Below are 110,753 nucleotides of genomic sequence, written 5' to 3'. Positions count from 1 at the left end.
GAAATCCTTTCCTCACTGACTACATTCAAAAGGTTTCTCTCCAGTGTGGGTTCTTTGATGTTTAACAAGGTTTCACTTATGGCAAAAGGCTTTCCACACTGAACACTTCCAAAAGGTTTCTTTCCAATATGAGTTCTCTAGTGTCTAGCAAGAGAGGCACTGTGTGTAAATGCCTTTCCACACAGATTACATTCAAACAGTTTCTCTCCCCCGTTGATTTTCTGATGTCTGCTAAGATCTCCCTTGCATGTGAAAGCCTTTCCACATCAATTACATTTATAAGGCTTTTCTCCTGTGTGGATTCTCTGATGTTCTGTAAGCCTATATTTATATATGAAAGCTTTTCCACAATAATTACATTTAAAAGGTTTCTCTCCAGTGTGGATTTTCTGATGTTTGCTAAGACCTCCATTACGTGTAAAAGCCTTTCCACATTGATTACATTTATAAGGCTTTTCTCCTGTGTGGATTCCCTGGTGCAAAGCAAGACTGGCTCTCCTTATGAAAGCCTTTCCACATAGATTACATTTAAAAGGTTTCTCTCCAGTGTGGGTTCTCTGATGTGTAACAAGGAGGGACCTATTTGTAAAAGCCTTTTCACATTGATTACATTTAAAAGGTTTCTCTCCAGTGTGAATTCTCTGATGTAAAGCAAGAATGGAATTCTGTCTGAAAGCCTTTCCACAGTGATTACATTTAAAAGGTTTCTCTCCAGTATGGATTCTCTGATGTAAAGCAAGAATGGAACTCTGTCTGAAAGCCTTTCCACAGCGATTACATTCAAAAGGTGTCTCTCCAGTGTGGATTCTCTGATGTTTGGTAAGATCTCCCTTGCATATGAAACACTTTCCACATTGATTACATTTAAAGGGCTTCTCTCCTGTGTGGATTCTCTGGTGTAAAGCAAATTTATATTTGTTTGTGAAAGCCTTTCCACACTGATTACATTTATAAGATTTTTCTCCTGTGTGGATTCTCTGATGTAAAGTAAGAATGACTCTCTTTATGAAAGCCTTTCCACATTGATTACATTTATAAGGCTTTTCTCCTGTGTGGTTTCTCTGATGTTCAACAAGGTTGTAATTGTATCTGAAAGCCTTTCCACATTGATTACATTAAAAGGTTTCTCTCCAGTGTGGATTTTCTGATGTTTGCTAAGATCTCCCTTGCATGTGAAAGCTTTTCCACATTGAATACATTTATAAGGCTTTTCCCCTGTGTGGATTCTCTGGTGTTCGGCAAGCTTGCAATTAAGTATGAAAGCCTTTCCACATTGATTACATTTATAAGGTTTCTCTCCCGTATGAATTCTCTGATGTGTTTTAAGATTTGTATTCCGTGTAAAAGTCTTTCCACACTGATTACATTCAAAAGGTTTCTCTCCAGTGTGGATTTTCTGATGTGTAACAAGGAGGGACCTGTTTGTAAATGCTTTTCCACATTGATTACATTTATAAGGCTTTTCTCCTGTGTGGTTTCTCTGGTGTTCTGCAAGCCTGTATTTATGTATGAAAGCCTTTCCACATTGATTACATTTAAAAGGTTTCTCTCCAGTGTGGATTCTCTGATGGGCAACAAGTTTGTCATTACGTGTGAAAGTCTTTCCACATTGATTACATGTAAAAGGCTTCTCTGCAGAGTGGATTTTCTGATGTTTGCTAAGATCTCCCTTGCATGTGAAAGCCTTTGCACATTGATTACATTTATAAGGTTTTTCTCCTGTGTGGAGTCTCTGATGTAAAGCAAGACCAGCTCTAGCGATGAAAGCCTTTCCACACTGATTACATTTATAAGGCTTTTCTCCTGTGTGGATTCTTTGATGTTCTGCAAGCTTATAATTACATCTGAAAGTCTTTCCACATTGATTACATTTATAAGGTTTCTCTCCAGTGTGGATTCTCTGATGTTTACTAAGAATGAAATTAGATGTAAAAGTCTTTCCACAGTGATTACATTCAAAAGGTTTCTCACCAGTGTGGATTCCCTCAGGTACAGCTAGATAGAATTGCTGTGTGAAGATCTTCCCACCTTCATTATATTTATAAAACTCTGCAGGATGGATCTTCTGACATCTATCAAGGTCTTTGTTCCAACTATGGGCCTTCCCACACTCACCCAATGAAGGTTTTTCCATTCCAGTGTCAATTCTAGATTGGTAAGGAAGAGATGAATGATGGGATGAGATTGTTTCACATTCATTATACTCATCTGGTTGCTTTCCTATCTGAATTGCATGCTGAGTAATGAGCTTAGAGGTCTGACACAAGGCCTTTCCACCTTGGCTACCCACACAAAACATTTCCCCATGATCATTTTTCTGATGTCTAGTGAGGTCTGAACTCTTTCTGAAGGCCATTTCCCATTGATGATCTGGATTCATTAGGATGTCAGCAGGTTTCTTCTGAGAATGAAAAAGCTCTACCTGCTCAGGAAAACATTTCTCCAGAAGACAGTTATTCCCTGAATTTATTTTGTTATAGTGATTTAGGAAAGAAGATTGTTTGAATCCCTTTCTAATTTCATCCACTTCACAGTCAGACTTTGAGTTATCTACTTTGATATTAGAGTCATTATTTTCCCATAAAGTCAAGGCACAGGGACCATCCTTCATGAATCTTTGCAGTTCACATTCTTCTAGAAGAAGGTCCAGCTTTCTAGTCATCTCATTCCATTCAACTTTGGGCTGCAAATCTGAAGAAAACAAACCACCAACCATAGAAGTACAAAAATATTTACACAGATAATCAAAAGCAATAGCAATGATAACTTAAGATGAGGGTAGCTCATATCCACCTCCTTACTAACCTCAAAAGAGTAAAACTTCATGGATATAATCTTGGAGCAAAAAGTGGCATTTAATAGACTTTGGCTCTGTAAGGACTAGAGACCTACAGGATGTGAAAATGACCTAGGAAATGGACACAGCAGAGTACTGGTCCTTTAACGGAAGGGGCAGCCACAGGGCAAGATAACAGCTAGAATAAATATCAGCAGATTAAAGTGATTCTCCATGGGAGAATGGTTTGTTTCTAACTTGGAGGCAATAGGGTTTGCAACATTTCAGTTGAAAAGGACTGAGCAGCTTTCAGAGATTTGTTGTACAGTCATATAATACCCCAGATACAAATTTGGGCTAGAACACTTGGAAATATCCAAGTCTGATGCAAATGGTCGGGAAATTCAGATAGTATGGTTTCTGTGAATTGCATGTACAATGCCAGAAAGCTATTATGGACCAAAGACATTGATCACTGATACCAACAGGGTCCTGGAGAGATGGGCTGAACACTTCTGTAGCACTCTCAGGAGACCATGGGTAGTACCACCTCACACCTATCATACTGCCTCAGATGACAGGAAATGATAATGAAGAATGTTGGAAGGAATGAGAGGAAAGTAGGAAGCTAGTCCACTGTTGGTGGAATTGTGATCAGATCTAATAATTTTGGAGAGCAATTTGGGATTAGGCCCAAAGGGATATAAAACTCTGCATACCCTGTGATTTAGCAGTAACCCCACTGGGTTTGAAAAGCAAAGAAATCAAAAACAAAGGAAAAGGACCCATAAGTATAAAAATAAGTGTAGAACCTCTTTTTGTGTGGGAAAGAATAGGAAAATGAGTAGATGCTCATCAATTAAGGAATGGCCAAAGAAAACAACTCCTATCAAAACAGATTTGGCAAAATGGAAAAATAAAACATTCTCTGAAAAACAGAATTAGTGAAACGGAACAGAACAACTTCCTAAAAAGTGGAGTTGGTAAAATGGAAAAAAAAAATCCAATGAACACAAGAAGTCATTTAAAAGTTCAATCGGCCAAAAGGAGCTAAAAAAGCTAACTGAAGAAAGAAATTCACTAAAAAGTAGATTTGAACAAATGAAAGTGAATGACTCAATGAGACATCAAGAATCAAACAGAAATCATGGTTTTCCTGGCAATGAACCCTGATCATCTATGACTCCAGCTGTTGAACTAGAAGTAAATGATTCAATTCAAAAAGGCTACAAGGAAAGAACAAAGTGGATAGAGATTTGGAGCACCCAGAGGACCTACTACCTAAGGCTAAGATGCACCAGAGTATGCATCCATTCTCTCCTACTTATGCTACATTTGGCTTGACAATTAAAACCAAGAAAAGCAGGAAATTGTCCTTACCCAGGGACAGCAGATTGTGGACATTCTCCAGCATGACCTCCATGTACAGCTCCTTCTGAGAAGGGTCCAGGATCTCCCACTCCTCCTCAGTGAAGTCCACCATAACATCCTTGAAGTTCACCAACTCCTAAACCATCAAAAGGCACAAGATTTTGGGCTGAAAGTCCAGAATTTCTCTATTCCAACCTCCATTAACCCAGAGGAAGAAACTGAACCAGAGTTGGGATTTGTCTACAAAAATTCACATAACTTTTTTGACTGTCACAGCCAACACTTTGCAACCAGGCATTCAAAGCCCAATGGGATACTGAGAAATGCCTTTTCTGTTTGAAGTAAGACTCACCTTGGAATGCTGAAAGATTTCTTACTGTACAATGCTTGTCTTGATAAAAGGAGGGAAAATGTTGGTGAAGTATCAGCGAAGTAAGAGAATGTGTGCAAGAGAAAGAGAAAAGAGGAGGGTAAATTCCTCCCCATTAAAAGTGTCATAAGTGACATGTTAAGGAAATTCTATGAAGAGTTTGGAAGAAGTTGACAAGGACTTTACATTCTTGGGTCAGCAGAACCTGAACATTCATCGCTGAGGAAAGAAGAAAGAAAAAAAGATTTGGTAAATTTCCTAAAAGTATGAAATATTCCTAACTGGATGAAAGCTAGAAAAGTTTCCTAGACAGCGTAGTATGAGACTGCTTCCAGCCATGTCAAGCATTCTCTATTCTTACACTGATGGGCTGACATGACACTGGGTAGGATGGGTCATGGACAAAAACATCTGCTCTCTTTGTTTTACAATTGCCTTGACTTGTTAATGGAATGGACTCATGCACTTCAGAACTGAATTATTGAAAAAGAAGAGTAACGCCACGGGGATAGGAGAGTTTCCTTTCTTAAAATGTAGTATTTTATGAGCTGGGGTTGGAGAATGAGCAAATGCATAAGAAAGACATTTACAGTTCATTTCTGCAAAAAAAAAAAATGATTTCAACATCATGCAAGAACACTACAATGTTGGGAATCAGAAATCAAGAGAATGAGTAAAAGCCAGATGGATCGCTATCATACAAGAGTGTGCCCATATATGCAAACACTTTGACATGCTAGAAGGAATCCCCTTTTTACTCACCTGCTGCATGTAGGAACTGTGCTTGGGAAATGCACTTGACAGGTGCTTTTCCATTTAATTTTCTTTTAATTTCCAGCAAAATGATAAGATTGGCTTTTTCAGAAGTTTTTTGGTAGGAGAAATTCTCTTCTTTGCATATAAAAATCTCTCATTTTTTTCTCTTATTTTGATTTTCTTGAAAACATCTGACTCATCTACTTCTCATGTATATTTTACTTTTAGGTTCCTTTCTGTCTAGTATTAAATTTGTGAGCAATTGAATAAAGCCTCAGTTGTGTTGAGAATGAACTCAGCTGAGTAACTTCCATGCCAGGTGGAATTGGAGAATTTTCCTAAACCACTTTATCACATTCTACAGACACTGAGTCAAGGCTCTGAAGTTTGTGCCAAGCCAGCTCCCTGCTAAAGGCCAAAGAACTTCCTACAACACAAGGAATTGAGAGCTGCCTTTCCTGACAGAGAGCGTTATTATTACTATTAAATTTAGAGCAAAATCAACCTAATTGCATGCATAAATTAGTAAACATTATTTAATAAATATTACAAAAATGTAATTATTCATTTCTCAAAATCTAGATTCCAAGAATGTTATGGGCCAGAACTCTGAACTTGAAACAAGGATTCTTACAAGATGTTAAGTCAGTGGAATTGATGAGACAATGGCTATCTAATTTAGCATGGTGATTAACGGTTCTCCAACTTCAGTATGATTAATTTAATCTTACAGCAAATAATAGTTTCCTAGTGATATAATGATTGGTTTATACTCAGTGTAGAGCACATAAGCTGGGACTCAAGAGACAGAGAGAGACTCAGAAGAGAGCCAGAAACATATTCATTCCATCTTCGGTCAGGTGGTTCTCTTAAGGGAGGGAGAAGTTGGGAGAGAAAGCCAGAGAAGACAAGCAGATTAGAGGCAGGAGCTCAAGCTCTCGGAGACAAGGACAGATTCATTCCATCTTTCTTCAGGCTTCTGGTGCCTGGCCTCCTGTACTTCCCCTTCTGAGAACAAGGCCTGTCTGAAAGGCTCTCCAGAAAGCTGGCGTGGCTTCAGGGGAGGAAACTAGACTGTGAAGAAGATGATAAAGGATTTGGACTTTAACACCTGGCTAGTCTTGTGGTGATTACTGAACTGAAACGAAGGTTGCCTCAAGACCTCCAGGAAACCAAACAGAGAACATTACACAAGAGAAGTTGCTACATCATCACTGGATTAGGTTCAAGGCACTATTTTTAAATGACCATCTAGCAGAAAAGGATCATTAGAATCATAATCCTATAAATTCCATAAAACTTACTGGCAATCAAATCAAATTCATTCAGGTGAAAGCAGTCCTGGATATTGTAAAAAAGAAAATCATTTCACCACTTAGCAAGATGACATTGTAGACTGATTGCACTCAGATAACAGAACAGAGTCATTCTGATCCAAAACATGTTGCCTTTTTTTAGAGGCAATTTAGAGGCAAAAAATGCCCAATTTTTAGAGGATTTTCCATTAAGAGATGATGTAAACATAGAAAGTGAAACATACATTGTTGGTGGAGTTGTGAAAGAATCCGGCCATTCTGGAGAGCAATTTGGAACTATGCCCAACAAGTTATCAAACTGTGCATACCCTTTGATCCAGCAGTGCTACTCCTAGGCTTATATCCCAAAGGAATACTAAAGAGGGGAAAGGGACCTGTATGTGCCAAAATGTTTGTGGCAGCCCTTTTTTGTAGTGGCTAGAAACTGGAAGGTGAATGGATGTCCCTCAATTGGAGAATGGTTGGGTAAATTATGGTATATGAAGGTTATGGAATATTATTGCTCTGTAAGAAATGACCAGCAGGATGAATTCAGAAAGGTTTGGAGAGACTTACATGAAGTGATTCTGAGTGAAATGAGCAGAACCAGAAGATCGCTGTACACTTCAACAACAATACTGTATGAAGATGTATTCTGATGGAAGTGGATATCTTCAACATAAAGAAGATCCAACTCACTTCCAGCTGATCAATGATGGACAGAAACAACTACACCCAGAGAAGGAACACTGGGAAGTGAATGTAAACTGTTAGCACTACTGTCTATCTACCCAGGTTACTTATACCTTCGGAATCCAATACTTAATGTGCAACAAGAAAATTGGATTTACACACATATATTGTATCTAGGTTATACTGTAACACATTTAATATGTATGAGATTGCCTGTCATCTAGGGGAGGGAATGGAGGGAGGGAGGGGAAAATTTGGAAAAATGAAAACAAGGGATAATGTTATAAAAAAATTATTCATGCATATATACTGTCAAAAAATTTATAATTATAAAATTAATAATAATAAAAAAGAGCCTACTGTCAAACTTTAATCTCTGCCATGAGAATGAGTGGAGAAGAGGAGCCAGGGGGCTCAGGACTGAGGCAAAACTGGTCTCTTGGACCCTCTCAGGAAGATCTCTGCACACAGAAGTCACAAGAGCCTCTTCTGTTTCCTCACGTCCCACTTTTCTGGGCACACTTTGCCTGGGACTTCTCTTCCTGGCAGAAGCTTTGAGGGGAAGAAGCGCCCCCTTTTTCCTTCAGAGAATTTTCTCCTAAAAATGCAGGGCTGTGCTTGCCCTCCCCAGGTAAGTCTGAGCCAGCAGATCAGAGAGGTCAGGGGGCTGACCTGAGCTCTCCCTGACTCCCCCTCATTGAACCAGAAATGGTCTTGGGGGGCCCCTCCATGCCATGACTCCTGCTTCCCTCAGCTCTCGGCCCCCCACAGGCCCTGCCCTCCTGACTGGGAGACTTCTCAATGGCACCAAAGCTCACCACCCTCCCTGGTGCTGTTTTTGGTCCTTTTGATGTCTCCCCCTCCTAATCTCTTTCCTCCTTGAATTCTGGGAAACACAATCACACCATTTGCACTCATATCCCAACCTATGGCACTGAGCCTTTCATCTAGGAAATGGGCTTTTTTTTTCCCCCACTGAGGCAATTGGGGTTATGTGATTTGTCCAGGGTCACAAAGCTAGGAGCAGATTTGACCTCACGTCCCCCTGACCTCAGGATTGATGCTTTACTCACTGCGCCACCTAGCTACACCTCGAAATGGGCTTTTTGAATGTGATTTTTTTTTTTTTTTTTTTGAGAGATAATAGTTCATTGAGTTTTAATGACATGGAACTATATGAATTGCCTTTATCTCATTATAAAAATTATCAATAAAAACTGGTTCAACCTTGAATACCTTGTTGATTTCCATTGATCATCCCATCAAAATATTGCTATCTTGATATGTTATTTTATTTTTTCCCTTAGTGGCATTTTATTTTTTTCCAGTTACTTGTAAAATAATTTTCAACATTCACTTTTATAATATTTTGAGTTCCAAATTATCCCTTCCCTCTCTATCCTTCAGTCTCCCTAAGACAACAAACAACCTGATGTAGGTACATGTACAATCATATTAAACAAATTTCTTTCTTTTTTTTTTTTATTTAGAATTTTTTTCCACAGTATATATGCATGAGTAATTTTTAAAAATAATATTATCCCTTGTATTCATTTTTCCATATTATCCCCCCCTCCCTCCCCACTCTCCCCCCGTTGACAGGCAATCCCATACATTTTACATGTGTTACAATATAACCTAGATACAATATATGTGTGTAAATACCATTTTCTTGTGGCACATTAAGTATTAGATTCCGAAGGTATAGGTAACCTGGGTACATAGACAGTAGTGCTAACAATTTTCATTCCCCTCCCAGTGTTTCTTCTCTGGGTGTAGCTACCTCTGTCCATCATTGATCAACTGGAAGTGAGTTGGATCTTCTTTATGTTGAAGATTTCCACTTCCATCAGAATACATCCTCATACAGTATTGTTGTTGAAGTGTATAGTGATCTCCTGGTTCTATTCATTTCACTCAGCATCAGTTCATGTAAGTCTCTCCAAAACTCTCTGAATTCATCCTGCTGGTCATTTCTTACAGAGCAATAATATTCCATAACCTTCATATACCATAATTTACCCAACTTGAATGTGAATTTTTAAGCAAGCTTAAATAAGTCCATTTCATTCTTCTAAATATCAATACACACAAAGTCCCCTTCACCATGTTCCTTCTGCCAGTCCCTTTAAGAATACTCGTGGACTCACTTCCCAGGGGATTATTCTCCTTCATAAAGCTCTTGGCAAACGTTGAGTCACCCCGGGACTACTCAAGGAACTATGACTGTCCTTGGACTGGTGTGTGGAGCTCTGGGAAAAACCTCTGTAACAGACCCAATTCTAAATGCTCAAACCCACATCCTTTGTTCTTTTCTGAGTAATGTCCCTTTTCCTTTCTCTGTGCCCTAACTAGATCTCGCCCAGAACTTGTGAGTCTGGACACAAGACAAAACCTAATGGAGGCAAAGGAGGTGGTGTGGCTCAGGAGGAGAGCCTATGTCTGTCACCTGTGGCAGCGTGAGACGCACATGTCCCTCACCCTCCCATGGAAAATGTCACCCTCCTGGATAAATAACTGACGGCTTATTTGGAACTATGCTCAAAGAGTTATCAAACTGTGCATACCCACTGACCCAGCAGGGCTACTACTGGGCTTATATCCCAAAGAGATATTAAAGGAGGGAAAGGGACCTGTATGTGCAAGAATGTTTGTGGCAGCCTCTTTGTGGTGGCTAGAAAGTGGCAAATCAACAGATGTCCATCAATTGGAGAATGGTTGGGTAAATTATGGTCTATGAAGGTTATGGAATATTATTGTTCTGTAAGAAATGACCAACAGGATGGTTTCAGAAAGGCCTGGAGAGACTTACAGGAACTGATGCTGAGTGAAGTGAGCAGGACATACTTATGAGGATGTATTCTGATGGACCTGGCCATTTTCAACAATGAGATGAACCAAACCAGTTCCAATATAGCAGTAATGAACTGAACCAGCTACACCCAGCGAAAGAACTCTGGGAGATGATTATGAACCAATACAGAGAATTCCCAATCCCCCTATTTTTGTCCCCTGCATTTTTTATTTCCTCCACAGGCTAATTGTACACTGTTTCAAAGCCCGATTCTTTTTGTACAGTAAAACAACTGTACGGACATGTATACATATATTGTATTTAACTTAAACTTTAACATATTTAACATGTATTGGTCAACCTGCCACCTTTGCAGGGGGGGGGGGAGGTGAAAGGAGGGGAAAAGTTGGAACAAAAGGTTTGGCAATTGTCAATGCTGTAAAATTACCCATGCATATATCTGGTAAATAAAAAGCTATAATTAAAAAAAAAGAAATGATGGCTTGCTTACTCTCTGCCCTGCTCCTGAGCTCCCTTTCTCAGGGTGTCCCTAGAAAAAAACCCTAACATTTCTCATGATGGGGTCAAAGGAGATCCTATTTCCATGGCTCCCAGTTCATGGCAGATGCCTCAGAAGCAGCGCCCAAAGCCCGGCCAGGCTTCTCCTCCTGGACCAGGGATCCTGGGCCCTGGCTGAGCCTCGCCCAGGCCCCTCCATCCCCTAACTCTGGCATCCAGGGCCTTCTCTCCTCCGGGAAAGTCCTCCCTCCTCCCCTGGGCCTCCCCGCCTCCTTCCCATTTCAATTAAAGTCTCACCTTCTGAAAAAAGTTCCCACACTGGTGGAGCCTTCTCTCTGAGACTGCCTCTAGTCTACACTGTACAGAGCTGGTGTGGACACCCCCTGAGATGTTTGTTCCAAAATGGACTGCTAGTCAGGGAGGGCAAGGACCCTTAGCTTGTAACCTCCCTTTGTCCCCTCCCCCTGGGGGTTGGCACAGTGCTTGGCACCCGGGAGCCACATTCTCAGTGCTCATTGATGGGACCTGACAAAGGAGAGGGACTCAGGAAGCCCTGGGGGCAGCCGTGTGGCTGAGGGGGCAGGAAATGGGCAGTGCCAGGGGGACATGCTAGGGAGCCCTCCCTCTGACAGGAGGAAGCTCCCTGGGCTCTCTCAGACACCCCCCACACCTCCCCTCCCCCTCACCTGATGCTGCTCAGCTCCGGGGAGGGACTGCACTCACCTGGCACGAGGGGCTCCGGCTGCCAAGGGCCATCTGCCTGGTTCCGGCCTTGGGTGCTCTGCCCGCCGGGCTGGGGAGGGAGAGGGAGCTCAGACAGGGAGGACGGGGCCTGAGGCTCCTCTGCCCGGGAGGATGCGGAGCTGCCCACAGTGAGAGACAGACGGAGCTCTGGGGGCGGGGACAGCGGGGAGCGGCTGCTCCCCAGGAGGAGGCCAAGAGATCTCAGCTCAGAGGAGGAAGCAGAGAGATGTCACCTGTGAGGATGGGGGGACCCTCCCAAGGCCCCCAGCACTGGACACTAAGACTTCCTGCACTGCAGGGAGGAGCAGCCCTGGGAGCACGAGCCCCTGGGGTCAAGGTCACAAGGCCTTCACCCGAATCCCTGGAAGGCCCTGACCCTGCCTGCCTCAGTTTCTCCATCTGTAACATGGAATCCCCATCTGCCAAAGGCCCCAGAAATGATGACGGAGGTCCCAAGACCACAGGAGGGAAAGAGGTCTAGGAGCAGAGCTGGATGGGAGTCCCCCTCCCCCTCCTGCCAGGGAGCCTCCCCCACCCCCAGCCTTCCAGGCAAACAGAAGGGCTGGGCAAAGTTCGCACTAAGAGCTGCAAGTAGGGAGCGCTTCCTGTATACCAGGCCCGGTACTGAAAGCTTCTCAGAAGGGATATGGGGGGAGGGGAGGGGCTGCTCTCAGAGCCTTTCTGCACTGGAGGAAACTGAAACAAAGGACGCAGAACTACAGAACCCTCCCCCTCCCCCAAGTGTGAAAAGGGCCACGGGCCGGTGAGGGGACCACGCACACCTGGGGGCTCAGTGGGGGGTCCCCAAAAAACTCCGCAGTGCGCCCCCCCCACGCGACAGGGATGCAGAAGCCCGCCCCTCCCCCATCTCACCCAAGCAGGGGAAATGACTGAGGGCTAAGGCCCAGGGGCAGCCCCAGCCACGTGCACTGGGGAACACGCCCACCCGCGCACAAGCACGCAGCTCCCTTACACGCCCCTCTCCCAGCTCCTGCACGCGCGCCCCTCTCCTGCACGCCCACCCCCGCACTCGGAGCCAGCACACGCACCCCTCTCCCGCACGCGCGCCTCTCTCCTGCACGCGCCCCTCTCCAGCTCCTTGCACGCGCGCCGCTCTCCCGCATGCGCACCAACTTTGCAGACTCCTCCCCAAGACCGGCCCCCAACTGGTGAGGAAGAGGAGGAGCCTTACCAAGGAAGGCGGAAGTCCCACGCCGCGCCGGCGCACAGCGGCCCTCCTGCCCTCCCTCAACCCCCTCTGCCCCTCCGAAATAAGAACAGAAATAAACCTGGGACCTGGGAAGCAGCGCCTGCACCCCAGAAAACTCCCAGCATGCCCTGCGGTTCGGCCGTGACGTCACTAGGAGGCATTCCGCGCGGGGCTCCGGAGGCTCCGGCCGGCTTTGGCCCGTCACTTGCCCGCTCCCGAGACTCCCGAGACGACTTCTTAGGAAGAATGGTTAGGGACTGAAGCCCGGCTGTGAGCCCCGGTTACCGACTGCACCCCTCAGTTACAGCCCGTCCCCTCCCGCCCCCCCCCTGTGAGCCTCGGTTACCGACGGGGCCCGGACTGTGAGCCAGAGCTTCCTGCACAGCCACGGAGAGAAATTTGGAACCGTTTTGGAAAATGTACCTTAGATTTGTTGTGACATTTTTGGAAAAAGTCAAGCCTATTCATGTCAGTGGGGAATGACGTGTCCGGGACACAGGCGTGATTTTCTGTGACTTTTCGGCCGAGCACTGTTGGAGTCACCGGAAACCGCTTGGTTGAAGCAGCCAGAAAAGGGGCCCGAGGATTCTGGCCTTCTTCCTCCCCCAAGCATTGCCCTTTGATTAAAGTCCCATCCCAAGTTGGGGGATCCAGAAGCCCCCCCTTTGCTGTATGCAGACAGAAAGCCTTGTTATCTCTGCAAACCCCTAAGGATAGAGTTCTCTGCTGGGGTTCTCTGTCCCCATTAAGCCTGCTTCTAGTCCGGAGGAACAGCCAAGTGTCTGCCCTAAGAGAGGACTTTGTCCTGAACTTCAGGCTCTTTAGATGACTATCCTTCAGGTCCCCCCGACTGTGCTAAGGCACTTCCACTAGATTATGATCTCTAATCTGTCTCCACCTCCAGGAAAGGGGGAGAAGTTTCTCTTCCCTCAGGTGTGGTCACCTTCAGATGACCAGCACTTGACAGGTATTGACCAGCTGTAGGGATCTGACTCAGAATTCAGGCAATGATCCCTGCAGTCCCTCCTGGCCCACCCCTCCAAAGTAGCTCTAAGTCCATTCCCAGCAAGTAGTTTCAGAGGAGATCATGGCCCCATATCCCAAAGGGCTTTGGGCCCAATATGGGTGGAGAGAAAAGAACTGTTGGGGTGAATGCATCCCTACCACATGTTACTCGGGTCTGAGTGACCCCCATCAAGGTGCAAACTGTCTTTGGCTAATTGCTGCTATGGGCCCTGGTAACTAACTTTGTAACCCTGGGATGTCATCACACTTTGGGTTCAGCTCATCTCTGGAATTTACATTAAAATGTACTGGACAGTGTTTATTTGGCTAAAGGAAATTTAGTATTTTATGGTATGGACCACTAAGGGTAGCAAGATTATTTGAGAACCACGATTAATCTTCCATAGGTTATATTTTGTCTTCACTCAAATTGATATTCAGGACAGAGGGATGACTTGAAGGACTTGAGCACTGGGTTTAGAATTGGGTAGTTCAAATCCTGACTCACATTGTCCTCAGCTCTGTAAGTCTGGACAGTGTGGTAATTTTGCATTCCTGATTTTATGTTGAATAGAAATACTTTTTGGTGATTGGTGGGTTTTTTTTGGAGGGTAGAAGATGAAAGCAGTACAAGGGGTACTAGTAATAGGATTGTACTGCCCCTGATCCTCCAACCTAAAATAATGAGGAAAGCATGATTACAGTAATAATACATGCAACAGAACAGAAGGGCTCAGAAAAATATTTTGAAAAATGTTATTTTGAATTCATTACTACTCAAAAGATAAATACAAGCTTTGCAGATTTGGTTCTTGAATAATTTTTTTGGTTTTGTGTGTATTTAAAAGGTTTATTTTATTTCATGTGAATTTCAATTTTTTTTAAATAGATATTTGTGGTTTCCTGTTGTCAATTTCACCAATGTTGAACATGACAAGACATCATAAAATTATTTTTATAAAATTCTCTTATCTTTTAAATCTATGTCTTGAATCAAGAATTCTCCTGGCTACAATTGTAGATTGTACCTAAGTGTTAACTTTTATTTTAAAAGCAAATTTTATCAGAAAAAAAGTCCATGTACTTCTCCTACTTACCTCAAATGACAAATGACAAAAAAGCAAATCTTCCTATTATATTTGTTGATAATCTATGCAAAACTCCTGCATTGTCTTATTCCAAAATATATTTGTCAAATACATTCTTGAACAATTCCCATTTAGAAGACGCCATCAGTCTTTTCTAAAGTCTGTGGCATCTTGCTGATGTCTTATTTTGCACGTGTCATTCACTCAAAAAAGGGTAGAATCTCCTTTCCTATCCTTTCTAAGATTAATTTCATTTTCTGTGCCTTTTCCCTGTTTCTCTTCTTTATTTTTTTTCTCACTAACCAAATATTTTATTTTTTTGCATTCATGGCATTTATAATGGGTTAGATCTTTTTCATTCTCTGTATTTCTTAATGCAGTAAGTATTTTGGCTTTCCTGTTCTTTTTTTAAAATAATATTTATTTTTAAATATTTTCCCCAGTTGCATTCAGACCTTTTTTTTTTTTACATTTATTTTTAAGATTTTTGAGTTCCTAGGTTCTCTTCCTTATTCTCATCCACAGTGAAAAAACTACATGTGAAGTTATGCAAAACATTTCCATAAATGTCAAGTTGTGAAAGAAAACATAGATCTCCCATGCTAATGAAAATAAAAACCCTTGAGAAAAATTAAGTTAAAAATGAGAGAGAGATGCAGACAGAGTAATAGAGAATGCTTTGATCTTTATTCAGACTCCCATCATTTTCTTCTCTGGGCCTGGATAGGATTTTTTATCATAAATCATTCAAAGTGGATGTGGATGATTGTTCCACTAAGAATAACAAAGCATTTACAACTGATCATCTCAGAAAATTGATATTAAGTTGTATACAGCATATTTCACTTTGATCATGGAAAACTTTCCAGTTTTTCTTTTTTTCCTGAGAGCATGCTGGTTATCATTTCCCAGTGAACAATAATATTCTATCAGAGAAACTTAATTTGAAATTTTTTTTTTAACAATTATTATTGCTTTGTATTCCCCCTAATTATTCTCTCTGTTCTTTCACTCTAATCCTCAAAAATGGTTTACTACCCTCTCCCCGAACATGCCCTCTCATTAATCACTCTCCCCACCTTCCCTCAACCCATTTCAATGGTATTTTAATACAGGATAAGATAGATTTCTATACCTCTACTGAGTGTATGTTATTTCTTACTTGATTGACTACCCTTTTCTACAGAGATTTTGCTATTGACTTGAAGATTGTCCTTGACTCCTTTTTCTGTTATTTCTCATTAGAAATATGAATTCTTGCAGGCTGTAGAAATTACACTTCCACTTTATGCAGTGCCTTCTATGAGTTGATTGTTTAATTCGTCTTTATTATTTCCCACCTCATGATCATCTTTCCCATTTGCAGAGATGTCTCTTCCCCAAGTCCATGCCCTTTCAATCTTTTGAATCTCAAGAGTTCCCAGATTTCTTGGATTTCCCTTCCCCTCAGATTGGATGACTGAACTCTCTAAGGAGTAAATTGCAGAAAATAATAGCCATTACAGTTCCCCATCTTTACAAGATGATCCCTTATTAGAAATCTTAAAAAAGCCCCCGTCAGGTCGGGGAGCTGGAAGAGGCAGTCTCTGTTGAGGTTCCCTGTGACCAGTCCTGGCCCCTAACACATATCGATATCAAAAATAACAGAAATCATATGATCTCAATAAATGCAGAAAAATGTTGACAAAGTACATCACCCATTCTTATTAAAGACAGCACAGAGCATAGGAATAAATGGAGTTTTCCTTAAAATGATAAACAGCATCTAGATACGATATATATATACTGTTTGATAAACTCCCAAACTCCAGATTCTGGGATCAGAACTCAGTGTTTCACAAAAATTGCTGAGAAAACTGGAAACCAATAATCAGAAATTTGGCATAGATCTACATCTCACAACCCAGAGCAAAACAAGGTCAAAAATGGGTACATGAGTTAGGAATAAGGGTAATATTATATGGAAATTAAGTGAACAAGGGATAGTTTGCCTATCAGAATTTTGAAGGAAAGAAATTTTTGGACAACTAAAACCAGCACAGCTAATATTACAAGGGAAGCAGAAAGGTAAAAATTTCAGACCAGTGTTTCTCACAGACCTTATTTCTAATTATATAAGAAATTGAGTCAAATTTATAAGAATTCAAGTCATTCCCCAATTGATAAATGGTCAAGGATATGTGCATATAATTTTTGGCTAAATGAAAAAATGTTCTAAATCACTATTGATTAGGGAAGTTCAAATTAAAACAATCCTGGGATATCACTTCACAAATCTAAGACTAGCTAAAATTATAGCAAAAGGTAATAAGTGATGAAAGGTTAGTGGAAAACTGGAACACTAATACATTTTTGGTGGAGTTGTGAACTCACCTAAACATTCTGGAGATCAATTTTGAACTATGCCCAAAGAGGTATAAAACTCTGCATTCCCTTTGAGGCAGCAGTGTCACTCCTGGGTCTGTATCCCAAAAGTATCAAATGTGCAATAATGTTTGTTTCAGTTCTTTGTATGGTGGCAAGGAATTGGAAAATTAGTAGATTCCAAGCAATTGAGGGATGGCCGAACAAGTAGTGGTATATGAAGGTAATGGAATATTATTGTTCTATAAAAAATGGTGAAGAAGCTGATTTTAGAAAGGCCTGGAAAGATTTACACAAACTGATCCTGAGAGAAAGAAGCAGAACATGGAAAACACTGTATACGGTACTAGCAAGAATAAGCGATAATCACCTTATGAAAGACTTGGTTCTTCCTCAGAAATTCTACTAAAAAGCTATTAGAAATAATCCATACCTTTAGCAAAATTGCAGGATACAAAATAAACCCACATAAATGATCAGCATTCTTATATATCACTAACAAAATCCAACAGTTAGTTACAAAGAGAAATTCCATTCAAAACTGTCAATAGCCTAAAATATTTGAGAATGTATCTGTCAAAGGAAAGTCAGGACCTATATGAACAAAACTACAAAACACTTTCCACAAAAATAAAGTCAGATCTAACCAATTGGAAAAATATTAAGTGCTCTGGGATAGTCTGAGCAAATATAAGGTGCCCTAGTTGTACCAGATCTAAAACTGTATTATAAAGCAGCAGTCACCAAAAGAACTTGGTATTGGCTAAGAAATAGACTAGTTGATCAGTAGAATAGGTTAGATTAACAGGACAAAATAGTAAATAACTTTAATAATCTAGTGTTTGACAAACCCAACAACCCCAGCTTTTGGGAAAAGAATTCACTGTTTGACAAAAACTGCTGGGAAAATTGGAAATCAGTATGGCAGAAACTAAGCATTGACTCACACTTAACACAGTACACCAAGATAAGGTCAAAATGGGTTCATGATTTAGGCATAAAGAATGAGATTATAAATAAATTAAAAGAACATAGGATAGTTAAACTCTCAGACTTGTGGAAGAGGAAGGAATTTGTGACCAAAGAAGTACTAGAGATCATTATTGATCACAAAATAGAAAACTTTGATTATATCAAATTAAAGAGCTTTTGTACAAACAAAATTAATGAAGACAAGATTAGAAGGGAGGCAATAAACTGGGAAAACATTTTTACAGTCAAAAGTTCTGATAATGGCCTCATTTCCAAAAAATATAGAGAATTTACTCTAATTTATAAGAAATCAAGCCATTCTTCAATTGATAAATGGCCAAAGGATATGAACAGACAATTTTCAGATGAAGAAATTGAAAATGAAAGCTATATGAAAAGATGGTCCAAATCATTATTAATCAGAGAAATTTAAATTAAGACAACTCTGAGATAGCACTACTTACACATCTGTCAGATTGGCTAAGATGACAGGAAAAGATTATACTGAATAATGGAGGGGATGTAGGAAAACTGGGACACTGATGCATTGTTGGTGGAATTGTGAAAGAATCCAACCATTCTGGAGAGCAATTTGGAACTATGCTCAAAAAGTTATCAAACTGTGCATACCCTTTGATCCAGTAGTGCTACTACTGGGCTTATATCCCAAAAAGATCTTAAAGAAGGGAAAGGAACTGTATGTGCCAAAATGTTTGTGGCAATCCTTTTGTAGTGACTAGAAACTGGAAATTGAATGGATGCCCATCAATTGGAGAATGGCTGAATAAGTTGTGGTATATTGTGTGGGACTAAAAAGACCTTTACCCAAAATGACTACACAGAGATCAGTCAAAGTAGAAAGCAGAAAGATTGTTTATTATGAAATTGTCATGAGAATGAGCAGTCCAACCACGAGATAAGCTCACAGTAGGAGGGCTAAAGAAGTAGTAAAGATGCATAGCTTTTATACAAGAGATTAAATTACAAATAAGAGAGCATGGGGGGGGGGGGAGCATCTAATTGGTTGTTCCTATCCAGAGAGATTGGTATAGAATGTTTCTGTTTCACTGAAATCACCTGATTTCTAGAAAACGGAAAATCAGGCCTTCTGGCCTGACAGTGTTTAAACTAATAGTCTAAATATTGATAAATGTCAAATACTGATAAATGTCATCAGCTCAAGTTAAGTAAATATGTTTATAGCTGGCCAAGGCTCAAGTAAATATCGGCCAGCACATATTGTACAGATCATGGAAACACAGAAATAATGAAAATAAAATGCACAAAAAGAATTCACACATTCTCTATCTAGGGAGATAAGGTCCTTCCTAAGATCCTGTTAAGGTCCAGACAACTTCTAGAGTTTTCATTACTTGTGCTGCTCATGGCATTATCATTTTGTTATATGAGAGTTATATGGGAGATTCTTTGAGAGCTAAGTATTTCTATCCTATTATGCCATGTTACCAGAACCATCTCCCACTCTTTTTAGCACGTTTTCAGGGAGTTTATCTAACAAGTGTGGCAGTAAGGTCAACTACCTGACTGAGGGAAAATGATGTAACTCAAAAAGGCTGCAGCTAAGACCAAAATGTATGGAGTACTCAGATGACTGAGCACTCAATCCAATTTCTGGGATGCAATAGTTTGGATCACTTCTGTGCTGCCACAAACATTTTTGTACCTGTGAATCCCTTTCCCTCCTTTAAGATCTCTTTGGGGTATAATGCTAGTAGAAACATTACTGGATCAAAAGGTATGCACAGTTTAATAACTTTTTGAGCATAGTTCCACACTACTTTCAGAATGATTGGATCCATTCACAGTTCCACTAGCAATGTATCATTGTCCCAGTTTCCCCACATCACCTCCAACATTCCTCATTATCTTTTCCTGTCATCTTAGCCAATCTGAGTGGTGTGTAGGGATATCTCAAAATTGTCTTAATTTGCATTTCCCTGATCAATAGTGATTTGGAGCACCTTATCATATGGCTACAAAAAGTTTCAATTCCTTCATCTGAAAATTGCCTGTTCATATCCTTTGACCATTTATCAATTGGAGAATGGTTTGAATTATTATAAATTTGAGTCAATTCCCCACATATTTTAGAAATGAGGCCTTTATCAGATCCTTTGGATGTAAAAATGTTTTCCCAGTTTATTGATTCCCTGCATATCTTCTCTGCAGTACTTTTGTTTGTACAGAAACTTTTTTAACTTAATATAATCAAAATTATCTATTTTATGATCAATAATGATTTCTAGTTCTTCTTTGGTCACAAATTCCTTCCTCCTCCACAAATTGGAGAGGTAAACTATCTTATGTTCTTCTAATTTGTTTGTAGCATCATTCTTTATGTCTAGATCATGAATCCATTTCGCTTTTATCTTGGTATACAGTGTTAGGTATGGGTCTATGCCTACTTTCTGCCATACTAGTTTCCAATTTATTCCAGCAGTTTTTTTCAAATAGTGAATTCTTATCCCAAAGGGTGGGGCCTTTCAGTTTGTCAAATACTGAACTGTTATAATCATTGGCTATTTTGTTCTATGAACCTAATTTATTCCACTGATCAACTAGTCTATTTCTTAGCCAGTATGAAATGGTTTTGATGACCACTGCTTTATATTATAGTTTTAGATCTGGTAAAGCTAAGCCACCTTCGTTTGCTTTTCTCTTCACTAATTTCTTAAAAATTCTTGATCTTTGGTTCTTTCAGATGAATTCTGTTCTCATTTTTTCTAGTTCAGTAAAATAGTTTCTTGAGAGTTTGATTGGTAGAGCACTAAATAAATAATTAGTTATTGTAGTATTGTTATCTTTATTACATTTTCTTGTCCTATCCACAAGCACTTGATATTTTTCCAATTAATTACATCTGACTTTATTTCTAGTTTTGCGTATATATTGCCTGACTATTCCTTGGCAGATAAATTCCCAAATATTTTATATTATCAAGTTATTTTAAATGAATTTCTCATTGTATCTCTTGCTGTTGGATATTGTTAGTGATGTATAAGAATGCTGATGATTTATGTAGATTTATTTTGTATCCTATAAACTTTGCTAAAGTTGTGGGTTATTTGTTGTTGTTGTTGTTGTTAGATATTGTTATTTATTGCAAACATCCATGGTGGAAACTAAACACTGAGGAATACATAATGCCTAGCTCTACTTCTTTTTTTAAAATTATTATTATTATAGCTTTTTATTTATAAAATATATGCATGGGTAATTTTTCAGTATTGACAATTGCAAAACCTTTTCTTCCAATTTTTCCCCTCCTTCCCCTCACCCCCTCCTCCAGATGGCAGGTTGACAAATACATGTAAAATATGTTAAAGTATAAGTTAAATACAATATATGTGTACATGTCTATACAGTTATTTAGCTGTACAAAAAGAATTGGACTTTGAAATAGTGTATAATTGATTTACATGAACTGACGCTGAGTGAAATGAACAGAATCAGGAGATCATTATACACTTCAACAACAATACTATATGAGGATGTATTCTGATGGAAGTGGATATCTTCAACAAAGAGAAGATCAAATTCAGTTCCAATTGATCAATGATGGACAGAATCAGCTACACCCAGAGAAGAAACACTGGGAAATGAGTGTAAACTGTTTGCATTTTTGTTTTTTGCCACAGATTATTTTTACCTTCTGAATCCAATTCTTCCTGTGCAACAAGAAATTCAGTTCTGCACACATATATTGTATCTAGGATAAACTATAACATATTTAACATGTATGGGATTGCCTGGCATCCAGGGGAGGGGGTGGAGGGGAGGATGGGAAAATTCAGAACAGAAGTGAGTGCAAGGGATAATGTTGTAAAAAATTACCCATGTATATGTACTATCAAAAAAAAAAAAAGTTATAGTTATAAAATTAATTTAAATAAAGTATGAAATTAAAAAAAAGATATAGTGTACAATTAACCTGTGAAGGAAATAAAAAATGCAGGCGGACAAAAATAGAGGGATTGGGAATTCTATGTAGTGGTTCATAGTCATCTCCCAGAGTTCTTTTGCTGGATGTACTGGTTCAATTCATTACTGCTCTATTGGAACTGATTTGAGTCATCACATTTTTAAAGAGGACCATGTCCATCAGAATTGATCATCATATAGTATTGTTGTTGAAGTATATCATGATCTCCTGAGTTGTGGATTATTTCTAACAGCTTTTAATTGATTCTCTGAAGTTCTCTAAGTATACCATCATGTAATATGCTGTTGTCTCCAGAAACTGCCGAACTCTCTCTGGCCTAAAGCAGAGACTCTTCTTTCCTCCAGAGAGCCGCCTCAAGTCTGGTCCAGACAAGACTCTCTATCTTTCGAGTGTCGCCCTCTTTTATCCTCCCAGAGAATGGGCGTGGGATAATGCAAGGGCGTCTGGGAAAAATTACTTCAGCCAATGAACTTGCTCCTCCTAAGCATGCAAGCTCCTCCCCAGGAGTAAAACTCCCAGTAAAGGCTGGAACTAGAGAATTGTTAAGTACCGACTTAGCACTTAGTAAGAACCTAATATCTCATTAGCAATTAGTAAGAACCTAACACCATCATATCATATGCAAAGAGTGATCATTGGTTTCCTCATGACCTACTCTAATTCCTTTAATCTCTATTTCTTCTCTTATTGGATTTCTTTTTTTTTTTTTTTCCCTGAGGCTGGGGTTAAGTGCTTGTCCAGGGTCACACAGCTAGGAAGTGTTAAGTGTCTGAGACCACATTTGAACTTGGGTCCTCCTGAATTCAGGGCTGGTGCTCTATCCACTGCGCCACCTAGCTTCCCTTCTTATTGGATTTCTAATACAATATTAAATAGCAATGGTTATAGTAGGTAATCTTGTTTTATCCCTGATCTCATTGGGAATGGGTCTAGTTTATCCCTATTACATATGATGCTTGCTGATGATTTTAAATAGATGCTACTGACTATTTTAATGAACAGTTCATTTATTCCTTTACTCTCTAGTGTTGAATGGGTGTTGAATTTTATCAAATGCTTTTTCTGAGCTGAGAATTTAGAGCTTTTTAGAGGTTTTCAAGGACACTCAGGGAGTCTGAGGCGGAATGGCTTTCTAACCCTGGGAACAGTCAGCTGCCCCAGTGCTGGGGGAAGGGCTACTCTGTGTAACCATCCTGGAGAAGCATCTGGGGCCAGGCTCTGAAGAGCTATCACTGTGTTTGAAGTGGTTATTTGGCTAAAGGAAATTTAATATTTTATGATTTGGACCACTAAGGATAGCAAGATTACTTGAAAATCATGATTAATGCTTCATGGGTTATAATTTCTACTAAATCAGCTTCTTAAAGGAAAAGGGTGAAGGATTACCAATTGGGAGTCACCAAGTGGTTCAAAAACAACAGGGAAATGAATATCTAAACAGACTAAACCACTGCAGAAAGCAGGGGTCTGAAATTCGTTTTCTTGAAGTCTCTTTAATATGCATACTGTTATTTGAACTGGACTTAAATCACAGAATAGGGAACTCTCCTCCAGTCTCCCAAGTATTGTCACTAATCCCATAATATTGCAGAGAACATTAATGTGCTCTAAAGGAGGGCTTTGGATAAGTAACCATGAGCTTACTTACCCATCTTCCTTGGTCCTTGACATACCCAATTTATTCAATTTTCCAAGACCTTTCTTCCTCAGTATTCTGTTATAATTGTACAACTGGTCCTAGAGATCTTTGTCCCAGAATATAGGAAGAGAGTCGGGGTAGAGGATATAGGAGTCTCTTTTTTTTGGATGAGAACACAGTTAGAAGGGGAAGGGCACATTGAAGCCTGAGGTCCCCATTTCAGAGAGGAGGTGAGTTCCTTGCCCAGTTACAGAGCTATGAAGCATCAGAGCCAGGATGGGGCCTCAAGAATTGCCTGATCTACACTATACACTTCAACAACAATACTGTATGAGGATGTATTCTGATGGAAGTGAAAATCTTCAGCATAAAGAAGATCCAACTCACTTCCAGTTGATCAATGATGGACAGAAATAACTATACCCAGAGAAGGAACACTGGGAAGCGAATGTAAATTGTTAGCACTACTGCTGTCTATCTACCCAGGTTACTTATACCTTCGGAAGCTAATAATTAATGTGCAACAAGAAAAAGGTATTTACACACATATATTGTATCTAGGTTATATTGTAACACATGTAAAATGTATGGGATTACCTGCCATCGGGGGGAGGGAGTGGAGGGAGGGAGGGGATAATTTGGAAAAATGAATTAAAAAAAAAAAAAGAATTGCCTGATCTAGTGCCTTGTTCATTCAAAATATCAATTTGATTCAAATGTCCTTATGTTTTAGCCAACTGACTTTACTATGAGACCAGGGACCCAAGGAAAAATAATCATAAAAATAGCCAGGATTTCCATAGTGATTTCATGTTTGCAAAGTGTTTCATAATTATTGTCCAATGTAATCCTTATCTCAACTCTGGGAAGTAGATGTTCTTGTTCTCCCCATTCTACAGATGGGGAAACTCAGGCAGGATCAGGTCACCTGACATGGCTACATACAATGTACATCCAGGAAGGGCCAGAGAAATAATTGGAACTCAACCTTTGTGCTTCCAAACACAACATTTAATCCATGACACTGCTGAGTGGTGAAAAGAGGGATGACAGAAATTCATCTCCGGTTAGCAAAACATTTATACAGGGATATTTTGTGCCAGAAACCAGAAAGTGAACACCAAATAATTGGACAATGGCTGAAAAAAATCATAGCCTATGAACTTCTGGAGAGGGCTAGAAGGAAAGACTCCATTCCAGGTTTTGAGTCTTACAGGAACTTGGCTCACCAAAACTCCCTTATTGAAATAGCAGAGACTGCTCATCAATATAATAAATTAAATATCTAGAAACTGAAGCAAAATGCAAACACTACTCTTTGGATTAAAAGCTAACCTTTGAATTTAGGACAGGAAAGAATGTCCACAAGGAGACTAAAAGAAAAAGCCACATGAGATAATGGCATAATAAACTTTACTGTGATGCATATCTTAACTATTTATATCTCTAATTGTCTAATTTTTTACATTTAAACTTTTACATCTCTGTCTAATCAAAGATCTGGGGCTTGAAGTACTTAATCATTTATAACATAGCAGAATTTTGTTAGGCTGTAGGAATTTTAAAGGAATGTACTTTGTATCAAACCTATGAGCATTTGAGGTTTATATATATATATATATATATATATACACACACACACACACACACACATATATTTATATATATGTGTGTATGTATATGTATATATTTGTGTTTCTGATCAAAAAAACTTCCAAGCGTCCATAATCAGGACTTTTCCTCCTGGCCCCGATATGTCACATCCTTCATCTCACTAAAAGAGCTGAGCTCCAATAGTGGTGCCCGAACTAGGGACAGAACATGGTCAGAGCTTCCATGGAAGGATGCCCACTTAGACAGGCGTGTACAATTCATACAAAATTTACAATTTTACAAAAACTGAGGATAAAGTGAGAAAAAAGGGGATCACCAACAGGTACTTTATCACTAGAAATAATTTTGAATTAGAAATAGTTTATCACCAGGCTGACACAGAGGAGAGATATCAAATATCAGATATTGTATAAGAATACATAATAAGATAAAATTTATAAGATTGGTTATTGTCCAGCTGATATTAATACAGTACATATTAGATTTGGAATAAGGCAAAATCAATCACTTAACAGGGCCAGAGAATAGTATCTGAAAGTATTATTAATTAATGAAAAGGAAAAGGACTGGGAGATCTTCCAATTTTTATATTCTCTATTTTGGTGTATTTCTCCAATCCTCAGATACAGTTCCCTTAAATCCTTAAAATAAATTATTTTATTAGTACATTGGAGGAAGACAGGAAGGCAGAGACTGTGGAGTCTAAGTGCTGGAAGAGGGGGAAGATTTAGCACCTTCTCCCCTCCCCCAGGCTTCCTATTTGAATCTCTCTCTTAGACACAGAACTGAAGAAAAGTCAAATTCTTACACCTAGGGAACTAGTTCAGGAAACACTTTAAAAGAGCTACAAGAAAGAGAAAGGGCTATTCCTTTTGAAATACTTTCTAGCACCTGATCCAAATAATCCAATTTAAATTAAAAGACCTTAGCCACTTTTTTTTATCAGTAAAAGGAGGCAATTTAAAACTCCATAGAAACAACCTGCGTTTTAAAAATGCTAATGCTAATTTAAGGGGGCATTAGCTGTGGGAAAATCAAAATACCTTACTCCACCTTTCAAGGGACTACTTAAAAATCAGAAAAACTTAACATGAAATATATTTCTTCCCACTAGAAACTCACTCTAGTCCACTTTCTTCTGATATGCTTAATCTTGTTTTAGGATGCAGTTTACAAGCATTATTTTGAATTTTTAAGAAAATATGTATTCTATGCTATATCATTTCTCATAATAGTAATTTTTCTTAAATACATAGGGGGGAAAAATAGTACAGTATTAGTAATACCTTACCAAAAAAATGGGAAATGCACAAAAATAAAAATTTTAAAATACATATATAAAAAAGAAATTTGAGGTAGTGAAGGGTTTTGGGAGCACAAGAAAAGAGGTATTTTGGATGCAATCTATTACTAATTTTAGGCCAATTCTAAAAAGGAAACTGGAGGGGATAATTTGATTACTCTAAATGATTATCAGGAATTAGTGAGATATATTAATTGAATAAAATTGTATTTGCAATTGGGAACACATGAATTGAGAAAATTATTTCAAATTTTGTAAAGTTATCCTAATCCAAATTCTAAAAGAAATCTTACCAAGTAAGCTGGGATCAATTACAAGCAGTGGGAAGAGCCCTCAGATGGTGATGATATTGATTCAAGGAGCTTTGTTAATTGGCAAGCTCTATTGAAGAGGTACTAAGATTCAATTGATAATATTTTTTAACTAGTAATTTTATAATTCGTGATTAGGCATCACTGGATATTTCCAAAACAGATTAACAAAAGTTAGCTTCTTTCTATATGTATTCCACCTATCTGGACTATAGAATGTGTAGAAAATCCCCTGGAAAAATGGGTTTGAGAGGCGAAGGCTTGAAAAAAGCCCTAAACTTAAGATGACCCAACAATACCAAAACAACTTTTTTGCTTACTAAAAAGACCTTTGTATCTTTCTGGAAAAACCCTCCTTAGTATAAAAATAGCAATGAAAACTTCATTCAAGATCTGTTTCCCTACCCTTGTCTTTGAACACTATTACTAAATGTTTTTTAATACTTCGCTTGAAAATACACAATAGGAGTTATATGCAATTATTACCACACTGTATACCACTCAAGATCTTAATATTTTTCAGATAGCAAATTTTCTGTTTTTTGAAACAGCCCAAATCCTGATTATTTTGCTAGTTAAAAGATTTCTTAAATTTCTTAATTTTTTTTGTGAGTGTGTAAAAGAATGGTTGATGCTTGTGCAAATGATAATATTGATGGGTTTTTTTTTTCCAAGTTTAAGGCATTATACGAAGTTGAGACAATTCTCTTCCATGTCATTTTTGTTTGTGTTTATGTTTGTTTGTGCGCAGAATGTCCATGTCCTGTGTGCTTGTAAGCTAGATTTTGGAAAGACTCATAGCCAATCAGCAAGAAAAAAATCTCTGTACTATAGTTTAAATAGTGAAAAATTTCCTAAAAAAGGGACTAATCTTTTTTTTTTTCTGTGAATTTAAAACCTCTGGCCAAAGGTTAAAAAAAAAAAAAAAAAAAAAAAGGAATTAGAAAATAAAATTAAAATATTATCTTAGATTCTCAAAAGTTTCATGAACAAAACACATTAGTAAAAGTCTTAAAATTTTGAGAAAATTGATTATGGAATTTATGAATTAGTCAAAAACAACAATTAGGGAAATAAATAGTCATTTTTACTAACTTTTCTTAGAATCTTATTTTGTCTGGAGTTATCTCCAGCTCCACATGGGGAGTAAGACTCTCAAGGAATTACTGATGCGATTGTTGTTATCCTTATTATTATTTCCTAACTTCTCTCATATGTTAAAGTATTGTAGAAAAAAGCCTTAATAAAGATAGACTCAAAAACCTTGCAAAAAGTTCTTGCCTAACCAAGGTTGGAGGAATGCAGATTGGGTGGGGGTCAAATTCCACCATTCTCAGAACCCTGTTTCCAGCAACCCTAGCTTTATCAGTTACTTTCCAACAATTGCTTGAGAAGAATCTGGATGCCCCTGGACACACTCAGTATGGCAGCATGGAGTGTGTAAAAGACTCAACAGCTTTTTTTTGTAAATTCACCATGCTTTGTTTCAACTACAGAAATAGACTAGCTATGTAATCTCTGGCAAATTAAGTTACATCTGACCAATTTTCGGATTTTTAAAGACAACTAACTGTAATTTTAAAAACAACTAATGTTGATTGTTGCTTAACAAAAAACAAATGATATATGAATGTTCAATTGTTTTATATTTTGATAATTCTATGGGTTTTTAGATGTGACCGATATGCAACGCTAATGTTGAGAGACATATTTTTTTGGGTGTGTAACATTAAGCAAATTCAATTGGGCCTCAACAGGCCTAGGAAAATCTCTTTCTCTTTCCTTTTTCCTTCCCTGAACTGAAGAAGGGATGAGGGAGAGAAAGAAAATATAATTTGAGATATGATAAAAGTGGCTTAAAGGAACTTTAACCAAAGCTCATTTTAAGAATATTACAAATTATAACCTATTTGCATTAAATTTAGGAAAACAGAAAAGCAGCTCACAGCTAAATTAAAAACTGAAAAAAATCAGCCTGCATTTGAGTTATCTAAAATCAGACTTCACAGGATCCAGACAAAAAAATTATATCTTAAATTTCCTGGCTCACCAAAGAAAAATAATTTGTGTAAAATTGGAAAATATTCAAAATGGATATTCAGTTTGTCCAGAATATTTGATTGATATTAAGGAAATTTAGTGAATTAAACTCATACAAACTTCAAAAATATTTTAGCTCAACAAATATATATCTATATATATGCACATGTGTGTGTACAGATGTATATCTACATATATGCACAAACATTGCCCTGCCTTTTCTCTAAAATAAAAAAAAAAAAGGAAAATTATTTAAGGCAATGAAAATCATCTCTGAGAGCTTCTCAGTTCAACAGTTTGGAGATAGAAGAGATGTGGCAACTATTAAGATGAGAACTATTTAGCCTTCTTCCATCTCAAATTATTTTGTAAATGGAAATTAAGGAATTAGGTATGTTTCACTTCTGCTAGAAAATTAATTGAAAAATTATAACAAAAATTATTTGGTTATTATCAGGAAAAATTAAAAAGAAATTTTGTTAACTAAGTCATTTGGAGCTATTGTCATTATGTTAAACCTGAATCTGATAATTACTGCATGCAGCATAGCCCATCAAAACTGGATGAAGGGTGGGGGTTGGGCAACAAACAGCTCAGTTCCTTTCCTGGAAGCACTGCACAACCTTTTAATTCTAATTGTCAGTTTTCTTAAACTTTCAAGATAGATAAAGGTATCAGCCCTGAAAAAGAGCTTATTTAAGAGATATAGTAACATATATAATATAATAAGGAAATTATATGCAAAAATTCTGTGAGTTCATTTAATGAACAATCCTTTACACTAGGATGAGTTTACCATATGAAACAAATTAAACAATCTCTTATGTGTTTAAATTTTGGTAAATACTTGGTGAACTTAGGTAAAAGAGAGAATTTATCTAGCCTTAAGTTGCAGCTAGTAGAATTTGATATGGAAAATGAAACCTCTTGGGACAACAACTGAAATATTATTTCTGAGTTGAATTTGATCACCTGATCATTGAGAGAACTGTCATAAGCTACTCAGAGAAATGTGACCCAGAACAAATGGGAGTCTAATAGGATAAGAGTTGGGAACTTTTCCTCAAAGTGAGATCATTCTGACTCAGTTTCCCAATTCTGTTTCTTTGTTTCATACCTTATTATTCCTGAGACTGATAAAGTAATACTATTAGAATTGGATATTAATCTAAACTAAGGAACTTTTCTCATGTGTGTGCTCTCAGGTTGAAGCCTGAAAAATCAGTTGTGATGATATTATAATACCTCCATATTTTCCTTTTATGACAAATCCTCATGATAAGGGTAAATGGTCAACACAAATTCAAGTATATAACATCTTCTTGTTCTCAACATGAAAATATACCGTCAATATATTCTAAATAATTTGATGAATGAGTTATTTGGCCTAGTCATCCATTTGTTATAGATACAGATAAATGTTTGGTGAAATAAATTCTTTATAGGTTTCCAAAATAATGTAAGAACAATCGAGCAGGATTGTCCATGAGAATGAATTGTTGTTTTATTGTTCATTTGAAACTAAAACTGAAACACCTTGAAGATAGGTATATACTGTATGTCCTGTAATACAAATATATTTCATTAGCTGAACATGGCTGCTCAATATGCATTGGTCTTTGTACATCTTGTAGAAGTCCTTGTGGACTTATCTTTTTCTCTCAGATCATCCTAACCTGTATTTGTTAGAATTGTTTTGTATTCTCGATTTTAGTCAGTTACAGCTACATTGGCCAGCTTCAAGGAATTAAATCAACTTTTGGACACTTCAGCTGAGACCCCAACCCAACCAGCTGCCCCCAGGGCTTGCTCTTGAATACTGTGATGCTCAGCAGGACTATTTTTCTGAAAGTCTTTCCTCATTGAATACATTTGTAAGTTTTCTCTCCAGTGTGGATTGTCTTATATACAGCCAGATGGGAACTCTTTGTGAAATCATTTCACATTTATTATCATCATAATACTCCTTAGTGAGCATTCTCTGATGTTTAGGAATCTTGGATTTATAGCTGAATGCCTTTCCACATTAATTTCTTGTAAAAGCTTTCTCTCCAGGGTCGATTCTCTGATGTGCACCTGGAAAGGACCTCTTTGTGAAATCCTTTCATCACTGACTGCATTCAAAGTGTTTCTGTCTAGTGCGGGCTCTTTGATGTTCAACAAGATTTCACTAATGTGCAAAAGTCTTTCCACACTGAATACTTTCAAAAGATTTCTTTCCAATGTGACTTTTCTGGAATCTTGCAAGACAGGCACTGTGTGTATCAGCCTTTGCACACTGATTAAATTTAAAAGATTTCTTTCCCCCGTTGATTTTCTGATGTCTGCTAAGATCTTCCTTGCATGAAAGCTTTTCCACATTGATTACACTTATAAGGCTTTTCTTTTGTGTGGATTCTTTGATGTTCTACAAGATTGTAATTATATCTGAATGCCTTTCCACATTGATTACATTTATAAGGCTTTTCTCCTGTGTGGATTCTCTCATGTACAACAAGATTTGCACTCTTTATAAAAGCCTTTCCACATTGATTACATTTATGAGGCTTTTCTCCTGTGTGGATTCTCTGATGTTCTGTAAGCCTGTAATTATATATGAAAGCCTTTCCACATTGATTACATTTAAAAGGTTTCTCTCCAGTGTGGATTTTCTGATGTCTGCTAAGATCTCCTTTGCATGTGAAAGCCTTTCCACATTGATTACATTGATAAGGTTTTTCTATAGTGTGGATTTCCTGGTGCAAAGCAAGACTGTCTGTCTTTATGAAAGCCTCTCCACATTGATTACATTTATAAGGCTTTTCTCCTATGTGGATTCTCTGATGTTTTGCAAGCATGTAATTTCTTCTGAAAGCCTTTCCACATTGATTACACTCAAAAAGTTTCTCTCCCACGTGAATTTTTTGATGTTTGCTAAGATCTCCCTTGCATGTGAAAGGCTTTCCACATTGATTACACTTATAAGGCTTTTCTCCTGTGTGGATTCTCTGATGTTCTGCAAGATTGTAATTATATCTGAATGCCTTTCCACATTGATTACATTTATAAGGCTTTTCTCCTGTGTGGATTCGCTGATGTACAGCAAGATTTGTACTTTTTATGAAAGCCTTTCCACATTGATTACATTTATAAGGCTTTTCTCCTGTGTGGATTCGCTGATGTTCTGTAAGCCTGTAATTATATATGAAAGTCTTTCCACATTGATTACATTTAAAAGATTTCTCTCCAGTGTGGATTTTCTGATGTCTGCTAAGATCTCCCTTGCATGTGAAAAGCTTTCCACATTGATTACACTGATAAGGTTTTTCTCCAGTGTGGATTTCCTGATGTAAAGCAAGACTGTCTCTCTTTATGAAAGCCTCTCCACATTGATTACAATTATAAGGTTTTTCTCCAGGGTGGATTCGCTGATGTAAAGCAAGACTGGCTCTTGTTATAAAAGCCTTTCCACACTTACTGCATTTAAAAAGTTTCTCTCCAGTATGGATTCTTTGGTGTAAAGCAAGATTGGCACTGTGTGTAAAAGCCTTTCCACATTGATTACATTTATAAGGTTTTTCTCCTGTATGGAGTCTCTGATGTATAGCAAGACCAGCTCTAGCTATGAAAGCCTTTCCACATTGATTACATTTAAAAGATTTCTCTCCAGTGTGGATTTTCTGATGTTTGCTAAGTTCTCCCTTGCATGTGAAAGCCTTTCCACATTGATTACATTTATAAGGTTTCTCTCTAGTGTGGATTCTCTGATGTTTACGAAGAGTGAAACTAGGTGCAAAAGTCTTTCCACAGAGATTATATTCAAAAGGTTTTTCACTAGTGTGGAACTTCTCAGGTAAAGCTAGAAAGAATCGCTGTGTGAAGATCTTCCCACCTTTATTATATTTATAAAACTCTCCAGGATCAATCTTCTGACATCTATCAAGGTCTGAGTTCCAACTATGGGCCTTCCCACAGTCACCAAATGAAGATTTTTTCATTCCAGGGTCAATTCTAGCTTGGTAAAGAAAAGTTGAATGATGGGATGACATTGCTTGACATTCATTATACTCATCAGGTTGCTTTCTTCTTGGAACTGCTTGCTGAGTAATGAGATTCGAGGTCTGACTAAAGGCCTCTCCATCTTCACTACCCACACAAAACATTTTCCCATTATCACTTTTCTGATGTCTGGTGAGGTCTGAATTCTTGCTGAAGGCCATTTTCCATTGATTATTTGGATTCATTAGTATTTCAGCAGACTTCTCCTGAGAATGAAAAAGCTCTACCTGTTCAGGAAAACATTTCTGATCCTCACTATCCAGAAGCCAGTTCTTCCCTGAATTCATTTGCTTGTAGTAATTTAGGAAAGAAAATTGCTTAAATCTCTTTCTATTTTTACCCAATTCACAATCAGACTTCGAGTTATCTACTTCAATGTTAGAGGAATGGATTTCCTTCAAAGTCAAGGCACAGGGACCATCTTTCATGAATCTTTGCAGGTCACACTCTTCCACAAAAAGTCCCAGCTTTCTACTCATCTCATTCCATTCAAAGTTGGACTCCACATCTGAAGAAAATGAACAACGAAACACAAAGGCACAAAAAGGGATACACAGATAATTAAAAGCAAAAGCAATGATGACTGAAGGCTTTTAGGTAGCTCATGCTTTTCTCATTACTAACTTCATTAAAATAAAACATCAAGATATATTCATGCAACAAAAACTGGATTTTAATAGACTTTTTCTGTATAAGGAGAAGAGAGATATAGCATGTGAAAGTAACCTAGGAGATGGACACTGCAGAGTACTGGTTCTTCAACAGAAGGGGCAGACACAGGACAAGATAACAGCCAGAATAAATATCAACAGATTAAAGTGATTCTCCATGGGAGAACAGTTTCCTTTCTAACTTGGAAGCAACAGGGTTTGCAACATTTCATCTGAAAAGGACTGAGCAGCTCTCAGAGATTTTTTATACAGTATTTCAGTCACAAATATGGGACAGAACACTTGGAAATATCCAAAGCGGTCTGAAGCAAACATTGTATGAAACAAAAACTCAGAACTCTACAGGGCCTGCAAATAAGATGTTTCAGTCATTGAAGAAGCCAGCATTTAACTCCACCAAAAGCTAAGGGGAAACAAAACCTAGGAGAGATTCAGAATTCTGGGCTCAGGTAGAGGGCACATAAAATTCAGGTTGGTGCTGACTGATTTAACAATGCCTGAAAGCTATTTATGGGCCAAAGACCTAACAGGGTTAAGCTGAACTACTCAGTGCTGATGGAGCCCCATTGATCAGTGATACCAATAGGATCCTGGAGAGATGGACTGAACATTTCTGTAGCACTCTCAGGAGATCATGGGTACCTCACACCTCCCATATCATCTCAGATGATAGGAAAAGATAATGAAGAATGTTGAAAGGGATGAGGGGAAAGTGGGATGCTAATATGCTGTTGCTGGAGTTGTGACGAGATCCTTCCATTCTGGAAAGCAATTTGCCATTAGCACTGGAGAAACTCCCTAAAAAATAGAATGGTTATGAATAAGATGAGGTGAGATCTTTCAAGACAGTTGTGAAAATCGATTAAGGCTTCATCTACTTCAGTGTTTGAGTAGGCCTGAAGGACTCTGAAGATCGAGTCAAGGGTATAATTATGTTCCCCTCCCATATCATTTTTTCCCTATTTCAGCCAAATATTGGCGACTATGTACTTATTGGTCAAGTTCAATTTCATGGGTATATCTCGATTTAGAATGTAAGACTCTCAGCCAATGAGGATGAGAGTCAGTGGTGGGAGGGGTGTTATGCATTAGGGATTAAAGGTGCTGTCCTGCCCACAGGAGGACCTTCCTTTCTCGAAGAGTTGGACCCCCGATTCTCGTGAGAACGTACAATAAACTTTGCTTTACTCTAGAGATTTCTCCGCTTTTTATTAAATGGTGACCCCTCACCATTTCCATACCATACAGTTGATATGGGGAAAAAAAAAAATCCAATGAAAAAAAACAAGTCATTAAACAGATCAATTTGCCAAATTCAAAAAGGAGCTTAAAAACCTAAGTGAAGAAAGAAATTCACTAAAAGTAAAACTGAACAAATAAAAGTAAGTGACTCAATGAAACATCAAGAATCAATCAAAGGAAAATCATATTTTTCCTGACAATGAATACTGACCATATAAGTCATCTATGGCTCCAGCTGTTGAAATTGAAGTAAATGGTTCAAATTTAAAAAGGCACAAGGCAAGAACAAAGTGGATGGAGAGTTGGAGCACCCAGAGGACCAAGCACCTAAGGCTGAGATGCACCACACTATGCATCCTTCTCTCCTGCTAGTGCTATTTTTGGCCTGATATCTAAAACCAAGAAAAGACAGGAAATGGTTCTTACCCAGGGACAGCAGATTCTGGACATTCTCCAGAGTGACCACCTTGTACAGCTCCTTCTGAGAAGGGTCCAAGAACCCCCACTCCTCCTCAGTGAAGTCCACCACCACATCCTTGAAGGTCACCAACTCCTAAACCATGAAAAGGCACAAGATTTTGAGCTGAGACTCCCGAATCTATCTAGTCCCACCTTCATCAACCCAGAGGAGGAAACTGAACCAGAGTTGGGATTTGGCCAAAAAAAAAAAAAAAAAAAAGTCATATGACCTTTGTGACAATCACAGCCAACACTTTACAAACAGGAATAAAGGGCCCAATGGGATACTGAGAAAAGCTTTTCTGTTTGAAATAAGAATCACAACAGAATACTAAAAGCTTGCAAAAGTTTTTTTTTTTTTTTTTTTTTTTTTTTTTTACTGTACAATGCCTCTTCTGATGAACGGAGGGAAATGTCTGTGACATATCACTGAGGTAAGAGAATATGTATAGGAGAGAGAAGGGGAGAGGAAATTCCTCCCCATAAGAAATGTCTTAAGTGATATGTTAAAGAAATTCTATGAAGAGTTTGGGGGCAGTTAACAAGGATTTTATATTCTGAGTCAACAAAACCTGAAAATGGATCACTGAGAAAAGAAGAAACAAACAAAATAAAAACTGGTAAAATTTCCTGAAAGTCTAAAATACTCTTATCTCAATGAAAGCAAGAGAAATACCCTAGAGATATATTGTTCCCAATATGTCCAAGATGGAGTAGGATGAGACTGCTTGCAGCCAAATGCAGCAGCATTCTCTACTCTCACACTGAAATGCTGAGATGACACTGGGCAGGATGGGTCATGGTCAAAAGCATCTGCTCTCTTTATTTGATGATTGCCTTCACCTGGAATGGATTCAGTCATTTCAATACAGAATTATTGCACAAGAAAAGCAACTCTGTGGGGAAAGAATTTCCTTCTTGACTTCAAATGTCCTACTTTATCAGTTGGAGTTGGAGATGGAACAAATGCATAAGATTGACATTTATAGATTTTTTTCTGAAAAAGAAGGCTTCAACATCATGTAAGAACTCCAGACTCCTGGGGATCAGGAATCAAGAGGAGTGAAAAGGCAGGTGATGCCTATCATGTAAGAGAGTACAAACCGTTGGACATGCTGGAAGGCACTATTTTCAAACCTAATAAATATAGGAAATGTGCTTGAGAAATGCACTTGGCAGGTGATGCTTTTTCATTCTAAACGGAAACTGGAATTTTTACGGTTCAGCAAAAAGATAGGATTTGCTTTTTCAGAGGTTCTCTTTACTGGGAGCAATATTCTTCCTTGCAAATAAAAATCAGGTTTTTTGCTCATTTTGATTTTCTTGAAAACATCTGACTCATCGACTTCTCATGGATATTTCACTTTTAGCTTAATTTCTGTCTAGTATTATATTTGTGAGTAATTGAATAAAACCTCATTTGAGTTGAGACTTAACTGAGTAACTTCCATGTCAAATTGAACTGGAGAATTTTCCTAAACCACTTCATTACATTCTATAGACACTGAGTGACGGCTCTGAAGATTTTTAAGGCCTGGCCTAGAAACATGGCAGTTACCTGCTAAAGGCCAAAGACTTTCCTATAAAGAAAAGAATTTATACTGGCCTTACTTCATTTCCTAACAGAAAGCTATTAGTATTACTATTAGTTTGAAAGCTAAATTGACCTAATTGCATGAATAAATTAGTAAATATTTTAGCATAAATATTATAGTAGTGTAATTCTTCATTTTTCAATATCTTCCTTGGAAGAGGGTTTGCTTTCCTAAGGACACCATTGGAACAGGGTTAAGGGATTATGTTTAAATGACCATTTAGCAGAAAAGAATCATTACAACCATAATCCTATACATTCCATAAACTTGTCAGCAATCAAATCAAATTCATTCAGGTGAAAGCAGCCCTGGATATTGTAACAAAGAAAATCATTTAACCACTTAGCAATATGGCACTGTAGACTGACTGCACTCAGATCCAAAACATGTTGCTGTAATGACGAATTTTTAGAGGATTTTTCATGAAGGATGACCTACCTAGAGAAAGTCAAACATCCCAGTATCCTAAGAGTAGAACACATGCGACTTTCAATGAAACCTTATAATTTAATTAGGACTAATTCAGTTTCATAAAACTTTTAAACTGAACATTTAAACATAAAGATTTACACTGAGGGAGGGCATGTCTTCCAGAGTCTCAATTTTCTCAAAAGTCACTTCTATTAGTAGACAACAGTCTACTGTCAAAGTTTGATTTTGGCCATGAGAATGAATAGAGAAAGAGGAGGAGCCTGTGGCCTCAAGACTCAGGCAAAACAGGCCTCTTGGATCCTCTCAGAAAGGTCTTTGCTCACACAAGTCACAAGAGTTTTTTTTGGTTTCCACAGGATCCATCTATCTGAGCAAACATTTCCAGGGATTTTTCTTCCCAGCAGAAGCCAAGAGGAGAACAAGCACCCCTTTTCCTTGACATAACTGTCTCCTAGAAATGAATCCTGTGCTTGCACTCCCCAGGTAGGTCTGAGCCTAAAGGTCAGAGAGGTCAGGGGACTGACCTGTGTTCTCCCTGACTCCCCCTCACAGAACCAGAAGAGGCCTTGGGGGTCCCCTTCATGCCATGACTCCTGCTTCCCTCAGTTCTCAGCCCACCCAGAGGCCCTGCTGACTGGGGAGACTTCTCAGTGGCACCAACCCTCACCATGCCTCCCAGTGCTGCTGTCTGGCCACCTTTAGGTCACCCCCTCCCAATCTGCTTCCTCCTTCAACTGGGGGACACACCAAGTGCCCTCACGTCCCCCAACACATCCCACTGAGGCTCTCAGCCAGCAAATGGAGCCTTCCTGAATGTTCAAGCAAAAATGAGTAAGTCCACTAGATCCTACCCGGGCTGTGCTCAATGTTAACACTCTCAGTGGCCCCTTCATTATGTTCCTTCTGCCAATGCCTTCAAGAATCCTCATGCACTCACTTCCAGGGCCTACTCTGCCTAATAAACACCTCCCTAACCCTAAGAGCACAGACCCACATCTCTGTTCTTTTCTGAACAAGGGCCCTTCCCCTCCCCTGTGCCCTGACTGGAGGCCATGGTAACCTGAGCCTGTGAGGAGATGGGTTAGATAACCAATGCTGGGTGTGAGCCTGGCTGCAAGACAAAACCCTAGTCCTGTCCAAGGAGCCTGGGGTGGGGCTCAGGAGGAGAGACTGAGTCCCTGTCATCTGCTGAAGTAGGACACACACATGTCCCTCAGCCGCCCATGGAAAGTGTCAGGCTCCTGAGGGGACAAATAAAGCCCAGGTCAGTGTCTGGTGGATCCCGAGCTCCCTTACCCTGGGCGTGCCCAGCACGGGCCCTGAAGATTCTCTCAAGGGGATCACAGAACATCATGTTTCCATGGCTCCTGGCAGATGCCACAGAAGCAGCGCCCAAAGCCCGGCCAGGCTTCCCCCACCTTCCTCCCCTCCTCCTCCTGGACCAGGGACCCTGGGCCCTGGCTGAGCCTCGCCCAGGCCCCTCCATCCCCTAACTCTGGCATCCAGGGCCTTCTGTCCTCCTGGGAATGTCCTCCCTCCTCCCCTGGGCCTCCCGGCCTCCTTCCCATCTCAGCTTCTGCAGAACAGAGACTTTCCTGGTCCCCAAAGTGGTGGTGCCTCCCCTCTGAGAGCGCCTCCCCTCCCCCTCCCCCTGCAGGTCTGCTAGGGACACAGCTGATGAGACGTTTGTACCAAACCGGGCTGTTAGCTCAGGGAGGGCAGGGACCATGTTTTAACCTTCCTTTGCCTCCCCAGGAGGTTGGCCCAGTGCTTGGCACCTGCGGCCGTCCTCAATGCTCACTGACGGGTGGAGAGACCTGGCAAAGGAGAGGGACTCAGAGCGCCCTGGGGGCAGCCGTGTGGCTGAGGGGGCAGGAAATGGGCAGTGCCAGGGGGACATGCTAGGGAGCCCTCCCTCTGACAGGAGGAAGCCTCCTGGGCTCTCTCAGACACCCCTCCCACTCCCACTCCCCCACCCCCCACCTGATGCTGCTCAGCTCCGGGGAGGGACTGCACTCACCTGGCACGAGGGGCTCCGGCTGCCAAGGGCCATCTGCCTGGTTCCGGCCTTGGGTGCTCTGCCCGCCGGGCTGGGGAGGGAGAGGGAGCTCAGACAGGGAGGACGGGGCCTGAGGCTCCTCTGCCCGGGAGGATGCGGAGCTGCCCACAGTGAGGGACAGACGGAGCTCTGGGGGCGGGGACAGCGGGGAGCGGCTGCTCCCCAGGAGGAGGCAGGAAAATCTGAGAGAAGCAGGCAGATGGAGGCTCAGAGGAGGCAGAGCTCTCCCGTGGGGGGCAGAGAGACCCTCCCAGAAGCCTCCACTGGACACCAAGGTTTCCTGCACTCTGGGAGGAGCAGCAGCCCTATGGGGTCAAGGGCGAGCGGGGCCCAGTGGGGGAGGGGTCAGTTGGGCTCCCCAAGAAACACTCAGCAGCCCCCCGAGTTTTGGCGAACCACCGGCCCCTCCCCCATCTCAGCCCACACAGGAGAAATCACTGAGGGGTAAGCCCCCCTCCCCCCGCAGCCACACCCACCTGCCCTCAGGTCATGCACAAAGCTCAGTTACGCCCTCCCAGGCACAGCTACTGCACCTTTACACAAGTTCTCCACGCGCGCCCCCCTCTCGAACGCGCCCCCACACTCGGAGCCTGCACAGGCACAAGAGCTTTGCAAACTCAGAAACCAGATTGGCCGCAACGGGTGGCGAAGGGGAGGAGCCTCAAGAAGGAAAAGGGAAGTCGCGGGCGGCGCCTGCGCACATATGGCCCCTCCCCCCTTCACCCCCCTCTACCAGCTCCGAAAGAACAGAAATAAACGGGGGCCCAGGAAGCAGCGCGAGCGCCGCCGAATGTTTGTTCCCAAGCCTTTGGGGAGGGGCGGGGATGGATGCGATCGGAAATTCCGGCGGGAAAATTGGGTGTGGAGGTTTTGTGTTCGATCTTTTGCAGAATTAGAAATGGGGGCGCGGTGCCCCTTCTCCCTGAGGGGCCGCTGGACTCGGGACCTGCGCCCCCCCTCTTTAAGAGCCTCCTTCGGCCCCGTGGAGAAGGTGACAAGAAGCGCCCGTGGCTTTCCCTTCTCCCGCCCGCGCCGGTGCTTTTATGGGCAGAGTCCGTTCCTCTCCATGGAGGGTCCGAGGGGAAGAGGCTGCCTCGGCTCCGCTGCGGGGAAGCTGGGGGGGTGGGCGGGAGGTTTCTGGCTCTCTGCAGCTTTTCTGCAAAGGCCGATTCCGAAGCCCATCCGGCCCATCCGAGTCCTCAGCGGGTCCGGCCGCGCTGCGGAACCGGGAGGATCCGGAGCTTTCTTCCTCCGCCCGAAGCTCGTCCTCGCGCCCTCTGCCCGGGGCTGGGCCCCGCCCCGAGAGCGCCCGGCTGAGGCCTTCTTCTAGGCCGGAGCCCCCGACCCGGAACCCGGCGATGGCGGAGCATGTCCCTGAGCCTGGAACTAACGCGATTTCTCCCGCTGGAAGCCGGGGATGGAGGAGGAGCGGGGAGTCCGAAAGGCGGCGCCAGAGAACCCGCAGATGCCCGGGGCGCCTGAGCCTGAACTGGGGACCCGGAGACTCTGGGCCTCCCGCGGGGAGACTCGCTCCTGGGCCTCCGCCTCAGGGAGGGCCCTGCCGAGGGAAGGAGGAGGAGCAGCTTCTCTCCCTCATCTCCTGGGGCGGCTTCCGTCCTGAGCAACAGACTTCCCACTTTATTGGAGTAAAGAATCTCATTCTCTTCTTTTTTTCCCCCAGAGCCTGGGCTTAAGTGACTTGCCCAGGGGTCCTTCTGAATTCAGGGCTGGTGCTCTATACACTGCGCCACCTAGCTGCCCCCTAATGTCATTCATTTCTATTCAAATTCAGCTCAGGCTGAAACCCAGCTTGGAGCCCAAACTCCCAGTATAAAAGGGCCCATCTTAACTCTCTCTTTGCAGAGCTTCTAGACGTGCCAGCTGTGCCAGGCTATGCCAAGGAAGCCTCTGCCCACTGGATAAGATGCCTTCCAGTGCCATCCCCCTCTGCCCTCACTACTTCTCTAGAGACTTTATGCCTCTGTCAGGGTTTCAGGTTTGTAAATTCCTTTACAGACAATCTCTGTGGCCCCAGAAAGGGCTTCCCCAAAACTGCCTCCCCTTGCACCACATCCCAGGGGCCTAGGGGAGCCACACCTCTCCGTTTGGTTCCCTGAACCCAGAACCTGCCTCTAGAACTTATCGTTTAACTCCCTGACCACAAAAAACCCCAATCTCATTCCGATTCCCTAATCTAGACCTTATCATTTGGTTCCCTCCAAAGGGAACCCCAAAACCTAAAGCTCATACTTTTGATTCCCTAACTGGGAACCCCAAAAACTACACATCAAGCCCAGCCCCCATTGCACATGTTCTCCACCCACTTAACAAACCTCATCTCCCTCCAAGTCTAGGAGTTGGGCTGGTTCCTGATTCACCAACTTAATGCTCCCCATTTCCCTCTGCTCCCCTCAACATTCGGGTCCTCATGAGAAGAGGAGGGGTCCTGAGAGCAGAACATGAGGTTCCTAAGACACAAGAATGGCAGATTAGGAAAGAGGTCAAAGGAGGTCACACCAGAGCACATGATCCTTCAGGATGTCTCTAGCTTTTTGTTTTCACATCAGGAAGTGCAGGCCCCACTCTCCAGGACTTTTTCCAGCTGTGGGGAGGGGTGGGCAGGGTGGGCCTCCAGAGGATCCTGGGCTGCAGAGTGGGGCCTTAGGGTTCATACTGATACCCATCATCCAGATGCTGGAGTACAGCAGGAATCACCTTGTTCTTGTCACCTGAGTTGGAAGGAACAGGGAACATTTGGGATGGAAATAACCCCAAAGGCAAGTACACAAATATACACAAATGAGCACATCTGCCTGCACACATGTGTAAACACACACACACACACACAAATACATGGGTTTATGTACTGCTGCATCTGCTTGGATTCCTAATAAAGCTTAGGGCTCAGGTGACAATTCAGTTTTTTTTTTACTGCTTCTCAAATACACTCAGGGAGAGATAGGACATCTGAGAGCCTCATGTAGATATGCAGAAAGAGTGAGAAACCTAAAACCCCATATCCAAAATGCCACAAGGGCTTCCACTGGGCCTCAGACTGTAGATTGACCCTGGAAAATGAGAGGGAGACCCGAGCTCTAACAGGTCATGGGACCATCATGGCAGCCTAGTTTACACCTTTAAAAGTTCAGGGCTCTGATGTGATCAGCCAAAAAGCAATGAGATGGGAGAAAGGGATTACAAGTGGTGAGACTACAGGCTTTTTTAACCCAACAGAAGGGCAGTGTCCAGTACGAGCAGCTCCAATGTAATTGCCAAGTGATGAGGGGAAATTTAGAAAGTGGTAAATAGAAGGGACTAGATAGGTTAACTGCTTGGGAGAAAGGGTTTGTTTCTATCTCTACAGATAGAGAAGGAAAGAGATGGGTGGAGACAAGAACCTAGAGAGAGACAGAAAAAGAGAAAAACCTGGAAACAAAGGAGAAAAGCTAAAAACAAAATCTGCAAGAATCATTGTATTCCCTAACATAAGAAGAGACTGTTGCAGGCCTTCAAAACTTGCAGGAATTCTTAGATTCCTGGCACATGAACTAATGGACAATAGATTGGTTTTGGGCCATTTCTACGACTTATTGACATGTATAATTCCTTGTGTTGATTCATACTATTTGTTACGTCATTTCTAGCCTGTGTTATATTGCTATGTAATTATGTAATTTTGTAATTACGTGTATACCTACCATGTTGATGGATTTATGTAGACCTGTTTTAAGAGTGAGTCCCTTCACAAGCCCACCATCTGATTTGGTTTCCCATTTCCTTTAGTGTTTTCATCTCCCTTCCTGAGATGTCCGGGAGGGCATGAGAACCTCCTTTTATAGTGTTTTCACCTCTTTTTTGAGCAATCAGGGGTGATCACCTCTTTTTTGGGATTCTCACCTCCTGGAGAAATCAGGGAGGTCATAACCACCTATGCTGTAAATCAAAAGAAAGTGGGAGGTGTTATGAGCCAGAACTTGAAACAAGGTGCTAAGTCAGTGGAATTGATACAGACAATAGTTATCTAATTTAGCATGATGCTTAACAGCTCTCTACTTCAGTACCTGTACTTAGTACTTACTATAGTTCCATAAGATTCACATCTTTGATAAGAGACGACATAAATTCAGGACAAGCTCAATCAGAAGGAGAACAAGGGGAGACTAGAGAAGTGATGGCAGTCCTCCTACCTCCCCCACAGAAACCAAGACACATTCAGGAGGACCTCAAAAAGCTGGCAGAAGCAGAGAAGACAAAAGACAGGCTGCCGGAGCTTAATCTGTAGGAACAAAGGAGAGAGATAGGCCTCTAAGAAAGCTAATCAGGCCCCAGTTAAGGAGACAAGACTTGGAAAAACAATAAAGGATTAGGACTTTAATCCCTGGCTGCACTTGATTACTGAACTGAAACTAAGGCTGCCTCCAGAAGCTCCCCAAGAAAGCTGCTCCCAGAGAAGATTACATTTTAGAGAATATTACACTGTGTAGCCATCCTGAAGGGGCAGCTGGGGCCCAGTTCTGAAGAGCTTTTCAACAGGAACACCAGAGCTCTTATGGGAGCCCCAAGGATTTCCTGAGTGGGATTGCAATGGGGTACTCAACTTAAGACTTGTGGGAATTTTTTCCCTTTAGCTGAGATTTTTTATATTACATATTTATTTTTTTTATTATTATAATTTGTATTGACAGAACATATGCATGGGTAATTTTTTACATTATCCCTTATATTCACTTCTCTTTGGACTTTTCCCTTCCCACCCTCACTTCTTCCCCTAGATGGCAGGCAGTCTTATACATGATAAGATGTTACAGTATATCCTAAATACAACATATGTGTTCAGAACCGAACAGTTCTCTTGTTGCATAAGAAATAAATTCACAAAGTAAAAATATCCAGGGGAAAAAAACAAAAAAATGCAAACAGATCACACTCAATTCCCAGTGTTCCTTCTCTGGGTGTAGCTGATTCTGTCCATCATTGATAATTGATATTAGATAACTGAATTAGATCTTCTCCTTGTCAAGGATATCCATTTCCATTGGAATATATCCTTATACAGTATTGTTGTTGAAATATATAATGATCTCCTGGTTCTATTATAAGACCTGTACCTCTTCCACCCCACCCTCCTCCACAACATCTGGAATGATGTTAACAAGGTTTTTGTCAAGCAGGACAGACTTCCTAGAGGTAAGAAACCCTCTGTCACACTGCATAATACAATATCTGGAATGATTAATTTTTTTGTTAATTCAGGCTTTTTATTTACAAAAAATGTGTATGGATAATTTTCACAATTCACCCTTACAAAACCTTGTTTTCTAAATGTTTTCCCTCACTTGCCCCAGGCCTTCAGCAAGTAATCCAATATGTGTCAAATGTCTAATTCTTCTATACATATTTCCACAGTTATTTTCCTGCACCAAAAAAAAAAAAAAAAATCAGATCAAAAAGGAAAAAGATGAGAGAAAAACCAAAATGCTCAGGTGGATGAAGAAGTTTGATTTTCACTGGGTTGGAGGCTGGGAAAGTCATCTCTCTGTGCTTCCCTAAAGCAAGGCCTGGGTATGTGGTGATGACCACCCTGAATGTGCAGACAAGCCTCCCACACTCACATCACACATGGTGGAACTGAAGGGACCTTGGTGGACTCCACAGGAAGAGAGCTTCTGGGCTCCAGCTCTAGCCCTGCCAAGGCCAATGACCTGACCCTCAGGGAGCTCAGGGCTCTTTTCCAATGGCAGCTGCATGTAGTAAAGGCCCCTGCTCAGGATGTCACACACTCTGGCTCTCAGTAACTGCAGGAGGGAAAATGTACTGGGGCCAAATCTTCATGCTGGAGTCTGTCAGATCACATCCAGTCAGAGCCAGGCAGAGTTTGGCTCCTGCAAGGATGCCACCTTCAAACACGGACATTGGGTGGGTTCCATCATTCCCAGAGTTGATCACAACCCCAGGAGCAGGGCTAGAGATGGAGAGGCAGCCAGGCTGGATGGCAGGGAACTTGGCAGGGGGCTGTGCCATCCTTTCTTTCCCATGGTTTCAAGGGGCTTCTGTGAGTGGCACAGGGGGCTCTTTGGTGGTCTTGTGCAATACACATTATAGAAACCAAGGCCCCAGCTGCAAATCCCCCCTCCCCCAGGTGGTAAGTATTCTATGTTTAGTAGGGTATTTCAGAGTCAGAAGGCCTCCCTGGCTCTCAGTCTAATGCCCTCCTGAGCCTTCTTCCAGGCCCTCACCAAGCATGACAGCTTTAGATCTGGGATGCCCACAGTGGAAATAAAGACATGCCAAATGGTTCTGTCTCCCGCATATTCCTGACTGTGAGTACATTAAAGTTGTCTTTGAGCTGCCATTAAGTATTTGCTACTCAGCTTGGCCTTGGGCCCCTGCCTTTGCTGAAAGCCTTTCCTCGTTGAATTTTTTGTAAGGTTTCTCTCCAGTATGGATTGTCTCATATATAGCCAGATGGGAACTCTTTCTGAAAGCATTTCACGTTTATTATCATCTTAATGCTTCTCCTTACTGAGGATTCTCTGATGTTTACCAATCTTGGATTTGTAGCTCAATAACTTTCCACAGTAATTTCCTTTATAAGGTTTCTCTCCAGGGAGGATTCTCTGATGTGCAGCTGGAAAGGACCTTAGCATGAAATCCTTTGCTCACTGACTACATTCAAAAGGTTTCTCTCCAGTGGGTTCCTTGATATTCAGCAAGATATCACTTCTGGGCAAAACCCTTTCCACACTGAACACTTTCAAAAGGTTTCCCTCCCATGTGGACTTTCTGATGTCTGCTAAGATCTCTCTTGCATGTGAAACACTTTTCACATTGATTACATTTAAAAGGCTTTTCTCCTGTGTGATTTCTCTGATGTAAAGATAAAAGCCTTTCCACACTGATCAAATTTATGAGGTTTTATCTCCTGTGTGGATTCTCTGATGTGTTGTAAGATTCCCCTTTCGTGTAAAAGCTTTCCCACATTGATTACACTCATAAGGTTTCTCTCCAATGTGGATTCTCAGATGTCTGTTAAGAACTCCTTTGCATGTGAAAGCCTTTCCACATTGATTACACTTATAAGGCTTTTCACCTGTGTGAGTTCTCTGATGTTCTACAACTGTGTAATTACATCTGAAAGCCTTTCCACATAGATTACACTTATAAGGCTTTTCTCCTGTGTGGATGCTCTGATGTACACCAAGATTTCCACTGGTTATGAAAGCCTTTCCACATTGATTACACTTATAAGGCTTTTCTCCTGTGTGGATGCTTTGATGTGCAGCAAGACTTCTACTCGTTTTGAAAGCCTTTCCACATTGATTACATTTAAAAGGTTTCAATACAGTGTGGATTCTCTGATGTGCAGTAAGACTGGCATTCTGTGTGAAAGCCTTTCCACACTGATTACATTTAAAAGGTTTCATTCCAGTGTGAATTCTCTGATGTTTACGAAAAGCAGAGCTGAATCTGAAAGCCTTTCCACACTGATTACATTTATAAGGCTTTTCTCCTGTGTGGATTCTTTGATGTAAAAGAAAACTGTATCTTGTTATAAAATCCTTTCCACATTGATTACATTTAAAAGGGTTTTCGCCTGTGTGGATTCCCTGGTGAAAAATAAGCCTGTCTCTCTTTCTGAAAGCCTTTCCACACTGATTACATTTATAAGGCTTTTCTCCCGTGTGGATTCTCTGATGTTCTGTAAGCCTGCAATTACGTATGAAAGCCTTTCCACATTGATTACATTGAAAAGGTTTCTCTCCAGTGTGGATTTTCTGATGTCTGTTAAGACCTCCCTTATATGTGAAAGCTTTTCCACATTGATTACACTTATAAGGCTTTTCTCCTGTGTGGATTCTCTGATGTACAGCAAGATATTTATTGGCTATGAAAGCCTTTCCACAATGATTACATTTATAGGGCTTTTCCCCTGTGTGGTTCCTCTGATGTTCAGCAAGACTGGCTCTTTTTATAAAAGCCTTTCCACATTGATTACATTGAAAAGGTTTCTCTCCAGTGTGGATTTTCTGATGGCTGTTAAGATCTCCCTTCCATGTGAAAGCCTTTCCACAATGATTACATTTATAAAACTTTTCTGCTTTATGGATTCTCTGATATTCTGCCAGACTGGCACTCTCTGTAAAAATCTTTCCACATTGATTACCATTAAAAAATTTCTCTCCAATGTGGATTCTCTGATGTTCTACAAGCATGTAATTTCTTATGAAAGCCTTTCCACATTGATTACATTGAAAAAGTTTCTCTCCAGTGTGGGTTTTCTGATGTCTGTTAAGAGCTCCTTTGCATGTGAAAGCCTTTCCACATTGATTGCATTTATACGGCTTTTCTCCAGTGTGGATTCTCTGATGTTCTAGAAGTATGCAATTTCTTATGAAAGCCTTTCCACATTGATTACATTGAAAAGGTTTCTCTCCAGTGTGAATTTTCTGATGTCTGTTAAGAGCTCCTTTGCATGTGAAAGCCTTTCCGCATTGACTACATTGGTAAGGTTTCTCTCCAGTGTGGATTCTCTGATGTACAGTAAGGCTAGAACTCTGTGTGAAAGCCTTTCCACATTGATTACACTTAAAAGGCATTTCTCCTATATGGATTCTCTGATGATCAGCAAAACTGACATTCTGTGTAAAAATCTTTTCACATTGATTACCATTAAAAAGTTTCTCTCCAGTGTGGATTTTCTGATGTCTATTAAGACCTCCCTTGCATGTGAAAGCCTTTCCACATTGATTACATTTAAAATGTTTCTCAGCAGTGTGGAGTCTCTGATGCTTACTAAGGGTGGAACTAGATGCAAAAGTCTTTCCACAGTGATTACATTCCAAAGGTTTCTCACTAGTGTGTAATCCTTCAGGTATAGCTAGAAAGAATTGCTGTGTGAAGATCTTCTCACCTTCATTATATTTATAAAATTCTCCAGGATGAATCTTCTGATAGTTATCAAGGTTTGAGTTCCAACAATGGGCCTTCCCACCCTCACCAAATGAAGGTTTTTCCATTCCAGGGTTAACTCTAGATTGGTATGGACCAGATGAAAGATAGGGTGACATTGCTTGATATTCATCATACTCATCAAGTTGCTTTCTTGTCTGAACTGCCTGCTGAGTAATGAGCTGAGAGGTCTGACTCAAGGCCTTTCCATCTTGAATATCCACACAAAACATTTCCCCATTTTCGTTTTTCTGATGTCTAATAGGGTCTGAACTCTTGCTGAAGGCTATTTCCCATTGATGATCTGGATTCATTAAGATTTCAGCAGGTTTCTCCTGAGAATGAAAAAGCTCTACCTGCTCAGGAAAATATTTCTGATATTCACTATCCAGAAGCCAGTTCTTCCCTGAATTCGTTTTCTTATACTGATTTAGGAAATAAAATTGACTGAATCTCTTTCCACTTTCAGCGAATTCACATTCAGACTTCCAATTATCTACTTGGATGTTAGAGGCATGGATTTCCCTCAAAGCCAAGTCACAGGGACCATCCTTCATGCATCTTTGCAGGTCACATTCTTCCACGAAAAGACCCAGCTTTCTAGTTATCTCATTCCTTTCCAAGTTGGGCTCCACATCTGAAGAAAATGAACAAGCAAACAGAAAGGCACAGAAAGGGATACACAGATAATTAAAAGCAACAGTAACGATGACTTAAGACTTAGGTAGCTCATGCCCTTCTCCTTACTAACCTAAAAAGAGTAAAATTTCATCAATATCTTATTGTAGCAAAAACTGTCATTTAATAGACTTTTTCCTCTATATGGAGAACAGACCTACAGGATGTGAAAGTGATCTAGAAGATGGACACAGCAGAGTACTGGCCCTTAAACAGAAAGGGCAACAATAGGCCAAGAAAACGGCCAGATTCAACATCAAGAGAGTAAAGTAATTCTCCAAGGGAGAAAAATTTGTTTCTAAATTACAGGCAACAGCTCGCAACGTTTCAGATGAAAACGACTGGGCATCTTTCAGAGATTTGTCATACAGTATCCCAGATACTCATCTGGGGACAGAACACTTGGAAATGTCCAAACTGGTCTGATGCAAATGGTGGGGAAATTCAGATGGTAGGAAACAAAAACTCAGAACTCTACACAGTTTTCAAATAAGTTACTTCAATCACTGAAAAAGCCAGATTTTAACTCCCCCCAAAAAGCTAAGTGCAAAAAAACCTTGAGAAATATTCAAAATTCTGGGTTAAGAGGCCACATTAAATTCAGCTTGGTGCTGACTGCTTTAACAATGCCTGAAAGCTATTTATGGGCCAACACCTAATAGGGTGAACCTAAACTACTCAGTGCTGATGGAGCCCCATTGATCAGTGACAACAACAGGATCCTGGAGAGATGGGCTGAACACTTCTGTAGCACTCTCAGGAGACCATGGCTATTACCACCTCACACCTCCCATATTCCCTCAGAGGACAGGAAAAGATAATGGAGAATGTTGGAAGGGATGAGGGGAAAGTGGGATGCTAATATGCTGTTGCTGGAGTTGTGACCAGATCCACCCATTGTGGAGAGCAATTTGGGATTAGGCCCAAAAGGATAGAACACTCTGCATATCCTGTGACTCAGCAGTAATCCACTGGATCTGATTACCAAAGAAATCTTAAATGAGGGAAAAGGACCACAAGTACAAAAATATGTGTAGAACCTCTTTTTGTGTGGAAAAGAATAGGAAAATAAATAGATGTCCATGAATTGAGGAATGGCTAAAGAAACAGAAATGGTCTCAAGAAAACAAGTCCTCTCAAAATAGATTTGATTAGTTGGAAAAAGAAAAAAGAACTCCTTGAAAAACAGCACTGGTGAAATGGAAGAGAGAACAACTCCCTAAAAAATAGATTTGAAATAGGAAAAAAAAAATCTAATGAACACAACAATCATTTAACAGTCAATTTGCCAATTCAAAAGGAGATGAAAAAAAAGCTAAGTAAAGGAAGACATTCACTAAAAAGTCGAACTAAAGAAATGAAAGTAAATGACTCAATGAAACACCAAGAACCAGTCCCAAAAAAAATCATGCTTTTACTCAAAATGAACACGAATCATGTGAGTCATCTATAGCTCCAGCTGTTGAAATTGAAGCAAATGATGCAATTTAAAAAAGGCACAAGGCAGGAACAAAGTGGATGGAGAGTTGGAGCAGCCAGAGGACCAAGCACCTAAGGCTCAGATGCACCAGACTATGCATCCATTCTGTCCTGCTTATGCTATTTTTGGCCTGAGAACTAAAACCAAGAAAAGACAGGAAATGGTTCTTACCCAGGGACAGCAGATTCTGGACGTTCTCCAGTGTGACCTCCTTGTACAGCTCCTTCTGAGAAGGGTCCAAGAGCCCCCACTCCTCCTCAGTGAAGTCCACCATCACATCCTTGAAGGTCACCAACTCCTAAACCATCAAAAGGCACAAGATTTTGAGCTGAGACTCCAGAGTCTATCTGGCCCAACCTTCGTCAAGCCAGAGGAGAAAAATGAACCAGAGTTGGGATTTCTCTTAAAAAAAAAAAAAAAAAAAAAAAAAAAAAAATCACATGACATTTATGAGTGTCACAGCCAACACTTTAGAACCAGGCATAAAGGCCCAATGGGATACTGAGAAAGCCTTTTGTTTTGAAACAAGAATAACCCTGGAATTCTAAAAGCTTGTAAAGGTTTTTTTGTTTGTTTGTTTGTTTTTTTAAATTTTTAAAAATAGTTTTTCTTTATCAGATATATGCATAGCTAATTTTACAACATTGACAATTTCCAATTTTTCCCTTCCATTGGATTTGAGACCCAATGAAATCTGGCAAATGGATGTGACCCATTATAATTCTTTCGGTTGTCTGTTTTTCACCCACATGGTAGTTGATACCTTTTCAGGATTCACTTTTGCAGTGCCAATGTCAAAAGAGACAGCCTGTGTGGTCACTGAATTCCTTATTCAAGCATTTGCAATTATGGGTGTTCCATGAGAAATAAAAACAGATAATGTACCTGCATATTCTTCTAAACATTTTGCACACTTTTGTGTGCAGTATAAGATTTTACACACCACTGGAATACCTTTTAATCCACAAGGTCAGGCAATAGTAGAGAGAAGAAACAGAGAAATTAAGACACTCCTCCAAAAACAAAAGAAAGGGGGAGCCACAGGTAACCCTAGAGAACTCCTAAATTTAGTTCTCTATACCATTAATTTTCTAATTTTTGACAAAGATGCACTGGCTTAGGCAGACAGGTTTTATAACCCACCAGAAAGGCAGTGTTCAGTGCTAGCAGCTCCACTGTCCTTAGATAATCGCCAGGTGATGTGGAGAGACCCAGAAAGTGGTAAATAGAAGGAAATTAGATAGATTAACTGCCTGGGAGAGAGGGTTTGCTTGCACTCTTCAGCAGGAGAAGGAATCAGATGGGTGCCTACGAGTCGTATTCGCCTTGTATATCATGGAGAGATACAGAAAAAGAGAAAGACCTCAAAACAAAGGAGAAAATCTAAGAAACCTCTGACACTGAAAGAGCATGGCTAATAAGAAGACTGTTAAAGAACTTTAAAACCAGCAGGAATCATTGGATTTCCTAACACAAGATGAGACTAATGGACAATAGACTTATGGACATGTACAAACTCTCAATTTATGATTACTTGATCATGTTATTTATCATATATTTCTAGCATGTATTATGTTACTATGTGTTTATGTACTCTATGTAATTATGTGTAATACCTACCATATTGATGAATTTATGTTTCAAGGTCATGACCACCCTATGTTCTAAATCAAAAGAAAGGGGGAGATGTTAGGTTCTAACTAAGTGCTAATGAGATAATGAGAAATTAGGTTCTTACTAAGTGCTAAGTCGGTACTTGACAATTCTCTAGTTCTAGTCTTTACTAGGAGTTTAACCACTTTGAACTCCTGGGGAGGAGCTTGCATGCTTAGGAGGAGCAAGTTCATTGGTTGAAATAATTTTTCCCAGAAGCCCTTGCATTATCCCACGCCCATTCTCTGGAAGGATAAAACAGGGTGGCACTCCAGAGTTTGAGAGTCTTGTCTGGGCCAGACCTGAGGTGGCTCTCTGGAGGAAGAAGTCGTCACTACTCTGGACCAGAGTTGGCAGCAACTGTCTGGAGACAAAGGCTCTCTACAGGAAGAAGAATCTGTCCCACAGATTTGAGTTGACACAGCAGATCTCCTCCCAGAGAGTGATCGGCAGTCTCTAGAGACAACAGAACTTTACACTCCCCCACCCCATGGCCGCTTGACCAATACATAATTATTATGTTAAAGTATAAGTTAAACACAATATATGTATACATGTCCAAACACTTGTTTTTGTAAAGGTTTCTTACTGGACAATACCTCTCCTGATGAACGGAGGGAAATATCTGTGACATATCAGTGAGTTACTAGAATGTGTGTAAGAGAGAGAGGAGGGGAAATTCCTCCCCATAAGAAATGTCTTAAGTGGCATGTTAAAGAAATTCTATGAAGAGTTTGGGGGAAGTTGACAAGGATTTTATATTCTGAGTCAACAAAACCTGAAAATGGATCACTGAGAAAAGAAGAAACAAACAAAATAAAAACTGGTAAAATTTCCTGAAAGTCTAAAATACTCTTATCTCAATGAAAGCAAGAGAAATACCCTAGAGATATATTGTTCCCAATATGTCCAAGATGGAGTAGGATGAGACTGCTTGCAGCCAAGTGCAGCAGTATTTTCTACTCTCACACTGAAATGCTGAGATGACACTGGGCAGGATGGGTCATGGTCAAAAGCATCTGCTCTCTTTATTTGATGATTGCCTTCACTTGTTTGTGGAATTGACTTAGTCATTTCAAAACAGAATTATTGCACAAGAAAAGCAATTCTGTAGTGTTAGGATTGCAAAGTGATAACTCAGGTTGTCTAAACAATTCTCTAGCTCAGAATTCACACCTTTAGTTCCAACCTTCTAAAAAGAATTTACACCTTTAGACTTCTGAAAAGTAGTTTACATATTTAAAGGACTTTACACCTTTAAAAGGAACAAGTTCATTGGCTGAAGTATTTCCCACAAGCCCCTACATTCTCACAAGCCCATTCTGTGCAAGGATCAAAGAAGGCAACATTGAGTGTGAAGTCAGTCTAGACTGGGATATAGAGTTTGGATTGCAGTCTGGAAGGAGAGAGTCTAGACTGTGAGAATAAGACTTCCCGGGAGAACTTCAGGGAAGCTGGAGGAGATTCAGAGCCAGGATTCAGGAAGAAGAGGATTCCAGATTCCACCTTTGCCCTGGCTAGAGGTTGTAAAAGCCTCCCAAGAAACCTGCTCACAGAGGAAAAGATTATACAGAAAGGAAACCTCCTCCCAGAGAAGGATTACAATTGAGAGACAATCAGAAAGTTACAATTTGGCACCCAATGTGGGGCAAGGACTTATTCTGAGCCCTTTGGAGGAGCTAGACAGGACCTTGACACTGTGGGAAAAGGAGAATTTCCTTCTTGACTTCAAATGTCCTCTTTTATCATTTGGGGTTGGAGATGGAGCAAATGCATAAGAATGACATTTATAGATTTTTTTCTGAAAAAGGTTTCAACATGTAAGAACTCAAGAAAACTGGGGATCACGAATCAAGAGGAGTGAAAAGGCTATCATGCAAGAGACTGCCCACATCTGCAAATCCTTGGACATGCTTGAAGGCACTATCTACTTTCAAATCTATTAAATATAGGAATTGCACTTGTGAAATGCACTTACCAAGTGATGCTTTTTCATCCTAAAATGGAACTGGAATTTTTATGTTCCAGCTGAAGACAGAATTATGTTTCTGAAGTTCTCTTTAGGGGGCAGCTAGGTAGTGCAGTGGATAGAGCACCAGCCCTGCATTCAGGAGTACCTGAGTTCAAATCTGGTCTCAGACACTTAACCCTTCTGAGCTGTGTGACCCTGGGCAAGTCATTTAACCCCAGCATTTAAAAAAAAAAAAAAAAAAAAAAAAAAGTTCTCCTTACTGGGAGCAATTGTCTTCCTTGCAAATAAAAATAACTTTTTTCTCATTTTGACTTCTTGAAAACATCTGACTGCTCCTCTTCTCAGGTATTTTTCACTTTTAGCTTAATTTCTGTCTAGTACTATACTTTTGAGCAATTGAAAAAAACCTGATTGGCGTTGAGACTTAAGTGAATAACTTCCATGCCAGGTAGAACTGGAAAATTTTCTTAAGCCACTTCATTACTTCTATAGACACCAAGTGACGGCTCTGAAGATTTTTAAGGCCTGGCCTAGAAACATGGCAGTTACATGCTAAAGGCCAAAGAACCTCCTACAAAGAAAAGAATTTATACTGGCCTTACTTCATTTCCTAACAGAAAGCTGTTACTATTATTACAATTTCAAAGCAAATACACCTAATAGCATGAATAAATTAGTAAACATTTTAAATAAATACTATAATTGTGTAATTCTTCATTTTTCAATATCTTCATTGGAAGAGGGTTTGCTTTCCTAAGGAAACCGTTGGAAGAGGTTTAAGGTATTATTTTTCAATGATCATTTAGCAGAAAACAATCATTAGAATCATAATCCTACACATTCCTTCTACTAGTCAGCAATCGAAGTAAATTCATTCAGGGGAAAGCAGCCCTGGATATTGTAACAAAGAAAACCATGTAACTACTTAGCAATATGACCCTGTAGAATGATTGCTCTCAAATTAAGAACAGTCATGCTAATCTAAAGCATATTGCTTTAATGCCCAATTTTTAGAGTATTTTTCATTATGGAAGGTCAAATCTTTTTCATTATATGATAAAAGGTGAAATATCCCAGCATCCTCCGAGAACACATGGGGCTTTCAATGAAATCTTATAATCTACTTTAAGACAAAATCAGTTCCATAAAACTAGATTTACACTGAGGGATGGCATGTCTTCCAGAATCTCAATTTTGCTAAGGGTCATTTCTATTAGTAGACACCAATCTAAGTTAAAGTTTGAATTTGGCCATGAGAATGAGTAGAGAGAGAGGAGGAGGCTGTGGCCTTAGGACCCAGGCAAAAGGGGTCTCTCTCAGAAAGGTCTTTGCTCACACAAGTCACAAGCGTCTTTTCTGGCTTCCACAGGGTCCATGTTTTTGAGCAAACTTTACCTGGGGCTTTTCTTGCCTGCAGAAGATGTGAGAACAAGCACCCCTTTTCCTTGACATAACTGTCTCCTAGAAATGAATCCTGTGCTTGCACTCCCCAGGTAGGTCTGAGCCTAAAGGTCAGAGAGGTCAGGGGACCGACCTGTGCTCTCCCTGACTCCCCCTCACAGAACCAGAAGAGACCTTGGGGGTCCCCTTCATGCCATGACTCCTGCTTCCCTCAGCTCTCAGCCCACCCAGAGGCCCTGCTGACTGGGGAGACTTCTCAGTGGCACCAACCCTCACCATGCCTCCCAGTGCTGCTGTCTGGCCACCTTTAGGTCACCCCCTCCCAATCTGCTTCCTCCTTCAACTGGGGGACACACCAAGTGCCCTCACGTCCCCCAACACATCCCACTGAGGCTCTCAGCCAGCAAATGGAGCTTTCCTGAATGTTCAAGCAAAAATGAGTAAGTCCACTAGAGTCTACCCGGGCTGTGCTCAATGTTAACACTCTCAGTGGCCCCTTCATTATGTTCCTTCTGCCAATGCCTTCAAGAATCCTCATGCACTCACTTCCAGGGCCTACTCTGCCTAATAAACACCTTCCTAACCCTAAGAGCACAGACCCACATCTCTGTTCTTTTCTGAACAAGGGCCCTTCCCCTTCCCCTGTGCCCTGACTGGAGGCCATGGCAACCTGAGCCTGTGAGGAGATGGGTTAGATAACCAATGCTGGGTGTGAGCCTGGCTACAAGACAAAACCTAGTCCTGTCCAAGGAGCCTGGGGTGGGGCTCGGGAGGAGAGACTGAGTCCCTGTCATCTGCTGAAGTAGGACACACACATGTCCCTCAGCCGCCCATGGAAAGTGTCAGGCTCCTGAGGGGACAAATAAAGCCCAGGTCAGTGTCTGGTGGATCCCGAGCTCCCTTACCCTGGGCGTGCCCAGCACGGGCCCTGAAGATTCTCTCAAGGGGATCACAGAACATCACGTTTCCATGGCTCCTGGCAGATGCCTCAGAAGCAGCGCCCAAAGCCAGGCCAGGCTTCCCCCACCTTCCTCCCCTCCTCCTCCTGGACCAGGGACCCTGGGCCCTGGCTGAGCCTCGCCCAGGCCCCTCCATCCCCTAACTCTGGCATCCAGGGCCTTCTGTCCTCCTGGGAAAGTCCTCCCTCCTCCCCTGGGCCTCCCGGCCTCCTTCCCATCTCAGCTTCTGCAGAACAGAGACTTTCCTGGTCCCCAAAGTGGTGGCGCCTTCCCTCTGAGAGCGCCTCCCATCTCCCATCCCCCTGCAGATCTGCTAGGGACACAGCTGATGAGACGTTTGTACCAAACCGGGCTGTTAGCTCAGGGAGGGCAGGGACCATGTTTTATCCTTCCTTTGCCTCCCCAGGAGGTTGTCCCAGTGCTTGGCACCTGCGGCCGTCCTCAGTGCTCACTGATGGGTCGAGAGACTGGCAAGGGGGCAGCTAGGTGGCGCAGTGGATAAAGCAGCAGCCTTGAATTCAGGAGGACCCAAGATCAAATCTGGTCTCAGACACTTAACACTTGTAGCTGTGTGACCCTGGGCAAGTCACTTAACCCCAGCCTCAAAAAAAAAGGGAAAAAAAAAGAAAAAGAGAGAGAGAGAGAGACCTGGGAAAGGAGAGGGACTCAGAGTGCCCTGGGGGCAGCCGTGTGGCTGAGGGGGCAGGAAATGGCCAGTTCCAAGGGGACAAGCTAGGGAGCCCTCCCTCTGACAGGAGGAGGAAGCTCCCTGGGCTCTCTCAGACACCCCTCCCACCCCCCACCTGATGCTGCTCAGCTCCGGGGAGGGACTGCACTCACCTGGCACGAGGAGCTCCAGCTGCCAAGGGCCATCTGCCTGGTTCCGGCCTTGGTTGCTCTGCCCGCCGGGCTGGGGAGGGAGAGGGAGCTCAGACAGGGAGGACGGGGCCTGAGGCTCCTCTGCCCGGGGAGGATGCGGAGCTGCCCACAGTGAGGGACAGACGGAGCTCTGGGGGCGGGGACAGCGGGGGGCGGCTGCTCCCCAGGAGGAGGCAGGAAAATCTGAGAGAAGCAGGCAGATGGAGGCTCAGAGGAGGCAGAGCTCTCCCGCGGGGGGCAGGGAGACCCTCCCAGAAGCCTCCACTGGACACCAAGGTTTCCTGCACTCTGGGAGGAGGAGCAGCCCTGGGAGCACCAGCCCTGTGGGGTCAAGGTCACAGGCCCTTCCCTGGAATCCCTGCCAGTCTAGTATGACCTTGGCCAAGACTTTCATCCCTGCCTGCCTCATTTTCCCCAAGGGTAACATGGGGCCCCCTCCTCCCAAAGACCCCAGAAGTGATCAGAGATGTCCTAAGAACACCGGGAGGGAAAAAGGTCAAAGGGCAGAGCTGGATGGGAAGCCCCTCCCCCTTTCAGTCCTGCCAGGGAATCTCCTCCACCAGTCCTACCGCCCTGAGGGCAAAGGGGAGCCTGGGCCCGAGTCACACTAAAAGCTGCGGGTAGAGGGCGCTTGATGGACTTAAGGCCTATATTTAGTGCTTAACGCAAGGGGTGGGGGGGAGGGGCTGCTACTACCGGTTTGTTACTCTAGAGGAAACTGAGGGAGCCGGGATCAACTCTCAGGATCCTCGCCCCACCCAGAGCACAAAGGGCCAAGGGCGAGCGGGGCTCGGTGGGGGAGGGGACAGTTGGGCTCTGCAAGAAACACTCAGCAGCCCCGCAAGTTGAAGAGAAGCAGCGGCCCCTCCCCCATCTCAGCCCGCACAGGTGAAATCACTGAGGGGTAAGCTCGTCCTACCCTCCCCCCTGCAGCCACACCCACCTGCACTCCGGTATAATCCCCCACGCGCATGCACCCAGCTCAGTTACACGCCCCACAGACACCTACTGCACTTTGGCACAAGTTCTCCCCGCGCCCCTCTCTCGCACGCGCGCCTCTCTCTCGCATGCGCCCCCACAGCTTTGCAAACTCTGCAACAAGACCGGCCGCAACTGGAACTGAAGGGGAGGAGCCTCAAGAAGGAAAAGGGAAGTCCCGGGCGGCGCCTGCGCACACATGCTCCCTGCCCCCCTCCCTCCCCCACTCTCCCAGCTCAGAAAGAACCGAAATAAACCTGGGGCCCACGAAGCGGGGTATACTCCCCAGGGCGCGTGTTCCCGAGCCTGTGGGGAGGGGGGGGATGGAGAGTGGGGTACCGCACGAGAAAGAGACCCGGATGTGATCGGGAGTTCCTGCGGGAAAAGTGGGTGTGGAGGTTTTGTGTTAGATCCTTTGCAAAATTACAGATGGGGACTCGTTCCCCCTTCTCCCTGAGGGGCCGCTGGACTCGGGACCTGCCCCCCCCCCCCTTTAAGAGCCTCCTTCGGCCCCGTGGAGAAAGTGACAAGAAGCGCCCGTGGCTTTCCCTTCTCCCGCCCGCGCCGGTGCTTTTAAGGGCAGAGTCCGTTCCTCTCCGCGGAGGGTCCGAGGGGAAGAGGCTGCCTCGGGCCCCGCTGCGGGGAAGCTCCGGGGGCCGGGGGGTTTCTGGCTCTCTGCAGCTTTTCCGCAAAGGCCGATTCCGAAGCCCATCCGGCCCATCCGGGTCCTCAGCGGGTCCGGTCGCGCTGCGGAACCGGGAGGATCCGGAGCTTTCTTCTGGCGCCCGAAGCTCGTCCTCGCGCCTCCGCCCGGGACTGGAGGGGCCGGCCCCGCCCCCAGTTCCTCCGCCCGGAACGAGAAAGCCCGCCCCGACAGCGCCCGGCTGAGGCCTTCTCCTAGGCCGGAGCCCCCGACCCGGAACCCGGCGATGGCGGAGCATGTCCCTGAGCCTGGAACTAACGCGATTTCTCCCGCTGGAAGCCGGGGATGGGGAGGAGCGGGGAGTCCGAAAGGCGGCGCCAGAGAACCCGCAGATGCCGGGGCGCCTGAGCCTGAACTGGGGACCCGGAGACTCGGGGCCTCCCCCGGGGAGACACGCTCCTGGGCCTCCGCCTCAGGGAGGGCCCTGCCGAGGGAAGGAGGAGGAGCAGCTTCTCTCCCTCATCTCCTGGGGCGGCTGCGGTCCCAGCTAAGGACTTCCCACCCTACTGGAGTAAAGAATCTCATTCATTTCTATTCAAATTCAGCTCAGGCTGAAACCCAGCTTGGAGCCCAAACTCCCAGTATAAATTGGCCCATCTTAACCCTCTCTTTGCAGAGCTTCTAGTCTGCCAGCTGTGCCAGGCTATGCCAAGGAAGCCTCTGCCCACTGGATAATATGCCTTCCAGTGCCATCCCCCTCTGCCCTCACTACTTCCCTAAAGAGACTTTATGCCTCTGTCAGGATTTCAGGTTTGTAAATTCCTTTACAGACAATCTCTGTGGCCCCAGAAAGGGCTTCCCCCAAACTGCCTCCCCTTGCACCACATCCCAGGGGCCTAGGGGAGCCACACCTCTCCATTTGGTTCTGTGTAGTACGGAAATGGTGAGGGAACACCATTTAATAAAAAAGCTGGAGAGAGCTCTAGAGAAAAGCAAAGTTTATTGTATTCTCCCAGGGCGTCCCACTCTTCCAGTAGAGTATCGAAGAGAGGAAGCGCCTCCTGTGGGCAGGACAGCACCTTTAATCCCTAACGCAAAACGCCCCCTCCCACCACTGACCCTCATCCTCATTGGCTGAGAGTCTTACATTCTAAACGCGAGCTCTACCCACGAAATTGAACTTGACCAATAAGTACATAGTTGCCCATATTTGGATGAAATAGGGAGATGTCATAGGAGGGGAAGGCAATGCCCTTCAGAGTCCTTCAGGCCTACTCGAACTCTGAAGTAGATGAAGCCTTACTCAATTTTCACAACTGTCTTGAAAGATCTCACCTCATCTCATTCAGTTCCCTGAACCTAGAACCTGCCTCTAGAACTTTTCATTTAACTCCCTGACCACAAAAAACCCAATCTCATTCCGATTCCCTAATCTAGACCTTATCATTTGATTCCCTAACCAGGAACCCCCAAAATCAGAAGACCTCATCAAGCCCAGCCCCCGTTGCACACGTTCTCCACCCACTTAACAAACCTCATCTCCCTCCAAGACTAGGGTTGGGCTGGTTCCTGATTCACCAACTTAATGCTCCCCATTTTCCTCCGCTCCCCTCAACATTCGGGTCCTCGTGAGAAGAGGAGGGGTCCTGAGAGCAGAACATGAGGTTCCTGAGACACAAGAATGGCAGATTAGGAAGGAGGCCATGGGAGGTCACATGATCCTTCAGGATGCCTCTGGCTTTTTGTTTTCACATCAGGAAGGACAGGCCCCACTCTCCAGGACTTTTTCCAGCTGTGGGGAGGGGTGGGCAGGGAGGGCCTCCAGAGGATGCTGGGCTGCACAGTGGGGCCTTAGGGCTCAGACTGACACCCATTATCCCAGATCGTGGAGCACAGCAGGAATCACCTTGTTCTTGAAACCTGAGCTGGAGGGGCCAAGGAACATTTGGGATGGAAATAACCCCTAAGGAGAATACAAAAAATACCTGCAGATAAGCACACCTGCCTGCACACATGTGTAAATATACACACTGCCCTTCCTGTGGGTTATAAAACCTGTCTGCGGAAGCCAGTGCATCTTTGTCAAAAATTTAAAAATTAATGGTATAGAGAACTAAATTTAGAAGCTGTATAGGGTTACCTGTGGCTCCCCCTTTCTTTTGTTTTTGGAGGAGTGTCAATATCTCTGTTTCTTCTCTCTACTTTTGCCTGCCCTTGAGGATTAAAGGGTATGCCCATGGTATATAAAATCTTATACTGTGCACAAAAGTGTGTAAAATGTTTAGACTGCAGGTCCATTGTCTGTTTTTATTGCTTGTGGCACACCCATAATTGCAACTGCTTGGATAAGGAATTCAGTGACCACGCAGGCTGTCTCTTTTGCTGCTGGCATTGCAATGTGAATCCTAAAAAGGTGTCTACCACAACCTGGACAAAAGATAGACGATCAAAAGATTTATAATGGGTCACATCCATTTGCCAAATTTCATTAGGTCTCAAACCACGAAGGTTCTTCCCTGGAGGGAGTGTAGGAGCATGGAAAGGAAGGCAAGCTGTACAGGCTTTTACTATGCTCCTAGCTTCTTCTCTTGTTATTCCAAATTGTAAATATAAAGCTCAGGAAGCCTGAGGATATTTAGAATGAGATTCTTGGGCTTCTTGAAATAAAGGAGTATTGGCCAACATGGTTAGAAGGCTATCTGCCTTTGAATTACCATAAAAAAATAGGACCTGGAAGTCCACTATGGGAGTGAACATACAAAATATAAATCTTACCTCGATGCTTTCTCACTCGCTGTTGAAGTTCCTTAAAGAGTTGATATATATTGGAGGCTACAAATTTTATTTGGGCTGTGGCAATTCTTTGTACCACACCTACTGACCGAATCAGATACTATATTTATGTCTCCTGGATAATAAGCAAGAGCTAGTGTTAGGATTACAAGCCAAAGGTCTGAGCAAGAGAACTGTCAAGTCAACCTGAGTTCTCACCTTGTAATTGTCCAGACAACCTGAGTTCTCACCTAGTAATCCTAACAGCTAGAATGATTGCATACAATTCATTCTGCTGAGTGGACTGAAAAGTTCTGAGTACTCTCTTTATAGTTAAGTCACGAGAATATACAGTGCAAATATTATGTTTGGATGCATCTGTAAAGATAGTTGGTCCTTTAAGAGGAACTTTAGAAACCTTTTCTTCAAGAATCAATCGCCAATTATGTAACAGTCTGGTTATCTTTAATGGAGACCAGTGTATAAAATTTGGAGCAATGGCTAATAAAATTTGCCACTCTGGGATGGTTTCACAGCACACATTAACTTGTGCATTAGTATAAAAGTATATATCTAGTTAGGACTTATCCCAGATAATTGTACTGCTTTTTTAATGGCCTTTAATGAAATTCTAGTTACAAGCACTGGGTAAGGAATAAGGCTTTGTTCTGGTTGTGTTGGGAGGTTCACCCACTCTATCACACTGTCGCCTTGATTAAAGACTGCTATGGGTGCCTCTTGTGTAGCAAAAACTGATATTTCCAAGGGTTTTTGAGTGACTCTTTCAACCACATGGGATAAAGCCAGTTAAACTTATGTCAAAGCCTCTTGAGCTTCTTTTGTAAGCTGGCGTGGTGAATTTAAAGCACTGTCTCCCCTTAAAATGTCATATGATGGTTGCAATTGACAGGTAGTCAAGCCTAGCACGGGACGCATCCATTGGATATCTCCTATCAATTTCTTGAAGTCATTTAAGGTGTACAGATTCTCTGTTCTTAAGGAGAGTTTTTGTACTGTAAGCACTTTAGGATATATTTTATATTCTAAATATTGAAAAGAAGCATGTCTTCCCTGAAGATGGAGTTTATGTGGGCTGATCAATAATGTGCTCTGTAGGAGGGGTTGAAATTTCTTCAGGATAATCAGAGCCAACACACCCTAATTCCTCATTCAAATCCCCTTGCCCTTTGGTAAGGCCTTGAGTTTGCTTATTTTCTATCTTTTGTTCCTCCTACTTCCTCTTCTGGTCACTTTTCCCTCTCCAATAACTTGCTTGATAGCTTAAGTCTAATTGAATCATGTTGTATATATAAAATACCTTTGTAGTAATTGAATAAGGCCCATTTTTTGCATAAAATTCTTTCATTTCAAGTCCCACTCACTTCCAGTTATCTACACTTAGTTTTTCTTCCTTTAAGAACCAAGGGGAGGTGCGATTCCATCAGTCTAAGAGACTATCCATTTGTGGGCTGGTTACAAGTAAACTCTTCTTGTCAATTATCTTAATTATATCCTCTATAGGATTACTAATAGGGGAGACTGGAGCAGGAGGATGGTCTGTATCTGGGTCGGCTGAGGGAATGTTTTTAGCTAACACCAGCCCCATCTCAGCTACTAGAGCTTGCTGGTTTAGTCCTTAACAAGGTAAGTTCCTTATTTCTATTAGAATACTCACCTAATCTCCTGGTAACCTGAGGGCTTCAGTGGAAGTAGAGTGCAGGCCCCAAGATTGGACGAAAAAAATGCTGGAACTCTGTCTTCCCAGAAATCAGCTGGAGTCAAGATCACTAAACGTCTTTATTCTTGATCTTTTACAGTCAAGGTCACAGGGGTAGGCCTAGGAACCTCCCACACACCTTCCTCCTTCAAATGCCAGGAGAGACTGAGTGAGCTTCTGCATTTCAATTCCTCTTCTTCCTCCTACTCCTCCCAAAAACGTCACTACCCACTCTTTGTCCCACCAATCAAGTCACCACAGAATAGCTGGGGAGGGTCAACCTTCAAACAAGTTAATGGGGAACTTTCCAATTGACAATTAGTCTCACTTGCTTCATTATCCAAGTGCATTGCTCAGTTCTAGCCCATTACACGCAAATACATAGGTTTATGTATTGCTGCATCTGCTTGGTTTCCTGATAAAACTTACTGCTCAGGTGACAATTCAGTGCTTTTTTACTGCTTCTCAAAGACACTCAGGGAGAAACAGGACATCAGGGAGCCCCATGTAGATATGCAGATAGAGTGAGAAGACAAAGTGAGAGAAGACCTAAAACCCCATGTCCAAAATGCCACAAGAGCTTCCACTGGGCCTCAGACTGTAGATTGACCCAGGGAAATGAGTGGGCTCAAGCTCTAAGACCTCAATCAATGGGTCATGGGACAACAAGCTCTGCAGGAATCATTGCATTCCCTAACACAAGATGAGACTGTTGCACGCCTTCAAAACTTGCAGGAAATATTGGATTCCTGGCACATGAACTAATGGACAATAGATTGGTTTTAGACCATTTCTAGGTCTTACTGACATGTATGATTCCTCATGTTGATTCATGTTATTTGTTACAACACCGGTAGCCTATATTATATTGCTATGTACTTATGTAATTTGTGTAATTATGTATACTACCTCCCATGTTGATGGACTTATGTATACCTGTTTTAAGAGTGAGCCCCTTCACAAACTCGCTAATCTGATTTCCTTTCCCATTTCCTTAGGTGTTTTCATCTCCCTTCCTGACACATCAAGGAGGGAATGATCTCCTCCTTTTATAGTGTTTTTACCTCTTTTTTGAGCAATCGGAGAATGGGTGATCACCTCTTTCTTGGGGTTCTCACTTCCTGGAGAAATCAGGGAGGTTATGACCACCTATCTTCCAAAAACAAAAGAAAGTTGGAACTGAAGCTCAGCCTGACTCCAGAAGCTGCTCCCAGAGAAGATTACATCTTAGAGATGAATATTACACTGTGTAGCCATCCTGAAGGGGCAGCTGGAGCCCAATTCTGAAGAGCTTTTCAACAGGAACACCAGAGCTCTTCTGGGAGCCCCGAGGATTTCCTCAGGGGGGTTGTTTTGGGGACTCAACTTAAGACTTGTGGGAATTGTTTCCCTTTAGCTAACTATTATAATTCTCATTGACAGAACATATGCATGGGTAATTTTTTGCAACATCATCCCGTGCACTCTGTTCTGAATTTTCCCCTCCTTCCTTCCATCCCCTCCCCTAGATGGCAGGCCATCTCACACAAGTTAAATATGTTATAGTATATCCTAGATACAACATATGTGTGCAGAACCATACAGTTCTCTTGTTCATAAGAAGTGGATTCAGAATGTAAAAATAACCTGGGAAGAAAAATGAAATTGCAAACAGTTAACATTCATTTCCCAGTGTTCCTTCTTTGGGTGTAGCTGATGCTGCCCATCATTGATAATTGTAACTGAATTAGATTTTCTGTCAAGGATATCCATTTCCATCGGAATATATCGTCATACACTACTGTTGGTGAAGTATATAACAATCTCCTGATTCTATTATAATGCCTGCACCTCCTCCAACCCACCCTCCTCTCCAACATTTGGACTGATGTTATCTAGGTTTTTGTCAAGCAGGACAGCCTTCCTAGAGGCAAAAAACCTTCTGTCACACTACATAATAGAACATCTGGAATGACTAATTTTTTTTTTTTAATTAAGGCTTTTTATTTACAAAAAATGCGTATAGATAATTTGCAAAATTCACCCTTACAAAACGTTGTGTTCTAAATGTTTTCCCTTGCTTGCCCCAGGCCCTCAGCAAGAAATCCAATGTGTTAAACGTCAAATTCTTCTATACATATTTCCAGTTATTTTGCTGCAACCAAAAAAAAAAAAAAAAAAAAAAAATCAGATCAAAAAAGGAAAAAGATGAGAGAAGCACCAAAATGCTCAGGTGGATGAAGGAGTTTGATTTTTCACTGGGTTGGGGACTGGGGCAGGCATCTCTTTGTAGTTCCATCAGCAAGGCCTGGGTATGTGGTGATGACCACCCTGAATGTGCAGAAAAGCCTCCCACACTCACATCACACATGGTGGAACTGAAGGGACCTGGGGTGGACTCCACAGGAAGAGAGCTTCTGGGCTCCAGCTCTAGCCCTGCCAAGGCTAATGACCTGACGCTCAGGGAGCTCAGGCTCTTTTCCAGTGGCAGCTGCATGTGGCAAAGGCCCCTGCTCATGATGTTACACAGTCTGGCTCTCAGTAACTGCAGGAGGGAAAATGTACTGGGTCCAAATCTTCATGCTGGAGTCTGTCAGATCACATCCAGTCAGAGCCAGGCAGAGTTTGGCTCCTGCAAGGATGCCACCTTCAAACACGGACATTGGGTGGGTCCCATCATTCCTAGAGTTGATCACAACCCCAGGAGCAGGGCCAGAGACAGAAAGGCAGCCAGACTGGATGGCAGGGAACTTGGCAGGGGGATGAAGGTCTCAAACATAATCTGTGCCATACTTTCTTTCCCATGGTTTCAAGGGGCTTCTGTGAGTGGCACAGAGGGCTCTTTGGTGATCTTGAGGAATACACATTATACAAAGCAAGGCCCCAGCTGCAAATCACCCATCCCCCAGGTGGTAAGTATTCTATGTTTAGTAGGGTATTTCAGAGTCAGAAGGCCTCCCTGGCTCTCAGTCTAATCCCCTCCTGAGCCTTCTTCCAGGCCCTCACCAAGCATGACAGCTTTAGGTCTGGGATGCCCACAGTGGAAATAAAGACATGCCAAATTTCATTGTATCCCGCATATTCCTGACTCTTAAGTATATTAGAGTTGTCTTTGAGCTGCCATTAAGTATTTGGTAGTCAGCTTGGCCTTGGGCCCTGCCTTTGCTGAAAGCCTTTCCTCGTTGAATTTTTTGTAAGGTTTCTCTCCAGTATGGATTGTCTCATATATAGCCAGATGGAAACTCTTTCTGAATGCATTTCACGTTTATTATCATCTTCATGCTTCGCCTTACTGAGGATTCTCTGATGTTTACCAATCTTGGATTTGTAACTCAATACATTTCCACAGTAATTTCCTTTATAAGGTTTCTCTCCAGGGAGGATTCTCTGATGTGCAGCTGGAAAGGACCTTAGCATGAAATCCTTTGCTCACTGACTACATTCAAAACATTTCTTTCCAATGGGGATTCTTGGATGTTTAACAAGATTTCACTACTGGGCAAAAGCCATTCCACGCTAAACACTTTCAAAAGGTTTCTCTCCAATGTGGACTTTGTGATGTCTGCTAAGAACTCCGTTGTATGTGAAACACTTTTCACATTATTACCCGTATAAGGCTTTTCTCCTATGTGAAGTCTCTGTTGTAAAGAAATAATGCCTCTCTTTATGGAACCTTTCCACACTGATTAGAGTTATAAGGTTTCTCTCCAATATGGATTTTCTGATGTAAAGCAATATCAGCACTCCATCTGAAAGCCTTTCCACACTGATTACATTTATAAGGCTTTTCTCCTGTGTGGATTCTCTGATGTCTTAAAAGCACAGAATTTCTAGTGAAAGCCTTTCCACACAGATTACATTGAAAAGGTTTCTCTCCAGTGTGAACTTTCTGGTGTCTGCTAAGATGTGCCTTGCTTGTGAAAGCCTTTCCACATTGATTACAATTAAAAGGTTTCTCCCCAGTGTGGATTTTCTCATGTTCTTTAAGTTTGGACTTCAGTCTGAAATCCTTTCCACAATGATTGCATTCATAAGGTTTCTCTCCAATGTGAATCGTCTGATGTCTCTTAAGTACTCCCTTGCATGTGAAAGCCTTTCCACAATGATTACATTGAAAAGGCTTTTCTCCTGTGTGGGTTCTCTGATGTTCTACAAGTATGCATTTTCTTATAAAGGCCTTTGAACACTGATTACACTTATGAGGCTTTTCTCCTGTGTGAATTATACAATGCTCTGCAAGCTCCTTACTTGTTCTGAAAGCTTTTCCACACTGATTACATTTATAAGGCTTTTCTCCTGTGTGGATTCTCTGATGTGCACCAAGATTACCCTTCAATGTGAAAGTCTTTCCACATTGATTACATTGAAAAGGTTTCTCTCCAGTGTGGATCCTGTGATGTTCTGCAAGCAAATAATTGAATCTGAACGCCTTTCCACATTGATTACATTGAAAAGGTTTCTCTCCAGTGTAAATTTTCTGATGTGTGTTAAGATGTCCCTTTGGATTATCTACTTGGATGTTAGGGACATGGATCTCCCTCAAAGCCAAGGCACAGGGACCATCCTTTATGAATCTTTGGAGGATACATTCTTCCACGAAAAGTCCCAGCTTTCCAGTTATCTCATTCCTTTCCAAGTTGGGCTCCACATCTGAAGAAAATGAACAATCAAACAGAAAGGGATACACAGATAATTAAATGCAAAAGCAATGATGACTTAAGACTTAGGTAGCTCATGCCCCTGCTCCTTACAAACGTCAATAGAATAAAACTTCATTGATATATGTAACGTGCTGTTGTATCCAGAAGCTGCTGATCGCTCTCTGGAAGGGATCTGCTGTGTCAACTCAAATCTCTGGGACAGATTCTTTTTCCCTGCAGAGAGCAGACTTCCCTTCCTGCAGAGAGCAGCCTCAAGTCTCATCCAGACAAAACTCTCTCTTTCCTCCAGCGCTGCCCTCTTTTATTCTCCCAGAGAATGGGCGTGGGATAATGCAAGGGTTTCTGGGAAAAATCACTTCAACCACTGAACTTGCTCCTCCTAAGCATGCAAGCTCTTCCCCAGGAAATCACAAGTAAAACTCCCAGCAAAGGCCGGAACTAGAGAATTGTCAAGTACAGACTTACCACTTAGTAAGAACCTAATATCTCATTATCTCATTAGCACTTAGTAAGAACCTAACAAATATAGTCTTGTAGCAAAAAGAATTTAATAGACTTTTTTCTCTATAGGGAGAACAGGCCTTCAGGATGTGAAAGTGACCTAGGACATGGACACAGCAGAGTCCTGGCCCTTGAACAGAAAGGGCAACAATAGGCCAAGATAATAGCCAGATTCAACATCAACAGAGTAAAGTAATTCTAAAAGGGAGAAAAGTTTGTTAATAAATTAGAGGCAACACCTCGCAACATTTCAGCTGATAATGACTGGGCAGCTTTCAGAGATTTGTCATACTGTACCCCAGATACTCATCTGGGACAGAACACTTGAAAATGTCCAAACTGGTCTGATGCAAATGGTGGGGAAATTCAGATGGTAGGAAACAAAAACTCAGAACTCTACACAGTCTGCAAATAAGTTGCTTCAATCACTGAAAAAGCCAGATTTTAACTCCCCCCAAAAGCTAAGTACAAAATAAACTTGAGAAACATTCAAAATTCTGGGTTAAGAGGCCACATTAAATTCAGGTTGGTGCTGACTGGTTTAACAATGCCTGAAAACTATCTATGGGCCAAACACCTAATAGGGTGAACCTAAACTACTCAGTGCTGATGGAGCCCCATTGATCAGTGACAACAACAGGATCCTGGAGAGATGGGCTGAACACTTCTGTAGCACTCTCAGGAGACCATGGCTATTACCACCTCACACCTCCCATATTCCCTCAGAGGACAGGAAAAGATAATGGAGAATGTTGGAAGGGATGAGGGGAAAGTGGGATGCTAATATGCTGTTGCTGGAGTTGTGACCAGATCCACCCATTGTGGAGAGCAATTTGGGATTAGGCCCAAAAGGATAGAACACTCTGCATATCCTGTGACTCAGCAGTAATCCACTGGATCTGATTACCAAAGAAATCATAAATGAGGGAAAAGGACTCAAAAGTGAAAAATATGTGTATAACATCTTTCTGTGTGGAAAAGAATAGGAAAATAAATAGATGCCCATCACTTGAGGAATGGCTAAAGAAAGAGAAATGGTCTCAAGAAAACAACTCCTCTCAAAATAGATTTGATAAGATGGAAAAAGAAAAAAGAACTCCTTGAAAAGCAGCACTGGTGAAATGGAAGAGAGAATAACTCCCTAAAAATCAGAAGGTTGAAATGGGAAAAAAAAATCTAATGAACACAACAATCATTTAACAGTCAATTTGCTAGTTCAAAAGGAGATGAAAAAAAAGGCGAAGTACAGGAAGACATTCACTAAAAAGTCGAACTAAAGAAATGAAAGTAAATGACTCAATGAAACATCAAGAACCAGTCCAAAAAAAAATCATGTTTTTCCTCAAAATGAACATGAATCATGTGAGTCATCTATAGCTCCAGCTGTTGAAATTGAAGTAAATGATTTAATTTAAAAAAGGCACAAGGCAAGAACAAAGTGGATGGAGAGTTGGAGCAGCCAGAGGACCAAGGACTAAGGCTCAGATGCACCAGACTATGCATCCATTCTGTCCTGCTTATGCTATTTTTTGGCCTGACAACTAAAACCAAGAAAAGACAGGAAATGGTTCTTACCCAGGGACAGCAGATTCTGGACATTCTGCAGTGTGACCTCCTTGTACAGCTCCTTCTGAGAAGGGTCCAAGAGCCCCCACTCCTCCTCAGTGAAGTCCACCATCACATCCTTGAAGGTCACCAACTCCTAAACCATGAAAAGGCACAAGATTTTGAGCTGAGACTCCAGAATCTATCTGGCCAAACCTTCATCAACCCAGAAGAGAAAATTGAACCAGAGTTGGGTTTTCTCTTAAAAAAAAAAAAATAAAAAAAAAAAAAAAAATCACATGACCTTTGTGACAGTGACAGGAAACACTTTACAAGCAGGCATTAAAGACCCAATGGGATAGTGAGAAAGCCTTTTCTGTTTTGAAACCAGAATAACCCTGGAATACTAAAAGCTTATAAAGGTTTTTTTTTTTTTTTTTTTACTGTATAAAGCCTCTCCTGATTAAAGGAGGGAAATGTCTGTGACATATCAGTGAGGTACTAGAATGTTTGTAAGAGAGAAGAGGAAGGGAAATTCCTCCTCATAAGAAATGTCATAAGTGACATGTTAAGGAAATTCTATGAAGAGTTTGGGGAAAGTGGACAAGGATTTTATATTCTGAGTCAACAAAACCTGAAAATGTATTACTGAGAAAAGAAGAAAACAAAACAAACAAAAAAAAAATTGGTAAATTTCCTGAAAGTCTGAAATATTCTTATCTACAGGAAAATGACATAAATCCCCAAGAGTTACATTATTCCAAATATGTCCCCAATGGAGTAGGATGAGACTGCTTGCAGCCAAGTGCAGCAGCATTCTCTACTCTCACAATGAAAGGCTGAGATGACACTGGGCAGGATGGGTCACCGTCAAAGAATCTGCTCTATTTTATGTTTACCTTCACTTGTTTGTGGAATGGATACAGTCATTTCAATACAGGATTGTTTCACAAGAAAAGCAACTCTGTGGGGAAAGGAGAATTTCCTTCTTGACTTCAAATGTCCTATTTTATTAGTTGGGGATGGAGATGGAGCAAATGCATAAGAATGACATTTATAGATTTTCTCTGAAAAAGGTTTCAACATCATGTAACAACTCCAGAATCCTGGGGATCAGGAATCAAGAGGAGTGACAAGGCAGGTGATGGCTATCATGCGAGAGAGTGTCCACATCTGCAAATCCTTGGACAGGCTGGAAGGCACTATCTGTTTTCAAACCCTATTAAAAAATAAGAATTGTACTTGTGAAATCTACTTAGGAAATGATGCTTTTTCATTCTAAACTGGAACTAGAATTTTTAAGTTCCAGCAGGAGACAGGATGGCCTTGTCAGAAGATCTCTTTACTGGGAGCAATTTTTTTCCTTGAAAATAAAAATCACATTTTCCCCCACATTCTGATTTTCTTGAAAACATCTGACTCCTCCACTTCTCAGGTATTTTTCACTTTTAGCTTAATTTCTGTCTAGTACTATACTTTTGAGCAAATGAAACAAACCTGATTGGCGTTGAGACTTAAGAAAATAACTTCCATGCCAGGTGGAACTGGAGAATTTTCTTAAACCACTTCATTGCTTCTATAGAAATCGAGTGACGACTCTGAAGATTTTTAAGGCCTGGCCTAGAAACATGGCAGTTACATGCTAAAGGCCAAAGAACCTCCTACAAAGGTAGGAATTTTATATTGGAATATAAAGGAAAAACAATTTATACTGGCCTTACTTCATTTCCTAACAGAAAGGTGTTACTATTCTTATAAATTTCAAAGCAAATACACCTAATAGCATGAATAAATTAGTAAACTTTTAAATAAATATAATCGTATAATTCTTCATTTTTCAGTATCTTCATTGGAAGAGGGTTTCCTTTCCTAAGGACATCACTGGAAGAGGTTTAAGGTATTATTTTTCAATGACCATTTAGCAGAAAAGATTCATTAGAATCATAATCCTATACATTCCTTCCACTTGTCAGCAATCGAAGTAAATTCATTCAGGGGAAAGCAGCCCTGGATATTGTAACAAAGAAAACCATGTAACCACTTAGCAATATGACCCTGTAGAATGATTGCTCTTAAATTAAGAACAGTCATGCTAATCTAAAGCATATTGCTTTAATGCCCAACTTTTAGAGTATTTTTCATTATGGAAGGTCAAATCTTTTTCATTATATAATAAAAGGTGAAATATCCCAGCATCCTCTGAGGAGAACACATGGGGCTTTCAATGAAATCTTATAATCTACTTTAGGACAAAATCAGTTCCATAAAACTAGATTTACACTGAGGGATGGCATGTTTTCCAGAATCTCAATTTTGCCAAGGGTCATTTCTATTAGTAGACACCAATCTAAGTTAAAGTTTGAACTTGGCCATGAGAAAGACTGGAAGGAGAGGAGGAGCCTGTGGCCTTAGGACTCAGGCAAAAGGGGTCTCTCTCAGAAAGGTCTTTGCTCACACAAGTCACAAGAGTCTTTTCTGGCTTCCACAGGGTCCATGTTTTTGAGCAAACTTTACCTGGGGCTTTTCTTGCCTGCAGAAGATGTGAGAACAAGCACCCCTTTTCCTTGACATAACTGTCTCCTAGAAATGAATCCTGTGCTTGCACTCCCCAGGTAGGTTTGAGCCTAAAGCTCAGAGAGGTCAGGGGACCGACCTGTGCTCTCCCTGACTCCCCCTCACAGAACCAGAAGAGGCCTTGGGGGCCCCCTTCATGCCATGACTCCTGCTTCCTTCAGCTCTCAGCCCACCCAGAGGCCCTGCTGGCTGGGGAGACTTCTCAGTGGCACCAACCCTCACCATGCCTCCCAGTGCTGCTGTCTGGCCACCTTTAGGTCACCCCCTCCCAATCTGCTTCCTCCTTGAACTGGGGGACACACCAAGTGCCCTCCCGTCCCCCAACACATCCCACTGAGGCTCTCAGCCAGCAAATGGAGCCTTCCTGAATGTTCAAGCAAAAATGAGTAAGTCCACTAGAGTCTACCCGGGCTGTGCTCAATGTTAACACTCTCAGTGGCCCCTTCATTATGTCCCTTCTGCCAATGCCTTCAAGAATCCTCATGCACTCACTTCCAGGGCCTACTCTGCCTAATAAACACCTCCCTAACCCTAAGAGCACAGACCCACATCTCTGTTCTTTTCTGAACAAGGGCCCTTCCCCTCCCCCTGTGCCCTGACTGGAGGCCATGGTAACCTGAGCCTGTGAGGAGATGGGTTAGATAACCAATGCTGGGTGTGAGCCTGGCTGCAAGACAAAACCTAGTCCTGTCCAAGGAGCCTGGGGTGGGGCTCGGGAGGAGAGACTGAGTCCCAGTCATCTGCTGAAGTAGGACACACACGTGTCCCTCAGCCGCCCATGGAAAGTGTCAGGCTCCTGAGGGGACAAATAAAGCCCAGGTCAGTGTCTGGTGGATCCCGAGCTCCCTTACCCTGGGCGTGCCCAGCACGGGCCCTGAAGATTCTCTCAAGGGGATCACAGAACATCACGTTTCCATGGCTCATGGCAGACGCCTCAGAAGCAGCGCCCAAAGCCAGGCCAGGCTTCTCCCACCTTCCTCCCCTCCTCCTCCTGGACCAGGGACTCTGGGCCCTGGCTGAGCCTCGCCCAGGCCCCTCCATCCCCTAACTCTGGCATCCAGGGCCTTCTCTCCTCCTGGAAATGTCCTCCCTCCTCCCTGGGCCTCCCCGCCTCCTTCCCATCTCAGCTTCTGCAGAACAGAGACTTTCCTGGTCCCCAAAGTGGTGGCGCCTTCCCTCTGAGAGCGCCTCCCATCCCCCTCCCCCTGCAGATCTGCTAGGGACACAGCTGATGAGACGTTTGTACCAAACCGGGCTGTTAGCTCAGGGAGGGCAGGGACCATGTTTTATCCTTCCTTTGCCTCCCCAGGAGGTTGGCCCAGTGCTTGGCACCTATGGCCGTCCTCAATGCTCACTGACGGGTGGAGAGACCTGGCAAGGGGGCAGCTAGGTGGCGCAGTGGATAGAGCACCAGCCTTGAATTCAGGATGACCCGAGTTCAAATTTGGCCTCAGACACTTAACACTTGTAGCTGTGTGATCCTGGGCAAGTCACCTGATCCCAGCCTCAAAAAAAAAAAAAAAAAAAAAAAAAGAGAGAGAGAGAGACCTGGGAAAGGAGAGGGACTCAGAGCGCCCTGGGGGCAGCCGTGTGGCTGAGGGGGCAGGAAATGGCCAGTTTCAGGGGGACATGCTAGGGAGCCCTTCCTCTGACAGGTGGAAGCCTCCTGGGCTCTCTCGGACACCCCTCCCATCCCCCCCCCCCCCCATGCTGCTCAGCTCCGGGGAGGGACTGCACTCACCTGGCACGAGGGGCTCCAGCTGCCAAGGGCCATCTGCCTGGTTCCGGCCTTGGGTGCTCTGCCCGCCGGGCTGGGGAGGGAGAGGGAGCTCAGACAGGGAGGACGGGGCCTGAGGCTCCTCTGCCCGGGGAGGATGCGGAGCTGCCCACAGTGAGGGACAGACGGAGCTCTGGGGGCGGGGAGACCCTCCCAGAAGCCTCCACTGGACACCAAGGTTTCCCGCACTCTGGGAGGAGGAGCAGCCCTGGGAGCACCAGCCCTGTGGGGTCAATGGCGAGCGGGGCTCAGTGGGGGAGGGGTCAGTTGGGCTCCCCAAGAAACACTCAGCAGCCCACTGAGTTATAGCGAACCACCGGCCCCTCCCCCGTCTCAGCCCACACAGGGGAAAGGGGTACCCCCTCCCCGCAGCCACACCCACCCGCACTCAGGTCATGCACGCTGCTCAGGCACAGCTCCCAGGCACAGACACTGCACTCTGGCACAGGTTCTCCCCGCGCCCCTCTCTCGCACCGGCTCCCACACTCGGAGCCTGCACACGTGCAACAGCTTAGCAAACTCCGGAACCAGACGGGCTGCAACTAGAGCTGAAGGGGCGGAGCCTCAAGAAGGAAAAGGGAAGTCCTGGGCGGCGCCTGCGCACACACGCTCCCTGCCCTCCTCCTGCCCCCCCCCAAGCTCCGAAAGAACGGAAATAAAGCCGGGCCCTGAAAGCAGCGCATGCGCCACAGGGAGTCTGTTCCCAAGCCTTTGGGGAGTGGCGGGGTTCCGCACTAAAAAGAGACCCGGAGGTGATGGGAAGTTCCGGAGGGAAAAGCGGAGAGAAAGAGCCAGTCTCGGCCCCGCTGCCGGGGAAGCTCCAGGGGGCGGGAGGTTTCTGGCTCTCTGCAGCTTTTACCACAAAGGCCGATTCCAAAGCCTGTCCGGCACATCCGGGTCCTCAGCGGTCCTGAGGCGCTGCCTAACCGGGAGGATCCCGAGCTTTCTTCCCGCGCCCAAAGCTAGTCCTCCCTCCCTCCGCCCCGGAGCTGGGGGGTTTGTCCCGCCCCGAGAGCACCAGGCTGAGGCCTTCTCCTAGGCCGGGGCCCTGAGCCGGGCCGGGCGATGGCGGAGCATGTCCCTGAGCCTGGAACTAACGCGATTTCTCCCGCTGGAAGCCGGGGATGGAGGAGGTGCGGGAGCCCGAAAGGCGGCGCCGAGAACCCGCAGATGCCCGGGGCGCCTGAGCCTGAACCGAGGACGTGGAGACTCTGGGCCTCCCGCGGGGAGAGACGCTCCTGGGCCTCTCACAGAGGGCAACTTCAGTCCTCAGCAACAGACTTGCCAGCCTATCGCCTTAAAGAATCTCATTTATTTTGTTTTTAGCAATCTCTGGAGTTCTGTATTTGAAAATCCACATTTTGTTTACATCTGGTTTTTTCATGGAGAATAGATGGAATTCATTTAGTTCGTTAAATGTCCATCTTCTTCCCTGGAAACCGATGCTCATTTTGCTGGGTAAGTTATTCTTGGCTGCATACCGAGTTCCTTAGCCTTTGGGAATATCACGTTCCAGGCCCTTCGTTCCTTTAATGCAGATGCTGCTAGATCCTGGGTTATCCTTATTGTGGCTCCTCCATGTCTGAATTGCTTTTTTCTAGCAGCTTCCAATATATTTTCCTTCCCCTGATGGTTCTTGAACGTCACCACTATATTTCTTGGCGTTTTGATTTTAGGGTCCCTTTCAGTAGGTGATGGATGAATTTTTTCAATGTCTATTTTACCCTCTGTTTCCAAAACGTCTTTGATAATTTCCTCGAAAATAGTGTCTAGATTCTTTTTTTCCTCACATTTTTCAGGGACTCTGATTACTCTCTACTTTTTTTTTTTTTTTTGCTGAGGCAGTTGGGGTTAAGTGACTTGCCCAGGGTCACACAGCTAGGAAGTCTTTAAGTGTCTGAGGCCACATTTGAACTCAGGTCCTCCTGACTCCAAGGCTGGTGATGTATCCACTGCGCCACCTAGCTGCCCCAACTCCGATTATTCTCAAATTGTCTCTCCTCCATCTCTTTTCCAGGTCTGTTATCTTTCCAATAAGGTACTTGACATTCTTTTCAATTGTTTTATTTTTCTGGTTTTCCTTGACTACTTCTTGGTTTCTCCTTGACTCATTCATTTCTACTTCTTCCAGTGTACATATTTAATATGTATGGGAATGCCTGCCATCTAGGAGGGGGGTGTGTGGAGGGAAGGAGGGGGAAAATTCCCAACAGGAGTACAAGGAATAATGTTGGAAAAAATTACCTATACATATGTACTGTCCAAAAATGTTATAACTATAAAATCAATGTTTAAAAAAAGAATGTCATTCATTTCTATTCAAATTCAGCTAAACAAAGCTGCAGGATAGAAAATAAATCCACATAAATCCTTAGCATTTTTATATATCAACAAAATCCAAGAGCAAGATATACAAAGAGAAATTCCATTCAAAATAACTGTTGAGAGTATAAAAAGTTTGGAAATCCATCAACCAAAGGAAAGTCAGGAATTACATGAGCAAAATTACAAAACACTTGCCATTAAAATAAAGTCAGATTTAAATAATTGGAAAAATATTAAGGGCTCTTGGATAGTCCGAGTGAATATTATCAAGATGACAATACTCCCCAAACTAATCTATTTATTTAGTGCTATACCAATCAGACTCCCAAGAAACTACTTTAATGACCAAGAAAAAATAACACTCTCCAGGACTTTTTCCAGCTGTAGGGATGGGTGGGCAGGGAAGGCCTCCAGAAGAGCCCTGGGCTGCAGAGTGGGGCCTTAAGGCTCAGACTAACACCCATCATCCAGGTGCTGGAGCACAGTGGGAATCACATTGTTCTTGGCACCTGAGCTGGAGGGGTCAGGGAACATTTGGGATGGAAATAACCCCAAAGGAGAGTACAAAAAATATATGCAAATGAGCACACCTGTCTGCACACATGTGTAAATATAAAGGCAAATACATTGGTTTATGTATTGCTGCATCTGCTTGGTTTCCTGATAAAGCTTACTGCTCAGGTGACAATTCAGTGCTTTTTTTATTGCTTCCCAAAGACACTCAGGGAGAAATAGGATACCTGGGACCCCCATGTAGATATGCAGATAGAGGAGAAGACAAGGTGAGACAATACCTAAAACTCCATGTCCATAATGCCACAAGAGCTTCCACTGGGCCTCAGACTGTAGATTGACCCAGGGAAATGAGTGGGCTCAAGCTCTAAGACCTCAATCAATGGGTCATGGGACAACAAGCTCTGCAGGAATCATTGGATTTCCTAACACAAGATGAGACTATTGCAGGCCTTCAAAACTTGCAGGAAATACTGGATTCCTGGCACATGAACTAATGGACAATAGATTGGTTTTGGACCATTTCTAGGACTTACTGACATGTATAATTCCTCATGTTGATTCATGTTATTTGTTACATCACTTGAAGCCTGTGTTATATTGCTATGTACTCATGTAATTTGTGTAATTATGTGTACCACCTCTCATGTTGATGGATTCATGTATACCTGTTTTAAGAGTGAGCCCCTTCACAAACCCGCTAATCTGATTTGGTTTCCCATTTCCTTTGGTGTTTTCATCTCCCTTCCTGAGATGTCCGGGAGGGCATGATCACCTCCTATTATGGTGTTTTCACCTCTTTTTTGAGCAATCAGGGAATGGATGATCACCTCTTTCTCAGGGTTCTCACTTCCTGGAGAAATCAGGGAGGTTATGACCACCTATCTTCCAAAAACAAAAGAAAGTTGGAACTGAAGCTCAGCCTGATTCCAGAAGCGCCTTAAGAAAGCTGCTCCCAGAGAAGATTACATCTTAGAGATCAATATTACACTGTGTAGCCATCCTGAAGGGGCAGATGGGGCCCAATTCTGAAGAGCTTTTCAACAGGAACACCAGAGCTCTTCTGGGAGCCCCGAGGATTTCCTCAGGGGGGTTGTTTTGGGGGACTCAACTTAAGACTTGTGGGAATTGTTTCCCTTTAGCTAACTATTATAATTCTCATTGACAGAACATATGCATGGGTAATTTTTTGCTACATCATCCCGTGCACTCTGTTCTGAATTTTCCCCTCCTTCCTTCCATCCCCTCCCCTAGATGGCAGGCCATCTCACACAAGTTAAATATGTTATAGTATATCCTAGATACAACATATGTGTGCAGAATCATACAGTTCTCTTGTTCATAAGAAGTAGATTCAGAAGGTAAAAATAACCTGGGAAGAAAAATGAAATTGCAAACAGTTAACACTCATTTCCCAGTGTTCCTTCTTTGGGTGTAGCTGATGCTGCCCATCATTGATAATTGTAACTGAATTAGATTTTCCTGTTAAGGATATCCATTTCCATCAGAATATATCCTCATAAACTACTGATGGTGAAGTATATAACGATCTCCTGATTCTATTATGCCTGTACCTCCTCCAACCCACCCTCCTCTCCAACATCTGGACTGATATTATCTAGGTTTTTGTCAAGCAGGACAGTCTTCCTAGAGGCAAAAAGCCTGTCACACTACATAATAGAACATCTGCAATGATTAATTTTTTTTAATTAATTAAGGCTTTTTATTTTAAAAAAAAATGTGTATGGATAATTTTCAGAATTTGCCCTTACAAAACATTGTGTTCTAAATGTTTTCCCTTGCTTGCCCAGGACCTCAGCAAGAAATCCAATGTGTTAAACGTCAAATTCTTCTATACATATTTCCAGTTATTTTGCTGCAACCAAAAAAAAAAAAAAAAATCAGATCAAAAAGGAAAAAGATGAGAGAAGCACCAAAATGCTCAGGTGGATGAAGGAGCTTGATTTTCACTGGGTTGGGGACTGGGGCAGGCATCTGTAGTTCCATCAGCAAGGCCTGGGTATGTGGTGATGACCACCCTGAATGTGCAGACAAGCCTCCCACACTCACATCACACATGGTGGAACTGAAGGGACCTGGGTGGACTCCACAGAAAGAGAGCTTCTGGGCTCCAGCTCTAGCCCGGCCAAGGCCAATGACCTGAAGCTCAGGGAGCTCAGGCTATTTTCCAGTGGCAGCTGCATGTGGCAAAGGCCCCTGCTCATGATGTTACACACTCTGGCTCTCAGTATCTGCAGGAGGGAAAATGTACTGGATCCAAATCTTCATGCTGGAGTCTGTCAGATCACATCCAGTCAGAGCCAAGCAGAGTTTGACTCCTGCAAGGATCACCTTCAAATTTGGACATTGTGTGGGTCCCATCATTCCCAGAGTTGATCACAACCCCGGGAGCAGGACCAGAGACAGAGAGGCAGCCAGACTGGATGGCAGGGAACTTGGCAGGGGGATCAAGGTCTCAAACATAATCTGTGCCATACTTTCTTTCCCATGGTTTCAAGGGGCTTCTGTGAGTGGCACAGGGGGCTCTTTGGTGGTCTTGAGGAATACACATTATACAAAGCAAGGCCCCAGCTGCAAATCACCCATCCCCCAGGTGGTAAGTATTCTATGTTTAGTGGGGTATTTCAGAGTCAGAAGGCCTCCCAGTTCTCAGTCTAATCCCCTCCTGAGCCTTCTTCCAGGCCCTCACCAAGCATGACAGCTTTAGGTCTGGGATGCCCACAGTGGAAATAAAGACATGCCACATGGCATTGTATTCCGCATATTCCTGACTCTTTAAGTATATTAGAGTTGTCTTTGAGCTGCCATTAAGTATTTGGTAGTCAGCTTGGCCTTGGGCCCCTGCCTTTGCTGAAAGCCTTTCCTCGTTGAATTTTTTGTAAGGTTTCTCTCCAGTATGGATTGTCTCATATATAGCCAGATGGAAACTCTTTCTGAATGCATTTCACATTTATTATTATCTTCATGCTTCTCCTTACTGAGGATTCTCTGATGTTTACCAATCTTGGATTTATAGCTCAATACATTTCCACAGTAATTTCCTTTATACGGTTTCTCTCCAGGGAGGATTCTCTGATGTGCAGCTGGAAAGGACCTTAGCATGAAATCCTTTGCTCACTGACTACATTCAAAAGGTTTCTCTCCAGTGGGTTCCTTGATGTTCAGCAAGATATCACTTCTGGGCAAAACCCTTACCACACTGAACACTTTCAAAAGGTTTCTCTCCCATGTGGACTTTCTGATGTCTGCTAAGATCTCTCTTGTATATGAAACACTTTTCACATTATTACCCGTATAAGGCTTTTCTCCTATGTGAAGTCTCTGTTGTAAAGAAATAATGCCTCTCTTTATGGAACCTTTCCACACTGATTAGAGTTATAAGGTTTCTCTCCAATATGGATTTTCTGATGTAAAGCAATATCAGCACTCCATCTGAAAGCCTTTCCACACTGATTACATTTATAAGGCTTTTCTCCTGTGTGGATTCTCTGATGTCTTAAAAGCACAGAATTTCTAGTGAAAGCCTTTCCACACAGATTACATTGAAAAGGTTTCTCTCCAGTGTGAATTTTCTCGTGTCTGCTAAGATCTGCCTTGCATGTGAAAGCCTTTCCACATTGATTACAATTAAAAGGTTTCTCCCCAGTGTGGATTCTTTCATGTTCTTTAAGTGTGGACTTCAGTCTGAAATCCTTTCCACAATGCTTGCATTCATAAGGTTTCTCTCCAATATGAATCGTCTGATGTCTTTTAAGAACTCTCTTGCATGTGAAAGCCTTTCCACAATGATTACATTTAAAAGGCTTTTCTCCTGTGTGGGTTCTCTGATGTTCTACAAGTATGCACTTTCTCATGAAAGCCTTTGGACACTGATTACACTTATGAGGCTTTTCTCCTGTGTGAATTATACAATGCTCTACAAACTCCTTACTTGTTCTGAAAGCTTTTCCACACTGATTACATTTATAAGGCTTTTCTCCTGTGTGGATTCTCTGATGTGCACCAAGATTGCCCTTCAATGTGAAAGTCTTTCCACATTGATTACATTGAAAAGGTTTCTCTCCAGTGTGAATTTTCTGATGTCTGTTAAGAGCTCCTTTGCATGTGAAAGCCTTTCCGCATTGACTACATTGGTAAGGTTTCTCTCCAGTGTGGATTCTCTCATGTCTGTTAAGACTTCCCTTACATGTGAAAGCCTTTCCACATTGATTACATTGAAAAGGTTTCTCTCCAGTGTGAGTTTTCTGATGTATGTTAAGATCTCCTTTTGGATTATCTACTTGGATATTAGAGGCATGGATTTCCCTCAAAGCCAAAGCACAGGGACCATCCTTTATGAATATCTGGAGAATATATTCTTCCACGAAAAGTCCCAGCTTTCCAGTTATCTCATTCCTTTCCAAGTTGGGCTCCACATCTGAAGAAAATGAACAAACAGAAAGGAACAGAAAGGGATACACAGATAATTAAATGCAAAAGTAATGATGACTTAAGACTTAGGTAGCTCATGCCCTGCTCCTTACAAACGTCAACAGAATAAAACTTCATTGATATGTGTAACGTGCTGTTGTATCCAGAAGCTGCCGATCGCTCTCTAGAAGGGATCTGCTGTGTCAACTCAAATCTCTTAAACAGATTCTTCTTCCTGTAGAGAGCCGACTTCTGTTCCTGCAGAGAGTAGCCTCAAGTCTCATCCAGACAAAACTCTCTCTTTCCTCCAGTGCTGCCCTCTTTTATCCTCCCAGAGACTGGGCGTGGGATAATGCAAGGGTTTCTGGGAAAAATCACTTCAACCACTGAACTTGCTCCTCCTAATCATGCAAGCTCTTCCCCAGGAATTCACAAGTAAAACTCCCAGCAAAGGCCGGAACTAGAGAATTGTCAAGTACAGACTTAGCACTTAGTAAGAACCTAATATCTCATTATCTCATTAGCACTTAGTAAGAACCTAACAAATATAGTCTTGTAGCAAAAAGAATTTAATAGACTTTTTTCTCTATAGGGAGAACAGGCCTTCAGAATGTGAAAGTGACCTAGGACATGTATACAGCAGAGTCCTGGCCCTTGAACAGAAAGGGCAACAATAGGCCAAGATAATAGCCAGATTCAACATCAACAGAGTAAAGTAATTCTAAAAGGGAGAAAAGTTTGTTAATAAATTAGAGGCAACACCTCGCAACATTTCAGCTGATAATGACTGGGCAGCTTTCAGAGATTTGTCATACTGTACCCCAGATACTCATCTGGGACAGAACACTTGAAAATGTCCAAACTGGTCTGATGCAAATGGTGGGGAAATTCAGATGGTAGGAAACAAAAACTCAGAACTCTACACAGTCTGCAAATAAGTTGCTTCAATCACTGAAAAAGCCAGATTTTAACTCCCCCCAAAAGCTAAGTACAAAATAAACTTGAGAAACATTCAAAATTCTGGGTTAAGAGGCCACATTAAATTCAGGTTGGTGCTGACTGGTTTAACAATGCCTGAAAGCTATCTATGGGCCAAACATCTAATAGGGTGAACCTAAACTACTCAGTGCTGATGGAGCCCCATTGATCAGTGACACCAACAGGATCCTGGAGAGATGGGCTGAACACTTCTGTAGCACTCTCAGGAGACCATGGGTAGTACCACCTCACACCGCCCCTATTCCCTCAGAGGACAGGAAAAGATAATGGAGAATGTTGGAAGGGATGAGGGGAAAGGGGGATGCTAATATGCTGTTGCTGGAGTTGTGACCAGATCCACCCATTGTGGAGAGCAATTTGGGATTAGGCCCAAAAGGATAGAACACTCTGCATATCCTGTGACTCAGCAGTAATCCACTGGATCTGATTACCAAAGAAATCATAAATGAGGGAAAAGGACTCAAAAGTGAAAAATATGTGTATAACATCTTTCTGTGTGGAAAAGAATAGGAAAATAAATAGATGCCCATCACTTGAGGAATGGCTAAAGAAAGAGAAATGGTCTCAAGAAAACAAGTCCTCTCAAAATAGATTTGATAAGATGGAAAAAGAAAAAAGAACTCCTTGAAAAGCAGCACTGGTGAAATGGAAGAGAGAATAACTCCCTAAAAATCATTAGGTTGAAATGGGAAAAAAAAATCTAATGAACACAACAATCATTTAACAGTCAATTTGCTAGTTCAAAAGGAGATGAAAAAAAAGGCGAAGTACAGGAAGACATTCACTAAAAAGTAGAACTAAAGAAATGAAAATAAATGACTCAATGAAACATCAAGAACCAGTCCAAAAAAAAATCATGTTTTTCCTCAAAATGAACATGAATCATGTGAGTCATCTATAGCTCCAGCTGTTGAAATTGAAGTAAATGATTTAATTTAAAAAAGGCACAAGGCAAGAACAAAGTGGATGGAGAGTTGGAGCAGCCAGAGGACCAAGGACTAAGGCTCAGATGCACCAGACTATGCATCCATTCTGTCCTGCTTATGCTATTTTTTGGCCTGACAACTAAAACCAAGAAAAGACAGGAAATGGTTCTTACCCAGGGACAGCAGATTCTGGACATTCTGCAGTGTGACCTCCTTGTACAGCTCCTTCTGAGAAGGGTCCAAGAGCCCCCACTCCTCCTCAGTGAAGTCCACCATCACATCCTTGAAGGTCACCAACTCCTAAACCATGAAAAGGCACAAGATTTTGAGCTGAGACTCCAGAATCTATCTGGCCAAACCTTCATCAACCCAGAAGAGAAAATTGAACCAGAGTTGGGTTTTCTCTTAAAAAAAAAAAAAAAATCACATGACCTTTGTGACAGTGACAGGAAACACTTTACAAGCAGGCATTAAAGACCCAATGGGATAGTGAGAAAGCCTTTTCTGTTTTGAAACCAGAATAACCCTGGAATACTAAAAGCTTATAAAGGTTTTTTTTTTTTTTTTTACTGTATAAAGCCTCTCCTGATTAAAGGAGGGAAATGTCTGTGACATATCAGTGAGGTACTAGGGAAATTCCTCCTCATAAGAAATGTCATAAGTGACATGTTAAGGAAATTCTATGAAGAGTTTGGGGAAAGTGGACAAGGATTTTATATTCTGAGTCAACAAAACCTGAAAATGTATTACTGAGAAAAGAAGAAAACAAAACAAACAAACAAAAAAAAAATTGGTAAATTTCCTGAAAGTCTGAAATATTCTTATCTACAGGAAAATGACATAAATCCCCCAGAGTTACATTATTCCAAAAATGTCCACAATGGAGTAGGATGAGACTGCTTGCAGCCAAGTGCAGCAGCATTCTCTACTCTCACAATGAAAGGCTGAGATGACACTGGGCAGGATGGGTCACCGTCAAAGAATCTGCTCTATTTTATGTTTACCTTCACTTGTTTGTGGAATGGATACAGTCATTTCAATACAGGATTGTTTCACAAGAAAAGCAACTCTGTGGGGATTTCCTAGCTGTGTGACCCTGGACAAGTCACAACCCCAGCCTCAAAAAAAAAAAAAAAAAAAAAAAAAAAAAGAGAGAGAGAGAGGAGAGACCTGGGAAAGGAGAGGGACTCAGAGAGCCCTGGGGGCAGCCGTGTGGCTGAGGGGGCAGGAAATGGCCAGTTCCAAGGGGACAAGCTAGGGAGCCCTCCCTCTGACAGGAGGAAGCTCCCTGGGCTCTCTCGGACACCCCCCCAATCCCCCACCCCCCACCTGATGCTGCTCAGCTCCGGGGAGGGACTGCACTCACCTGGCACGAGGAGCTCCAGCTGCCAAGGGCCATCTGCCTGGTTCCGGCCTTGGGTGCTCTGCCCGCCGGGCTGGGGAGGGAGAGGGAGCTCAGACAGGGAGGACGGGGCCTGAGGCTCCTCTGCCCGGGAGGATGCGGAGCTGCCCACAGTGAGGGACAGACGGAGCTCTGGGGGCGGGGACAGCGGGGGGCGGCTGCTCCCCAGGAGGAGGCAGGAAAATCTGAGAGAAGCAGGCAGATGGAGGCTCAGAGGAGGCAGAGCTCTCCCGTGGGGGGCAGGGAGACCCTCCCAGAAGCCTCCACTGGACACCAAGGTTTCCTGCACTCTGGGAGCACGAGCCCTGTGGGGCTAAAGGTGAGCGGGGCTCAGTGGGGGAGGGGTCAGTTGGGCTCCCCAAGAAACACTCAGCAGCCCACTGAGTTATAGCGAACCACCGGCCCCTCCCCCATCTCAGCCCACACAGGGGAAAGGGGTACCCCCTCCCCGCAGCCACACCCACCCGCACTCAGGTCCTGCACGCTGCTCAGGCACAGCTCCCAGGCACAGACACTGCACTCTGGCACAGGTTCTCCCCGCGCCCCTCTCTCGCACCGGCTCCCACACTCTGAGCCTGCACACGTGCAACAGCTTAGCAAACTCCGGAACCAGACGGGCTGCAACTAGAGCTGAAGGGGCGGAGCCTCAAGAAGGAGAAGGGAAGTCCCGGGCGGTGCCTGCGCACACATGCTCCCTGCCCTCCTCCCGCCCCCCCCCCCTACAAGCTCAGAAGGAAGGGAAAGAAAGCGGGGGCCCAGAAAGCAGCGCATGCGCCACAGGGAGTCTGTTCCCAAGCCTTTGGGGAGTGGCGGGAATGGAGAGTGGGGTTCCGCACTAAAAAGAGACCCGGAGGGAGGTGATGGGAAATTCCGGAGGGAAATGTGGAGAGAAAGAGCCAGTCTCGGCCCCGCTGGGGGGGAAGCTCCGGGGGGAGGCGGGGGGTTTCTGGCTCTCTGCAGCTTTTACCACAAAGGCCGATTCCGAAGCCGGTCCGGCACATCCGGGTCCTCTGTGGGTCCGGCCACGCTGCCGAACCGAGAGGATCCCAAGCTTTTTTCCCCCGCACCCGAAGCTCGAAGCTCGTCCTCGCGCCTCCGCCCAGGATGAGAAAGCCCGCCAAGAGAGCGCCCGGCTGAGGCCTTCTCCTAGGCCCAAGCCCTCGAGCCGGACCCTCGATGGAGGAGCATGTCCCTCAGCCTGGCACTAACGCGATTTCTCCCGCTGGAAGCCGGGGATGGAGGAGGAGCGGAGAGTCCGAAAGGCGGCGCCAGAGAACCCGCTGATGCCCGGGTCGCCTGAGCCTGAACTAGGGACCCGGAGACTCTGGGCCTCCCGCTCAGGCCAATTTCGGTCCTGAGCAACAGACTTCCCACCCTATTGGAGTAAAGAATCTCATTCATTTTACTTTGTTAGAAATCTCTTGAGTTCCGTATTTGAAAATCAACATTTTGTTTACATCTGGTTTTTTCATGAATAGAATTCATTTACTTCGTTAAATGTCCATCTTCTTCCCTGGAAACCGATACTCATTTTTGCTGGGTAAGTTATTCTTGGCTGCATACCAAGTTCCTTAGCCTTTTGGAATGTGGCCGCTTCAAGATCCGGTATTATCCTTATTGTGGCTCCTCCATATCTGAATTGATTTTTTCTAGCAGCTTCCAATATTTTTTCCTTCTGGGTCTTGAACGTCACCACTATATTTCTTGGCGTTTTGATTTTAGGGTCCCTTTCAGTAGGTAATGGATGGTTTTTTTCAATGTTTATTTTACCCTCTGTTTCCAAAACGCCTGCACAGTTTTCTTTGATAATTTCCTGGAAAACAGTGTCCAGACTCTTTTTCCTCATATTTTTCAGGGAGTCCAATTATTCTCTCTACTTTTTTTTTCTTTTTTTTTTGCTGAGGCAGTTGGGGTTAAGTGACTTGCCCAGGGTCACACAGCTAGGAAGTCTTTAAGTGTCTGAGGCCACATTTGAACTCAGGTCCTCCTGACTCCAAGGCTGGTGATGTATCCACTGCGCCACCTAGCTGCCCCAACTCCGATTATTCTCAAATTGTCTCTCCTCCATCTCTTTTCCAGGTCTGTTATCTTTCCAATAAGGTACTTGACATTCTTTTCAATTGTTTTATTTTTCTGGTTTTCCTTGACTACTTCTTGGTTTCTCCTTGACTCATTCATTTCTACTTGTTCCAGTCTACATATTTAGTATGTATGGGAATGCCTGCCATCTAGGGGAGGGGGTGGGGGGAAGGAGGGGGAAAATTCCCAACAGGAGTACAAGGAATAATGTTGGAAAAAATTACCTATACATATGTACTGTCCAAAAATGTTATAACTATAAAATCAATGTTTAAAAAAAGAATGTCATTCATTTCTATTCAAATTCAGCTAAACAAAGCTGCAGGATAGAAAATAAATCCACATAAATCCTCAGCATTTTTATACATCACCAACAAAATCCAAGAGCAAGAGATACAAAGAGAAATTCCATTCAAAATAACTGTCGAGAGTATAAAATGTTTGGAAATCCATCTACCAAAGGAAAGTCAGGAATTACATGAGCAAAATTACAAAACACTTGCCATTAAGATAAAGTCAGATTTAAATAATTGGAAAAATATTAAGGGCTCTTGGATAGGCCGAGTGAATATAATAAAGATGACAATACTCCCTAAACTAATCTATTTATTTAGTGCTATACCAATCAGACTCCCAAGAAACTACTTTAATGACCAAGAAAAAATAACACTCTCCAGGACTTTTTCCAGCTGTGGGGATGGGTGGGCAAAGAGGACCTCCACAAGAGTCCTGGACTGCAAAGTGGGAATCACTTTTTTCTTGGCACCTGAGCTGGAGGGGTCAGGGAACATTTGGTTTGGAAATAACCCCAAAGGAGAGTAGAAAAAATACATGCAAATGAGCATGCCTGCCTGCACACATGTATAAATATACACACAAATACATAGGTATTGCTGCATCTGCTTGGTTTCCTGATAAAGCTTACTGCTCAGGTGACAATTTAGTGCTTTTTTTATTGCTTCCCAAAGACACTCAGGGAGAAATAGGATACCTGGGACCCCCATGTAGATATGCAGATAGAGCGAGAAGACAAGGTGAGACAAGACCTAAAACCCCATGTCCAAAATGCCACAAGAGCTTCCACTGGGCCTCAGACTGTAGATTGACCCAGGGAAATGAGTGGGCTCAAGCTCTAAGACTTCAATCAATGGGTCATGGGACAACAAGCTCTGCAGGAATCATTGGATTTCCTAACACAAGATGAGACTATTACAGGCCTTCAAAATTTGCAGGAAATACTGGATTCCTGGCACATGAACTAATGGACAATAGATTGGTTTTGGACCATTTCTAGGACTTACTGACATGTATAATTCCTCATGTTGATTCATGTTATTTGTTACATCACTTGTAGCCTGTATATTGCTATGTACTTATGTAATTTGTGTAATTATGTATACCACCTCCCATGTTGATGGATTCATGTATACCTGTTTTAAGAGTGAGCCCCTTCACAAACCCGCTAATCTGATTTGGTTTCCCATTTCCTTTGGTGTTTTCATCTCCCTTCCTGAGATGTCCGGGAGGGCATGATCACCTCTTATTATGGTGTTTTCACCTCTTTTTTGAGCAATCAGGGAATGGATGATCACCTCTTTCTCAGGGTTCTCACTTCCTGGAGAAATCAGGGAGCTTGTGACCACCTATCTTCCAAAAACAAAAGAAAGTTGGAACTAAAACTAAGGCTGCTTCCAGAAGCTGCAACCAGAGAAGATTACATCTTAGAGAAGAATATTACATTGTGTAGCCATCCTGAAGGAGCAGCTGAGGCCCAATTCTGAAGAGCTTTTCAACAGGAACACCAGAGCTCTTCTGCGAGCCCCGAGGATTTCCTCAGGGGGGTTGTTTTGGGGACTCAACTTAAGACTTGTGGGAATTGTTTCCCTTTAGCTAACTATTATAATTCTCATTGACAGAACATATGCATGGGTAATTTTTTGCAACATCATCTCTTGCACTCTGTTCTGAATTTTCCCCTCTTTACTTCCATCCCCTCCCCTAGATGGCAGGCCGGCTTATACATGTTAAATATGTTACAGTATATCCTAGATACAACATATGTATGCAGAACCATACAGTTCTCTTGTTCATAAGAAGTGGATTCAGAAGGTAAAAATAAGCTGGGACGAAAAATGAAATTGCAAACAGTTAACACTCATTTCCCAGTGTTCCTTCTTTGGGTGTAGCTGATGCTGCCCATCATTGATAATTGTAACTGAATTAGATTTTCTGTCAAGGATATCCATTTCCATCAGAATATATCCTCATAAACTACTGATGGTGAAGTATATAACGATCTCCTGATTCTATTATGCCTGTACCTCCTCCAACCCACCCTTCTCTCCAATACTGGATTGATGTTATCTAGGTTTTTGTCAACAAGGACAGTCTTCCTAGAGGCAAAAAAAAAACTTCTGTCACACTACATAATAATCTGGAATGATTAACTTTGTTTTTATTAATTAAGGCTTTTTATTTACCAAAAATCTGTATGGATAATTTTCAGAATTTGCCCTTACAAAACGTTGTGTTCTAAATGTTTTCCCTTGCTTGCCCAGGACCTCAGCAAGTGATCCAGTGTGTTAAATGTCTCATTCTTCTATACATATTTTCACAGTTATTTTGCGTCACCCAAAAAAAAAAAAAAAAATCAGATCAAAAAGGAAAAAGATGAGAGAAAAACCAAAATGCTCAGGTGGATGAAGGAGCTTGATTTTCACTGGGTTGGGGACTGGGGCAGGCATCTCTTTGTGTTTCCCTCCAGCAAGGCCTGGGTATGTGGTAATGACCACCCTGAATGTGCAGACAAGCCTCCCACACTATATCTCACATGGTAGAATTGAAGGGACCTTGGTGGACTCCACAGAAAGAGAGCTTCTGGGCTCCAGCTCTAGCCCTGCCAAGGCCAATGACCTGACGCTCAGGGAGCTCAGGCTCTTTTCCAGTGGCAGCTGCATGTAGTAAAGGCCCCTGCTCATGATGTTACACGCTCTGGCTCTCAGTAGCTGCAGGAGGGAAAATGTTCTGCGTCCAAATCTTCATGCTGGAGTCTGTCAGATAACAGTCAGTCAGCGCCAGGCCGAGTTTGGCTCCTGCAAGGATGTCACCTTCAAACACAGACACTGGATGTTTCCCATCATCCCCAGAGTTGATCACAACCCCAGGGGCATAGCCAAAGGCAGGGAGGCAGCCAGGTTGGATGACAGGGAAGTTGGCAGGGGCCTGAAGGTCTCAAACATAATCTGTGCCATCCTTTCTTTCTCATGGTTTTAGGGGGCTTCTGTGAGTGGCACTGGGGGCTCTTTGGTAGTCTTGTGTAATACTTAGTATAGAAAGCATGATGCCAGCTGTCCATGCGCCCCTCCCCAGTTGGGGACTATGTTCAGTAGGGTATTTCAGAGTCAGTCTAAACCCCTCCTGAGCCTTCTTCCAGGACCTCACCCAGCATGACAGCTTTAGGTCTGGTGTGCCCACAGAGGAAAGAAAGACATGCCAAAGAGCAGTGCCTACTGCCCATTCCCAACTCTGCCACCAAATTAAAATTGTCTTTGAGCTGTCATTAAGTATTTGCAAGTCAGCTTAGCCTTGGGCTCCTGCCTTTGCTGAAAGCCTTTCCTCATTTAATTTTTTATAAGGTTTCTCTGCAGTGTGGATTGTCTCATATATAGCCAGATGGAAACTCTTTCACATTTATTATTATCTTCATGCTTCTCCTTACTGAGGATTCTCTGATGTTTACCAATCTTGGATTTATAGCTCAATACATTTCCACAGTAATTTCCTTTATAAGGTTTCTCTCCAGGGAGGATTCTCTGATGTGCAGCTGGAAAGGACCTTAGCATGAAATCCTTTCCTCAATGACTACATCAAAACATTTCTTTCCAGTGTTGGTTCTTGGATGTTCAGCAAGATTTCACTGCTGGGCAAAAGCCATTCCATGCTAAACAGTTTCAAAAGGTTTCTTTCCAATGTGAGTTCTCTGGACAGGAACCATGTGTAAACTGATTACATTCAAACGGTTTCTCTCCCATGTGGACTTTCTGATGTCTGCTGAGATCTCCCTTGTATGTGAAACACTTTTCACATTATTACCTGTATAAGGCTTTTCTCCTATGTGAAGTCTCTGTTGTAAGGAAAGAATGCCTCTCTTTACGAAGCCTTTCCACACTGATTAGAGTTATAAGGTTTCTCTCTCTTGTGGATTTTCTGATGCAAAGCAAGATTGGCACTCCATCTGAAAGCCTTTCCACACTGATTACAATTATAAGGCTTTTCTCCTGTGTGGATTCTCTGATGTTCTACAAGCCCAGAATTTCTAGTGAAAGCCTTTCCACACTGATTACATTGAAAAGGTTTCTCTCCAGTGTGAATTTTCTGGTGTCTGCTAAGATCTGCCTTGCATGTGAAAGCCTTTCCACATTGATTACAATTAAAAGGTTTCTCCCCAGTGTGGATTCTCTCATGTTCTTTAAGTTTGGACTTCAGTCTGAAATCCTTTCCACAATGATTGCATTCATAAGGTTTCTCTCCAATGTGAATCGTCTGATGTCTCTTAAGTACTCCCTTGCATGTGAAAGCCTTTCCACACTGATTACACTTATAAGGTTTTTCTCCTGTGTGGATTCTCTTATGCGTAACAAGACTGGATCTCCTTGGGAAAGCCTTTCCACACTGATTACATTTAAAAGGTTTCTCTCCAGTGTGGATTCTCTGATGTGTAATAAGACAGGAGCTGTCCACAAAGGCCTTTCCACACTGATTACATTTATAAGGTTTTTCCCCAGTGTGGATTCTCTCATGTAAAGTAAGACTGGAACTCTGTGTGAAAGCCTTTCCACACTGATTACATTTAAAAGGCTTTTCTCCTGTGTGGATTCTCTGATGCTCTACAAGTTTACAATTATATCTAAAAGCCTTTCCACATTGATTACATTGAAAAGATTTCTCTCCAGTGCAAATTTTCTCATGTCTGCTAAGATCGGCCTTGCATGTCAAAGCCTTTCCACACTGATTACACTTATAAGGTTTCTGTCCTAAGTGGATTCTCTTATGTGTAACAAGACTGGATCTCCTTGCAAAAGCCTTTCCACACTGATTACATTTAAAAGGCTTCTCTCCAGTGTGGATTCTCTGATGTGCATCAAGATTGGAGCTGCATGTAAAAGCCTTTCCACACTGATTACATTTAAAAGGCTTCTCTCCAGTGTGGATTCTCTGATGTACAGCAAGATTGAATCTGAATGTAAAAGCCTTTCCACACTGATTACATTTAAAAGGTTTCTCTCTCGTGTGGATTTTCTGATGTGTAACAAGATAGGAGCTGTACACATAGGCTTTTCCACACTGATGACATTTAAAAGGCTTTTCTCCTGTGTGGATTCGCCGATGCTCTACAAGCATGTAATTTCTTCTGAAAGCTTTTCCACACTGGTGACATTTAAAAGGCTTTTCTCCCGTGTGGATTCTCTGATGCTCTACAAGCATGTAATTTCTTCTGAAAGCCTTTCCACACTGATGACATTGAAAAGGTTTCTCTCCAGTGTGAATTTTCTCATGTCTGCTAAGATCTGCTTTGCATGTGAAAGCCTTTCCACATGGATTACATTTATAAAGATTCTCTCCAGTGTGGATTCTCTGATGTGCTCCAAGCAAATAATTGAATCTGAAAGCCTTACCACACTGATTACATTTAAAAGGCTTTTCTCCAGTATGAATTCTCTGATGTTCTACAAGTTTGGAATTACATCTGAAAGCATTTCCACATTGATTACATTTATAAGGCTTTTCTCCTGTGTGGATTCTCTGATGTTCTACAAGTGTGCATTTTCTTATGAAAGCCTTTCCACACTGATTACACTTATGAGGCTTTTTTCCTGTGTGAATTATACAATGCTCTGCAAGCTCATTATTTATTCTGAAAGCTTTTCCACACTGATTACATTTATAAGGCTTTTCTCCTGTGTGGATTCTCTGATGTGCAGCAAGATTGCCCTTCACTGTGAAAGCCTTTCCACACTGATTACATTGAAAAGGTTTCTCTCCAGTGTGGATCCTGTGATGTTCTGCAAGCAAATAATTGAATCTGAACGCCTTTCCACATTGATTACATTGAAAAGGTTTCTCTACAGTGTGAGTTTTCTGATGTGTTTTAATTTCTCCCTTTGGATTATCTACTTGGATGTTAGAGGCATGGATTTCCCTCACATCCAAGGCACAGGGACCATTCTTCATGAATCTTTGGAGGATATATTCTTCCACGAAAAGTCCCAGTTTTCCAGTTATCTCATTCCTTTCCAAGTTGGGCTCCACATCTGAAGAAAATGAACAATCAAACATAAAGGGATACACAGATAATTAAACGCAAAAGCAATGATGACTTATACTTATTCATTCCCTGCTCTTTACTAACCTCAATGGCATAAAAGTTCATAGATATAGTCTTGTAGCAAAAAATATTTAATAGACATTTTCCTCTATAAGGAGAACAGGCCTAGAGGATGTGAAAGTGACCTAAAAGATGGACACAGAAGAGTCCTGGCCCTTTAACAGAAAGGGCAACAATAGGCCAAGATAATAGCCAGATTCAATATCAACAGAGTAAAGTAATTCTCCAATAAAGAAAAGTTTGTTTCTAAATTACAGGCAACAGCTCCCAATATTTCAGCTGATAATGACTGGGCAGCTTTCAGAGATTTGTGATACAGTATCCCAGATACTCATCTGGGACAGAACACTTGGAAATGTCCAAACTGGTCTGATGCAAATGGTGGGGAAATTCAGATGGTAGGAAACAAAAACTCAGAATTCTACACACTCTGCAAATAAGTTGCTTCAATCACTGAAAAAGCCAGATTTTAACTCCCCCCAAAAGCTAAGTACAAAATAAACTTGAGAAACATTCAAAATTCTGGGTTAAGAGGCCACATTAAATTCAGGTTGGTGCTGACTGGTTTAACAATGCCTGAAAGCTATCTATGGGCCAACACCTAATAGGGTGAACCTAAACTACTCAGTGCTGATGGAGCCCCATTGATCAGTGACACCAACAGGATCCTGGAGAGATGGGCTGAACACTTCTGTAGCACTCTCAGGAGATCATGGGTAGTACCACCTCACACCTCCCATATTCCCTCAGAGGACAGGAAAAGATAATGAGAATGTTGGAAGGGATGAGGGGAAAGGGGGATGCTAATATGCTGTTGCTGGAGTTGTGACCAGATCCACCCATTGTGGAGAGCAATTTGGGATTAGGCCCAAAAGGATAAAAAACTCTGCATATCCTGTGACTCAGTAGTAATCCACTGGGTCTGAATACCAAAGAAATCATAAATGAGGGTAAAGGACTCAAAAGTGAAAATATGTGTACAATATCTTTTTGTGTGGCAAAGAATAGGAAAATAAATAGATGCCCATCACTTGAAGAATGGCTAAAGAAAGAGAAACGGTCTCAAGAAAACAAGTCCTCTCAAAATAGATTTGATAAGATGGAAAAAGAAAAAGAACTCCTTGAAAAGCAGCACTGGTGAAATGGAAGAGAGAATAACTCCCTAAAAATCATTAGGTTGAAATGGGAAAAAAAAAAAAATCTAAAGAACACAACAATCATTTAATAGATCAATTAACCAATTCAAAAGGAGATGAAAAAAAGGCGAAGTAAAGGAAGACCTTCACTAAAAAGTTGAGCTAAAGAAATGAAAGTAAATGACTCAATGAAGCATCAAGAACCAGTCCAAAAAAAAAATCATGTTTTTACTCAAAATGAACACGAATCATGTGAGTCATCTATAGCTCCAGCTGTTGAAATTGAAGCAAATGATGCAATTTAAAAAAGGCACAAGGCAGGAACAAAGTGGATGGAGAGTTGGAGCAGCCAGAGGACCAAGCACCTAAGGCTCAGATGCACCAGACTATGCATCCATTTTGTCCTGCTTATGCTATTTTTGGCCTGAGAACTAAAACCAAGAAAAGACAGGAAATGGTTCTTACCCAGGGACAGCAGATTCTGGACGTTCTCCAGTGTGACCTCCTTGTACAGCTCCTTCTGAGAAGGGTCCAAGAGCCCCCACTCCTCCTCAGTGAAGTCCACCATCACATCCTTGAAGGTCACCAACTCCTAAACCATGAAAAGGCACAAGATTTTGAGCTGAGACTCCAGAATCTATCTGGCCCAACCTTCATCAACCCAGAAGAGAAAATTGAACCAGAGTTGGGTTTTCTCTTAAAAAAAAAAATTTTTTTTTTAAATCACATGACCTTTGTGACAGTGACAAGAAACACTTTACAACCAGACATTAAGGGCCCAATGAGATAGTGAGAAAGCCTTTTCTGTTTTGAAACCAGAATAACCCTGGAATACTAAAAGCTTGTAAAGGGTTTTTTTTTACTGTATAAAGCCTCTCCTGATTAAAGGAGGGAAATGTCTGTGACATATCAGTGAGGTACTAGGGAAATTCCTCCTCATAAGAAATGTCATAAGTGACATGTTAAGGAAATTCTATGAAGAGTTTGGGGAAAGTGGACAAGGATTTTATATTCTGAGTCAACAAAACCTGAAAATGTATTACTGAGAAAAGAAGAAAACAAAACAAACAAACAAACAAAAATTGGTAAATTTCCTGAAAGTCTGAAATATTCTTATCTACAGGAAAATGACATAAATCCCCCAGAGTTACATTATTCCAAAAATGTCCACAATGGAGTAGGATGAGACTGCTTGCAGCCAAGTGCAGCAGCATTCTCTACTCTCACAATGAAAGGCTGAGATGACACTGGGCAGGATGGGTCACCGTCAAAGAATCTGCTCTATTTTATGTTTACCTTCATTTGTTTGTGGAATGGATACAGTCATTTCAATACAGGATTGTTTCACAAGAAAAGCAACTCTGTGGGGAAAGGAGAATTTCCTTCTTGACTTCAAATGTCCTATTTTATTAGTTGGGGATGGAGATGGAGCAAATGCATAAGAATGACATTTATAGATTTTCTCTGAAAAAGGTTTCAACATCATGTAACAACTCCAGAATCCTGGGGATCAGGAATCAAGAGGAGTGACAAGGCAGGTGATGGCTATCATGCGAGAGAGTGCCCACATCTGCAAATCCTTGGACAGGCTGGAAGGCACTATCTATTTTGAGACCTATTAAATATAGGAAATGTGCTTGACAAATGCACGTGGCAAGTGAGGCTTTTTCATTCTAAACTGGAACTGGAATTTTTAAGTTCCAGCAGGAGACAGGATTGGCTTTCTCATAAGTCCTCTTTATTTGGAGCAAGTTTCTTCCTTGCAAATAAAAATCACGTTTTTCCCCACATTCTGATTTTCTTGAAAACATCTGACTGCTCCACTTCTCAGGTATTTTTCACTTTTAGCTTAATTTCTGTCTAGTACTATATTTTTGAGCAATTGAAAAAAAACCTGATTGGCGTTGAGACTTAAGAGAATAACTTCCATGCCAGGTGGAACTGGAGAATTTTCCTAAACCACTTCATTACATTCTATAAACACCAAGTGACGGCTCTGAAGATTTTTAAGGCCTGGCCTAGAAACATGGCAGTTACCTGCTGAAGGCCCAAGAACCTCCTACAAAGAAAAGAATTGATACTGGCCTTAGTGCATTTCCTAACAGAAAGCTGTTACTATTCTTATAATTTCAAAGCAAATACACCTAATAGCATGAATAAATTAGTGAATATTTTTAATAAATATAATCATGTAATTGTTCATTTTTCAATATCTTCATTGGAAGAGGGTTTGCTTTCTTAAGGACACCGTTGGAACAGGTTTAAGGAATTATTTTTCAATGACCATTTAGCAGAAAAGGATCATTAGAATCATAATCCCTTCATGCCATGACTCCTGCTTCCCTCAGCTCTCAGCCCACCCAGAGGCCCTGCTGACTGGGGAGACTTCTCAGTGGCACCAACCCTCACCATGCCTCCCAGTGCTGTTGTCTGGCCACCTTTAGGTCACCCCCTCCCAATCTGCTTCCTCCTTCAACTGGGGGACACACCAAGTGCCCTCACGTCCCCCAACACATGCCACTGAGGCTCTCAGCCAGCAAATGGAGCTTTCCTGAATGTTCAAGCAAAAATGAGTAAGTCCACTAGAGTCTACCCGGGCTGTGCTCAATGTTAACACTCTCAGTGGCCCCTTCATTATGTTCCTTCTGCCAATGCCTTCAAGAATCCTCATGCACTCACTTCCAGGGCCTACTCTGCCTAATAAACACCTTCCTAACCCTAAGAGCACAGACCCACATCTCTGTTCTTTTCTGAACAAGGGCCCTTCCCCTCCCCTGTGCCCTGACTGGAGGCCATGGTAACCTGAGCCTGTGAGGAGATGGGTTAGATAACCAATGCTGGGTATGAGCCTGGCTGCAAGACAAAACCTAGTCCTGTCCAAGGAGCCTGGGGTGGGGCTCGGGAGGAGAGACTGAGTCCCTGTCATCTGCTGAAGTAGGACACACACATGTCCCTCAGCCGCCCATGGAAAGTGTCAGGCTCCATGGGGACAAATAAAGCCCAGGTCAGTGTCTGGTGGCTCCCGAGCTCCCTTACCCTGGGCGTGCCCAGCACGGGCCCTGAAGATTCTCACAAGGGGATCACAGAACATCACGTTTCCATGGCTCCTGGCAGACGCCTCAGAAGCAGCGCCCAAAGCCAGGCCAGGCTTCCCCCACCTTCCTCCCCTCCTCCTCCTGGACCAGGGACCCTGGGCCCTGGCTGAGCCTCGCCCAGGCCCCTCCATCCCCTAACTCTGGCATCCAGGGCCTTCTGTCCTCCTGGGAAAGTCCTCCCTCCTCCCTGGGCCTCCCGGCCTCCTTCCCATCTCAGCTTCTGCAGAACAGAGACTTTCCTGGTCCCCAAAGTGGTGGCGCCTTCCCTCTGAGAGCGCCTCCCATCCCCCCCTCCCCCTGCAGGTCTGCTAGGGACACAGTTGATGAGATGTTTGTACCAAACCGGGCTGTTAGCTCAGGGAGGGCAGGGGCCATGTTTTAACCTTCCTTTGCCTCCCTAGGAGGTTGGCACAGTGCTTGGCACCTGCGGCCGTCCTCAATGCTCACTGGGCTGGAAATGGGCAGTGCCAGGGAGACATGCTAGGGAGCCCTCCCTCTGACAGGAGGAAGCTCCCTGGGCTCTCTCGGACACCCCTCCCACCCCCCCACCTGATGCTGCTCAGCTCCGGGGAGGGACTGCACTCACCTGGCACGAGGGGCTCCGGCTGCCGGGGGCCATCTGCCTGGTTCCGGCCTTGGGTGCTCTGCCCGCCGGGCTGGGGAGGGAGAGGGAGCTCAGACAGGGAGGACGGGGCCTGAGGCTCCTCTGCCCGGGAGGATGCGGAGCTGCCCACAGTGAGGGACAGACGGAGCTCTGGGGGCGGGGACAGCGGGGGGCGGCTGCTCCCCAGGAGGAGGCAGGAAAATCTGAGAGAAGCAGGCAGATGGAGGCTCAGAGGAGGCAGAGCTCTCCCCTGGGGGGCAGGGAGACCCTCCCAGAAGCCTCCACTGGACACCAAGGTTTCCTGCACTCTGGGAGCACGAGCCCTGTGGGGCCAATGGTGAGCGGGGCTCAGTGGGGGAGGGGTCAGTTGGGCTCCCCAAGAAACACTCAGCAGCCCACTGAGTTATAGCGAACCACTGGCCCCTCCCCCATCTCAGCCCACACAGGGGAAAGGGGTACCCCCTCCCCGCAGCCACACCCACCCGCACTCAGGTCCTGCACGCTGCTCAGGCACAGCTCCCAGGCACAGACACTGCACTTCGGCACAGGTTCTCCCCGCGCCCCTCTCTCGCACCGGCTCCCACACTCTGAGCCTGCACACGTGCAACAGCTTAGCAAACTCCGGAACCAGACGGGCTGCAACTAGAGCTGAAGGGGCGGAGCCTCAAGAAGGAGAAGGGAAGTCCCGGGCGGCGCCTGCGCACACACGCTCCCTGCCCTCCTCCTGCCCCCTCCCCCTAGTACAAACTCAGGGAGAACGGAAATATACCGCGGCCCCCGCAAGTCATGCCTGAGCCGCAGGGTTCCTGTTCCCGAGCCTTTGGGGAGGGGCGGGGATGGAAAGTGGGGTTCCCCAGGAGAAAGAGACGGGGATGCGATCGGAAATTCCGGCGGGAAAAGTGGGTGTGGACGTTTTGTGTAAGATCACTTGCAGAATTACAAATGAGGGCGCGGTGCCCCTTCTCCCGGGAGGGGCCGCTGGCACGGGACCTGCGCTCCCCCTTTTAGAGCCTCTTTCGGCCCCGAAGAGAAGGTGACAAAAAGCGCCCGTAGCTTTGCCCTCTCCGCGGAGGGTGCGAGGGAAAGAGGCTGCCTCGGCCCCGCTGCCGGGGAAGCTCCGGGGGCCGGGGGGGTTTCTGGCTCTCTGCAGCTTTTCCGCAAAGGCCGATTCCGAAGCCCATCCGGCCCATCCGGGTCCTCAGTGGGTCCGGCCGCGCTGCAGAACCCGGACAATCCGGAGCGTCCTCGCGCCCTCCGCCCGGGGCTGGGGGGGGGGCGGCCCCGCCCCGAGTTCCTCCGCCTGGGAAGAGAAAGCCGCCCTGAGAGCACAGGGCTGAGGCCTTCTCCTAGGCCGGAGCCCTGGAGCCTGGGCCGGGCGATGGAGGAGCATGTCCCTGAGCCTGGAACTAACGCGATTTCTCTCGCTGGAAGCCGGGGGTGGAGGAGGAGCGGGGAGTCCGAAAGGCGGCGCCAGAGAACCCGCAGATGCCCGGGGCGCCTGAGCCTGAACTAGGGACCCGGAGACTCTGGGCCTCCGCCTCAGGGAGGGCCCTGCCAAGGGAAGGAGGAGGAGCAGCTTCTCTCCCTCATCTCCTGGAGCGGCTGCGGTCCCAGCTAAGGACTTCCCAGCCTACTGGCATAAAGAATCTCATTTATTTTGTTTTTAGAAATCTCTGGAGTTCTGTATTTGAAAATCCACATTTTGTTTACATCTGTTTTTTTCATGGAGAATAGATGGAATTCATTTAGTTCGTTAAATGTCCATCCTCTTCCCTGGAAACCGATGCTCACTCTTGCTGGGTAAGTTATTCTTGGCTGCATACCAAGTTCCTTAGCCTTTGGGAATATCACGTTCCAGGCCCTTCGTTCCTTTAATGCAGATGCTGCAAGATTCTGGGTTACCCTTATTGTGGCTCCTCCATGTCTGAATTGATTTTTTGTAGCAGCTTCCAATATATTTTCCTTCCCCTGATGGTTCTTGAACGTCACCACTATATTTCTTGGCTTTTAGGGTCCCTTTCAGTAGGTGATCAATGATTTTTTCAATGTCTATTTTACTCGGTGTTTCTTCTAAAAGTCTGGGCAGTTTTCTTTGATAATTTCCTGGAAAACAGTGTCCAGACTCTTTTTCCTCATATTTTTCAGGGAGTCCAATTATTCTCTCTGCTTTTTTTTTCTTTTTTTTTGCTGAGGCAGTTGGGGTTAAGTGACTTGCCCAGGGTCACACAGCTAGGAAGTTTTAAGTGTCTGAGGCCCCATTTGAACTCAGGTCCTCCTGACTCCAAGGCTGGTGATGGATCTGCTGCCACCTAGCTGCCCCAAGTCCGATTATTCTCAAATTGTCTCTCCTCCATCTCTTTTCCAGGTCTGTTGTCTTTCCAATAAGGTACTTGACATTCTTTTCAATTGTTTTATTTTTCTGGTTTTCCTTGACTACTTCTTGGTTTCTCCTTGACTCATTCATTTCTACTTCTTCCAGTCTACATATTTAATATGTATGAGAATGCCTGCCATCTAGGGGCGGGGGTGGGGGGAAGAAGGGGGAAAATTCCCAACAGGAGTACAAGGAATAATGTTGGAAAAAATTGCCTATACATATGTACTGTCAAAAAATTATAATTTTAAAATCAATGTTTAAGAAAAGAATCGCATTCATTTCTATTCAAATTCAGCTAAACAAAGCTGCAGGATAGAAAATAAATCCACATAAATCCTCAGCATTTTTATACATCACCAACAAAATCCAACAACAAGAGATAGAAAGAGAAATTCCATTCAAAATAACTGTCGAGAGTATAAAATGTTTGGAAATCCATCTACCAAAGGAAAGTCAGGAATTACATGAGCAAAATTACAAAACACTTGCCATTAAAATAAAGTCAGATTTAAATAATTGGAAAAATATTAAGGGCTCTTGGATAGTCCGGGTGAATATAATTAAGATGACAATTCTCCCTAAACTAATCTATTTTTTTAGTGCTATACCAATCAGACTCCCAAGAAACTTTTAATGACCTAGAAAAAATAACAACAGAATTCATATGGAATAACAAAAGGTCGAGAATTTCAAGGGAACTAATGAAAAAAAAAATTAAATGAAGGTGGCCTCACTGTACCTGATCTAGAACTATATTATAAAGCAGCAGTTACCAAAACCATTTGGTATTGGCTAAGAAATAGACTAGTTGATCAGTGGAATACATTAGGTTCACAGGACAAAATAGTGAACAACTATAGCAATCTAGTGTTTCACAAACCTAAAGATCCCAACTTTTGGGATAAGAATTCATTATTTGACAAAAACTGCTGGGAAAACTGGAAATTAGTATGGCAGAAATTAAGAGGACCCACATTTAACACCACATACCAAGATAAAATCAATATGTGTCCATGATTTAGGCATAAAGACCGAGATCATAAATAAATTGAAGGAACATAGGATAGTTTACCTCTCAGACTTGTGGAGGAGGACGGAATTTGTGACCAAAGGAGAACTGGAGATCATTATTGATCACAAAATAGCAAATTCTGATTACATCAAATTAAAAAGCTTTTGTACAAACAAAACTAATGCAAACAAGATTAGAAGAGAAGTAATAAACTGGTAAAATATTTTTAAGTTAAAAATTCTGTTTAAGGCCTCATTTTTTTTTTCCTGAGGCTGGGGTTAAGTGACTTGCCCAGGGTCAAACAGCTAGGAAGTGTTAAGTGTGTGAGACCACATGTGAACTAGTGTCCTCCTGAATTCAAGGCTGGTGCTCTGTCCACTGCGCCACCTAGCTGCCCCCAAGGCCTCATTTCCAAAACGTAGAGAACTGACTCTATAAGAATTCAAGCCATTCTCCACTTGATAAATGGTCAAAGGATATCAATAGACAATTTTCAGATGATAAAAGTATTTCCACTCATATAAAATGGTGTTCCAAATCACTATTGATCAGAGAAATGCAAATTAAGACAACTCTGAGATATCACTACACACCTGTCAGATTGGCTAAGATGACAAGAAAAAAAATAATGATGAATGTTGGAGGGGCTGTGGGAAAACTATGACACTGATACATTGTTGGTGCAGTTGTGAAAGAATCCAACCATTCTGGAGAGCAATCTGGAATTATGCCCCAAAAAGTTATCAAACTGTGCAAACTCTTTGATCCAGCAGTGCTACTACTGGGCTTATATCCCAAAGAAATACTAAAGAAGGGAAACGGACCTGTATGTGCCAAAATGTTTGTGGCAGCCCTTTTTGTAGTTGTCAGAAACTGGAAAATGAATGGATGCCCATCAATTGGAGAATGGTTGGGTAAATTTTGGTATATGAATGTTATGGAATATTATTGTTGTGTAAGAAATGACCAGCAGGATGAATACAGAGAGGCTTGGAGAGACTTACATCAACTGATGCTGAGTGAAATGAGCAGAACCAGTAGATCATTATATACTTCAACAACGTTAATATATGAAGATATATTCTGATTGAAGTGGATATCTTCAACATAGAGCAAATCTAATTCAGTTCCAGTTGATCAATGATGGACAGAATCAGCTACACCCAGAGAAGAAACACTGGAAATTGAGTGTAAACTGTTTGAATTTTTGTTTTTCTTTCCAGGTTATTACCTTCTGAATCCGATTCTTCCTGTGGGACAAGAAATTCAGATCTGCACACATATATTGTATCTAGAATGTACTATAACATATTGAACATGTATTGGATTTCCTGCCATCTAGGGGAAAGGATGGAGGGAAGGAGGGGAAAATTACTCATGCATATATACTGTCAAAAAAAAAGTTATAATTTTAAAATTAATAGAAAAAATAAAGTATATAATAAAAAAAATTCAGTTCAAGCTGAAACCCAACTTATACCCCAAATTCCTAGTATAAAAGAGCCAATCTAAAATCCTCTCTTTGAATAGGTTCTAGACATGCCAGCTATGCCATCCTATGCCAAGGAAGCCACTACCCACTGGATAATATTCTTTTCCAGTACCATTCCCTCTTTACCCTCACCTATTTCCCTAAAGAGACTTTATGCCTGTCAGGATTTCTCCCCTTACTTCCCAATTCCTGTAATAAACCTCTTATCAACCTAGGATTGCAGGTTTGTAAATTCCTTTACAGAGAATCTCTGTGGCCCCAAAAAGGGTTTCCCCAAAACTCTATACCCTTGCTCCAAATCCCAGGGGCGTAGGGGAGCCAGACCTCTCCAATTAGTTCCCTAAACTCCAAACCTGCCACTAGAACTTATCATTTAACTCCCTGACCGCCAGAAACCCCAATCTCATTTTGATTCCCTAAATCTAGACCTTATCATTTGGTTCCCTACCAAAGGGATCCCCAAAATATAAAGCTCATACTTTCAGTTCCCTAACCGGGAACCCCCCCCAAATCAGAAGACCTCATCAAGCCCAGCCCCCGTTGCACACTTTCTCCACCCCCATATACAAACCTCATCTCCCTCCAAGTCTAGGGGTTGAGCTGGTTCCTGATTCATCAACTTAATGCTTCCCATTTCCCTCTGCTCCCTCAATATCTGGGTACTCATGAAAAGAGAAGGGGTCCTGACAGCAGAACATGAGGGTTCTGACACACAAGAATGGCAGATTAGGAAGGAGCCCATGGGAGGTTAAACCAAAGCACAAGATCCTTCATGATGCCTCTGGCTTTTTGTTTTCACATCAGTAAGGGCAGCCCCCACCCAACTGTGGGGAGAGTTGGGCAGGGAGGGTCCTGGGCTACAGAGTGGGGCCTTAGGGCTCAGACTGACACCCATCATCCAGATGCTGGAGCACAGTGGGAATCACCTTGTTCTTGGCACCTTAGCTGGATAGGAAAGGGAACATTTGGAATGGAAATAACCCCAAAGGAGAGTATACAAATACACATAAATGAGCACATCTGCCTGCACACATGTGCAAATACACACACAAAGACATAGGTTTATGTACTGCTGCATCTGTTGGTTTCCTGAGAAATCTTAGGGCTCAGGTGACAATTCAGTTATTTTTTACTGCTTCTCAAAGACATTCGGGGAGGGATAGGACATCTGAGAGCCCCATGTAGATATGCAGATAGAGTGAGAAGACAGGGTGAGAGAGGACCTAAAACCCCATGTCCAAAATGCCACAAGGGCTTCCACTGGGCCCCAGACTGAAGATTGATCCAGGAAAATGAGAGGTGGGCCCAAGCTCTAAGACGTCAATCAAGGGGTCATGGGACCATAATGGCAGCCCAGTTACACCTTTACAAGTTCAGGGCTCTGATGTGATCAGCCAAAAAGCAATCAGATGGGAGAAAGGGATTACAAGTGGGGAGATTACAGGCTTTTTTAACCCAACAGAAGGGCAGTGTCCAGTACGAGCAACTCCAATGTAATTGCCAGGTGATGAGGGGAAATTTAGAAAGTGGTAAATAGAAGGGACAAGATAGGTTAACTGCTTGGGAGAAAGGTTTGTTTCTATCTCTACAGATAGAGAAGGAAGGAGATGGGTGGAGACAAGCACCTGGAGAGAGACAGAAAAAGAGAAAAACCTGGAAACAAAGGAAAAAAGCTAAGAACAAAATCTACAGGAATCATTGTATTCCCTAACACAAGATGAGACTCTTGCAGGACTTCAAAACTTGCAGGAAATACTGGAGTACCGGCACATGAACTAATGGACAATAGATTGGTTTTCCACCATTTTTAGGACTTACTGACATGTATGATTCCTCATGTTGATTCATGTTATTTGTTACATCGCTTGTAGCCTGTGTTATATTGCTATGTACTTATGTAATTTGTGTAATTATGTGTACTACCTTCCATGTTGATGGATTTATGTATACCTGTTTTAAGAGTGAGCCCCTTCACAAGCCTGCTATCTGACTTGGTTTCCCATTTCCTTTAGTGTATTCATCTCCCTTCCTGAGATGTCAGAGAGGGCATGATCACCTCCTATTATAGTGTTTTCACCTCTTTTTTCAGCAATCAGAGAGGGGGTGATCACCTCTTGTTTGGGGTTCTCACCTCCTGGAGAAATCAGGGAGGTTATGACCACCTATCTTCCAAAAACAAAAGAAAGTTGGAACTGAACTAAGGCTGTCTCCAGAAGCCCCTCAAGAAAGCTGCTCCCAGAGAAGATTACATCTTAGAGAAGAATATTACACTGTGTAGCCATCCTGAAAGGGCAGCTGGGGCCCAGTTCTGAAGAGCTTTTCAACAGCAACACCAGAGCTCTTAAATCATATGAATCAAATTCAAAGTCATTTATTGTGCACACGGCTTTATCTATATCCTTTTGAGTGACCCCACGTCCATCTCCCTCTTTTTGTTCTTTGATGAATCTTTTTAGGGTCTCATTAGTCCTTTCTACAGTGGCCTGTCTTCTGGGATTGCAAAGAATCCCAAAAATATGATATGTATATAGAATTCCTGTAAGAAGTGATTTAATATTTTTGAAGTATATGAGGGCCCATTATCAATGTTGAGGGTGTACAGGATACCCAGAGAGGGAAAACAGTGAAATAAGTGATTTATTATATGTGAAGCAGCTTCCCCCTCCTTGAGAGGAGGCAGGTACAAAGCCCCAATAAGTGTCAACTGTAACATGAATGCATGTTTTTCCCATATGTGTAACATCCATTTGTCATATATCATTTGGCCTGTCCCCTCTGGGGTTAGTCCCCAGCTCTACATATCTTTGAGAATTATATGTTGGGGGAGCAGCTAGGTGGCACAGTGGATAGAGCACCAGCCTTGAATTCAGGAGGACCCAAGGTCAAATCTGGTCTCAGACACTTAACACTTCCTAGCTGTTTGACCCTAGGCAAGTCACTTAACCCCAGCCTCAGAAAAAAAAAAAAAAAAAAGAGAATTATATGTTGGTACTGAGAAAACAAATTTATCCCTGTCCTTTGTAACAAATACAGTTAAGTTCCATGGGTTGTTTGTTTCCTCAATGTGTCCTAACTCTAATCAGGGTATGATGGTGGGAGAGGGCTGAGAAGACGGCTCAGTGGGAGATTAGGCTGAGAGCTGGGGAGGAGTTCTGACCCTGAAATACCCCACTATACATGGAGTAGTCACCAACTGGAGGGGCATGGAGAGCTGGGGCCATGCTTTCTATAATGCATTCCATGAGACCACCAAAGAGCCCCCTGAGCTGCTCACAAAAGCCTCCTGACCCCAAAGGAAAGAAAGGATGACACAGATTATGTTTGAGACTTTCAGCCCCCTGCCTCCTTCACTGCCATCCCAACTCACTGCCTCCCTGCCTCTGGCCGTGCCCCTGGGGTTGTGAACCACTCTGGGGACGATGATATCCGCCAGGTGCCTTGCAGAAGCCAAACTCTGCCTGGCTCTGACTGGCTGTGACCTGACAGACTCCAGCATGAAGATTTGGACTGAGGACAGGACCCCGACTGCAACTTCTGAGAGCCAGAGGGTGTGAGACCATGAGCCGTAGCTCAGGGCCCCGGATGTTGTGCAGGAGCCGGCCTTTGCCACATGCAGCTGTCTCTGGAAAAGAGCCCTGAGCTTCCTTAGGGTCAGGTCATTGGCCTTTGCAGGGCAAAAGCTGGAGCCCAGGAGCTCTCTTCCTGTGCAGTCCACCAAGCTCCCTTCAACTCCACCAGGTTCGGTGTCAGTGCGGGAGGCTTGTCTGCTCATCCCAGGTAGCCAGGGGTCCTCACCACATACCCAGGCCTTGCTGCAGGGAAGCACAAAGAGATGACTGTCCCAGCCCCCAACCCAGTGAAAATTGAGCTCCTTCCCCAACTAAAGCACAACCCTCCCTCCTCCCTCCCCTCCTCCTCCTGCCTCTACTGCTCTTTCCAGCAGATGGGGATCAGGAAGCTAGGACCTGCTGAAGCACAAATGGTTCTAAATGGACTTATTGTGGTTTTTCCAAAACTCAAGACAGGATAATTCTCTCTCCTTCCCCCTACAAGAGATCAGAAGGTCCAGCTTTTTGGAGGGGGACAACTTGGCTTCTCTAATGCAGCCTGAGGATTTTAATTCTGTTTTAGAAATGATCCTTCTGATGGCCGTGGCTCTTTTCAACAGTGAGATGATTCAGGCCAGTTCCAATGGTTTTCTGATGGAGAGGACCATCTGCCCCCAGAGAAGGGCTTGTGGAACTGAGTATGGATAACAACATGTTTTCACTCTTTTGCTGTTTGCTTGTATTTTATTTTCTTTCTTATCTTTTTCCTTTTTTAATCTGATTTTTCTTGTGCAGTCAAATGTGGAAATATGTACAGAAGAATTGCACATTTGATACATATAGGATTACTTGCTGAGGGGCTGGGGCAAGGGAGGGAAAACATTTAGAACACAAGGTTTTGTAAGGGTGAATGTGGAAAATTATCCATACACATAGTTTGAAAATAAAATTAATAAATTAATAAAAAATAATCATTCCAGATATTGCATAATGCAGTGTGACAGAGGGTTTCTTGCCTCTGGGAAGCCTATCCTGCTTGATAAAAAGCAGATATGGAAGAGGAGGATGGGATAGAGGAGGTACAGCTATTGTTTTATATGGAAATATTGTAATTCTTTCTAAAAAAAAAAAAAAAAAGTTCCCCTTGTATCTTCTGCCCTCTTTTATGTAATTGTCAAAGCCTAAATTGCCTCCTTCCCACATGGATGAACAGGAAAACTTTAAAGTCTTTCCCGAAATATTACGGGATTGGTGACAATACTTGGGGGACTATCACAGGTGAGTGCAGTCCTTCCCCAGAGCTGAACAGCATCAACCCAGGGAGAGTGCAAGAGAGGCCAGGAAGCTTCCTCCTATCACAGGGAGGGGCTCCTTAGCATGGTAGGAATCATCCTCCTGGCGCTGCCCATTTCCTGCCCCCCTCAGGCCACGAGGCTGCTCCCAGGGCATCTCTGAGCCCCTCTCCTTTGCCAGGTCTCAGGACCCATCAAGGAGCATTGAGGACGGCTCCCGGGTGCCAAGCACTTTGCCAAGCTACTGGGAGGCAAAGGAAGGTTAAAAAATAATGGCCCCTGGCCTCTCAGAGCTCACAGTTCAGTTTGGTGCCAACATTTCATCAGAGGTGTCCACACAAGCTCTGTACAGCTTGGACAAGAGGCGCTCTCAGAAGGAAGGCGCCACCACTTTAACAACCTGGAAAGGCTCTTTTTTCAGAATCTGAAATGGGAAGGAGGCTGGAAGGCCCAGGGGAGGAGGGAGGACATTCCCAGGAGAAGAGAAGCTCCTGGATGCCAGAGTAATAGGATGGAGGGTCCTGGTCAAGGCTCAGCCAAAGCCCAGTGTCCATGAGTTCGTGAGGAGGAGGGGAAGCAGGTGGAGAAGCCTGGCCAGGCTTTGGGAGCTGGTTCTGTGGCATCTGCCATGAGCCATAGAAATATGATCTCCCTTTATCCTGTTGCGAGAATTTTCAGGGTTCTTGCTGAGGACGCCCAGCATAAGGGAGCACAGAGTCCAGCCAGAAACTAAACTGGGCTTTATTTATCCAATCAGGAGGGTGACATTTTCCATGAATGGCTGAGGGACATGTGTGTCTCACACTTCCATAAGTGACACAGACACAGACTCTCATTGGCAGAAGGCCCCAGACTCCTCCTTTTTCTCCACTCATAGTCCATGGGCAAGATCAAATTTTGACAGTAGACTCTTGATTACTAGTAGAAATGGCTCTTGGGAAAATTGGGATTCTGGAAGACATACCATCCCTCAGTGTAAATCGAGTTTTCTGGAACAAATTTTGTCCTAATTTTGTCCTAGATAGTAAGATTTCATTGAAAGTCCCATGTGTTCTCCTCTTAGGATATTGGGATCCACCTTCTATAAGTGGATCATCCCTAATGAAAAATACTCTAAAAATTGGGCATTAAGGCAATGTTTTGGATCAGAAAGACTCTGTTATGTTATCTGAGTGCAATCAGTTTACAATGTCATAGCTAACTGGTTAAATGATTTTTCTTTGTTACAATATTTAGGATAGCTTTCAACTGAATGAATTTGATTTGATTATGGAAATGTTTAAGGAATTTATAAGATTATGATTCTAATGATTCTTTTCTGCTAAGTAGTCATTTAAAAATAATTCCTTAAATCTGTTCCAATGGTGTCCTTAGGACAGCAAACCCTCTTGGAATGAAGAGATTGAAAAATGAAGAATTACAATACTATAACATTTATGTTAAAATGTTTACTAATTTATTCATGCAATTAGGTCTATTTAGCTTTGAAACTAATAGTAATACTAACAGCTTTCTGTTAGGAAATGAACTAAGGCCACTATCAATTCTTTTTTTTTTTGTAGCAAGTTCTTTGGCCTTTACCAGGTAACTGCCATGTTTCTAGACCAGGCCTTAAAAATCTTCAGAGGCTTGACTCGGTGTCTATAGAATGTAATGTAGTTATTTAAGAAAATTCTCCAGTTCCACCTGGCATGGAAGTTATTCACTTAAGTCTCAATGCCAATGAGGTTTTTTCAATTGCTCAAAAATATAATACTAGGCAGAAATTAAGCTAAAAGTGAAATATCCATGAGAAGTATATGAGTTAGATGTTTTCAAGAAAATCAAAATGAGGAGAAAAAAAAAAAAAAAAGGATTTTTATTTGCAACGAAGAGAATTGCTCCCAATAAAGAGAACTTCTGAGAAAGCCAATCCTGTCTTCTGCTGGAACTTTCAAAGTTCCAGTTCCAGTTTAGAATGAAAAAGCATCACTTGCCAAGTGCATTTCTCAAGCACATTTTCTATATTTAATAGGTTTGAAAACAGATAGTGCCTTCCAGCCTGTCCAAGGATTTGCAGATGAGGGCACTCTCTCGCATGATAGCCATCACCTGCCTTTTCATTCCTCTTGATTCCTGATCCCCAGGATTCTGGAGTTCTTACATGATGTTGAAACCTTCTTTTTCAGAGAAAATCTATAAATGTCATTCTGATGCATTTGCTCCATCTCCAACCCCAACTGATAAAATAGGACATTTTAAGGCAAGAAGGAAATTCTCCTTTCCCCACAGTTACTCTTTCCCCCCCCCCCAATAATTCAGTATTGAAGTGATTGAATCCATTCCACAAACAAGTAAAGGCAATCAGTATAAGAGTAGAGAATGCTGCTTCACTTGACTGTAAGTAATCTCATACTACTTCATCGTGGACATATTTGGAGTAATATATCTCTAGGGTACTTCTCTTGCTTTCATCTAGATCAGAATATTTCAGACTTTCAGGAAATTTACCAATTTTTTTTTTGAGGGGTTTCTTTTCTCAGTGATCCATTTTCAGGTTCTGTTGACTCAGTATATAAAATCCTTAATAACATTCCCCAAACTCTTTATAGAATTTCCTTAACATGTCACTTATGACATTTCTTATGGGGAGGAATTTCCTCTTCCCTTCTCTCTCTTACACACATTCTCTTACCTCACTGATATGTCACAGACA

At 42.9% G+C, this 110,753-nt stretch overlaps 5 protein-coding genes and 2 long non-coding RNA genes across 24 annotated transcripts; 2 read left to right on the top strand and 5 right to left on the bottom strand.

The window, feature by feature from the left end:
• Window positions 1-1,995: 1,995 nt before the first annotated feature.
• On the bottom strand, window positions 1,996-11,807 carry LOC141562635 (zinc finger protein 554-like). The gene is made up of 3 exons (XM_074302638.1): window positions 11,298-11,807; window positions 4,157-4,283; window positions 1,996-2,147 (listed from the first exon to the last, which is right to left on the bottom strand). Exons 1-3 carry the CDS (start codon window positions 11,328-11,330, stop codon window positions 1,996-1,998), a joined length of 312 nt encoding a protein of 103 aa, XP_074158739.1. The 5' UTR covers window positions 11,331-11,807.
• A 21,574-nt stretch (window positions 11,808-33,381) lies between these two features.
• On the bottom strand, window positions 33,382-75,023 carry LOC141565051 (zinc finger protein 69 homolog B-like). 6 transcript variants are annotated; one of them, XM_074308074.1, is made up of 6 exons: window positions 74,407-74,805; window positions 70,122-70,248; window positions 39,801-42,053; window positions 39,286-39,506; window positions 35,206-35,332; window positions 33,382-34,335 (listed from the first exon to the last, which is right to left on the bottom strand). In XM_074308074.1, the coding sequence occupies exons 1-3, from the start codon at window positions 74,437-74,439 to the stop codon at window positions 41,986-41,988; spliced, it is 228 nt and encodes a 75-aa protein (XP_074164175.1). In that variant the 5' UTR covers window positions 74,440-74,805; the 3' UTR covers window positions 33,382-34,335; window positions 35,206-35,332; window positions 39,286-39,506; window positions 39,801-41,985. The 6 variants fall into 6 exon arrangements, with proteins under 6 accessions (XP_074164175.1, XP_074164170.1, XP_074164171.1 ...); XM_074308069.1 differs by lacking the exons at window positions 33,382-34,335; window positions 35,206-35,332; window positions 39,286-39,506; window positions 39,801-42,053 and adding exons at window positions 65,364-68,034; window positions 74,825-75,023 and having other exon boundaries at window positions 74,407-74,665; XM_074308070.1 differs by lacking the exons at window positions 33,382-34,335; window positions 35,206-35,332; window positions 39,286-39,506; window positions 39,801-42,053 and adding exons at window positions 65,364-68,034; window positions 74,825-75,023 and having other exon boundaries at window positions 74,407-74,650.
• Window positions 42,060-63,490, bottom strand: LOC141565016 (zinc finger protein 701-like). 10 transcript variants are annotated; one of them, XM_074307984.1, is made up of 5 exons: window positions 58,305-58,470; window positions 57,257-57,478; window positions 50,603-50,729; window positions 48,236-48,910; window positions 44,561-44,738 (listed from the first exon to the last, which is right to left on the bottom strand). In XM_074307984.1, exons 1-5 carry the CDS (start codon window positions 58,362-58,364, stop codon window positions 44,731-44,733), a joined length of 1,092 nt encoding a protein of 363 aa, XP_074164085.1. In that variant the 5' UTR covers window positions 58,365-58,470; the 3' UTR covers window positions 44,561-44,730. The 10 variants fall into 10 exon arrangements, with proteins under 10 accessions (XP_074164088.1, XP_074164085.1, XP_074164086.1 ...); XM_074307985.1 differs by having other exon boundaries at window positions 57,257-57,326; window positions 58,301-58,394; XM_074307987.1 differs by lacking the exons at window positions 44,561-44,738; window positions 48,236-48,910 and adding an exon at window positions 42,060-43,600 and having other exon boundaries at window positions 58,305-58,474.
• LOC141565060 (uncharacterized) lies at window positions 59,122-61,184 on the top strand. The gene is made up of 2 exons (XR_012488836.1): window positions 59,122-59,726; window positions 60,380-61,184. It is a non-coding gene; the product is annotated as an uncharacterized LOC141565060 (long non-coding RNA).
• A 10-nt stretch (window positions 75,024-75,033) lies between the features above and the next one.
• Window positions 75,034-78,993, top strand: LOC141565057 (uncharacterized). Its single transcript, XR_012488832.1, has 2 exons — window positions 75,034-76,589; window positions 78,535-78,993. It is a non-coding gene; the product is annotated as an uncharacterized LOC141565057 (long non-coding RNA).
• An 11-nt stretch (window positions 78,994-79,004) lies between these two features.
• Window positions 79,005-85,726, bottom strand: LOC141565050 (uncharacterized). Of its 3 annotated transcripts, XM_074308066.1 has the most exons (4): window positions 85,503-85,726; window positions 85,003-85,072; window positions 83,810-83,936; window positions 79,005-81,718 (listed from the first exon to the last, which is right to left on the bottom strand). In XM_074308066.1, exons 2-4 carry the CDS (start codon window positions 85,033-85,035, stop codon window positions 80,649-80,651), a joined length of 1,230 nt encoding a protein of 409 aa, XP_074164167.1. In that variant the 5' UTR covers window positions 85,036-85,072; window positions 85,503-85,726; the 3' UTR covers window positions 79,005-80,648. The 3 variants fall into 3 exon arrangements, with proteins under 3 accessions (XP_074164167.1, XP_074164169.1, XP_074164168.1); XM_074308068.1 differs by lacking the exon at window positions 85,003-85,072; XM_074308067.1 differs by lacking the exons at window positions 85,003-85,072; window positions 85,503-85,726 and adding an exon at window positions 84,641-84,711.
• A 3,827-nt stretch (window positions 85,727-89,553) lies between these two features.
• Window positions 89,554-98,991, bottom strand: LOC141565032 (uncharacterized). Of its 2 annotated transcripts, XM_074308025.1 has the most exons (4): window positions 98,820-98,991; window positions 98,320-98,389; window positions 95,104-95,230; window positions 89,554-93,428 (listed from the first exon to the last, which is right to left on the bottom strand). In XM_074308025.1, the coding sequence occupies exons 2-4, from the start codon at window positions 98,350-98,352 to the stop codon at window positions 91,267-91,269; spliced, it is 2,322 nt and encodes a 773-aa protein (XP_074164126.1). In that variant the 5' UTR covers window positions 98,353-98,389; window positions 98,820-98,991; the 3' UTR covers window positions 89,554-91,266. The 2 variants fall into 2 exon arrangements, with proteins under 2 accessions (XP_074164126.1, XP_074164125.1); XM_074308024.1 differs by lacking the exon at window positions 98,320-98,389 and having other exon boundaries at window positions 98,820-98,905.
• Between the last annotated feature and the right edge of the window lie 11,762 nt (window positions 98,992-110,753).

This window comes from Sminthopsis crassicaudata, chromosome 3, assembly GCF_048593235.1.
Source record: "Sminthopsis crassicaudata isolate SCR6 chromosome 3, ASM4859323v1, whole genome shotgun sequence".
Classification (NCBI taxonomy): Eukaryota; Metazoa; Chordata; class Mammalia; order Dasyuromorphia; family Dasyuridae; genus Sminthopsis; species Sminthopsis crassicaudata.
This window is presented reverse-complemented; position numbering and strand designations above follow the sequence as displayed.

What these genes read in the sequence shown, in the direction of transcription:
- LOC141565051 (XM_074308069.1), bottom strand. Translation starts at nt 74,439, where the DNA reads ATGGCCCTTGGCAGCTGGAGCCCCTCGTGCCAG. An exon ending in GCTGGAGCCCCTCGTGCCAG is followed by an intron (nt 70,249 to 74,406) that starts GTGAGTGCAGTC and finishes TTCATGGTTTAG; the next exon opens with GAGTTGGTGACCTTCAAGGA. An exon ending in CCAGAATCTGCTGTCCCTGG is followed by an intron (nt 68,035 to 70,121) that starts GTAAGAACCATT and finishes CATTTTCTTCAG; the next exon opens with ATGTGGAGCCCAACTTGGAA.
- LOC141562635 (XM_074302638.1), bottom strand. Translation starts at nt 11,330, where the DNA reads ATGGCCCTTGGCAGCCGGAGCCCCTCGTGCCAG. An exon ending in GCCGGAGCCCCTCGTGCCAG is followed by an intron (nt 4,284 to 11,297) that starts GTGAGTGCAGTC and finishes TTGATGGTTTAG; the next exon opens with GAGTTGGTGAACTTCAAGGA. An exon ending in CCACAATCTGCTGTCCCTGG is followed by an intron (nt 2,148 to 4,156) that starts GTAAGGACAATT and finishes TTACCAATCTAG; the next exon opens with AATTGACACTGGAATGGAAA.
- LOC141565016 (XM_074307977.1), bottom strand. Translation starts at nt 58,364, where the DNA reads ATGCGAGAGAGAGGCGCGCGTGCGAGAGAGGGGCGCGGGGAGAACTTG. An exon ending in GCTGGAGCTCCTCGTGCCAG is followed by an intron (nt 50,730 to 57,256) that starts GTGAGTGCAGTC and finishes TTGATGGTTTAG; the next exon opens with GAGTTGGTGACCTTCAAGGA. An exon ending in CCAGAATCTGCTGTCCCTGG is followed by an intron (nt 48,911 to 50,602) that starts GTAAGAACCATT and finishes CATTTTCTTCAG; the next exon opens with ATGTGGAGCCCAACTTGGAA.
- LOC141565050 (XM_074308066.1), bottom strand. Translation starts at nt 85,035, where the DNA reads ATGGCCCTTGGCAGCTGGAGCTCCTCGTGCCAG. An exon ending in GCTGGAGCTCCTCGTGCCAG is followed by an intron (nt 83,937 to 85,002) that starts GTGAGTGCAGTC and finishes TTCATGGTTTAG; the next exon opens with GAGTTGGTGACCTTCAAGGA. An exon ending in CCAGAATCTGCTGTCCCTGG is followed by an intron (nt 81,719 to 83,809) that starts GTAAGAACCATT and finishes CATTTTCTTCAG; the next exon opens with ATGTGGAGCCCAACTTGGAA.
- LOC141565032 (XM_074308025.1), bottom strand. Translation starts at nt 98,352, where the DNA reads ATGGCCCCCGGCAGCCGGAGCCCCTCGTGCCAG. An exon ending in GCCGGAGCCCCTCGTGCCAG is followed by an intron (nt 95,231 to 98,319) that starts GTGAGTGCAGTC and finishes TTCATGGTTTAG; the next exon opens with GAGTTGGTGACCTTCAAGGA. An exon ending in CCAGAATCTGCTGTCCCTGG is followed by an intron (nt 93,429 to 95,103) that starts GTAAGAACCATT and finishes CATTTTCTTCAG; the next exon opens with ATGTGGAGCCCAACTTGGAA.